Genomic DNA, 140889 nt, shown 5'->3' on the forward strand with positions numbered 1-140889 from the left:
GTTCCTGTTTAAAAAAGATGTCATGTTCATGTCAACAGCAGGCTGCAGGGACAGGAAACTTTACGTGTTACATTATCGTTACTCAAAAAACATTGGAAAAGGACTTTAATATACAAAGACTCTTAAGTGATTTATTTGGAATTGGCTTGTATACATTTTTTTTGTAATTGGTACATCAGTTTTTACCTTTTATTTATAATATTAATATTTCATAGGGGAGGTATCTCCATAGGCCATTTTTGTTGTCTTTTTTACACATGCATGTGCAAATAAACTTAACTAAACCAACATCCGGGGATGTCTTTCAAAATAAAAGCCACAATGAAAGGTCTTCATTTCGCTGCTCAGTGCAGGAGGTTGGTGGTTGGAATCCTGGCTGAGCACTTGTAAAAATCATCAGGTAAATGAGTTTGTAGGGTTGTAGTAATTGATTTTATCTTTTATATATTTTTTCCTCTTTACTCTGTCATTGTAAATCTGTATCCTTTATTATGTTTTATGTTTTATTGCTCCGTAAAGCTCTTTGAAATGTCCTGGGTGTATGAAATGTGCTGTACAAATAAAGCTCCCTTGCCTTTGACTTAATTACAAGTACCTCTATGTTAATCAGTAAAAATGATCCAATAATATAACACTATAACTCCAACAGGAGTCAGTCTGCATCATGAGTACTCTTACAGAATAATTTAATAATTTGTTGGGCCTACTTTTCATGTAAAATGAAGTTGTAATGGAGTATTTTCAGAGAATCTGAAAACTTGCTCCATCACTGACTTAAACTACATCAACAGGACATTCATTTTTATCTTGTAGTTGGTTATGAAATTATTTGTCTCAACACATGAAAATGAAATAATTTAGTCAAATAGTGATTTTAAATTTTTATGTTTGAAAAGCGACATGCAACCAAAACTTAAAAATGTCTTTAAATATGAGTGATGACACAGAAACAAACGTATCTGTCTGTCACACAACAATGTGTCTCCAATGACATGAAAAACAAACCCCATTTTTTTTCCCAGCTTTTATTTTTCAAACAGATCAAATGCTTTGGCAAAATTGATTTAGATTTGTTTTTAACAGTCATGCCCATAAAGCTTTTTTGAACTGAGAGACAGAGCGAGAGTCAGAACATTTCTTCAGCTACCATGGCAGCCACTGTAACAATAACAATAATAATAATAATAATAATCATCTACAAACAGCTGACATGTCATAAAATACTATATTCCCAGTATATACAAATAAATCCATGATACTCAAGCTCATCTCACCACCACAAAATATCACAAAGACATGATATGAACATAAATATTCTGGTCCAAACACATTTTTTAAAAATCACTGTTTGTTCTAATTGTGTTTTTTTTATTGTTTACAGCCCAACATTTAAATCAACCAGGCAGTCTGGTCTGTCAGTCCGTGGTGGGAACATAAATATTATTTGTTATTTTAGAACATTTCTGTTTTTGCACATATTAAACTAATGCCATGAAGGTTCATCTCTGAACTTTAAGGGTGTTCATAGGAGTGTTTTTAAACTTTGAGAGACTACTAAGAATCAGATTGTAGAGGGAAACCAGGAACAAGGACAAAATCCCTCACTGGCTTCCCGACAAGAAATAGTTCCTGGCAACCATGCTAGCTGTTCCCCCAGTTCCCAGTCTTTATGCTAAGCTAGGCTAACCACGTGTTATGTATCTGAACATCTCACTGTCTGAAACAAAGAGAAGAAACTGTATCTCCTAAAATGTTGAACTGTCCCTTTAAAGCCCAGCGCTGCCTGGTTTGTTGGTGCGTCTGATCAGAGTCCTGCACGGGGTCGGGTTTCTGACAGGCGACCCGCAAAAAGCTGACGGGGGCAGCGTGTGAGAACCAAAATATTGTTATTTTTAAAAATAAAACAAATGAAAAGAGGTGCAGGATAGACCCTTGTACTGTTAGTAAACAGTATGACGTTTTTTGGTGGGCGGGGCTTAGCTGGAGGCAAAACAATTCTCCGATATTCCTCTTAATCCCTCCCCAGTTTCTGATGAGGTGGACATGATAACCCTTAATACACATAACGTTATTCATCCCTACAACAGGAAATACTTTTTCCCTAACCTGATATGAAGTGTGCGCTGCACATGTGAGCATTTTTGATGATGGCCTCCGTCCAGTCCTTTGGTCTTATCACATTTAACCATAGTTGTTTTTGTTGACGGGCAGTGGCGGCTGGTTTTGAGCCATGACTCCTTCTATTCTGGCTCCAATAACACAACAAGACAAACACGTTTTAAGACTCCTGTGTAGCCTACAGCCCTGTGGGGGAGAGGCAGCTGCACCTCCAGGTGATAACATGATGTCATCAACACATCAGTCCTAAAAGGTGATCTAAATCACTTTTATCAAGCTGCAGTTCCTTTTATTTTGAAAGCCAGTGACACAAGTGTAACCTTTGACCCCGTGGTCACATTGGTCACAGACGTGGAGGACTCCAGCCATGAAACTTTGCAGCCCGAGGATGAGGTGGCAGCCTACATGGAGTTCAAGACACCCAAGGAGGATCCTTTGGAGGTTTGCTGGTGGTGGAAGGAGCACGCTAGAATGTTTCCTAACCTGGCAATGATTGAATGTTTTCACCATCCAGTGAAAGAGACGTCTCCTCCACTGGATTTGGAATTCAAGAACGGAGAGCCAAGCTTAATGTGAGGGACTGGAGCCTGGGTGGGTTTAATCACAGGTGCGGGTTGGGTCGTGGGACTTTTATTAACGGGTGCAGCTTTGCCTTAGACATATGACGGGTAAAGGGTCGGTTCTGGTACCGAGCTTTATTGGTATGAGCGGGTGCGGGTTTTCAAAAATGGACCCATGCAGGACTCTGTGTCTGACTGTATTCTGCCCTCTACTGGTGAAAACGGAACATTTCCAATATTTTCATGCAGAGCTCACAGACGTCACATCGCTGCTCAGTTTACAAAAATATCACAACAGTTTCAGACTGCGAAATACAAAGGCTTCGTACCAAAGTGAGACAACTATCAGCTGCTTTTACAGAAGGCCACACGATATGAGTACAAAACAAAATAAATAGATTAAACTCTTTTGTGGTTAAACTCTTTGTTTGTGGAAGAATACAAACTTCATATAAGACTTCACGTCCACTTTAACTCAACATCTCTAAGTGGATTTACTGTGAGTATGACGGTGTGTTTTGTTTTGTATATTTGCTTTTAACCCAGTTCGTGTATCTTGCAATGTCTTTTTAGTAGTATGGTGACTTTCTCGAGTCCCACCATGTTTTTTTGTTTTTTTTTTCATTCTGTTTTCAACCACTTATCCGAGGTTGGGTCACGGGGGCAGCAGGCTGAACAAAGTACTCCAGAGGCTCCCAAGTGTTGCTTTCCAGCTCCTCCTGGAGGATCCCGAGGCATTTCCAGTGTGTTCTGGGTCTGCCCTGGGGCCTCCTACCAGTGGGACGTGCCCAGAACACCGCTAACGTAAGGCAACCAGGAGGATCCTGATCAGATGCCCGAACTACCTCAACTGGCCCCTTTCAAAGCGAAGGAGTAACGGCTGTGCTCTGAGCACTCTGAGAACAAAACTCTGAGAGTTATGAGTTCATGCGATTGTTTGTGTTTACAATCTTAAGTTCTACAGGAAGATACTCTGGTATTGTCCAGGGATGATCTGGCCATGATCTTTAGGACCTGATCAGACTGTGCGTTTTGCAGCTTGCTGCATCTTTTTTTCATTTCATTCACAACAAGTGAAGTATGTACTTTGCCTCACCTCTATTTTGCTGTGAGGCAAACTAGGTACCTTAAAAATGCATAAAAATGGACAGGCATATGTATGTACGTTGGTTACAGGAAAATGGAGATCTGTATGGGTACAAAGACTGTCAGAGAGAGGAGAAATCACAGGAAGTACCACCAGCTGGTCTGGGAGCTTTGCCTGGATAATGGTCAGATCAAGGCTTATTTCAGGAGGAGTCAGAGACAGTTTGATAATCTACTGTCAATCGTTCGGCCAAGTTATGGTTAGTAAAACTTTACAAAGTAGGTGAGGCAACAATGTGTTCAGATATATCTCGCAGCTTGCTAGCACAATGTTGAAAGGGAGCTAAGGTTATCTTAACACAAACCATGTACGGTGCTCCGCTAACTTGTTTTTATCACCACCACAGAAGGTCCGCCTCTCAATTCATCTGATTGGACCACAGGGAAAAACACCAATGATGTTTGGTGTTTTCTGCTCTGAGATGAATTTGATTCTACTCAAAGCGTTCAGGGTGCTCCTGCAAAAATGCAAGGTGTATAAAGATGAAAAATACAAGGTGCTCAGCAATGCAAAGCAGCAACCACAATGCTTCGCTCTTATTGAAAACCGTTACAAAAAAAAATCAACACGCCAGGCTGCTAAAACACGTACTTACTGATCGGGGCAAAAATTTTTGAATCCTCACATCATCAGCATTCGTTGTGCTGATCAAAGAAATACGCTGATTTAAAGGTTGGAGGTCGAAAGTTCATTGCTGAAGTTGGAAAGTGTATACAGAACAATCAGGTCCATTCAGTAGCTGTTGTGAAGCTTTCAGTATCACATGATTTTCATCAGCAGATAGTTTGCACAGGGACTTGTTGACTTTTTTAGCACTGTCAATTGAAAATTCCTTGACAAAACTGGGAAAACTCAATCAGTGAATGAAAATTGTGTGATACAATTGAAAATTCCCATTAAATGGACCTTGGTGATATTGTTCTGTCAATGATTTAAGAGTTGTTATTTCTGTAAATTTACTTAGAAACATCTTATCCACCATTTTTGTGGCTACTTTTTTCACTCTGGCACAGGAACATGGTGTCCTTATTCTAAATACTGACCGCAAAGCTCTGATTGGCTTGTTTGTTTTTTCCTTTACAACTGGGGAAATAGCCATCAGTGAGCACAACACGCGACCTGTTTAAATGGGGATTCAGGGGTCTTCTGAAACCATGTTATGAAAAAGCAAGTACATCATAAGCCTTATACACGAAATAGGACTGATCCTAAACATGTTCAACTTTGAAACACCTCGAAACAAACAGCCAATAAGAATTTCAATCAAGTCGTGCATGTGTCTGTGAAAACGTAGGGTTTGTGGCTGCGTGCAAAAATATGTAGGAAGTCTTGGAAATATGTACAAAATATCTGTTCTCATGCTATGATTCAAAGATTCACACCATCAAGAATGATAAAAAGGAAAGTTTAAAGGACGAAATGTTCGCATCGCCTCCCCGTCATCCACGGAGAAGGACCACAGCTGCTACACCCAAAACATTTTGTTTTTCAGTCTTTGGATTTTAAGTTCCCGCAAATGAAATGAGAAGTGAAGGCATCATGGTGACTGCGAGTTTGCCTGTTCAGTCTTTAAGTCTTTCCTCCTGTGGTTTGTGTTTGTCCCTTGGACCACAAAGTCATCCTGCGACTGTTGTTCCTCCAGCCCACTTTCAGAGAGCCATCTTGTGTTCAAAGGGTCAGAATGGCCCCTAAGAACTTCCAGAACAGCCTCCATATCCCCAAAACCCAAACAGCAGACATCACAGGACAGGCAGTGGTATAAGTATAATCTCTGTTGAAGGGGTCAAAGGTCAAGTGTCAACCAGTGATCAAGGACACTTGACAGGAGGCTTTCCATTGGCTGCAAAAAACAGGACCATGATGTCTTTGATGTCATTAGGAGGTATCTGAAGGGACAATCTGAAGCTGTCAACTGATGTGAGTTTGTTCTCACTTGTTTCAGCCATGCCACAAAGCCCCATAAATGTTTCCCCAACTTATTCTGCCAAGAGTCCCAGAAACCAACCAGCATGTCACTGGTACAACACCCTGCCTCAGGTTTGCCGTATGTCCAGTTGATTAAACACAAATTTATTTAAGGATATGTACCATGCCCACTTTGCAGGTTTGATATTCCAGCCTTGTATTTTTCTCTGGGAAGCACTTTGTGACAAAAATTCCCTTGACACCCTCAAGATTCATCAGCTTCAGCCTCTGGTGGCTTCAATGATGGGTTCAAGCAGCAGGTTTCCGGCTGTCATCACTAACTAACGTCCAAGTCATCTCTAAGTGTTGCAGCAGAAAATGGGACATATAGCAAGGCCGTGCTGTGTGACCAACTGCTAATGGGTAAAGATACCCAAAGTTCAGCTGCAGCCAAACAGGGAATTTGTGTTGTTCTGGGTTCGTAGATCTCTGAGTCACTCCTCGGCATTGTGTTTATGAAGTGATTACATTCCAGAGCTGTGACAGTTCTTTAATATCTGATGAGCTGGGATGATTTTCCCAGGTCATGAAAGCTAAGAAAATGCTTGCACTCTCTCGCTGAGAGGGAGAACCACATAGATTTTTAGGACTGATTTACTGCTCTTGAAGACTTGGTAAATAAGTGTCTTACAGCATTATAATGGATGAACATACCCAAAGTTCAGCTGTAGCCAAATAATCAGAGTTGTTCCAGATTCAAAGAAACACTTCTAGGCATTGCAAAAAGGTCTTCTCTGACCCATGGGCACATTTTTGTGGATGGCGTTCAAGAGTTCTGACAGCTCTCTAAAATCTGGAGGATGACTTTCTCAGGTCGTAAAAGTCAAGAACATGCCTTTTGACCACATATGTGCTACTCTGAGACTTCTATAACCTATTTACTACTCTGAGAAACTGATCTTCGCCTTGATCTTCGAGCTCTCAGATGTTCTGGCAGCTCGGGTTTCCCCCAGTTAGAGCGAACTGCCTTGATCTGTGAGAGGCCTGCAGTTCTTTCCCATCAGCTGCCTTCAACACACTCAATACTTAAATCACCTCAGGACATCATGTAGCTACAAAACATTGGAGGTTTCACTCCCACAGGGTCCAACAATGCTTTCAGAACAACACAGGCAAAGTCACAGTAGGTGCTCCGGGAAAAACGTCCTCCAAATGGTACATGAAGTTCGTCTTTTGTTCAGCCTGGTTAGTCGTCGTCGTCTTGTCAGATTTGGACCTCACCTTCAGCCGTAAGGAGTCAGGATTTGGGTTTGGGTGTGAGCTGGACTAAAAGTCGTAATCCCATCCGGAGTTGTCGTCTGGTGGCGGCTCGTCAGTGTCTTCAGGAAAACTGTCGAAGTTACTGGTGTCAATCGGAGAGGAGACCTGGACAGAACAACACAGTCAAACACCTTCAGGTTTAATCCTTTTTAATCTGACTGTTTAAAAACCAGAAGACACTCTGCATGGTAGGTTTAATATCTCATCGGTAGGGTTGGGTGATATAAATGTATATACCTTCCAAGAGTTTGCCATCTAGATAATTTATACTGAAGTATCTATCTCTACTATTTGGCTGTTGTATAGCTTGTTTGCAATCATGACTATTATGGCATGCAAAATTCAGATGGAGCGTAGCAGGGGAAAAATCCATATGCTGCGTGAACTGTAAATAGAGGAAAGTGACTGCATTAAAGGGTTGGATGAACATGCAGGCAGCAGGTATCATCAGAAAATTGAAACTCATGTTGGACATGATCTATATAAAACAAAGATAAGTGATTTTTCCAACAACTTGACCGATGTGAGCACGATCGTTGTTGCAAGTAACCTTGTCCTCGAGACCTCTAACATTACTAACGCTACACAGCGAGTGTCTAGAGGTGGTTTGGTTGACGACTGAAATGACTGCTTTAAACTACTGCAGCGCCTGGAGGAAGATCAGCTCTGCGCTCAGGATTTCAGGTAAATAGGCTGTGATACTATGCTTGTTAAGGTTGCTTAGCAACCTCAGTCGCAACCTGCCATGATCAACGGCCCATTTACTGGCTTTCAGAATTGTTTTACCAGACAGTTTTATCCATATCAACATGTCTTCTTGTTACGTGTCAGTATATTTACAGTGTGCTGATTGGTCAAACATGAGTTCATCAAAATTTAATTTAAACTCACATCAGGTGTGATGGGCGGAGTCAGAGTTCCTTTCCTCAGACCCTCCCAGTTAAAACCTTCAAACCACCTGAACACAGAGAGAGACAGATTAGTTTACACTGTGAACTAAAAACTGAATTAAAAACTGAAAGACAGGTGAGAGCTGAAACAGCCAATCAGGTGTCAGCGCCCTCTCAGCTCACTCACTTGTGCTTCTGGATGTCTTTGACTCCATTTTTCAGGTTTCCCAGTCTCTCTGAGGGATTATCTCTGTGGACACAGACCGTTCAAAGAATATTTTGGAGATGACAACGATGAATTTTGACCCTACTGTTAATCTGAGCTGCTCAGGCACACAGCGCCCCCTACCTGCAGAGCTTCTTTATGAGGTTGGCGGCGTTCTTGGTGATCTTCTTGGGGAACTCGATCATGTCGATGCCTCTCAGGATGATGTTGTAGGTTTTCATTGGATCTGGACCTGAAAACGGGGGACTGGAGACACAGAGACTCTGTGGGACACTGAACAAACAGTACTTTGACTCTGCTGGATTCTACTGTTTGTGTCCTCACCTGCCAGTCAGCAGCTCGTACATCAGGATGCCCAGAGACCAGTAATCTGCTGAGACGTCATGACCCTTGTTGAGGATGATCTCTGGAGCAACGTACTCCGGCGTCCCGCAGAACGTCCACGTCTTCTTACAAAAACCGATCTTCTTGGCGAAACCAAAGTCCACCTGGAAAAAGACAAAACTAATTGGACACGTCTCTCCACATTCACGCTGTTTTTATTTTCCTTTCTGATCATGTGAAGCTTAAAAACTGTTAAAGATAAAAAAAAACTTCTACAGACAGTCACAGTAATTTTACTGCCGACATTCTTGATTGTAAAAGAATGAACACTACTAATTCTGTTGATTTTTGACCTTTCCTCTTGACGCCAACTTGGTGTCTGTTTCATATTTTTAAGCATTAGAAACACACTGGAATACTCAGATTCATGATATATTTTTAAATCATATTAGATTTTATTTATGATCTCTAATTTGCATATTACTCACATGGCCACTATCCCAAATAAATAATTTACACACACATTTTCATCCAGATTGAAAGTTGTAGGGATGAGCTGTTTCCATGTTTTGACTCCATGTCCAGAGTGATATCTTCTGCCCACTTTATCCACAATCAATTCATATAAAGTATGAATCCTGGGTAATGCTCCTCTAACCATGAGAACTCATTCACATACTGAGAAACACAGAAACATAGTCAGCCAATCAGGACGTGCCTATCTGAATACGTGCAGACCCCACAGTATGTAAGGAGGCAGATTCCTGTATCTGATGTGTATTTTGTGAGGAAATAAGGAAATACCAGCTTGGCGTATCCTCGACTGTCCAGGATGAGGTTTTCAGGCTTCAGGTCTCTGTAGATGATGCCTTTGGCGTGCAGGTAGGCGAAGGCTTCGACCACACACGCCGTGTAGAACCTGGTGGTCGAATCTTCAAATGAACCCCTGAAAAGTTAAAAGTTAAAAAGCTGTGAGAGGCTGACGGCTCGCAGGTATTAACTAGTTGTTTTTTCAGTAGTTTTTTTTTTTGTTCAGACTTTTCTGCAAACTTTTAAGGCCCCGACACACCAAACCGACTTCAGAAAACTAGCGGCGGTTAAAGTTCCCTGCTGCTTCGCCTCACGTCACCTTGTCTTGGACAAAAAACTTGCACATGAACACACCGCAAAGACTTCAACTGATGGCAAGTACATTCTGCACTTGTGTGAGAGGAAATAACTCTCCACACCAGCAGACGGCAGTCGTCTGTAATCATGATACAAAAGGGAAACAGGAAGAGCATCTTGATGCTAGTTGGCAAGTTAGCACATTAACAACACAATCTGAGCATATTTACTGTGCGCCACTGAACAATAACACAGGAAACGTTTTTGCTAAAGAGAAAAAAAATCTGACCTTATGGAACAAGTTTGTCTTGGTCTCACTCTCTCTGGACTTTAGCCTTTTGTTTACTTTCCTCACTTCTGTTTCTCTTCTCATTCGCTGAGCTAAACTGCCAATCAGAGTGATTTCATTCAATAACAGGCTCCGGTGACACCATCACTGATTCAACAGGGAAAAAAAGCTGACCTGAGCCAAAAAGGGCCAATGGTGCAAGACGCACTGCAGAGACGAGGGCCACGGATGTTCTCTGGCGGCCGATCATGGGCTCAGGGCCTTTACCGCTGGTTATTGCTTTTAGGGCTGCAGCTACCTTTTGTGATTTATTTAATCTGCAGATTAATGTATGTTCTAATCCAGATTCTAAAACTGTCTGAAAAAGGTGAAACATTGTCCATTATGAGTCTCCAGAGTCAACAAAGTTGTTTTAACATGTCTCATTTTGTCTGACCAACAGTCCAAAACCCAGACATTCAGTTTATATTGATGTAAAACGTCTGAGCTGCTGACACCACAGGATGTTTGTTTTTCCTTTATAAAATTACTTGTATCAGCACTTGTTGTTTTTTTGGTTATGAAATAAACAGATCAATTTATAAAAGTTTCAAGAAAGTGACTTTTTGTTGCTGCCTCGACATCAGCACCATAATAACTCTCAAACTGAGGCTTTTCCAGATGAAATCAAGCTTTAGGATAAAAATCAGAACAGTAAACATGAACAGTAAACACAGATTAAATGGTCTACAGAGGACAGATGAGCCGTGTAGATCATGTACCTGTCTCTGAGTATCGTCCACAGCTCTCCTCCCAGACAGGCCTCCAATAGCATGTACAGATATTTACTGTCTTTAAACGTCCGGTACAACCTGGACACAAACAACAGAGCTTCATCACAGACTGTTGGAAAAGAACAGAAACACGACATCCAGCTCTGCGTCTCAGATAGTTTGTCATATTTTATTTTACATTTTCGTGTTTTAATTGTTTTATTCATATCTTTCACCAGTGATCTGTTTCCATGGGTTTTATATGTTGTCCTGCTTTAATGTAAAACAAAACTAAACAAAACAAAACAAAATAAAATGTCTATGTCGGTGAACTGAAGACACAAAGACAATAACGTTCTATTCAACTACTCTCTTCTACTTTATTTTAAGAATATTTTTTGGAAACAGCAACTCTTTTATTTTGAAAGCCAGAACCCAAACAACAAATGATGCAGATGCTTTTATTTATTAATTTGTATTTATTTTATTTATTTATTTATTAATTTTTTAAAAAATGACCAAAATGCTACACAAAACAATGATTTTTTTTGGTGAAGCTTTTATTTTGAAAGCCAGGAAAGCATTTGAATAAAATGGTTTTATTTTGTAAATCTGGAAGATTGGAACCAACTTGACTTGGTTTCTGATTCTGGTTTTAAAAAACATTTAAACTATTTGAAAAATGTACTTTTGTATAAAAAAAAAACCCCAAAAAAACCCAAAACCTTCATGAATTTAAAGTCTGAGCATTTTTTTTTGTTGCATTTATGCTGATGAAGGCTGAGATGTGACAGAAAGCTGAATATTGGACAATGAGTTAAGATTATTTTGAAAAACTACATGAATGATTTAAGAGTAAAACAGCTTTCATAATATTTTACATCAAACTCATAAAACGTGATCATTTTTCATTGTAAAGCTGCTGTAGATCAATGAGATCAATATAAATTATCTCCAGTGATGATGATGATGATGATGATGAAGCAGATAACCGTACTGACCTGACGACAAAGTCAGAGTGTGCCTCGGTCATGATGTGTTTCTCTGCGCGAATGTGTTCCTGCTGTCTCGTGTCCACAATGTGACGTTTCTTCAGGATCTTCATGGCGAACGTCTTTGCCTCCTCGCTCTTCAGCTGCACCTGGAAAAAAAAAAAAAATGTCCCATCAGTTCTACGTGTGCAGGTGATACTCTACATTTCACTTCCTGTCCACAGATCTGTTTCCTGTTCACAAGTACAGTGTGTGTGTACAGCCTGACGACTCTTCTTGCCATAAAAACACATCAGTGAGACAAAGTGTGTCACTGGGTCACATCGTCCTTCATCACCGTCACACTGGTTTATTTTGACTCAGTCTCACACACACCGTCCTGCTGCCACAAATACTCACTAAACCAGAGCACCAAATGTGGATCAATCCGCCACTGAAAATAGTCCCCAACGTCACTACATCCTCTGACCTGACCTTTATCTATGAGTACAAACCTTTAGCTTCAATAAGGAGTTGGAGTAACCTGACGCCTCCACGGTGAACGAAGAGTCTAACAACTGAGAGAATTCCTGATGAACTGAGGTCACAGGGGTCCAACAGCAAAACTATATAAAAACATCTGTTTACGCACAATTCGTGCAGTATAATGTAGAGCCCCTTTACCACTGGACAAAACCCCACAAATATCTGGCTTTTGTACTTAATGGGAAAGGTTTTAATCGGCATTCATTACTGGGACAAATGTCTCTGCAGTAGTCACTGGTATTTTTTGGCTCCAGCGCCGATCAGTGATGGAAATACAACACCAGGGTACATGCGCTAATTTTAGCCCCTTTACTGGTGAGATGCATTGATGGACCGCCAGAAAATACCGTCCGTCTCCACCCAAGCAGCACTGAAATGTTTAAAATTAGATTGCATCGAGTTTGAAAGAGAGACTGAATAAGTGACAGATATGAATAAAGAAGTAACCACTATAACGTTTTCCACGGCCTCCATGCGGCGTTCTACTGTTTACTAACCTGTTTTCTGGTCTGTCTGAGATGTCGAGTGTGATGTCTCATTTATCCAGTCGTATGCTCAGTACTTCCCAAACACATGCACTGTCCATAAAATGTTTCGGTTAAAAATGTGCCAGTACAAACAGTATCGTGGGTCCAGCAGCGTGCGTGTCTGAGCACACGCATGTGTTTGAAGCCCAGTGTGCGCTACTCACAGGAAGAAGCATTCTATGTTAGTAAGATGTAAGGTTTTAATGACAAGTCACGTTTGTGAAGTATGTCAGGGCGGCAGCAGCTCAGTCTAGGGACTTGGGTTGGGAATCGAAGGGTCGCTGATTCAAGTCCCCATCCAGACCAAATATGGAGCGTGGACTGGTAGTTAGAGAGGCGCCAGTTTGCCTTCTGGGCACTGCAGAGGTGCCCCTGAACGCCCAGCTGCTGCAACTACTCCCTCGCTCTGACATCCCTCCATATAATGCATGTACAGGTCCTATAGGTATAGGTTTGTGCATGTGTGTGTATTTCGGGCCTGTGTGTATATGACAACAGCGTGAAAAAAATGGAACTTCCCCTTGTGATACACCAATGATCCTTTTGTGGGCGAAGTATTCCTTTAAACCCACTTTAAGTGACTGCATGTTAATCAAACGCTCTTAAAAACCAAACATACATCACAGAACAACTGAAAATAAGAATAACACACACACACACACACACACACACACACACACACATTGTGGTGTTTATAGAACATGACATGATGCTCTATTTCTGGACACCACTGGAAACCACTGACGTCTTTATGGTAAATATGAAGCTACAGCCGGCAGCTGGTTAGCTTAGCTCAGCACTGCGGTTCCCAAACTGTGGGGCGGGTCCTCGTGGGGGGGGCAGAGAGCTACGGCAGGGGTAAACATATAGGGGGAATGAATACGCTTTATGTGGGGTGATGGAAAAAGTTTCCAGCATGAAGACTGTAAACAGATGGAAACAGCAAACCTGGCTCCGTCTAAATGTAACACACACCTACCAGCTCCTGTCAATCTGCTTTAATCTGCTTCTGTGAATCTGCATACCGTGATGGAAAACATCTGCCTGAGTAATGACAGTTATGTCTGGGGGTCGGACCGGCAGTCTGGAGGTCAGAGTTTTCCTTGGAGCAGAGTTACACACTGACTAATCGACTAAAGATATCTCCAGAGGTGTGACAGGAGACCCGGAGCGGGGATTCCTTCCTGTTTTTGGGCAAACCCTTCGCAGGGCTTCCCCTCTGACCTTCAGTACCCTCAGACTCCGCCTCCTGCAGCAGAGAAACCCAACCCCCACCCCCCAGAGCTGCAGCGCACCACAAGCAACATCCCACCCTCCTCGGCTTTTTCCATCCATCACACGTCTTATGTTCACTGCAGACTTTAATACAGTTAAGTAAACACCAATGTGATCAGGGCAAAGGAAACTTCTGATTGGACAAACGCCTTCATGTGAAACTAGTTTAATACCTGAGAATTTTTTTATGAATTAAAAAATGAAAGAACCCTAAAAGAACCCAGACTCTGACATCACATGACGACTGGTTTCCAGTTACCGGCACTGACACTTCACTGGAAAGTTACTGCAAATAGCTGAGTGCGCACACACACACACACACACACACACACACACACTGTGCAGAGTTTTGTGAATCGGACAGTGTGTTTCCAAACATCCAACTGGACTCAAATTAAATAAACTGGCCTGAAACTGATGCATTTGACCCAAACTTGCCTCAAACCATCTGAAACTGGTCTCAAATAATCTGAAAAAAGTGGATTCAAACGCATGTGAAACATCCTGCTCAGTAGATTCTGACTCACTCTTAAAACGGAAACCTTAAATCCTGACCTGTTGCACATCAGTGAATAAAGATCAGTCTGTTTATTCTGATATTGTTTGATGTCATCTGATCGTACCAGCTCGACGCGTCCGAAGCCGCCGACTCCCAGCGTGTCGATGATGTTGAAGTCCTTCAGCTTCAGGCTGGAAAAGAAGGCGTTCTCAGCCTCATATCTGGAAACACAAGCACACAGCGATGCCTTCACTGAACACAGGAAAATAGTACTTTAAGGGACATTTACATCCAGCAGCTCAAACCCAAACCCGTCCACCCTTCCTAAATAAAGTGCTGAAACACAACCGTGATGAGCACCCGGCCTGATGTCATACTGTACCTGCAGCATTTGACCACGTGGAAGAATGGGAACTTCTTGGAGGTTTGGATGGAGAAGGAGGTGATGGGGAAGGAGGTGGAGGATGGAGGAGCAGGGAGGCTGGTGAGCCGCTCCTTCTGCTGCCTCACTGGGAGAGAAAGCAACTCTCTCATCTCTAAACTTTATTTAATCCACGAGATTAGGTAAACACCTCGTTCTTGTCTCGCCTTCTTCGTCTTTAGTCCAGTTTATGACCAAATAACTGTTGGTCATAAAACATAAAACTTCAGGAACAGATTTCTGTGGAGTCTTTGAGGGTAAAACTACTGTTAGACTTTCTTAAATAACCTGAACCCCACAGGTGATCTTGACGATGTCTTGACAATCACGTTATTCAGTTCCTTAAAAAAATCTGGAACAAACTCTCTTGGTCAAAGTGCAAAAGTGCAAACAAACTTGTCGACATTGAACTTGTTCTCTCACGAGAATGTTCGGCAGAGTGTCTGTAAGAGAGCCGTTTCAAAGGAAGAGCTCCACTTCCAGTCTACATGGTGAGGGTAGAGCCGATGGTGGCGTTGGAGGTATGAGGTTCTGGTCTGGTGGGACCGGCGACGCGGTGAGGATGCCAGATCCTCCAGCTCCGTGTGCATTAAGGTCCTGAGCGATACTGGTCCTGAGCAGAGCGGAACGCCGTCAGAATCCAGAGGACATTATCGCCAAAGATTAAATAAATATCAGAACTGCTTTATATTCTGGAAGGATTTCAGATGATATTCTACAGAAAACTCAATATTTAGATTGCTAGTTTGTTGACGCCTGACTTGGAAAAAGTCCAACTGAGCATGCTCGAACTGAAACTCTGACTGAGGAAAGCTTCTGAAGGGTACGTCCTTTTTGTCAAAACAGCGTCCACGCCTGCTCCCACTCCTGCAGCCAACCTGAGAAGACCCGCATGGCAGGACGCTGCTGCTGCTGCTGCTGGTATTTTTAGCACGTGGAAACTTTGCTCAGAGGTTCACCCAGTAAACGCAGCCCAGTCGTTAAACAGACTGACAGATAAACGGACAGAAGGTTGCAGGACAGACTGTCCCGTCCTCGTAACCAGAGGACGTGAAGGCTTCAGAAGGATTTAGGGGGATATATTTGTAGAAATGGAATATCATATTCATAACCAGTGGCGTGGTGGCAGTCGATGAGATGGATATAAGAGAGGGATAGAGCGGGTTAACTGTCCTTACGTTCTAATGTTTTTTTGGCTGAAAAGTGGGTATACTGTAAAAAACAGCTATACAAAGAGGTGGGTACATCCACATATATATCCCTGTGTAAACCCTCCACTACACCACAACTGTGTTTTCTTTAGTGTAAAATCACCCGAAAATAAGAATTATGGTGTTTGTTACCTTAGAATGAGCCATTTATAATTACACACAGAGCAGATCATTGCTAATGGACACTATTATGTTGTTCTACTTGTTGTTCTCTAGTTTCAGTTGGTTGCAATCTGCAAACTCACCACTAGATGCCACTATACCTTCACACTAGAGCTTTAAAACAGTGGTTCCCACCCGGTGGGTCCTGATCCAAAAGTGGGTACTGAGTCCATTCTGAAAGGACTGCAAGTGACTTGTGAACATGTCAGGTTTATAAAAAACAAAATTTATTTTGAATAAAGTGAATTTCTGGCACAGAACTTTCCCTGTAGTGTGAGTGACAAACAGACAGAGACAACAAACTAGCTCAGTGATACGGCCAAATGAAAGTGTGACGCTGAATGTATTAAACTGTGTGGACCTTTAACAGATGACTCAGAAGAAATCTGGACCCTATAGCTGGACCAGTTGGGAATCACTGCTTTAATAGACTTTCTCAGCTTTCCTGTGAACATGTGATGTGATACCATTCAAAAGTTTGTAATCTTTTGCCACAAAGCTTGACTGGGTCCAGTCGGATGTGTTTAGGACGTTGACAAATAGATGTTATTTTGTATAAAGAGTCCCCAGAGCCAGTCTGCAATGCCAGCGATCAGCACACCCAGGTCCCACTGGTAGGAGGCCCCAGGGCAGACCCAGAACACGCTGGAGGAATTACGTATCTCATCTGGCCTGGGAACACCTTGGGGTCACCCAGGAGGAGCTGGAGGGCGTCGCTGGCAAAAAAAAAAAAAGATGGAAAAAAAAAGACACTGGCACTGAGAAAAAAAACACTGTGGACGCGGTGCCTCGGATTAACATAATCCAGGAAATGCTTTTCCTAGTGTGCAAAACACTACATACCAATCTGGGTGTCTGTAGTTTTTCAACACTCGATCAAAGTAGCTAAACAACAGCATTATACATTTTATCCTCTATGCTGTGAAAGAATTTGAAATGCTCATAAAAACATTTTATAACATAAATATGCAGCAGAGGATCGGAGCTCTGCTCGACGTGGAAATAAGCAGCTGGTTACCAGTATGTTAGACACAACTCGCCTACTTTATTATCCTAGAATATGTTGTGTTTGCACCTCAACAGAAATGAAATAAATTACATTTTTACAACTTTATCTGAGTGTTAGTTGCCTGGATCTAACCAAACATCAAGATCATAAAATCCTCATTAGAACTGTTTTTGAAACACTATCTCAGTTGTTTTTCACACCAACTAACTTTAACTAACTTGTTTTGTTGTTTAGGTGGGATGAGCTGTGTGTGAGCAAAGAGGACACAGGTTTTATAGTTTATGGACAAATATAAATATACAGTCAGGTCCGTAATTATTTGGACAATGATACAGTTGTCATCATTTTGGCTCTGTACACCACCACAATGGGTTTTACATTAAACAATGAATACCTGCTTAAAGTGCAGACTCTCAGCTTTCATTTAAGGCTTTTTTCAAAAATGTAGTATGAACCGTGTAGGAATTACAACCATTTCTTCACACAGTCCCCCGACTTTAAGGGCTCATAAGTATTTGGACAAACTAACATAATCATCAATTAAACAGTCAGTTTTAATACTTGGTTGCAAATCCTTTGCAGTCAATGACTGCCTGAAGTGTTGGACACATAGGCATCACCAGATGCTGGGTTTCTTCCCTGGTGATGCTCTGCCAGCCCTTTACTGTAGCCGTCTGCACTTCCTGCTTGTGTTTTGGGTGTTTTGCACTCAGTTTTGGCTTCAGCAAGAGAAACGCATGCTCAGTTGAATTCAGGTCAGATGATATGACTTGGCCATTGCAGAACATTCCCCTTCTTTGCCTTAAAAATGTCTTTTGCTGCTTTTGCAGTATGCTTGAGATCATTGTCCATCTGCACTGTGAAGCATCGTCCAATGAGTTTTGAAGCATTTGGTTGAATCTGAGCAGATAATGGTGCCCCAAACACTTCAACTTTCATCCTGCTGCTCTTGTCAGCAGTCACATCATCAATAAATACAAGAGAACCAGTTCCACTGGCAGCCATACATGGCCATGACATAACAGTACCTCCTGAATCTGAGCAGATAATGGTGCCCCAAACACTTCAGCTTTCATCCTGCTGCTCTTGTAAGCAAGACAAGACTTCACTAGAATAAATACAGAGGGTTCATCACAAGATGCAAACCATTGGTTAGCCTTAAAAATGGAAGGCCAGATTAGAGTTTGTCAAAAACCATCTAAAAAGCCTGTACAGTTGTGGAACAGCATACTATGGACAGATAAAACAAAGATCAACTACCAGAATGATGGGAAGAGAAGAGAAGAGAAGGAAGAAGGGAAGGAACTGCTCATGATCCAAAGCACACCACCTCATCAGTGAAGCATGGTGGAGGTATGTTGTTATGTCATGGCCATGTATGGCTGCCAGTAGAACTGGTTCTCTTGTATTTATTGATGATGTGACTGCTGACAAGAGCAGCAGGATGAAAGCTGAAGTGTTTGGGGCTAAATTATCTGCTCAGATTCAACCAAATGCTTCAAAACTCATTGGACGATGCTTCACAGTGCAGATGGACAATGACCTGAAGCATACTGCAAAAGCAACCAAAGACATTTTTAAGGCAAAGAAGTGGAATGTTCTGCAATGGCTGTCATATCATCTGACCTGAATCCAACTGAGCATGCGTTTCTCTTGCTGAAGCCAAAACTGAGGGCAAAACACTCAAAACACAAGCAGGAAGTGCAGACGGCTGCAGTAAAGGGCTGGCAGAGCATCACCAGGGAAGAAACCCAGCATCTGATGATGTCTATGTGTCCAACACTTCAGGCAGTCATTGACTGTAAAGGATTTGCAACCAAGTATTAAAACTGACTGTTTAATTGATGATTATGTTAGTTTGTCCAAATACTTATGAACCCTTAAAGTTGGGGGACTGTGTGAAGAAATGGTTGTCATTCCTACACGGTTCATACTACATTTTTGAAAAAAGCCTTAAATGAAAGCTGAGAGTCTGCACTTTAAGCAGGTATTCATTGTTTCATTTAAAACCCATTGTGGTGGTGTACAGAGCCAAAATGACGACAACTGTATCATTGTCCAAATAATTATGGACCTGACTGTATATATGCATGTTACATATCAGCATTTAAATCAAAATGATAAAGGACCAAGACTAGAACCCTGAGGAACCCCACAAGTAAACTCTGACACTGTTAATGGTTTGATCATGTTATATGTGTTTCAGAAATGACTATGAGGCTCGTGTTTGAAAAGAAAAAATTTGTAAGCTAATTAAAATTTCTGTTTTAGCTTTGGCATATAACATTATATTTCATTATGTTAGTTTCTCTCTTTTTTTAAACATATTTTGTGGAGATGAGGATGAAGGCTAATGTGGGTTTTGGACGAACACAGCTGTAAAGTTTTTTGTGTTGGAAACTACCTCCAATATCAGTGACAATGACAACACACCAACAGATGAGTGTGTGTCTCTTTCCAGGAAGTCGACTCAGTGGAATCAGATTTCTGCAGAAACAGTAGCCGCTGGTCGGTCAGTCCGGACGAAGCAACACATAAACACTCTAATTATAGTTTATCACAGTCAGACAGAGATTAACTGTTGGAGCTCACTGTAGGGTTCAAATCCCCCTGACCTTCATCCTGCTGAAGTGTCCTTGAGCCAAACCAGAGTTCAGCGTGAGAAGCTTCAGCAACAGATTAACGACATAAAACTGTTGAACAGAAAGTATCCACACATTAATAACGGGAATTATAAGTGATGTGATGCTACCTTAATTTATATTCTTTAGATTTTAATGAGTAAAAAAATGTTTTTAAAATGTAAAATATCACCATGAATAAAGGTTTAATGACCTTTGTGTTAAACTTAAATAACTGAAAAGATACAGTATTTTCAAAAATTGTGAAACTAGTAAAACAAAAGCTTAATTTTGAGGAAGAATATATTGAAAGACTATGAAGTCTTACAGTGTGTTCACACCGGGCGCGAGGCGAATTTTTCGCGCGATAAGAAAACATACAAAGTCAATGTGAAGAAGTGAATAGACGCGAATTTGTGCCTGTGTCGCGCAAGTTCAAAATATTGAACTCGAGCGAAATATTCGCTTGATGCTGTATTGGAGCAGCGTATCAGTGTTGAGATTTTCCTGTCGTCACCGACGTCACTGACGTGCTGCTGCCGTTGTAGTAAACAACATCCATTCAGGCGACATGTGACTTGCCGGATACAGTGAACATTTATTGATTTTCACACACAAAAAACTCACCGGAGACAGATGGATATTTATTTTGGTGCTAATATTCAATGCAGGCTCCACTTCACCGACGGCGGCTGGGATGCTTGCCCTCACTGCAGGTGTCTGGGCTATGGAGAACGCAGGTAGCCCTCACACACTTCTCTGCAATATCTGGATGGACCTCAATGGTCAACAACTGCCCCGCGTTGTTCCGAAAATGGAGGACAAGCTAATAATAGCTGTTTGTGGCCACCCTGAGCGTTATGATGTTACATCCCCAAATTATAAGCTTCGGACCAAGAAAGACCTGGCGTGGAGGAAAGTGAGTGAGGAGGTCGGTCTGCCTGGTAAGTTTTGAAAATGGATTCCAACTATCGGCTGTACGTTTCTATCAACAAAGTTAGCACTAGCATTAGCCCCAGTTAGCACAACCGATGTAGCTTGCTTTCCGGCCGGCATACTTAGTCTGATTTACTAGCGGTATGAACACTGTTACTCGCGCAAATGACTCGCGTGAATGTCGCGAGTAAAAACAAATATTCCAGCGGTCAAACTCACGCGAGTAGAGCAAGGCGAATATTTTACTCGCGCTCAGTGTGAACACACTGTTAAAATCTGGTACAGACAGGCTCAGGGCACGAATCTAACAGCACAACTTTAAAAACGTTTGGATCACATGAAAAATCACCAAAAGTCACAGTCATATATATGTGTATATATTTATATTCATGTTCATGAGAATGCAATGAACAAGGTCACAGTGACCTTGACCTTTGATCTCCAAATTCAAATCAGTTCATCTCTGACTCAAGGTGAATGTTTGTGCCAAACCTGAAGTTCCCCCCATGTGTTCTCAAAATATTGTGCTCACAAGAATGGGACGGATGGACGGAAACCCGAAAACAGAAAACCTTCGGCCATGTCTGTTGCTGGTACAGAGTAGTGCTGGGTGATATGGCCCCTAAATAATCATGATATTTCAGGGTGTTTTTGCGACAATGATATTTTAGACGACGACAAATCAGTAAAATAAAATATTATTAATTTAAGAACATAGAATTTGAACAAAATCAGTGATCTAGTTTTACAGTTTGCTTCAAATCTTGAGTAACATTAAGTGTAGTTTGACAAGATGACAGCTGTGTCTCAGGAACTGGTTTGATTTTGAAAGTTTGTTCTGACTTGGGATTATGGCATATGTATTTATTCATGTATATATCTCATAATAAAAACTATTGTTTGTTTTTATGACCAAAAGCTGAAGAATTAAATTTAAAATAAAACTCAGCTCAGAAACAAACTGAAGGGCAAACACAGTCTCCTGTTTTATACACATCACTGTTTACTGTTTACTGTTACCATAACAACCTTCTTGAATGACAGCAGGACACCTGGTGTATGTGTGTGTGTGTGTGTGTGTGTGTGTGTGTGTGTGTGTGTGTGTGTGTCTGTATGTGTGTGTGTGCTGTATTGAATCTATAACATGAGGTGACTGACAGTGTTCAGATTCACTCTGTCACACGACCAACAGTCATCTGATACAGACCACAACATCTAATCTTACACTGTGTGTGTGTGTGTGTGTGTGTGTGTGTGTGTGTCTTGTATAGTGCACTATGTATCGCTGCCCTGTGGAAACCACATATCTCCATTTAGTAAATCGTCGTCTTCTTCAGTGGTTTTATTTCCCAGGTAACCCAGTTGTTCCAGTTTTATTTACTATTAGAATTTTTTGAAATCATAAACAAAAGATGACTCGTTCAGTTTGTCTGAAAAATTCTGGATCACACAAATACATGGTTTGGAGATACATGGTTTTATTAAGTCAGCAACCATGACTTTTAGTTTAGAGGCCTTGACATACCAGGAGTCGTCCACATGCAAACTGCATTTTAGATCCCAAAAAGAAACCTTCTGAAAAACTCTGTTGAGGGTGAAGATTTTCAGACACTCTGTTTTCAGTGTTGACATGTAAGCAGGAAAAATAGTCAGAGTGTGCACTCTTTGTGAGGCACAAATGAGGCAACAATTTGTGCAGTGACCGGTATAACCAAATTAGTGCTGGTTCTAATGTTGCTAACACGACATGTTCACATGTTTGAGCCCAGTTCAGACAAAAGATTTTCAATGAGATGAGTTGAAACAGACTACATGCAAAGTACCATTCTACAACATGGTAAAAAGCTGCTGGTTCACAGGAAGTGACCACGATGAGACGGTGTATCATCTCTAGTCAACAACTCTCTGTGCTTCTGATCTGTAACGTTGACAGGAAGTGACCGCCATGAGACGGTGTATCATCTCTAGTCAACAACTCTCTGTGCTTCTGATCTGTAACGTTGACAGGAAGCGACCACCGTGAGACGGTGTATCATCTCTAGTCAACAACTCTCTGTACGTCTGATTTGATTTGCAGCTTTTCAGACTTATTTTGTGGCTGAATATAATTTGTAGCTTCTTAAAATCTGAATGAGGATAGTGATAGTGAGATACTGGCTACAGTGATGAAACAAAACCAGCATCAGATGGACTGTATTCATAATCAATACGCCACAATAATATAAATAAGCAGCACCAATTCATCAGTCAGTGAGAATGTGTGTGTGTGGGCGGGGCATAAGCACATACAGCCACTGTCTGACACCGACACACCGTGAGGACAGAAACAGAGGGCTCGGTAGGGACGGAGCACCTGCTGCAGCAAGCCAACACGCCGTCTGCGGCCATTTTGACTTGACCAGCAGACTTCACTACAAGCTGATTAGCTGTTGAAACAGGTGACGTGCTTTAAAACCAGCCGACTGGCCAGTTCACACCGCTGACACTTTTCTCTGTAATGTTCTTAAACGGTTTCATCTCGTCATGAACCTTTGGTCTGAACTGGACTTCCCACATAAATGTACAGATATTCTTCCACTAACAAGTAACAAATACTTCCCTCCACCTTTGGGCCGCTCGTCCACACGCAAACAGTTTTAGGTCACAGAACTTTGCATCTCATCACGTCTTTACATTGACTTTACATGTAATGCCCTCGCACTAATTGCTTTATTTATTCATTATAGATCATTAATTTTTTATTTTTTATACAACATAAGATGAAGATTTATCAAAACTCTACTTCCTGTTCATCTGTGTGAATGTGTAATGTCGTGTTCACACCAAACACTATGCGTATTTATGCATCGGGTTACTTGCATGAGTTTGAACGCTAGAATATAAAAGAAAACCCCTGTCAGGTCGCTGCCATTGATTTGGACCTTCAGTACCAAGCGAGTGTCCTTCACAGTGACCTGGTTGAGACTGCAGCAGGTATTATTAGCTGTTCTTACGTAAGCGACACACAGAGGATCCAGTTACTGCCGAAAACATTCACACGCACAAACCTGCTGCTGATATGATGGAGGGAAACACTGAGGGGACACACAGCTGCCACGGCTGCCGCTTAAAGGAGCATTACACCAGCTTTTAGGTCAATTTTACAAACAGGTTTCAATTCAGTTCAAATATTAAACTGAAGATACTTTAAAAGCTGCAGCAGAGAGATCATCGGGCACAGTCACTGTTTAAACAGCGGTCATTCAATCTGCGGCTTAATCAATAATTTTAGTCTAAAAATATCAGAAAATATTGACAAAGTCTCAAACTGGATGTTAAATTTGACCCAAACATAAAGTTCACATGTGCGGAGCTGGAACCAGAAATTTCTGCTGGATGAAATGACTTTAAGAACCAGATAATCAAAATATTTGCAGATTAACTTTCATTGCTGCTCCACTTTCTGTTTGTCTCCATCACAATTAAAATCAGCGGCATTAACATTCAACAGAACAGAAATGAAACATCAACTTTTTCTTCTATAAAAACTAAATGGACATAAAAAAACTGAAAATTCAAATTAAGTGAAAGCTCTATATGTTCAAATATTTAACATAATGTGTTCTTTTAATAAATATCAATAACATCAACATCACACTTACTTTGCTTTGGCTTCAGAGTCCTCATATCCTTTATTTGAAACGTCGTCCAGTCCACCAATCAGATGCTTGAATGAGCTGAAGGGGAAGAAACAGCCAATCAGGACTGAGAGATTGAATTTAAATCTAATTTCAAATGTATCAATACTGCCTGTGAAACAACAGCAACAACAACAACAACAACAACAACAACAACAACAACAACAACAAAACCCTTACAGAACATCATCACTGGACTTAATTCTTTGTCACATAAACATAAAAACATTAAGTCAACATTTTTACAACCGTTTTTTAATTTCACTGAACTGAACTATTAAAATATGTTAAGAGCATGGTGGTGTTATTATTTGGCATTTTAAAATAATCAGGCTCAATCAGCTTTACAAAGTTTCATCAAATTAACTCTAAACTTAAAAATTGTTGACTTAACATAAAAAATATGTCAGGCTCACATGAGTATTTGTGTCATTTTGACAATCAGGGACATCTGTGTAAACTTTATCTTAACATTGTGTGTCATGGATGGTTCGGGGATTTACAGTGTACAGGAAAATAAACATTTGATGAGTATTATATTCTATTATATTTTAAATTGTCACCATGCCACCTGAATTTTATGTTCCTCTTTACATAAATAAAAACATTTCCACCACAGACTGGTGCATGAAACTTAAGCAGGAAATGACGCTTGAAATTTCCTGGAAGACCCTGAGACCCCCCGCTTGATATGTGGCCCCACCAATGTTGAAATGAGACCCACAACCTCAGCGAGGGGTCTGATGAAGTGTTGGTATTTGTCGCCCTGGGGATGAGAACGGGCTGAAACAACTTACATAACCATCATCTGCAGACTGTTTACCACTGACAGTGTGTCCAGCGCTGTAGTCAGTATAAAGCAGGACACACTCATACTGACTGTTCAATAAATGTGTGTAACTTTCCTGATCTGGAATTTAAAAATAATTAAATGGTGATGGTCACTGGAGCATTATCCATCCACCTCCGTCTGTAACAGGTGGACAGGTGTCCCTTTGTCTCATCCATCCACCCCCGTCTGTAACAGGTGGACAGGTGTCCCTTTGTCTCATCCATCCACCTCCGTCTGTAACAGGTGGACAGGTGTCCCTTTGTCTCATCCATCCACCTCCGTCTGTAACAGGTGGACAGGTGTCCCTTTGTCTCATCCATCCACCCCCGTCTGTAACAGGTGGACAGGTGTCCCTTTGTCTCATCCATCCACCTCCGTCTGTAACAGGTGGACAGGTGTCCCTTTGTCTCATCCACCCCCGTCTGTAACAGGTGGACAGGTGTCCCTTTGTTTCATCCATCCACCTCTGTCTGTAACAGGTGGACAGGAGTCCCTTTGTCTCATCCATCCACCTCCGTCTGTAACAGGTGGACAGGTGTCCCTTTGTCTCATCCACCCCCGTCTGTAACAGGTGGGACACAGGTGTACTTGTTGTCTTATCCATCCACCTCTGTCTGTAACAGGTGGACAGGTGCACCACCACTCTTCCTGTCTAACATCCACCTCTCACAAAACTGTAACAGGTGGACAGGTGTCCTTTGTTTCATCCATCCACCTGTCTGTAACAGGTGGACAGGTGTCCCTTTGTCTCATCCATCCACCTGGACAGGTGTCCCTTTGTTTCATCCATCCACCTCTGTCTGTAACAGGTGGACAGGAGTCCCTTTGTCTCATCCATCCACCTCCGTCTGTAACAGGTGGACAGGTGTCCCTTTGTCTCATCCACCCCCGTCTGTAACAGGTGGACAGGTGTACCTTTGTCTTATCCATCCACCTCTGTCTGTAACAGGTGGACAGGTGTCCCTTTGTCTCACTGTGTCCAGAAAGTGTCCTCAGGACTTGTTTCCAAGAAGCATCAGGCTTGTCTCGATGTCCCTTCACAAACTTGTGAGTCTGAATTTAGTGGTGAGGACACAGGAAAGGTTTTCTTGTGATGACTCTTCCATGAAGGTCACACCTGTCCAGGTGTGTCTGCACAGTAGAACAGTGCACCACCACTCTTCCTGTCTAACAATCCTACGAGCAGCTCTCTCACAAAACATTAAATTATGACCAGAGGTGCCCAAACCTTCTCATGCCACTGTAGATACAAGTGTAGTTGTTCAAGTTAACCAGCAGAGGGCAGCAGCAGCTTTTAAGAAACCAACAGCTTCACACTGTAAACTCATTCAGTCTTAAAGGTTCAGTTCACTCAAATCAAACATCACCACACTCAGCAGACAGTTTTCATCTGGTGCATTCAAACATGATGGAGGTGGGCAGAGCTTAGTTTGTGGTGCTGAAACATGACTGAACTGAGCAGGTTAGACCACCTCTGTAAAATAACAAAGAACATTTACTCACGTACTGTTGTTAGGTACAAACATGTAATCAAAATATACTTTAAGTACCAAAAGTAAAAGTACTCATTGTGCAGTATCTGTTTCACAACTACTGGAAATATTGTTCTTCAGACTCCACTTCATTTAAAATACTGTTTACACTTTGATGCTCCAATAATAATAATTATTTAGTACAGAAACTGATATAAAACTCTGAACTGAGCCGGTCTGCATAATGAGCACTTTTACTTTGGTACATTTGGTGTGTGTGTCTTACTCTCGGTCGATGACTAGGCATGTGACGGCCTCAGCAGCGATGACATTGGCTGTTCTCACATCCTCACTGTGGATACAACACACACACACACACACACACACACACACACACACACACACACACAGAGGAAAGAATTTGGACTTTAGTGTGTGTTGCTGAAGGACACTTCCACATGGACAGGAGGGATCTAACCACGACACGTTCTACCATCTGACTGTCCATCAGGAGAGGACGAGACAGTGTCCTCACGTCCACTCTGCAAACCTGTCCTCACCTTTCCAAGGGTGTCCTCATTCATAACAAAGTGTCTCATTTTCAAAAGTGCACACACTTTTAAAAATGTCCTCACTTTCTTCCAAGCAGCAGCGTTCAGGGCTGAAAAATAAATCCACTGTCAAAGTGCCAAAAGCTGCAGTTCCTCTAATGTCCACTAGAGGCTGACTCCCAGCTTCCTGAACTTCACAGCAGAAATAAACATGTTTACAGCCTGGTACAAAAACAGTTTGGTCTCTCTAGCTAATTTCAACATTCATGACGACTGTATGGGGCTGAGTTTATATATAACTCACCTGTTTAATGACTCACCTGGTGTTAAAGGGAAATTTCAGTTTATTTCAACCTGCCTCCTATCATCCTAAATTTGTTTCAAGTGACTAGTGACATAAAAATAATAGTTAGCATGTTAGCTGTTAGCCTAGATACAGCCGGGGCGCATAGTAGCGTCAGACCTGTTAAAACGTAAGTGAACGGGCAACCTTCAAGTGCAAAGTTAGTCCACTAAACAAGCTTTTTTTCCACAAAGACCGCCTCACCGATCTCATACTGTGCCTGAAATCTCGTGAGAACAAGCAGCAACAGCTGGAAGGCAGAACAGGACAGTAGCCTGAAAAGTTCATTCATTTATTTTATGAAAGATTTATAGAATAATGGCTGATTCGACTTTGTGGAGGAGGAATTTGATTTTGCAGAGTCTGATGGCTTTCTAAATTTATTTGTCTCAAATTGAAGAATTAGAGAGAGGCGCAACAGGTCTCTGCCTCTGCAAGGAACCTGGAGATTGGTGGTGTACCTGTGAATGCTGTCACAGAAAGGCGTCCTCATGGGACCAGCCTTAACTGTCCAACTGTAAACAATTACCAGAAAAAAAACCAAAACAAAATAAATCATGTTTTCACCATTGCCTCGACTTTATAACAAATATCCTCACTTTACTAAAATGTCTCCGCAATCCTGCTCGTTTCCCCGAAGTTTCCTTATTCACCAAAATGTTTCACAATTACCAAAGACATGACATTTTAAAAAATACCTCCACTTTTAAAAAACATCCTTACCTGCTGAGAATCTCCTCACTTTCTACAAATGTCATCACTTTGTAAAAATTGTCTCCTGTTTCAAAAAAATGCCTTCACTTTGCAAACCTGTTCGTAATTTCAAACCTGTCCTCATCTACCTAAATGATCTACAATTGCCACACATTTTCACAATTGATGTTTTCCTTAGAGTCAGATACTGAACTTTTTCACTAAGTGTATTTTGCTTTTATGGTTTTACACATTTTATTGTCAGCAAAATATTAACATTAGCATAGTTACAGTTAATCATAGCTGTGAATGCACCACATTAACCAAACTAGCAGCAAGCGTCACCCTCTCGTCCAGATATGGTCACGTCTGGCTTCTATGCTTTCTAAAAATGTCTCTCTTTCATCTCTGCCTCGCAAACCTATTTGTACTGTCCAAAGGCGTCCTCATTTACCAAAACTGTCAACAATTACCAGAAAAAAAACCAAAACAAAATAAATCATGTTTTCACCATTGCCTCGACTTTATAACAAATATCCTCACTTTACTAAAATGTCTCCGCAATCCTGCTCGTTTCCCCGAAGTTTCCTTATTCACCAAAATGTTTCACAGTCCTCATCTACCTAAATGATCTACAATTGCCACACATTTTCACAATTGACTGCGCTTATTAAAAAACGTCCTCACATTGCATAAACGTCCTCACTCTCCACTGTCTCTAACGTGACGTTTTCAGAAATACCCCCACTTTGAAAAAGGTTGTTCCTACTTTCTACAGATGTCTACAGGAGGTCAGTGAACCAGCAGAGAAACCTGGAGGGTCCTCCACTCTAACAGCTACATGTCTTTACACACGTCAGGCTTTTAGCAGCCGGTATCTTCCATGTTTTTAGCGTGTGCATGTTTTTCTCCCCAGTCGATACTCCATGAAAAATTCAGACAGTCTCATAAATGCTCTTTATTCCCTCGGTGGTTCTGCAGGAGACATTTTAAATGCGATATGACGTAGTTATGTTTCCAGCTGCTGTTTCAAACCTCAGTGGTGCAAAATTTCTTGACCCATCGACACATTTCTCACCCACCCAATCCCATCTTGCCTCCTACATCTTTTTCTCTGCTCCTTTCCGCATACAGGAACCAGTGGGGGCTCTATCCGAAGCCGAGCTCACGAAGAGACAACTCCCTCACTCAGTCTCACTCCTGGGATCTCTCCTGTGTTCCTGCCTCTGACTCAACACGTTCATCATTGTGCTTGCTAGCTACCCGGAAACCCAGCCTTCATCCCTCATCCCTCCATCCCTCAACCCTCAGTCTTTCATCCCTTCATCCCTCAACCCTCATACCTTCATTCCTCACTCAACATCCCTTCATCCTTACCCCGTCATCCCTAACCTTTCATCCATCTGGCCCTTGACCCTCATACCTCAACCTTCATCTCTCAACCCTTCACCCCTTCATCCCTTCATCCCTCATCCATTCAACCCTCAACCTTCATCTCTTCACCTCTTCATCCCTCATCCATTCGACCCTTGACCCTCAACCCTTCATCCCTCATCCATTCGATCCTTACCCCTTCATCCCTCATCCCTTCATCCCTCATCCCTCATACCTCAACCCTTCATCCCTTCATTGCTCATCCATTCGACCCTCAACCCTTCATCCCTCATCCATTTGACCCTCAACCCTTCATCCTTCATCTCTTCATTCCTTTGGACCCTCAACCCTTCATCCCTCATCCCTCATACCTCAACCCCTCATCCCCCATCCATTCGATCCTCACCCCTTCATCCCTCATCCCTCATCCCTTCATCCCTCATCCATTCGAACCTCAACCCTTCATCCCTCATCCCTTCATCCCTCATCCATTCGACCCTCACCCCTTCTTCCCTCATCCCTTCATTCCTCAACCCTCATACCTCACTCCCTCATCCCTCATCCATTCAACCCTCAACCCTTCATCCCTCATCCCTTCATCCCTTAACCATCATACCTCACCCCCTTATCCCTCATCCATTCAACCCTCAACCCTTCATCCCTCATCCCTTCATCCCTCATCCATTTGACCCTCACCCCTTCATCCCTCATCCCTTTGGACCCTCAACCCTTCATCCCTCATCCCTTCATCCCTCAACCCTCATACCTCATTCATTCGACCCTCAACCCTTCATCTCTCATCCATTCGACCCTCAACCCTTCATCCCTCATCCCTTCATCCTTCATCCATTTGACCCTCAACCCTTCATCCCTCATCCCTTCATCCCTCATCCATTTGACCCTCACCCCTCCATCCCTCATCCCTTTGGACCCTCAACCCTTCATCCCTCATCCCTTCATCCCTCAACCCTCATACCTCACCCCCTCATCCCTCATCCATTCAACCCTCATCCCTCATTCATTCGACCCTCAACCCTTCATCTCTCATCCATTCGACCCTCAACCCTTCATCCCTCATCCCTTCATCCTTCATCCATTTGACCCTCAACCCTTCATCCCTCATCCATTCGACCCTCACCCCTTCATCCCTCATCCCTTTGGACCCTCAACCCTTCATCCCTCATCCCTTCATCCCTCAACCCTCATACCTCAACCCTTCATCCCTCATCCATTCAACCCTCATCCCTCATTCATTCGACCCTCAACCCTTCATCTCTCATCCATTCGACCCTCAACCCTTCATCCCCCATCCCATTGAACCTCAACCCTTCATCCCTCATCCCTCAACCCTTCATCCCTCATCCATTTGACCTTCAACTCTTTATCCCTCATCCCTTCATCCCTCATCCATTCGACCCTCACCCCTTCATCCCTCATCCCTTTGGACCCTCATCCCTTTGGACCCTCAATCCTTCATCCCTCATCCCTTCATCCCTCATCCATTGCACTCTCAACCCTACATCGCTCATCCCTTCATCCCTCATCCATTCGACCCTCAACCCTTCATCCCCCATCCATTCGACCCTCAACCCTTCATCCCTCATCCATTCCACCCTCAACCCTTCATCCCTCATCCATTCCACTCTCAACCCTTCATCCCTCATCCATTCGACCCTCAACCCTTCATCCCTCATCCATTCGACCCTCAACCCTTCATCCCTCATCCCTTCATCCCTCATCCATTCCACTCTCAACCCTTCATCCCTCATCCATTTGACCCTCATCCCTCATCCCTCATCCCTTCATCCCTCATTCATTCGACCCTCAACCCTAATCCCTTCATTCCCCATCCATATCTTTTCATTCCTAATCCCTCGATCCTCACCCCTTCACACCTTCCTCAGAACCCATAATCCATCATATGCAATAAATCATTATAATCTTTATCTTATTGGTGTGGTCTGTGTTAGTGACTCTGCAGTTAGAGACATGAGGTAAAGACACAGTGTGAGGTGAAACGACAGAAGGATGCAGGAAACCTAAAACACTGAGAACAACAAGTGTTTAGTTAGCGTCAAAGATCTGCCTCCTTCTTGGAGTCATAACTCAGTTGAATTTAAACACACACACATCTTATCCACATATTTTTAGATTCAGTGTGAGTTTCACTCCCTGAGGACATCATTATCGTTAATGTCCATTGGGAATAAACATCCATTAATTCACTTATAGAAAAAAGACGCTGCAGGTGTTGACTGAGAATCATCACGTTCTTAAGTTTCCTTGAGTATCACAGTGATGGCCGTCTGTACGCTGATGGGGACACTGCTGGGAGCCGCTGATGGATCACTCAGCACACTGTTAACAGAGGCACTTTAACAAAGGGAAACAAATGAAGACTTAAAAACAGGGGTCAGGTTGTTGCCCACAGTGTTACTGAGGCTTAGGGGTTAAAGGTTAAGGTTTAAAACTGGGGCAGGCAGAAATCTGCAGCTCTCCCGTCTCTGTCCTCAGCCCCTCCCACCAGACGCCCACGGGCTCATGCACCCACTTCATAAAGTAACCCAGTGTTTCCCATACACTGATTTATTTAATCTCATTTCAGTGCACAGCTGCGAGCAGCTCAGCCCCTCTCTGTCTCTTTCTGTTTATCAGACCACAAATGAGACAATAATTAGCTGCTAGCCACCCCACAGTCCCTCCGCCTCGCTCCCTGCCACTGTGGACTGCTTCCCCAGGAAGAGAGCGGGCAGCAGCTCTGGAGACAGATCTTCAGTTGGCAGCTGTAGCGCCTCAAATTCAGCCAGCAGCAACACCCAAAGCGGGATATCACAGCGAGCTGGTGGCCAGCAGCAGCACTGGGTCTAAAATGTGTAACAGCAGCAACAGAAAGTTTGCTGATCCGGCGGGAAATCAAGACTGTCTGGTCCCCGGAGCTGGGGTTTGCGCTGGCTGGATTCAGAATGCTGTGGCTGCTGACTGGGGGTCTGTCTCTGGAGCTGCTGCCCGCCAGGCCCCCCGTCTTAGTCAGCGAAGACATAGGTATCATATCATACTTGAGGACCTGACGCCATGTTGGGCGAGCTAGTTTAAAAGGGGGGGCGAAATAACGATCCAAATTTTATCAAGGTAAAAAGTAGGGTTGGGTCGGTATGAGGAAAAAAAAAGGTCCGGTTTTTGTAAAAAAAAAAAAAACGCATCAAGTCAGTAATACCGGATTTTTACCACTTGGGGGCGCAACTGACTCATTTAAAATAAAAAACGACCTTAGGACACCAGAGTGACAGTAACAAGTTGTTTCTTTTATTCCTTACAAATAAATTTTGCAGCTTAGTCAATCAGTGCAAACAAGGGTTGCCTCCTTCGTCTGGCTCAAAGCCAAAGTGTTGCCATGTTGGCGCATTCTTTGATTTCTTTGAGACTAAAATGTCCGCCATTATCGACTTCCCGTCACTGTTAAACAAACTCCAGGCTACAGTAGAGGCCTCGGCGCATGCGTACTCGCACCCCCTAGCTCAGTCCCCGCCCCACCCCCCTCTCTCTCCTGCTCGCTGTGCGCTTGGCGAAGAGGCAGACACAGGTGCCCACAGACTCGGGTGTACTATAAGCAGAGCGGACTCTGTGTAAAAATGTCCGTCAAAAATCCCCACAATGTGAAAAATACATGCCGAACAATCTTTTGTGTGACACTGGTGCGTGGAGCGGGGTCCACGCAGTTGTACTTTGTGCGCACAGGGCTTGCGGACGTCCACTTTTACCAGGCGGACCTCCACAGAGTCTGCTCCGTGTACGTTCCACCCGAGTATGCAGTCCAGTCGGTCTCAAAAAAAAACAAAAAACGAAGAACTGAACCGAATTGGTATTACCGAGAACCGACCAACCCTAGTAAAAAGGAACATTGGCATTTTTCAAAATGATGTATTTAAATGTTTTTGGATACTGGGGTCCCTGAACTTACTTTACATTTCATGATAATAATAATAATAATAATAATAATAATAATTAGTCACAATTAGCGTATCAACTGTCAAGAAAGGCCAATCTGTAAAAGTAAGTTTTCAGGCGAGACTTAAAGACGTCAACAGACTCAGCTGATCTGATGCTCAGCGGGAGGCTGATCCAGAGCCTACAGATTCGATCAGCCTCTGTCTTTAACCTGGACTCTGGAACATTTAAAAGACCCAGACCAGCCGACCTGAGGGGCCCGTTTGGACGGTACGGTGTGAGGAGCTCAGTTACATACTGCGGTGCCAGATCATTGAGAGCCTTGTGTGTGATTAAAAGACCCTTGAAATGAATTCTAAAAGAGACAGGAAGCCAACGCAGGGAGGCCAAAATAGGAATGCCCTCTTCCTGAAATGACCCGTGATCGGCCAAAGTGTCTTGTCACAGACTGCAGAGCCAGGAGGAGGTGAAGACAGTTTGCAGTTTTCTCCCAGCAGTCCACTCGAATCATAACATAGTTTATTTAGCTTTAGGTTCAGGACTCAGAGTCAGAGGTCACATGATCTTACCCCTGTAGCGCCCTCTCTCCAAACCAGTCCCCCCTGCTGAGCTCTCTGAGGTGCGTCTGCTCCTGACTGGCCGGATCCTCCTGGGTCACATTTACCTGACAGAACGTGTGATTAACCGTGATCAGAATCAGCAGATCAATACAATAATCAATAGAAGGACAGAGAGGACGGTTTGTGTTACCTTTCCTTTGCTGATGATGAAGAAGGTGTCTCCTCTGGCGCCCTGTCTGATGATGTACTCTCCATCTTCATAATGAGTCTGAACAGACAGAAGAGGATTCACACTGTGACGCCACCACAGAAGAAGAGTTATGATACCAACAACATGCAGTCTTTGTTTTTGTTGTGGAGTTTGTTCTGATCTTTTTTAATTAAAATGTTTTGTGTTTTCAGTGAAGGAAGAGTTTCACAGCTTCAGTCAGAGTCCATTGATGATTTCTCTCAATCTCCGCTCACAGCGCGGTTTTAATTCTCACAGTGATCGTGGTGGTTTGAGGATGTTTGGAGGTGGAGATGACTCTCACCTCCTCCATGACGTCTGCCAGTTTACTGAGAGTTTCCTCTGGAAGACCCTGGAAGGTGGGAACGCTGCAGAGAGAGAAAGACTTTGATACTTTGTTTTGCTTTTTTTCATTATCACACACGTTTGTTGTTCTGTTCATCATCGGCTCTGTTTCTCCTTTGTGCTTTGGTTGTATGTTTCTGGACAAAACACAGGTACTATCTAACAAATGTTATGTTATTGTAGTTGTTACCTGTCACCATAAATTGACCACGGCGTTAGATCAGGCAAGACAATTTCAGTCAAACTAACATGTTCACATGGATTTTAATGCTGCTTTCACAGCTGTCCTGTTTCATTTGGTTCAGTCGAACTCAAGTTCGTTTGTCCCCTCAGTGTGGTTCGTTAGTGCAGGTGTGAACACACCAAAACAACCGGACTGAGACGTTCTTGAAGAGATGGTCTCGGTCCGGTTACAAATGGTGCAATCTGGAAATCCATCGGTAAAAAAACCAACAAAAAAACCAACTTTTTTTTCTTCCTTTACCTCTGGAGGCACAGCCCGGAGTTTTTTGACTAACGGAAGTGCAGGGGCCTCAGCGATCGCTCACGCCCTTCATTTCTGGCGGTGCCCCCAGGGAATCGCTGTGTTGTTTACAAATACTTCGGGCAGAAAACCAGCAGAGTTTAGCTCACATTTTTCACGTCACTATATCACTGTGTAGACTAATCTGATGTTTGTAAAGTCTATAAACACAATTATTGAACAAACGTTACTATTTCCGTGTGCACGTTTTGTAATTAATAACATGGTTATCGTAGATTAGCTGGGCTAACCGTTAGCTGTTAATGTTAGCCGTTAGTGGTGTCTGTAATAACCATGGACTGTATAAAAATAAGTTAATAACTCAATAAACGGTCCATGAATAAAATATTTTTTCCAGCGGATATCTTAGTTACAACATGATTGAGCTAGCAAAGCAGTTTTGTGTTGCTATGTGTGGTATTTATTCAGTTTTGGGAAATCACGATGTCTAGAAAGCATCAGTGGCTGCAGCTGACAGGGACAGTTAGCAAAGCTAACATCAGAACGTCATCTGTTAAAAGCCTCCCGGTGTCGGATACGACATGATACTACTCCAGTTAGCTCAATCATGTTGTAACTAAGACATCCGCTGGAAAAAATACAATTTTTCACATTGACGAGACGGCGTTTTGGGTGGAACGATCGCTATGGATGCAGAGCTTGCTGTTTCTGTAGCTACACATTTCCTGGGGACACCTGCACGTCTCGGCCACGCCCCCTCCATTGTGATTGGCAGCATCGTTCAAACTCAAAGCCCCCCCAGTCCTCTTTCACACAGGGCTGCCCACAGAATCTGTCTTGAGAGATTACAAACGGTCGTGGTTCATTTGTGGTGAGAAGGTGTTGCAACCTGGATGTGAAGCAACTGCAGTCACATGACACATCGTTTGGGTTAAACATGAGCATGTTACAGTCCTGGAGGATTATTAATGTGCACCTCCTCCTGTACTGCCTTAATATGCACATTCAGCACATCCAATGCATCAAAACATTGTTTTCTAGTTGGAGCCGCGCCTCGTTTTCAAACTGTATGCTTTGACTAAAATGAACAATGACAGCAATATAGTCCACGATGAGCAGCGCTAAAATCAACCTGCGTAGTTGTCCCTCCATTGTGACATTAGAAAGTGTCACATTTATCTTGCAAGTGTACTCTTCTTCAACGTTCGCTTTACTTTCTGGATTTTTCCCACATGGAAATTCTGACCAATCAAGAGCAGCTTTCTCACACAAGACATTTGATCTGGTCCTCTTGTAAATGCTGCCGTGAGAACACAAACCAACTCTAGGCAATTATACAACTTTGGAACAACATGAGTCCCTGATTCAGACCAAAGGAGACGACTCTAGGTCTGAAAGCACCCTAATAGTCTGGTTTCAATCAATCAATTTCCTCTGATGTCATGTAAACATGTCTCGCAGGGATCTGAACCTGCTCGTGAGTTGCATTCACCTCTTGAGGAAGTCCATGTACTCGGCGTGTTTGATGAGTCCAGTTCTCATCATGATGGTCTGGAAACACTGACGGTCGATGGCCCACAGCTTCACATGGATCAGAGCTGTAACACACACATTCATCATGATAACTCTATTCACTGCTCCACGTGTTCTCAAACATCACGAATGTACCGAAACAATCAGTGTCAAATCAGAGCTGCAGATAAATCAACATAATCTCCTGAAGGAACGGTAAGAGGATCTGGATGATATTATTACAGCGTGCTGCTGTGTGTACGTGCATATATGAATACTTAATGTATTAGGTGTTTCTATAGAGCTGTGCACGTGTCAGTGTTCATGCATGTGTGTGTGTGTTTCTGATCTGCATGTGAGAGGAAGAGATGAGAAGAAAACATACTGCTGCTGCTGCTGCTGTGTGTGTGTGTGTGTACAGTATGCAGGCGTCGTCATGGCAACAGTACACGCGTCTATGTATGTGTGATGTTAAACAAGTGACCGCTGCCTCCACCCTGCAGCAGCTCGCTCATATGTTCAACCTGTTGAAGAATGAATTACATTTTCATAACAGTGTCATAAATATAACGACGCCCACACGTCAACATGAGCAGCAAACTAAATTTATACATCACTGATAAAAATATTGATTATATAATCCTGGAGAAATCTCAATAATCCATCTTTTCTTTTTCTTTTGAGACAAAGTTAATAAACTTATCAGATAAACAAACACTGCAGTTTTTGTTTTTTCATCTGAACACCAGAAAATGTCAGGGTTTAGTCGACTCATTTCACGCAACATTACCTCTCTTAAATCTTCATAATATGTTCCGTATTAAATCATTATAATTAGTTTTAGATAGAATGGAACTCACTTTCCAATTCAATCACACGATCTGTTTCCTCCGGAGTATTTTTAATCTGCAAACATCCAGAGGAAAAGCAGCAGCTCTGTGACTGTGACACCAAAGATCTTTTCTTAAATTTTCCTGCTGGGATTAAGGAAGATATCTGCAGCCTGGACTCACTCCAAGGGCGTCAAAGAATATGAGCACCCTTTAGTGTCTGTATGAGATGCACCAGGCTTTAACCAACTCCAGGGAAACACATCCACATCACATTCTCACTGTGACCTCGTCACATGTCCACGTTTGGTCATGGACTTTCCACGTCCACATATGACGTCCAAGGTACCCTGGGTGTGTTGGTTGTTGACGTTCTGGGACACCGTGTCAACTTCAGCCTGTTACATGCATTGTCTGTTTTCAAACTACACTTCTGTTCTCACAGGAAATGTACAGTTTGCATGCAGTCTCTTTCAAAATAAAAGCACTACGTCGGTACAACACTGTAAATTGACTTTTTTTTTTTTTCCTTCATCAACACACACACGTGGTTGGGTTTAGGAAAAAAGAAGAGGAAGTGAACACCACTCTCTCAGGTGAAGGTTGGTGTTTGTTGGACCCATCCAGTCGGACTTTCACCACCTTAACTTTTGTCCTTGTCCTGCCACGTTTCCCCCTGACGCCACCAGGCGCCGTCAAACTATGAGGGCACCCAGCCACGTATCATGCTGACCTTAAAGGACGCCTTTTATCGTTGGTTTCTGATGGTGCAAGTCACTGCACAAGCGCCGGATTTTGACGACTTCTGAGTGAGACCGGGGTCCATGTCATTATCAGACGTGCAGAGCAACAGACGTTGTATAAAAACGAGGAAGCATTTGACACCATAAATCATGACATATTAATCAAAAAGTTGGAAAGGTACGGCATCAGGGGAGTTGTGTTAAACTGGGTGGAAAGTTATTTGTCTAGCAGGCACCAGTTAATGAAGGTGGGTGATTGTTGCTCTTCATGTTTGGACATTACCTGCGGTGTCCCCCAGGGGTCAGTTTTGGGCCCTAAATTGTTCATTCTATATACTAATGATTAATGCAGTGTGTCTGAAACACATAAACTCATTTTATTTGCTGATGACACAAACATTTTTTGTTCCGGAGATGATGTTTGTCAGTTACAAAAGATATTACTTCAGAAATGTGTAAATTAAAAATATGGTTTGATAAAAACAAGCTATCATTAAATTTGAACAAAACAAAATGCATGTTATTTGGGAACTTGGGAAAAGGTACCCAAATAAATATTGTGGTAGATGGGATTAAGATTAAGCAAGTTTCTGTAAATAAGTTTCTTGGTGTTACAATAGACGAAAAACATATCCACTCCAAAATATCAGGAAGCATTGCAGTATTAAACAAAGCAAAACAGTTCTTAGATCACAAATCACTCCACATTCTGTACTGTTCACTGGTTTCACCGTATTTAAGTTATTGTGCAGAGGTCTGGGTCAGCAATTACAAAACTTCACTACAGTCATTAATCATTCCTCAAAAAAGAGCAATACGCATCATTCACAAAGCTGGATATCAGGATCATACAAACCCATTATTCTTACAGTCAAATATTAAAATAAAACTTAAACTTAAAAAAAAAAACTTAAATTAAAACTTGATCTGATCAATTATCAAATAGCGCAAATGATGTTTAAGGCAAAAAATAATTTACTAGCAGCAAATATTCAAAACATGTTTACAGAAAAAGAAGGAATTTATAATTTAAGAGGGGCTAATTAATTTTAAAACTCCCAGTTTTCGTACAACCAGGAAAAGTTTTTTTTTATTTCTGTTTGAGGAGTGAAGATATGGAACAATCTGAATGGGGAACTTAAAAGCAATTTAAAAAAAGGTATAAAGAAATGATTTTCAAAAGGTACAGTCATGACAATCCTTATTTATTTATGGTTCTCGTTGTTTTCCTAGTTTACTTCACATTTGTTTTGTTAAATTGTATGTTGGTACATGTTGACGGTGAATATATGTTTTTGAAATATTTTGTATGACTTTGTCAATCTATCTATCTATCTATCTATCGTTATTTGTACAGCACATTTCATAAAGCACGTAAAGCACTATTCAAAGTGCTTTACAGAACAGTGAAATATAAAACATAATAAAGGAAACAGATTTACAGTAAAAGAGGAGAAAAAGAGGCAAAATGAATTACTGAATGATTTACAATATAAAAAAACACCATTAAAAAAGACTAAAAAAATACAAGAATAAAGTTACAGTGCAGTTTAAAACAATAAAAGTATTTGAATAATAAAAATGACTGTGCAGTGTAAGATATTAATAAATAATTGATTTAATAAAAGGCAGCTGCAAACAGAGAAGTCTTCAACCTTGATTCAAAAGAAGTGAGAGTCGGTGCAGGCCTGCAGTTTTCTGGGAGTTTGTCCCAGATATGTGGAGCATGAAAACTAAATGCTGCTTCTCCATATTTAGTCGTGACTTTGGGGACGCAAAATGGACCTGTCACAGAAGAACTGAGAGGTCTGGATGGTTCACAGTGTAGCAGAAGGTCGGAAATATATTTATATTTTCCCTGCCTGTGAAACTCCTCCTCTTTGTCATATTTCAGTTTGGACTTTGCTTCAAGTACGTTAAAAAAATTGAACTTCTGCAGTGGATTTCAGAGAGACCATATGACAATGTGCTAGCTTAGCTAACACGCTGCTAACTGGGTAATGCACTAGTTCCCTCGATTCAGTTGCCTGTGTTTTGTCAGGTGAGTTTGTAGATTAAAAAGAAATTGTTCACCTAGTTTAACACACTGTGAATCTGAGTAATGTTAAGTACTATTCGGGCAGGATTAGTTTTACACTGGGATGTGGACTAATGTCAGTTCACCGCAGGATGTCTGTAATATAAATGTCTGATTCGCACGGGACAAGAAATCTCCGTAATTCTACCAGAGATGGGAGCGGTAACTCAGTTTGCACCCTGGCGTCACCTCCCTGTCGGCATGTGCGTCCTGTAAGCATCAGCTGAAGGATAATAACAATTAATATGAATTATTGCCCATGATCAGGATTGTGTGTACACAATGATTAGCAATAAAGATTCATATTTGCATATTTCTGTCCAAACCTGACAGTCATTCTGTGTTGTTATGTCCGAAACCGAACCGAGCCCGACATTATTTAATTACTAAAGCACTGAGTTTGTGTCACACAGTTGTTACGGTAACAGGCTATTTAACAGGCCGGGCGTGCTCAGCGGAGAGGGAGACCTCCGTGTTTGAGACAGGAGTGGGAGGCGGGAGGTCCGATGCTTCCAGCGAGAGGAGAGGGAGAAATAAAACAAAATAAGATAAAATAGGAAGAACCTGTCTCCCTCTTTTATTTTAGTTTCAGTGTTAAATCAAGGCGGAGGCGGGCGGCTGGAGGTCTGAGACTTCCAGAGAGGGGAGAGGTAGAAACAAACAGCCAATGTGTGTCTGTGTGTGTTGTGTTCAGGTGTTGTCACGTAAATAACAGTCCCCAAGCAATAAACAGGACAGACAATAGGATTTTATTTATTTTTACACTATATTTTCACTGAAAGCTGACCGAATCCGACCTGAGCCCGAATACAATTTATACATTTTTGACCAAACCTGGAACGACATGTTGGGTACCGTCAGGCGCGGATCGGGTAGTCTATCTGAATTTCTGTCTTTGAGAAATATTATTTTGTAATATAACTGAATTTTCTATCCATACATATAAACTTTAAATATATTAAAATTATAAGGCATCTTTGAGTAAACTGCGAGTATCATTTAAGTAGGCTATGTCGTGGCCGGCCGAGTGTCCTCTTTTTTGGAAATCAAAATATGGTCACCCTAAAATATGGATCACGTTCGCACGGGATTAATATTACCTGAGGTATTTTCTCCAGACCGTTTTACAGAAGGTAAAAATTTTTACTGACCTTATCCATAATGATTACGGACATGGCGTGTTCAGACAGGACTAAAATCCCTGTTAATAAATACTTTACCCCACGTCTCCACGTTAAACTAATCCCGTCCGAATAGGGCTTTATTCTGTTAAAATATAGTTATACATTATAGACAGTGGGATTGTCATTTTCAGTTTGATATCAACGTGTGGGCGTGTGACTAGTTTAGCTGTTCACATTTTTAATAAAATAAAGAACTAAGGAACTGCAGTTTTTGGCATTTCAGTGTTGGGGAGCTCCAGACGCTGCGGCCTGGTAAACACACCCATCAATGAAAAGCGGAAGTAAAAACCAAGCCCACATTAACTCTCGTTTGGGGTTTTGCCTCGTTATATTTGTGACTTTGGCGCTGTGTCTCATGGATGCCTGCTGCTCACACTTTGGCACCTGGTCACTACCGCGGATATAGTCTCAACCTCACCTGAGCGCTGTGGAGGAAACTTCTGGAGTGCATGGTGACCTGAAGAAACCTCGACAAGCAGATCAACATTTGGATCTGGTTTTAGAGCGACTTCCCGAAACTAATCATCCCCTGAGGGAGGAGGACACAAGTGTGAGTTCTCTGGAGGCTGAAGCTCCGTGTGGAGACATCACACCTTCCTGATGACGCAGGTTTGATTCCCTAGACGGCCGAGGACAGAGGAGAACTGTGGGACTGACATCAGAGAACGACGGAGAGATATTGGTTTGTTTTCCGTCACTGCAGAGAGTCTGTTCATGTCTTCAACACAGCAGGAGAGACAGGGAGGAGAAATCAAACGCACCTCCAGTGTTTAATGGTTTTACAGATGAGCCTCCAGACTGAGATCATCATCATCATCATCATCATCATCATCATCATCATCAGGGAACAAACGTTGATTACAGCTGATTCTGTGAACGTCTTGAATAAGAACAGCCGGCGGTGGTTATTAACATCGTCTGATACTTTGGACCCAGATGAGACGTTTCATCAGTGGAGACGGACGTCTGATGTGGATTCATGTCATTTCTCCCGAGGACTCGACTGAAGAGACGATCCGTCCCGTCGTGATTCACCTGGAGAGACGTCTTTTTAACATCTCGTCTCAAACAGCTGAGAGCGTTTCTATACATCAACAAGCCGCTTGTCCTCATTACAGTCGCTGGACAGACACATGGACGGGACAAAAGACAGAGTCAAACAGACAGCTACAGACAGGAGGGAAGGACGGAGGACAGGAAGGATGAAAGGAAGGATGAAGAGATGAAGTACAGATAGGATGAAAGGAGGGATGAAGAGAAGGATGAAGGGATGAAGTACATATAGGATAAAAGGAGGGATGAAGATAAGACTGAAGGAAAGAATGAGAGGAAGTATGAAAGAAAAGATGAAAGAAAGAACAAAAAGAAGGACAAATAAAGGATGAGGGAGAGAATAAAATTAAGGATGAAGGGAAGAACAAAGGGAAGTATGATAAAAAGGACAAAAGAAAGGATGAAGTAAAGAATGTAAGGAATGGGTGAAAGAAAGAAAGGAATGAAGGACAAAAGGAAGGATGAAGGAAAGAGCAAAAGGAAGGACAAACAGAGGGATGTTGGAAAAATTAAATGAAAGATGGCAGTTAAGATGAAAGAAAGAATAAAAGGTGAAGGAAAGAATGAAAGGAAGGACAAACGCAAGGATGAAAGTAGGAATGAAAGAAAGAATTAAGAATGAAGTAAGAAGGAAAGGAAGCACACAATGAAGGATGAAGGAAAGGAATAAAGGAAGTATGAAAGAACCAGAAAGAAGAATAGAAAGCTCCTCTCCTCTCTGATGTCCTCTGTCCTCTGGACATTAGAGAGTTGATGAAAGCAGCTCTCACTTCCTGTAACGTGTCACTTCCTGTTAGTTTCCTCACAGAGTTCAGACGCAGCGACAAAAAGTTAGGAAAAGAAAAAAATATTTTCGGATTAAATAAATTCATTAATCGTCTGACAGAAAAGAAAAAAAAAACATGTTACTGAAGACACACACACACACACACACACACACTTTTTTTTTTTTAAAGTAAATATAATGAGGGAACAATCAAATTTAATATTTTTATATCTGATGTCTTTAAAAGTGAAAATATTGACAGCTGACTTAAAAAATATGAATTTCAAGAACTGATGAAATATCTGTGTGTGTGTGTGTGTGTGTGTGTGTGTGTGTGTGTGTGTGTGTGTGTTCAAAAGCCATCCGAATCTCTTTACCATCCTGATTCCAGCTGAAGCCTCTGACATCCCATAAACCTTGGCGCCGACGCTCACACAGAGCTGGTTACCATGGTTACCCATCAATCACCTGAGAGCGTTCACTGTGTGTGTGTGTGTGTGTGTGTGTTGGCTGCAGCAACCGTGGAGATGTGCAGACTCGTAGAAACTTTAATGAGCAGGAGTGAGTAAAGTCGCTGCGCTCCGACACAGGAAGTGTGTTTACATCATCCTGAAGGATTGTTTCAGAGCGTTACAGCAGGAAGTGATGACGACCTTCACTCTCATTACACTGTGACCAAACTCTGTGTTCTTTAGAGTGTTTATTAGAGAAGATATAAGGACAAAAATCATGTGGAAAATAAAGTGAGAGACGGGACAAGAGACAAGTTTTGATGTGTTTGTGGCTGCAGCTGCTGTGACGCTGTGACTGCTTTGGTTGATTTCACAGGAAGTCTGACCGTATTTAATTTCTGCGGCTTAATACTGCTTCCTGTTTACTAACTGTCACGTATTTCTGTTTAATTCTACTGAAGCTTCACTGAGGACGGTGGTGTGATCTTACTGTATAATGAGGAAAACTCTGTGTGTGTGTCTATTCCATGTTTTTCTCCTCACTGACTTGGTCAATCCATGTGAAATTTGGCACAGTGGTAGAGGGTCATGGGAGGATGCCAATGAAGCAATATTACATCAATTGGCCAAAGGGAGGCGCTATAGCAACCCACTGAAATGTCAAACTTTGAATGGGCATATCTCATGCCCCGTATGTTGTAGAGACATGAAACTTTGCACAGAGATGCCTCTCCTCATGAGGAACACATTTGCCTCAAGAACCCATAACTTCCGCTTATATAGATTTTCCACCATTTTGAATTTTTTGAAAAACACTTCAAATGGATCTCTTCCTAGGAAGTTTGAGCGATCTGCATGAAACTGGGTGAACATAATCTAGGGAGCAATATCTAAAGTTCCCTCTTGGCAAAAGTTGGAAAACTTCCTAAAACTGAGCTTCTATAAGGCAATGAATATTGCGGAGGGCGTGGCTCATCACATAAAGGTGTATAACATCTCAAGGGTTTCACCCATCACCACACAACTTTGTAGACATATGACCACACATAATCTGAGGGGACCCCTCCATTATTGACCCCATCAAACAAAATGGGGGCGCTAGAGAGCTCATTTCTTATCTAGGCCTAACCGCCATATGGATTTTTACTAAACTTGGTAGATATGTAGAACAGGACGCCTCAAGGTGACTGGAGAAATTTAACTCTAATTGGCAACTGGGTGGCGCTATAACAACAGAAAAATGCTTCAAAATGGCTAAAATGTGACCGATCGCTGTGGCTCCCCCTGTGGACCAATGTTGGTGTTTTCTAATGTTTGGTATGACTAAGTCATGGTATGGTATGCTGTACATAATCACGGAAACTGTCAGTGTGTCATTCTGTCAGTCAGTCATTCTGTCTGTCCCACGTTTTTCAAACACTCTCTCTGAATACATTGCTCTTCTTAATGGCTTCAGTTGACTATTTAATCTGCAATTTCCTATGACCTGTATCCCAAACACACACCATGTGAAACTGTACGCGTGCAACTGTGCACTCAGTGGGTATGGACTAGCATTTATAATTCATAATCAGATGTTTGAACAGGCTGCAGAGTGCCGTCTGTAAGAAAACATTCATGTTCTGCTGCAGGACGGCAGACAGGATTTTGCAGGACACACAGGAGAAATTACAGCTGCTGCAGAGTGGGGAGTCACAGGAATGAAGATGAGGAGGAAGACAGACAGGAAACACAGGAGAGTCCTGACTCCTTACTTACTCCCTCCTCTTCATCCCCTGTGGGATGAGTCTCAGTGAGCTCTTTCCGTTGCATTCAGCATGTTGCATCTCTTCCCTCGACAGGTTCATCTTTTCCAGCTCCAGCAGGTGGTTTTGGGCCTTCCAGGTTTTCTTTTGCCTGGTGGCGTCCATCTTAAGGTGACTCATGATACGGTTCCATTCTCAGCAGATGGCCAGGCCAAACATCTGTGTGTGTGATCGCTTTGGTGATGCTCCGGCTACCTGATTTTGTTTGGCCAGAAGATCCAGCATGTTCGTCTGAGGCGTCCACTGTGAAAGACCTCCACTCTCCTCAAGTCTGTTCTGACCCCTCGACTCTCTGAACCGTACAGCAGAACTTTGCCGTTACACACGAGCATCTTGGTTCTGAGGCTGTGTTGTTCAGATCTCCAGATGGATCAGAGTTTGGAGAAGTTCAACCTGAGCCTTTCTCAGTCTTGCTTTGATGTCTTTTTGGGTCCTGCTGTCCTCACTGATGAGGCTGCCCAGGTAAGTGAAGTCTTCCAACAAACTGGATCATAACTAACTTACTGTAACTTACTGAACTGAACAAAACACATCTTAGAAATCGTGTGTCGCAACATGTTTATTCTGCATCACCCGAGGCTCAAACTCACATCTGGGGACGCCAAAGGCACGTCACGATTAGGGGTGGAAATCACAGGAATTTCTTTTTTTGTTTCTGAAGTGACGAGGTATCTGAGCTGAATCTGTCATCAGGTGGAGGGGGTGGTGGATGGTATGACACCTGGAGAGACGCCTGTCGAGCACTGGACCAACAATTTAAAAAAAAACTGGTTGTGTTTTAGCGTCTTGCTGCTGTTTTATACAAGTGGCTTTTGAGGCTCCAAACGTGGGTGTTTTTTTTAGCGACCCATTGCTGTTTACAAATGACTTTCTAACAGCGTGTTTTACAAACAGCTTTTTAGGCCCCAAGTGTTGGTGTTTTGAATTTTATTTTTTTAAATTAAATTTATTTATAAGGACAACACACATTAATCAGCATTTCTGTTTCTGTTAGCCAGCTGGCTCAACTGCAGTCCTTTGGCAAAATGTTTTAAAACCAATAAAAAGATATAATTCACAGGACAAAGACATAAATACATTATTAGCTACAGCAAACAGAAATTCTCCAGCAAACCAGCAGCTTTTTAGGCTTTATAGAAGGCTGTATTGAGTGTTGCGTCAAAGTTTTACAAGCTGCTTTTCAGGCTCCAAGTGTTTGTGTTTTCCAGCGACCTGTGGCATTTTTTCCAGCCATTTTTTAGGCACTAAATGTTGGTGTTTTTAAGCGACACATATTTTTTCTGGCATTTTTTTGGGCAGCAAAGACGGCTGTTTTTTAACGATGCATCAGTGTTTTACAAATAGCAATTTAGGCACCAATCATGGATCTGTTTACGTGACCTGTGGCAGCTATTTCGGCATTGAAGGTAGTTGTTTTTTAGTGATGTGTCAATGTTTTACAAGCTGCTTTTAAGGCACCAAACGGTGGTGTTTTTAAGTGAGACATATTTTCTCCAGTGGCTTTGAAGGCTCCAAAGATTGTTGTTTTTTTTAGCAACCCATCAGTGTTTTACGAATAACATTTCCGGCACCAAATGTGGGTGTGTTTACGTGACCTGTAGCTTTTTTTCAGACGCTTTTTAGGCACCAAAAATGATTGTTTTTTAGCGACCCATCATTTTTCCACCCAGGGTAGTGCCTTGATAAAGCAGGTATTTTAAGCCAATGCCAACAATTTCTTTTTTGGCACTTGGGTTGGTGTGACTCACACTTCCTGAGGATATCATTATCTCTGAAGTCCGTCCAGAAGAAATGTCCACTTGGAAATCAGAGAAAAAAGACGTTGCAGAAGGTTCCCTGAGAGTCATTATGTGTTTAAGTTTTCTTAAGTATCAAAGTAATCCAGTGATATTTGTCTGAGCATCCACTGCAAACTGCAGCTCTCTGCACACCTCAGGACGCACACTGATGAGACTTTAACTTGATTAAAACAATCTGCTTCCTGTGATACCTGTCGGTACTACAGAGTACAATAAAAGCGTTGCAGTAGTACTGCAGTAGTCTGTATCTGCGGTGACAAGAGGCCCCTGTTTGGTCATTACTTTTTATTTCTTGTTTCCACTGCTTTATGACCTGCCGTCTGTTGCTACGGAGATACCAAGTGTCTCTGTAACCACGGAAACAACAGGAGACACTGCACAGCAGCGAATATTATCGGCTGAGAATGTTTACTGTGCTGCTGTGTGTGTTTGTGTCAGGTGATCACTGTTGGATGATTATTAATGTTTATTAACGAGTGTGTGAACATGAGAAACGCATGTGTGTGGTGGAGTTCAGAGGTCTGAGAGTCCGACTCAACTAACTGTTGTTCAGAGACAAAACTCCTCTGTGTCCTGCTGATTAATCAATTATTCATCCTTCTTTAAGTGCAGCAGTTGAATCCCTGCTTTTACAAACCCGTCTAGACGCCTTAAATCTGTTCAGTTTAGCACATAATCAGCTTTTATGGGCCCAAACAAAACCCTTGAGGAGTTTTCCATCATTGAAGAAACCTCCTTTTAGCTGCACATATTTGTCAAGTTGAACTCGTGTCGCTGTAACGTCACTTTGACTCCACAGTTTACTACTTTTCTATAAACAGATTGTAATGATGAGAAGCAGCCATAAAGCCGAGCGCTCTGTGTTAAAGTGAGAATTAAAGCAGCTCAACTCCAGCTGCAGTTTGTGTGTTAATGTGAAGATAACGAGCGAAAAGCTTCAGCAAACGGAAAAAAAAAAAAAAACACGAATCCCCCTCGAACCCAACGCTGTTGCCAAGAGACACCGTTGCCAAAACTTAGCTCATTGGCTGGACCGGATGGTGTTGCCTGGCAACCGCTGCTTAGTGAGCACTCTACCAGGAAGCGCTGACAAAAAAGTTGGAGGTCCACACACACACACACACACACACACACACACAGCTGTCAGAGTTGCGGTTGATGTTTTATTGGTTCAGACTGCAGCATCTTCACTCCCACTCCTCCTGTCGTCTCCTGAACTCTGATCAGTTTCCTGCAGCGGTCCGGACCCCAGACAGTTAATGCTCCCCGCTGCTGCTCTGAGTTTTCACCGCAGGAAATCTCAGCAAGAGGAAAAAACTTCCAGCTGCTCTTTTACAGCTCGTCTGTGGAGTGTTGCTGTCTGACAACTGTGAATTTCAACTCTTCATCGGGTTTGTTGGGGATATTAATTACTGACCGCTGCAGAAACACACACACACACTTCACACACACTTCACACACTCTTCACACACGGTCACACACACTCTCTCAGTGTACTCACTCATGACAGTCGCCGTCCTGGTGCAGTTGTAGAGGATGGCCAGCTCTCCGAACACTTTGCCCGGCCCCATCGTGCACAGCTTCATCCCTTCTTTAGTCACCTCCACCTTCCCCTCTGAGCAGAGACACACACAGAGAAAACCTTTTGTTCAAACAGGAAATCAATGAGCTGTTTGTCAGGTGTCTGTGGAACTTTATAAAAGTCAGCACATTAAGAACAAAGAAGGCAATGATGATTTTCAGCACAACCATCTCTAGGGTTTACAGAGGATGGTCCCAAAAAGAGAAAATATCCAGTGAGCCAAAATGCCTTGTTGATGCCAGAGGTCAGAGGAGAATGGCCAGACTGGTTCAAGATGATAGAAAGGCAACAGGAAGTCAAATAAGCACTGGTTCCAACCAAGGTGTGCAGAAGAGCATCTCTGAAGCAACAACACCTTGTCCAACCTTGAAGCAGATGGGCTACAGCAGCAGAAGACCACACCAGGTGCCACTCCTGTCAGCTAACAACAGGAAACTGAGGCTACAATTCACACAGGCTCACCAAAACTGGACAATAGAAGATTGGAAAAACCACATTCAGATGGAAGCATGGATCCATCCTGCCTTGTATCAACGCTTCAGGCTGCTGCTGCTGCTGCTGGTGTAATGGTGTGGGGGAGATTTTCTTAGTACCAACTGAGCATGGTTTAAACACCACAGCCTACCTGAGTATTGTTGCTGAGCGTGTCCATCCCTTTATGACCACAGTGTACCCATCTTCTGATGGCTACTTCCAGCAGGATAACGCACCATGTCACAAAACTCACATCATCTCAAACATGACAATTAGTTCACTGTACTCCAATGGCCTCCACAGTCACCAGATCTCAATCTCAATGTGATGTCATCATATCAATATGGACCAAAGTCTCTGAGGAGTGTTTCCAGCACCTTGTTGAATCTGTGACACGAAGAATTACAAAGGGGGTCCAACCTGGTACTAGCAAGGTGTCCCTAATAAAGTGGCTGTTGAGTGTATGAGCTTTTCGAGATAAATTTTAAGTTGAAAACATAACAATAATAAAAAAGGAAAAAAGACAAAATATTTTCATATATTTTAAAGTGAAAAAAGTTAAAAAAAGGTCTAAATCACCATCTACAGACACAGAATCACTTTGTGGTTCCAAACTGGTTCATGTTTTATGTGTGTGTCCCCACACACTCCGCTACACTTAGGGCCTGTCCCAATACCCCCCCTTAGCCCTATCCCTACATTTGTGCGTTCCCGTGAGGGGTAATGGTGTCCCAATTCCTTTTTGCGTGTAGGGGTAGGGGGCATAACGAGGGGTAGTGGGTATGAAACTAGCCCTTCGGAGCGAGGGATTTCAGATGCTGACTTGCCAGCGAGAGGTAGACGTCGCCATGGCTACCACCGAGCAAGAGACGGGGAATTTTTTTTTTTTATTGCGATTCACGATGTCTAGATCGGAGTTGACAGAAAGCTAGCCAGCTAGCTAACGTTACCATCGTCAGGTTTCTTGTTAGCTAGCTAGCTAGCTCGCACTATCTGGCGTCTGTCATCTGTCCTGTTCTGCAAAATTGCTGGACTTTTCACATTATGATAACACGCCAGCTAGTATAACTATGCTACCTCATAATGTTAGCTGGTTACATAGCTAGCAGAAGTCCCCTGTCATACATATCTTATTACTCTAATGGTACGTTAGTAGCAAGAATAATAGTAGCTAACGTTACCGTTATGTTGTAGATGCCGGTTGGAAATGTAGATGGCTCGCAGCTTTCTGTTTAAAATAGTTACGTATGCGTGAATGTAACCAACGCGGTGACATAGTGAGTGGTGTCCCAATTCCTTCTTGCGTGTAGGGGTAGGAGGTATAACGAGGGGTAGTGGGTATGAAACTAGCCCTTCAGAGAGAAGGATTTCAGATGCTGACTTGTCAGCTAGGGGTAGACGTCGCCATGGCTACCACCGAGCGAGAGATGGGGGCAAAAAGTTTTTATTGCTAATTATGATGTCTACATTGGAGTCGACAGAAAGCTAGCCAGCTAGCTAATGTTTCTGTCATCACGTTGCTTGTTAGCTAGCTAGCTAGCTCGCACTGTCTGGCGTCTGTCATCTGTCCTGTTCTGCAAAATTGTCGGATTTTTCACTTTACGATAACACGCCAGCTAGTATAACTATGCTGCCTCGTAATGTTAGCTGGTTAGCTAGCCAGCTAGCAGAAGTCCCCTGTCATACGTATCTTATTACTCTAGTGGTACGTTATTAGCAAGCATAATAGTAGCTAACGTTACCGTTACATTGTAGATGGCTCACAGCTTCCTGTTTAAAATAGTTACGTATGCGTGAATGTAACCGACGCGGTGACGTAGTGAGTGGTGTCCCAATTCCTAGGGAAAGATTTCTACTCCTACCCCTCGTTGCTTCAGTTCGAGGGCTAAGGGGTAGTGGGCAATGGGGGGGGGGGGGTTATTGGGGTTGGGCCTAAAATGATGAGTGGATCTGATCTGATGAGCTGCGCTGAAACAGCTGACGTGGCTCCTGTACATGATACAGCTGAGTAATCCTCTGAAATATGTTCACCTCAAAACAAATGAGGACGCTCTAATGTTTGCTGTCGACATCCTCACTGCTGATTTATCAAAATCACTTTATTTAAATCTGTCGATAAGTTTTCATGCTTGTATGATTAAAAACTGGAGATATTAATCATAATAAATGACAAATCGTGTGTAAAGAATTGTGGGTACTTGATGCTCGCTGAGGACACACACACGTATCCTTGACGGGATTCAAGACTCATCTATAGAGGTGTTTATTTTTGTCTTTTATGTTTGACACCATGTTACATACGCTGCACATTCATGTATCATTACAGCCATTATTGCTTATTATTGTTATCACTGCTGAGATATTGTGGAGAACAGATGACCGTGAACACCGGAGGATGAATGTTTCATCTTCAGCTGATTCAAATGAACTGTTTGTTAATGTAATTTGTAGTGTAGAAATATTAAATCATCAGCAGGAGCACATTCAGCTGCTTCACGTCTGCTTTGATTCAGCAATCAGATTAATCAACATACGTGTGTGTGTGTGTGTGTGTGTGTGTGTGTGTGTGTGTGTGTGTGTGTGTGATAGGAACAAATGTGTTTTGTTCTGCTGCTGCGACACATTGGACACAAAATAAATCCCTCAGATGTGCTTTCATTTATTTTATTTGAGTGTTGGATTACATTCAACACACACACACACACACACAGGCAGGGGAAATGACAGGTGGCCAGTGTGTGTGTGTGTGTGTGTGTGTGTGTGAAGGGAAATGAGGGGTTTTGCATATCAAAGATTGTCTGCTTTCATTAGTCCGGAGGAGAAACACACAGAGAGCTGAATCATTGGCTCAGTATATGTTCAGCTCTCTGTGAAGTTGTTTGCTACATTAATTTAAATTAATACGGCTCATTTATCACTAAAATATACTCTGATAATTCAACAGGAGCAGATTGTTATCTTAAAAAGTGATTTTACAGACTGTAAAGTGATACATAATCACAGCTGTGGTGGTCGAATAAAGGGCGGATAAACTCTTTGTCACACCTGGAGTGGTCTCCTCTGGTCTGAATCAGGGACTCATGTTGTTCCAAAGTTGTATAATTGCCTAGATTTGGTTCATGTTCTCACGGCAGCATTTACAAGACGACCAGATCAAATGCCTTGTGTGAGAAAGCTGCTCTTGATTGGTCAGTTGAAAAATCCAGGAAGTAAAGCAAACGTTGAAGAAGAGTACACTTGCAAGATAAATGTGACACTTTCTAATGTCACAATGGAGGGACAACTACGCAGGTTGATTTTAGGCAGGCGTGTGTGTGTGTGTGTGTGTGTGTGTGTGTATACAGCGTCTCTGTCCACAGTGCTGAGGTCCAGCAGGTGGATATAAACACAAAGTCTAAACACCACAGTTAAAAGCTTGTTATCTGCTGTCACAAAGGTCTTTGATGCTTTCAGGTGGCAGAGGATTCTTAATGAATAGATGTTATTTAGTTTCTTTTGTACACAGAGAACAAAACGCTGCAGAGGTTCAACAGACTGAAAACTGAAAGAGACAAAGTTCCCTCTAACAAGAGAGAAGAATCTTTTCATGTATAAACATCACATGTTTCTGTTGCAGATGTTTGTGTGTTATCATTAAACTGTCTATTTCAATCACACTCTGACATTTCATTATTGTTTAGACGGATTCATACGTATTATCAAGACGCTGGAAATGTCACCGTGACTCACAGCAACACAAATGTTTCAGATGCACTTCATACACGCTAGCATGTAAAGACTAAACAGAGACACAAGCAGAGATGGACGAACCACGCCTGTGTGTTTATTATCTCTTAAAATTTGACCGACAAATCAATACTGTTGTCAAAGGGTGCTTTTTCCAGCAACAAAACATCTCCAAAATCAAAACTTTCCTTTCTTCAAACCACTTAAAAACCATCACAAATGCCTTGATCACCCCCCGACTGGAATATGGCAATGCATTATATCTGGGTGTCCCTAAATCTACCTTGTCACGCCTGCAGCTTGTCCAGAATGCTGCTGCAAGACTGATAACTGGCACAAGGACAGGAGACAGCATAACACCTGTGCTGGCATCCCTGCACTGGTAACCAGTCAATTACAGGATTGAATTCAAGGTTTTATTGTTTGTTTTTAAAGCTGTTAATGGCCTGGCTCCCCAATATATTTCTGAGCTCTTATGTCCCCTTTTAAATTCCAGAGCACTCAGATCTTCAAACCAGCAGCTTCCGGCTGTGCCTTGATCGAGGCTAAAGGGTAAAGGGGATCGTGCGTTCGCTGTGGCTGCACCCAAACTTTGGAACAGTCTACCCCTCTCCATCAAGGATTCCCCATCTGTGGACACTTTTAAGGCTAGACTTAAGACCCACTTTGACTCTAAAGCTTTTGAGCGCTCCTGAACTCTTATCCCCTTTTTTTAGTCTTTTGTATTTCCACTCTCCAATTTGTTCCTCTACTTTTGGACTTGTGTACACGGGATTGTATTGCCACGTATTTTGATCTCTGCACTTTGTTATTCTGTGACTTTACCTTTATTGTACAGCACTTTGGTCAACCTAGGTTGTTTTTAAATGTGCTTTATAAATAAATGTGATTTGATTTGATTATTATGGATATTAATTAAAGAGAGTTTGTCATTTTAAATTTAAAGTTTAACTACGATTAAAAAGTAAAAGACGTGATCTGTATCTGCAGATTTCTGCAAATGTTGATAGACATAAGGATCAGAAATACCAGTGTTGTTGCACACACACACACACACACACACACACACACACACACACTCGCACACACACCTGCAGCACAGCACTGTGTTGTGTTCAGGTGTCACGTAAACAACAAATTCCAGCACTTGAATACGCCATAGCACAACACAGCAGCATGTCAAGTGGGCTGAACCCAAACAGCAGCCAAGCAAAATTTTTCATTTGTTGCCCAACAGATTGATTTGGTTTCCGTGATTATGTACAGCATACCATACCATGACTTAGTCATACCAAAATTAGACAAAAACCAACAACATTGGTCCACAGGGGGAGCCACAGCGATCGGTCGCATTTTAGCCATTTTGAAGCATTTTTCTGTTGTTATAGCGCCACCCAGTTGCCAATTAGAGTTAAATTTCTCCAGTCACCTTGAGGCGTCCTGTTCTACATATCTACCAAGTTTAGTAAAAATCCATATGGCGGTTAGGCCTAGATAAGAAATGAGCTCTCTAGCGCCCCCATTTTGTTTGATGGGCTCAATAATGGAGGGGTCCCCTCAGATTATGTGTGGTCATATGCCTACAAAGTTGCGTGGTGATGGGTGAAACCCTTGAGATGTTCTACACCTTTATGTGATGAGCCACGCCCTCCACAATATTCATTGCCTTATAGAAGCTCAGTTTTAGGAAGTTTTCCAACTTTTGCCAAGAGGGAACTTTAGATGTTGCTCCCTAGATTATGTTCACCCAGTTTCATGCAGATCGCTCAAACTTCCTAGGAAGAGATCCATTTGAAGTGTTTTTCAAAAAATTCAAAATGGCGGAAAATCTATATAAGCGGAAGTTATGGATTCTTGAGGCAAATGTGTTCCTCATGAGGAGAGGCATCTCTGTGCAAAGTTTCATGTCTCTACCACATACGGGGCATGAGATATGCCCATTCAAAGTTTGACATTTCAATCGGTTGCTATAGCGCCCCCCTTTGGCCAACTGATGTAATATTGGCATCCTCCCATGACCCTCTACCACTGTGCCAAATTTCACATGGATTGACCAAGTCAGTGAGGAGAAAAACATGGAACACACACACACACACACACACACACACACACACACACACACACAGAGTTTTCATCATTATATAGTAAGATAGTTATCTGCAGCCTAAACCAAGGAGATATTGTTCTGTTGATCAGGAAGTGTGTTTATAAAACTAATGCTGAAACTAAATCCATCCATCCATCCATCCATCCGTCCATCCGTCCATCATCCGTCCTCCCTCGGTGCTTCTCATCAGCTGTGTTTACAGTTTTATGTAAATGAGGCATCAGCTCCGTCTTTATACCACCTCACATCTGGTCCAGTCTCGTATGATTGATAACACAAAGACGGATCTATTACATATTTAATCTATCCTGCAGTCAGAGTCCACGCAAACACAGTGACTGGACAGTAGTGAGGTTGTGGGTTCAATCCCCCCAGCAGGAGGGGATGGATCCCACATTAGTCCACACTCTGGCACATTAGACGAGGAGTCACAGGTCAAACTCCAGAAAATGTGTTTATCATCTGACAGGTGGACCGAGAGTGACAGAACAGAGAGAGAACAGCGTGGGCGACGGACTACCACTGAGCAAGAAAAAAGGGGAGAAGATTTCTTTTACAACTGCCACTAATGAAACAACAGGAGCAGCAGGCAGGTATGAAAGAGTGTCTGTAGTCTTCTCCACCTCCACAGCCACTCTCCCTCACATTACACTTCTCCTTAACATCAGTTTCTCACACTGAATTTTTGTCATTTATCAGAACGGCAGGACTGTTTTTTTTCGTGCATTTTAAACCCTTTTCACAGGTGGAATACATGACATCACCGGCTCCATGTACCTGTTAAAACGATGACTTACACATTAATGTTCCTCACAGCTTGGCTCCAGCATGACAGCGTACTGACACAAAGTATTGTGTGCTTGTGTGAGAGAGCAGCCGTGAGTTAAGAAGAGTGTTTTCTGTTTCCTCTCTTCACTGTCGGATTTTATTTTGCTGTTGGAGTCTTCATTAAAGATCGTCATGACGCCTCTGACACGTCTTCACATCAGTTTCATAATTTAACGTTGTTACAGAGTGAATTCTGCTGCCTGTCTCATGTCTGACACATTAATGACAGGATGTTAAGTTTGGAGCCGTTAAATAAGTTTTATTCCCGTGAGCTCTCATGATGTCTGTGAAGAACTTCGCTGGGTATTCATTTATTCATCCGCGCATGTTGGAACAAATGAAAAGTTCGTTTGATTATTACTGTGGGTGTACGAGCAGGTTTAGACCTCTTCTCCCTCTTCTCTCGTCCATCCACCTCCGTCTGTAACAGGTGGACAGGTGTCCCTTTGTCTCATCCATCCACCTCCGTCTGTAACAGGTGGACAGGTGTCCCTTTGTCTCATCCATCCACCTCCGTCTGTAACAGGTGGACAGGTGTCCCTTTGTCTCATCCATCCATCCCCATCTTTTTCACCCCAAACTTTTGGACGGTGCTCCTTTCTTTTTATTTCACTCTAAAACTGTATAAAACAAAAATAAAACACTGATCTTGGTTAAAATGTTAAAAGCATGTTCCATCTTTAACTTCGTGTCTTTTGGAGACCAGTTCATCTTCTATTAACTGAACTGTTCACAGTTAAATAAATTGTTACCAGGGGCGCCCAAACGTTTGCACCCACTGTATTTTGATAGGCTTCTGTGATGTGTCTGAAACTCGCTGTGGTGTGTCTGCGGGTGTCTAGAGTGGCTGCCATCCGCTCGGGCTGCTGTGTAGCAGCCGGAACGTGGACACCTGGCGGAGATGACATGTGACTGACATGTTAAACTGCAGTCTGACTAATGTGAAGACATTCAGATCTGAATGAAGTTTCACATCTTGTTCCCACACTGCAAACCAATTTTCTTCTGGCGTAATAAAGTTAATCAAACAATCAACTCTATGTGACCACTAAAATTAAACTTAAATTAATAAAAATGGAAATGAGGCAATAAAAACATTCAGACTCTTCTGTCCAACAGTTGCTGAAATCGCCTCAATCGAAGTGACGGACTGTCTGGTATTGATATCCAAACAGCTGTGCTGCTAACGAGGCTGTAAATAAATCTTAGAGTTTGGCTGAAGAGAAGCAGGGTAACGTGTCAGACTCCCAGCAGAACACTTTTCATATTTCTGTTTCTGAAGGACAAAATCTGCTAATAAGTCACCAAAAAGAAAACTTCCAGGTGACATCAGAGTCACAGAAGCAGCTTGGAGAGTTTGGAGCGACGCCCAACAGACGCTCCTACAACTGCCTTCAAAACATGCAGCTTCCCTTCAGAGAACAGACGGAACCAGAGACGGAATAAACCAGGAGGGGTTTAAATGTTTTCAGCAGAAAGGAAAGTGAGTGTGGAAACGATAAAATGATTTAATGAGACCCTGAAAGTCCCTGCAGGTTGTTAATGTGTCACTCTGAACCGGAAGAACAGATCAGAGTGAGACCTCCTCCAGTTACACTCATTTCTGTCTTTGTTGCTCCAAACTGAGACACAGAAGCACTTAAAAAAATGAATTTGCATCCACTCGACTGTTTGACGCTTGAGTTCCAGTTAAAAAGACTCATTAAAGCAGCTGGAGAGCTCTGAGTCGTTTGACAGGCCGTCAGCGGGAAGAAACACAGCTAAAAGAGAAAATGCTGTCAGTGGTGATGAATTCATTACAGAGTCGGGTCTGTTTAGTCAGAGTGAACGCTGATTTGTTGTCAGAGGTCACAGCAGCAGAACATTTACAAGATGTGAACAAAGACTTTCAGCTCTTCACTGAACGCTTCAGTTCAGAGTCTCACAGCCACAGCCATGGGATCATGTGGTGTAATCACATGACTGGTCCCAGTAGGTCTCTGTTACTGGGATGTGTGGAAGTTTGTTTGCTGTCTAACTGAGATTAATGTGGGCAGTTAAAGGACAAGTCAGTCTAAAATCAAGTGTTTCCAGGTCTTGGGGAGTTCTACTGCATATAACTACTACTATTACTACTATTCCTGAAAAATGACCAACAAGAGGCACAAAACAACTAAAAAGAGATGCAAAACTACAAAGAGACGCACTCAAGATCCACGCAAAATTAATGAAGAGATGCAAACCCTCCACAAAGAGATGCATAACCAAAACAAGACACAAATTGACAAAAAGATGCAAAATGACTAGAGTCACAAGATGACTACAAAGAGATGCGAAATGACTACAGAGTCACAAAATGACTACAAAGAGATGTAAAATGACTAGAGTCACAAGATGACTACAAAGAGATGCGAAATGACTACAGAGTCAGAAAATGACTACAAAGAGATGCAAAATGACTAGCGTCACAAGATGACTACAAAGAGATGCGAAATGACTTAAGAGTCACAAAATGACTACAAAGAGATGTAAAATGACTAGAGTCACAAAACGAGTATAAAAAGTCACAAAATGACTACAAAGAGATGCAAAATGACTTAAGAGTCACAAGATGACTACAAAGAGATGCGAAATGACTACAGAGTCACAAAATGACTACAAAGAGATGTAAAATGACTAGAGTCACAAAACGACTATAAAGAGTCACAAAATGACTCCAAAGAGATACAAAATGACTAGAGTCACACAATGACAACAAAGAGATACAAAATGACTACAGAGTCACAAAATGACTACAGAGTCAGAAAATGACTACAAAGAGATGTAAAATGACTAGAGTCACAAGATGACTACAAAGAGAGGATATGACTAAACTGAGAAAAAGGACTAAAAGAGAATGACTAACAACTAAAAGAGACGTCAACAAAAGAGATTACTAGAAAGAGGAGCATAACGACTTACAAGATGAATACATCTACTAAAAAGAGGAGCGTAATGACTAAAAAGAGGAATATATTGACTAAAAAGAGAAGCATGAGGACTAAAAAGAGGAGAATAACGACTGAAAAGAGGAGTATAACCACTGAAATGGGACACATAACAAGTAAAAAAAGGATTATATCTACTGAAAAGAGTAACATAATGACTAAAGAGGAATATAATGGCTAAAAATAGGAATATATCTTATAAAAAGAGTATATAGTGCCTAAAAAGAGAAGAATAAGGACTAAAAAGGGGAGAATAACGACTGAAAAGAGGAGTATAACCACTGAAAGGACACATAGAGTAAAAGGCTTAAGAAGGAATATAACTACCAAAAGATGAATACATCTACTAAAAAGAGGAGCGTAATGACTAAAAAGAGGAATATATTGACTAAAAAGAGAAGCATGAGGACTAAAAAGAGGAGAATAACGACTGAAAAGAGGAGTATAACCACTGAAATGGGACACATAACAAGTAAAAAAAGGATTATATCTACTGAAAAGAGTAACATAATGACTAAAGAGGAATATAATGGCTAAAAATAGGAATATATCTTATAAAAAGAGTATATAGTGCCTAAAAAGAGAAGAATAAGGACTAAAAAGGGGAGAATAACGACTGAAAAGAGGAGTATAACCACTGAAAAGGACACATAACGAGTAAAAAGGCTTAAAGAAGGAATATAACTACCAAAAAGAAGAATAAAATGACTAAAAAGAGGAATACAATGGCTAAATCAGGAATATATCTACTTAAAGGAGAACATGACTAAAAAGAGGAATATAACAGCTAAAAAGAAGAATATAAAGGAATATAATGACTTAAAAGAGATGCAACACAACTAAAGAACAACTAAAAAGAGACGGACAGTTTTAGAGAGTCACATTTCACAGTTGGAAAGATTTATCCTTTCACCTCTATGCCAGTCAACCGAACCAAACCTTACACGTGTGTTACTCCATGATTGATTTACAAAGTATTAGTCATGTAATTGAGATGATTGTTGGTGTTTTTAATCATCTTTTGTTTCAAACCCTGCAGCCTGATGAGAACATTGAGTGTTGACATTAATTCTGTGCAGAAACAAACAAACATCAGCAGAAAAACAAACTGTGAGAACATGTGAATATTTAATACTGTCAACATATTGTTCATTGGACTGAAGCTGCAGACGAACAGGAAACAGAGTCAGTGCTGTACATTATGTATGAATGTGGATGATCATGCGTGGGTGGATACACACACACACACACACACACACACACACACACACACACACACACACACACACACGTAGGTACAGTCTGCTGTGTGTGTAGGTGTGTGTGTGTGTGCTGAAGTATTTTTGGAAATGAAAGAATATTGAATTTGCTCTCAAACTGGAGAGGTTCAAGTGTTTCATATGTAAATAAACACACTTCCTGAGTGTGAGACCAGACTCCATTAAAGAAATCACCATTTTAAAATATTTTTACCGTCTTTTCATCCTTTTGTTTCAAATTTATAAAAAATCTGTATTTTTTAGATCACAAGGACTCGTTCTTAAATTCAGCATGAGGGTGATCCACTCAGCTGCTTCTACTTCCTCCTTCTTCTCATCCCTCGCTTCCATCTCTGTCTTTATTTCCTCCTGTATTCCTTCCTCTTTATCTGCCTCCTCATTCTTTACTTCATTCACTGGGTGCTTTTCATTATGTGAATGTGTCTCCTCACTTCCCTCCCTCGTGTCCCTTTCTCATGACTTAGCTGAGGACGTGAGAGGGAGATGAGACACGTAGGACACACCTGTGTTTCCTCACTCTGAGCTCGTTGTCCCCTGAGGGATTGGAGGATCCTCCATGACAGCGGAGGGGGAACGAGAGAGGACGCAAGTTTGCATAATTCTTTCCTTCCTTCCATCATTTCCTCTCCTATCCTCCCCTCTCCTTCCTTCCCTCCTCCCTGCCTTCGTAAATCATCTGTCCATTTGTCTTCTAATGTAATTTTTCCTCTTTTTCTTCAGACTCTTCATCAGTTTCCATCCTCCTCCCCTCCTTCTCTCTCTCGTTCCTTTTATCTTCTCCCTCTGTCTCCTCCTTCCTTCCTTTCTTCCTTTCCTCCCCCCATCTCCCATCCTTCCCTCCTTTGTTTTCTTCCTCCGTCTCTTTTTTTATTCCTTCTTTTCTTTCTTTTTAAACTGAATCCAAATTTATAAACTGGGAAAACATTGCAAATCCCAAATATGGTCATCCAACAAGTTGCCATGCCAACCGCATCCACCAGAGAGCCGTGTGTGTGTGTGTGTGTGTGTGTGTGTACACTGCTTGTTACATAATGAGACAAAACTGCTGCATCTGTTTCTTCCTCCAACAATGACACACACACACACACACACACACTATCAAATCTTGATCGTGGTCTGTTTTTAGGAATCACTTCCTCTTCCTGTGACAGAAGTCGTTATATTTATAAACCATCTGCACCCCCAACTCACACTCACTCACACACACACACACACACACACACACACTGTGGATGATGATCTAATAATCAGAACATTAATCTGCTCTGTTGTTGTAATCAATTTAAAATCTGTTCGGTTTTATTTTTTTTCTTTCTTCTACATAACTAAATTTTAAAAACCTCTGCATCGTGATTTTAACCTCACCGTCGTCACTCACATCTGGCTGATGAGGAGGAAACTTCTTACTTTTGATTTTAATGCCACATCTTGACATTATGGGATGTCAACAACTGTTTACAGTTTAGAAACAAATCACAGAGACGTGTTTCAGATGGAAAACAAGCAGCTGGATGTGATTTAATATTTCACTTTATTAAGGTCGCTGCAGTGGTGGAAAGTAACTAATTACATTTACTCAAGTACTTAACGAGCAGTGTTATTGTCTGCTACTTTACACTGCTACGACAGCACATCTCAGAGGGAGATATTGTGCTGTTCATTGCAGTCAAACTTCACAGATTCAGATTATTAAAGGTCCAGTGTGAAGAGTTTATGTGATATATTGGTACAAACTTATAATAAATTGGGCATAGTGTTGGTTCAGACAGGGCGTGATGTCACGCTCAGGTCACATCCCAGCTATATCAGCTGATCTCCAAGAGCCCAATCAACTGATGGATCAGCTGATTGATGAAAGGAGTCAGCTGATAGATCACATGGTTTCTTTCTATGCAACCAAATCTCATTCAGGGCGCCCTATTTAAACTGCTCTGCCCTGCCTACTGTTGCTGCTTCCTCTGCAAGCTGCTTTGCAACCTGCCTCCACCCCAGCTCCTCCTTTTCATGCTGTGTCTGACTCATCAGTGTCATTTCTGTTTGTCATTGATGCTGCTCTGTTCTGTTCCTGGGGCTATTTGCTGCTGCTCTCCCTGCCTTAGACTTTCCGTGTAGGCGCATGGAAGGGCAGGGAGGTGGGCTCTCTCCACCTTAAGGTGGCCACGTAGGCCCACATATGTTTTCTTTGACTACAGGTCCTGACTGAGCTAATATGTTATTCATTCCCAGCGAGTCGATACTTGATTCTCCAGATCCACTTTGTTTGAACTAATCCAACATCTGACAGCATCCAGTCAAGTTTCAGGAGAGAACCATGAAGAACTAACGTGGTGTTAATGAACACCAGTTGAAAAGAAAGCTACCGAAGAGAAAGTAGTTCTCGTCGAAACACCATGCAGTGGTCAACAAAAACCAAAGGTGACAAATGAAAACGCAACAGCTTCCAGCTTTGTTAAATATTATATAGTCAAGGCTAATATCAACCTACGTAGCTAGCTAATGGTTAGCTAACATTAGCTTAACAACTTGTTTTAACAAATGATTTTTGTATGTTTACGGTGGCTGCAAAAGTTTGGGCACCTCTGGTCAAAATTTTACTTACTTTGAACAGTACAGTAAGTAGACATGAAGTTCAAGATGAAACATGCTTTTCAACATTTTAGATATGTGTATTGTTTTTGGTTTTATACATTTTTTTTAAAAAAACAAAAAAAGGAAAGGAAAGGAGCACTAACCAAAAGCTTGTTTTCAGGGAGCTGTTTCCTCGGTTGGTCATGTCATTAAGAAATGGCAGTTAACAGGAACTGTGGAGGTCAAGCTGAAAACTTTGTGAGAGAGCTGCTCGTAGGATTGTTAGAAAGGAAGAGTGGTGGTGCACTGTTCTACTGTGCAGACACACCTGGACAGGTGTGACCTTCATGGAAGAGTCATCACAAGAAAACCTTTCCTGTGTCCTCACCACTACATTCAGACTCACAAGTTTGTGAAGGAACATCGAGACAAGCCTGATGCTTTTTGGAAACAAGTCCTGAGGACACTTTCTGGACACAGTGAGACAAAGGGACACCTGTCCACCTGTTACGAACAGGGGTGGATGGATGAGACAAAGGTTAAATTCCAGACATCACAGCATCTGTAAAACAGCTGAAGATGAAGAGAGGACAATGATCCTAAACACACCTCCAAATCCACAATGGACGACCTCAAGAGGAGCCAGCTGAAGGTTAGGCCACGCCCCTCACAGTCCCCCGACCTAAACATCGTTAAACATCTGTGGATAGAGCTCAAAGAGCAGAGCATGAAGACGACCCAAGAGGAAATCCTCCAAACAAGAACTCAAAGACTCTGAGCTGGATACAAACAGGGTCTAGAAGAAGGGCTTCAGGCCCTTTTCATGTTTCACCTTTAACTTCATACCTTTTGGAGACCAGTTCATCTTCTACTTAACTACTCACAGTAGGACCACGGGTGCCCAGACTTTTGCATGCCGCTGTAAATTACTCTTTGGTGAGGACAAGACTTGGAACTCAACAGTCTTGACTTGGGACTTGACTGCAAAGACTTGAGACCTACTTGGGACTTGCAAATCAATGACTTGGTCCCTCCTCTGGCTTCATTTATAACTGAGAAGTTGTTCATGTGAAAAACATCTTAAAAACAGAGCACTTCAAATCTGGATCCTACATTTCCCACAATGCCCCTGGTTAGTGGTCTTTCATCAGAGCCTCACTGCCTGGTAAACAGTCACACCTCCTGTTTGTAACACAGATTTAGACATTTGTAGTCTGATGACATCACCATGATACCATCAGGCCAAACATACACACACTATTATTAGTCGTAAACAATCTGTCTGAACCCTCGCCTGCCCACACCAGACTCCATTCCAAAACCAGTCATTTTAACATTGATTTGTTAATTAGGTCACATCCCTGCTGTATGAAATCTATAAAAAATATATTTCTCAGATCGTGAGGACTCACTCTTGAATTCAGCATGAGTGTGATCTAACCAGCAGCTTTTACTTCGATATAAATGTCATCAGTTTGTTCACACCACTCGCTGCCACCCACCGACACGGAGGATTGGCCATCTGGAGGATTGTTGTCGAGTCCAGAAACACTGAGACAAAAAGATTAAAGAATGGCCCAAAAAATAAAACATGACAGTCTGACTGTTGACAGCTTTAAAGGTCCAGTCTGAAAGGACATGTTGACACCTGATGAGACTTTTAACTCTTCACTGAAGCACCTACAGGAACTTCTTTTATCCATAAAAACTTTCTCCACCTGAACACATCTGTACTGACTGCCTTCATATAAAGAGAAGCTGAACGAATAATAATATTGTTAAAACACAAACACACAATTTAAACTGTCCTGTGACTGCAGACACACCAACTCCAACCTATGTTTTAAGTGGGAGGATCACGTTACCAAACAGGCTTCTTATATAAGACACTAACCTCAAACACAGCTATAAATACAACCCTAGAGCTCAGAGTAAATACAGAAGCTTCAGGGTCGGCGGTTTGATCCTTGCCTCCTGTCCAAGTGTCCTCCAGCAAAACACTGAACACCAAACGACTCTCTGATATGATTACTGACCTGCTGTGTCTCGTCAGGTATTTAGGGAGCTAATGCCATTTATTAAACATTATAAATACTGTTTGTGTAGAGTGAAGAATTAAAGATTCTGAACTGTTTATATCTACTTAGGGGTCAGGTCTTCATCCAGATCGCCATGTTTCTACAGTAGCCCAGAACAGACAAACCAAACACTGACTCTAGACAGGGACATTTGTGATTTTGCGCCGGCCACTGAAGTCAGACCCAGAGATACTAAGTGTTTCACTTATCTGAATGAAGATGAAATGGTTCTGCGGTTTGAATGATTCAGGTGCTGCACTGGACTATGGCGGTGAAGAGGGAGCTGAGCCAGAAGACAAAGCTTTGAATTTACTGGTCCATCTCCATCCCAACCCTCACCTATAGTCATGAGCTCTAGGTAGTGACCGAAAGGATGATGTCGTGAATACAAGTGGCTGAAATGAGTTTCCTCTGTAGGGTGTCTGGGCTCAGCCTTAGAGGTAGGGGGAGGAGTCAGACATTTTGAGGGAGCTCAGAGTAGAGCCACTGCTCCTTCACATTTAGGGCCAGTCCCAATACCCCCCCTTAGCCCTACCCCTACATTTGTGCGTTCCCGTGAGGGGTAGTGGTGTCCCAAATCCTTTTTGCGTATAGGGGTAGGGGGCATGACGAGGGGTAGTGGGTATGAAACTAGCACTTCGGAGCGAGGGATTTCAGATGCTGATTTGCCAGTGAGGGGTAGATGTCACCATGGCTACCACCGAGCAAGAGATGGGGATAAAAGTTCATACGTAGCTAACGTTACCGTCGTCAGGTTGCTTGTTAGCTAGCTAGCTAGCTAGCTCGCACTATCTGGCGTCTGTCATCTGTCCTGTTCTGCAAAATTGTCGGACTTTTCACATTATGATAACACGCCAGCTAGTATAACTATGCTGCCTCGTAATGTTAGCTGGCTAGCTAGCTAGCAGAAGTCCCCTGTCGTCTGTCGTTCATCAAACAAAGCATGATGAATGCGGCAAACGTGATTGGTAGGAATGAGACTCCATGGTAGGTGCCGGTTGGAAATGTAGATGGCTCGCAGCTTCCTATTTAAAATAGTTACATATGTGTGAACATAACCAACGCGGTGACGTAGTGAGTGGTGTCTCAATTCCTAGGGAAAGATTTCAACCCCTACCCCTCGTTGCTTCATTTCGAGGGTTAAGGGGTAGTGGACAAGGGGGGGTATTGGGATTGGGCCTTAATGGGGTCAGTTGAGGTGGTTAAGGCATCTGATCTGGATCCTCCTGGGCACATCCCCCTGGTAGAAAGCCCCGGGGCAGACCCAGAACACACTGGAGGGATTATATGGCCCAACCCCAATACCCCTCCTTGCCCACTACCCCTTGGCCCTCGAAAAGAAGCAGCGAGGGGTAGGGGTAGAAATCATTCCCTATGAATTGGGACACCACTCACTACATCACCGCGTCGGTTACATTCACGCAAACGTAACTATTTTAAACAGGAAGCTGCGAGCCATCTACATTTCCAACTAGCATCTACAATGGAGACTCATCTGGTCTGGGAACACCTCGGAATCCTCCAGGAGGAGCTGGAAGGTGCTGGGGAGAGGGATGTCTGGGGTGCTTTGCTCAGCCTGCTGCCTCCACAACCTAGCTGCGGATAAGCAGTTGAATATGGGTGGATGGATTCCACTGTAGTTAGCTTTGAAGAGAGCAGAGATAAGTTTCACGTTCAGTTCAGTTCAGTTCAGTTCAGTTCAGTTCAGTTCCCAGTCAGAAAGGTCTGTTTGTCAAGTCCTGAGTATATGACTGGATAAACGATTGGATTGTGCTGCACAAGTTGTCTGAGAGATTGTAAACTGTTAAACATGGACCCCAATGACTTCAATTCATTACGAATTTTCTCAAATTTTGGCTTTTTTGTTTACCGTGGAGGCATGTGAGAAAAAGCATTTACTTTCGGAAATCAAAGTAGCACGGGGTGAGTAACTGATATACAAGTGACCTTTCAGAGGGTGAAGTGTACCTTTAATATTCTGTAGCTAGAAGGTTATCAGCTGACTGTAGCAAAAAGTAATATCTGTGAAAGTATGACACTTTTTTTTTTAACCGAATGTGATGTGAACTGAGCGAGGCAGCTCAGTGACAGAGGAGAGACGATGATGAAGGAATCCAAAGTGCAGCTGTGTTTCAGGTGAGCGTTCAGCAGCCTTCAGGCGCTCTGACAAGTTACGCAATACGTCCCTGGAAGACGACCAGCAGCTGACAGAGCTTCGTCCTAAAGGTCGCGCTGAGCTGCAGGAAACTTCTGCAGCAACTTCTCACACTTTTCTGTTTCGGCTGCAAAGGTCACAAAGCTCAGAGCCTCTGCGCATATTTAAGTTATTCATTTTAAAGAAAAGGTTTCCAGGTCGCTCACATTTCCAATTTTATGAAATCATCTGCTGGTGAAAACTGAGAAACACAGGGCAGGTTTCTAAAAAAGTTTCTCCACCTTCACAAACATATTCAAAACATCATCATGTGAACTTGTTTCAGGGAAATTTAATATTGAAAAGACCCTACAATTTAAGTGTAACTGAATACATCAAACATGGGAGTTAACATCTGTGTTTCCTTCAAATCCTCTTTTCTGTTCTGAGGTTTGATTTGCTCACTCAACAGTTCTTCTATGTTACAGAGTTTATTTAGTGTCTGAGCCTCCAGGTCTTTTTCAGTCTTCATCATTTACAGCTGCAAAACCAAACTGGCCGTTTTAGTTTGAGACTGATCGCTTGCCTGCAGCTTGAACACCATCTAGCAATCTCCAAGAGTCAGACCTCATCAACCTTTTCATGTTCAAATAGAAACCAAAGATCTGCCACTCAGAAATATTAGTTCCTGCACTCAGACAGGATTATTCAGACTGTGTTAATGTTTTGTCCACAGGGTAACTATATAAGCGCTTGAGAGTGAAAAAATTCCATGTTTGAAAACCCTGAGACAAAAAGATAAAGACAATCTAGAGTCAGAAAACCCTCAGAAATCCTCAAGTCCAAGTCATAAAGCTTCAAGGCCGGAACAAGTCATCATCTAAAAGCTTTGCAGAACGAGAAATGTCCAAGTAAAAGAAAAAAACCCAGAAACTGCAAGCAATCCTCATGATGGAAACAAAAAAACCTCCAAGACTCTGACAGGTCTGAGTCAGAAACTAGAAATATACGACTCCACGAACCTCTGACAGTCTCCATCCATGTTAGTGAAAACATGGATTCTTCACACACAGAAGATCTATACAATCAGCACAGTTTCAAGATTAGAGTCACCAATTCAGTATCTGACCAAATGTCTCCCCTTCTGTTCCTGAGATATGACGTTAAAACATGATGATGTCACAGTCAAGCTGACCTTTGACATTTTGACCTTCATTTTTTTTTTATCCTGTTAGACATTTAGATAAGACAAGACAAGATAAAAGAAGTAGAAATAACACATTTGTGCCCATTGTTTTCTTTAAATCCCCTAAGGTGTTCTTGGGATATTGCATTCACAAGTGCGAGTCAGACATGGTCACAGTGACCTTGATTTTTGACTGCTGAAATCAAATCAGTTAATTGTAGAGCCGAAGTGGACATTTGTGCCAAATTTGAAAAACTCCCTTGAGGTGTTCTTGAGATATCGTTTTATGGCAATGAGACTGATGCAAGACCACAGTGACCTTGACCTTTTACCTACAAATTCCAATTGGTAAATCATTAAGTCAAGTGGACATTTTTGACCAATTTTTTAAAAAGTCCTTTGAGGTGTTCTTGAGATATTGCGTTCACAAGAGTGAGACAGATTAGGTCAGAGTGACCTTGACTTTTGAGAACCGAAATCTGATCAGTTTAAACCTAAGGGGACAGAAAAGTCTTGGTCCACGGCAAAATAAAACCATTGAGTCAAAAACTGAGTGACAGTGACCTTGACTTTTGAGAACCAAAATCTGATCAGTTTAATCATTGAGTCCAAGTGGATGTTTGTGCCAAATTTGGAAAACTCTGTCATGGTGTTCTTGAGATATCAAGTTTACAAGAATGAGACAGATACAAGGTCACAGTGACCTTTCACCATCAAAATCTAATTTGAAAAATGCTGAGTCCAGGTGGATGTTTGTGCCAAATTAAAAAAAAAAAAAAAAAAAAACCCTTAAGGCGTCCCTGTGATATTGCATTCACAAAAGTGAGACAGATTAGGTCAGAGTGACCTTGACTTTTGAGAACCGAAATCTGATCAGTTTAAACCTAAGGGGACAGAAAAGTCTTGGTCCACGGCAAAATAAAACCATTGAGTCAAAAACTGAGTAGAAAAACGCTCATAATCAAGACAAGTCTGAGTCAAACAATCCAGAGGACACATCCAGGAGACAAAAAAACCTCTTTAGACATACCCAAATTTGTGTGAGAAAAAAGTACTCTGGATTGGGGCAACAAGCCGTCCAGACTTTGAGAGGTCGGACTCAGAAACTAAGACAAGTCCAGGTCAAGACCTGCTGAAGACCTGCACAGTCAAGTTCAGCTCTGCTTTTATTGTCTCAAGAAGAAGAAAACTGAATCCCTCACAGTGTCCGACTGGAAAGACTGAGACAAAGACTCCTCATTATCAAGGCAAGACTCAAAACAAGCCCGACTGTGACGAGCTCTGCTCACCTTCCATCACGTAGACCAGAGAGCCCACGTCGCCCTCCTTGATGATGCAGGCGTCTTTCCCATAATCCACCGGGTACATACAGTCCACGATCTCCTGGATCTGAGACAGCTCCAGGTTCTTCATGAAGTCATTATCCAAGATGGCGTCCTTTATCAGCTCCTTCGACCTGAGAGGAGAGGAGAGGAGAGGAGTTTTCTGGTGAAGGGGATTTTGAAACAGTAACACACAGATAGCAGAAGGACGAGAGGAGGCTGCTGAAATCAGTGACCCGACTGCAGGTTAACAGCCACAGTGTACATCCTGTGAGTCAGACTATGACACCACTGACAGGTGACGGATGACACGGACTGTGTCCTTTATTAAAATGACAGATTTCTCTGGGTTTGAACATTGTTGGAAACTTTAAAGTCAGTACACAACTCAGCTACATGTAACACTGGTCTCAGTGTTTTTAGCCATTTTAATGTTGAAATATAAATGCTGTTTAATAAAATAAAATAAAGGAATTTAACTCCCTGGATTAAATCAGAGGGTAAAGTCTTGGTGTGATCCTTGATAAAAGGGGAAATAAATAACAACAAAAACAAAGCAAAAAACTCAGTATAATTTGTCCTTACAGACTAACATAAACACCTCACAGGGTAATCAAGGACATGCGATTTAAGGTAGCCAACAACCTGGTTTTATACATCTGAAGAACTCAGAACCAGACCAGGTCTCTAATGGATACACGCCTTTATTTGTCTAAATGTGTAGCCACAGCGGGCTGGTAAAATCTGCACTGACACACACACAGACACACACACACACACAGAAGTGAACAACCTGCTTCATATCTCCTTCTTCTGGCGCGTTCGTCTGACAGTAAAGACAATCTGAAAGTAAACTGAGTCTCCGTCAGCCCTTCTGGTCGATGACAGCCGACAGTTTGATTCATAACTTTAACATTTACTGATGTTTTCTCGGCTGGTTTCACCGTCTGTCTTCATCAGCAGCTTAATGTCAGAGAGTCGGCCCACGGTGAAAACCACCACCTGTCTGCCCCTCACACACACCTGTCTGCTGCAGCCTCACACACTCTCCTCTCCTGGATAAACAGCATTCAGTCCAGGACTCATTAGTGCTCGTCTACAGGTGCCAACACTGAATCCACAATTCGGAGGGGCAGAACCAGGCGTTGTGAACGTTCAGGGGTCAGCAGAAATCTAAGGGGGTCTGGGGGAACGCTCCACTGCAGAGATTTTCATTAACCATTTACTGCAGCTGTATGTGCTGTTTTTGAAGCCTGCCTTAAAAAGACCTGCAAGTCATTTGGGAAAAACATTTGGGTATTTAAGAGGAAAAAATCCTTCTGTCGATCCTCCATCATACATCAACTGTCTTCATCGTTCTGAAACTGCAACAAAAATGATGATGACTAATTTTCACTCCTGTCAGCTAAAACAATACAAAAACTGTTTAATGTTACTATTTGTAAGTTACATAACACAGGAATCTGGCTTAAAGAGAATTACCGTAAAACTTCTATTAGTAGCCCAGGCTATTATTTGCTTAAAACACTGAACTCAACAGCCCTATATTCAGGACAGTTAAAAAAAACACAAGAAGTTTGTGCTCCAGAGAAAGGATCAGCACTCAGTGAATAACCTCCTAAGCCCTGTGATAAGCTATTATGGCAAGGCTTATCAGGTGGGAACCTCCTTTCACCAGTGTTTCGTCTAGTTGGTCCCACAACACCTGCAGGAGGCTAGACAGTGATCTCTGGCGTCCCAGAGACACTCCCCTAATGCCAGGTCTCACTGCTCCCCGCACCAACCCAACAACCTCCTTTACCTTACTTACACATGGCTTTCTCAGCCCAAACAGCACTGCCACCTTCAACCAAACCCAGGCTCCGTTCATGCGAGCTCCAGGTAGAGACAGTGCCGACACTACCTTTCCTAGCACATTCACCATACTCTATTTCACACGCTACATAGCATAACTACAATATAAGCTAAAGTTAAAGGAGACAGATAACTCACAGGATCAGCAAACACACTCACCTTGCAGCACGGTCTCAAATAAAAGGGATTCAAATAGGCCACTCCCACACTTAGATAACCTTCCTCTTCCTGGATTTCCTCCTGAGAGGACTGATTGGTGGATCTCTCCACCTGATCTCAAGGAGTTATGTACCCTGGGATAAAATTCTGACAGTGTGACTGCTGTTACCACCAACGTCTACTAACCAACCAATAGAAATGCAGCATGAAATGACCCAAACAAACATGGCGGACAGCAGCTCGCCATGGAGGCAAAACTAAAGCGCGAAAAGAAATGTGAGGAAAACCTTGTGAAGCCTTGTGACGTGTCCTCCAGCTCTGACCATGATCGCATAAAGAAGAACGAAGCATGGAAGGAAAGAGAGGCGGAGCTACAGCTGCCAGGTGAGACCAACTACACGTATGAAGTGAGCCATTTGACACACTGCTGAGAGTCTCTGTTCCAGGACTGGATCTGTAGTTACTATTAGTGTTACAAATGTCAGTGGGATTTTGAATGATGTTTCCTTCTTAAACAGAACCTGTAAGTTCTGGTTTCACTTTGAAAGTCTCAACATAGTTTCAGCTGTTCAGCAAAAGGTCAGTTGTTTTTTCTCATTTAAAACTTCTATCCTCCCTTTTGATTGCAAAACAAACTCACCCAAACCTGTTTTAAATTACTAAATAATAAAGAGATGTCGCTACTTCTAAGTTTAGTTCAGAGATTCACCCTCTGCTTTGGTCAGAGTTTATCCTGATAAACAATCACACATTAAATCTAAAATTGAGTTTGATTGTTGTCTTCTCCGGAGTAAATTAATGTAGATTCTCAATTAGTGTCTTGTAATTACATATTTCGTCAGCAGCTGGTGCCTCACATGACACGAACACTCAGATATCTGCAGTATATTCCAGTTCCAGAGCCGAGGAGAGATGAGGAGCTCCTTCCTCCTTCAAACATGGACAAATGAAAAGCAGCTGAGCCTCCGTCATCAAACACTGAGCTGTATGAGACAGAGAGAGGAGAGGAGGAGATCACAGCGGAGCCAGAGGTTTCCTTCCTGCCGACTCAATAAAACACATTTTAATTGAAATAGAAAGAAACAGAGAGAAGGAAAGATGAAGAGGGGAAAACAAATAGTCCAAAAATCCACTCTCAGCTGTCGACTGAATCACAGATTAACTTTCAGAGGCTCAGAAAAAAAAAATGTGACCACTGAAGTCTCCTGAGGAGCTTCAGAGGGTTTAACAGACCTGAGAACAGTTCAGACTGTGACTGATCCAGCAGAAGCCTGTTCACACCTGATTATCAAAGAGTTAATCTGGAACAAACTCCAGAGCTCCAGCTCCATCTGGAAACTCTTTCCACTCCTTCAGGACGGCAGAATTCAATCTATAAATCTATTTTAAAAAACACACCAAAACACACATATCTACATTTGGTGAGTTCACACAAAGCCAAAAACGGCATGTCACAAACAATCACTGCGCTGGGACATAAAACAACTGATAAAAAAGGACTGTAATAATAGTAATAATTAATTATTAAAGTATGTGTTCTCATGCCTGAACCTCAGAATGATGACTGTTCTGGATAGGTTTTCTGTTTTTGACTTTCTACCTGCTTTTGGCCTCAGTAAATGAGATGTTTTATCAAAGGCCCAAAGTGTTTCAGCAGCTGGAGGCGGCTTTTTGTAATTGTTTTTAATGAGAATGAAACTTTTTGCTTGCTGTTTTTTGTGTTGCTACACACCTGGTGTTTCTGCGCTCTAGGCGCCTGGTGTTTTTGCCAGAGTGCTTTGAACTCGTCAAGTTGGAAAAACTTCAACTCAGAGCAGAAAAACTCCCCACGTCATCTCTTTTTTTAACCACTGTCCAAATGGATGATTTGAGAGGCAGGTCTTCTGTGTTTAGTTTACAGTTGGTAAACAATGACAACAGCAACATTTAACAAAGGTAATGTTACAAAATTCGGCTCCATTACAACTCACAAGGTTCACTGACAAAACAAGTGTCTTATGCTAAACACGTTTTTCCTACAAATACATACTAACGTATGACGGAGTATTAGGGCCATATTGAAGAAAAAAAATTAGGAGATTTTGAGAATAAAGTCGTAATATTATGACAATAAAGTCGTAATTTAATGAGAAAAAAGCCATAATATTACGAGAATAAAGTCGTAATTAGGGTTGTTAAAAGTATCGATATTCAAACGCTGTATCCGGATACAATACTAATTTACAAAAGTATCAATACTAACAGTGCACGCCACCTCAGCGCCTGTCGGGTGCGCGCAACCGGTCCGACGGACACACATTGTGCAGGCAGCGTCTGGCAGGCACAGAGCCCTCACTGCAACCCGGCTTGTTGTCGTTGCTGTGCATGCATGCACACATTTCTGTTGCTGTAATATGGCCAGCACGGCTGCAGGAGGATCAGAGCAGCCAGTTTTGGTCAAAAATGATAAAGGAAAAAGCGCTCTTTGGAAATATTTAGTGAAGTGAACACAGCACGCTGCAGACGGCAGGTACAGGCCAGCATCAAACTAAAATATAACTTCTAACGTTAATGTGGGAGCTAAGCAGAAAACGAGTGCCGGTGTTCAGTTATTTTTTTTATTGGGCCGGTGTTCAGTCATGGCACTGGGTATCACGTATGCTGCTACCGCTATCCCTGAGCCGCCTTCACTGGCGCCCTCTGAGGTGGAGACACTGGCTCCACGCAGCTGTGCGAGCTGCGCTCCGATTACGCGCACATCTCTAACAATTTGTGGAATCGACCACCGACACGCCTCCTCATCAGAAGAGTGGACGGAGAACGCCGAAGTCCCTGCGGCACCTGAGGTCGAGACAACGGCTCCACGGAGCTCAGCAGCTGCGTCTGACTACGCATACATCTCCAACCACCAAGGTTCAAGTTAATTAATTATCAAGTCAATGAATTGTGTGGCGTTGTAACATATAACATAACATTATATAATTTAAATAATAGTATGATGCAATGCCACATAACTGGGAAACTTTGTCTTGTAGCCCCTGAGAAGCAAGATCCAGCACCAAGCACCAGCCATGAGCCCACAAGTCCAGAGTGGGCACTACTTATTTGAACAGAATATAGATTCTGATATTGTTGAAAAGGATGTTGTGTTGTTAAGAATAATGTTAGAGATGTGCACTCATGACATAAATCTACATTGTGAAGCAACCCTTACTAGCACTGAATTGGAAATATTTTAGACAAATACACTGAATTACGAGGCTTTCGAGAACAGTGTGCTATTGTAGACTTAACATGTAAGGTTATAATAGGCTGTGATCTAAAGTGGGCCGGTCTGAGGCATGAAACTCCAGGGCTGAAAATGAGTCCCACTCCAGCCCTGCCTCCAAATGTGTCGAGGCAACACACCTGAGACAAAGAGCAGCTGCCACAAGCTGGTTCATCCTCTAACCCATTCTGTTTGTTGTTGGTTATTTCCTTAAAAACTACGACTTTTTTCTCATAATATTACGACTTTATTCAATGTGGCCCTAATACTCTGTCATGCTAACATTATCAGCACAAGCCTATGGCATTTTACATTGTATAAATTAGCCTAGCGACTAGCAGAGATTTTCTCTGCTCATATTTCAGCCAGGATAAATCACAAACAGTGTGTGGAGGCTTTATTGTCTTCACAATTTATTGTTTCTTATCTGTGAAATTAAAGTAAATAAAAGCTTTGTTTCCACTGAGGGAAATGGTTTCAGCTTACAGAAACAGACAGGAGGTCTGTTTATCCCCATAGATCCCAGCTGACAGATGTCCATCACTACTTCTGTTATTCTTATCTTCAGACAAAAAAGTGTCTGAAGATAAGAAAATATTGAGCAATTCTAAAAAGAAGATAAAATGAACCTAATCAATCTTCTACTTCTGTTCATTTGAAACATTAGTTTCATTATTGTTAGGAATTTTATTCATCAGCAAACAGAAACATCTTCACAGAGCGGGACTCTGAGGCTGCTGATTGGTGGAAACATCCTCTGTGCAGCTTCACCTCGACTCAGTCTTTCATGTCTTAAACTTTGAAACTCATCCGACAGTTTGGACCAAATAAAATTTGCGTTTGAAATATTGGTTTTGTGGGAATTATCTGAGCTGAGGCGGCTGACACTTCCCTCTGAGGCTGCTGAGAGACTCTGGAGCAGGAGAGATAACTCTGTGGTAAAGAGACAAAAACACCTAAAGGTCTACCCAAGAATAGATTGATAGTTTTATTTTATCCGATAGATGAGACGAGCGCCGAGAGGATCTATTAGAGCTGGATTTTATTTTGGTGAATCAGGGGAAGAAATATTTCAGCCTGGCTTCAGTATCTGCATGTAAATTGGACTCTGGAGGAAACTAACTTGAATGAAGACACATTGTGGCCTGATGGAGGGGAGTGACGAAGGAGACCCTCATTTTATTACTACATGAGTCACAGGGTAGTGAGGAGAGGGGGAGGAGGGGAAAATGAAGACGGAGGAATGCTGAGGAAAAAGTTAACAGGGAGACAGAGGATGAATTTAAAAAGAGAAAAAGTGAGAACATAAATGAGATGAAGTACACAGGAAAAGAACAAGCACAACAACAAAGAAAGAAAGAGAAAGTAAATTACTGAAATGTAAAAGGAGGTAATTCAAGTGGAAAAACAAAGAGACAATGAACAGAGACAAAGCGCCACGCAACAAGAGAGACTTTCATGTCCTGCAGGACAGCTTCCATCAAACTGAAAACATAAAGGAACCAAATAAAACTAGGGAATGCCGTTTCTGAAGAAATTGTGGATGTGAGTGCTGCATGCTGAACGTTGAATAATATATTAATGTATGAATGAAGTGGAATCTTAAAGGTTTTTTTGGAAAGCTAATGCTACACTGCCACGCTCGCTTTAATGTGGAAGAAGAAGGTAAAGTGATAGGAATGATTGAAATGACGTAACAACGGTCAGTGGAAACCAAAATCATCGACCCACTGAGGGCTGGACTCAAAATCACACCGAAAGTCAAAGTGAAAAATTGAAATCACAGGCTGTACGGCCCCCGCCTGCCCGTATGTAGTAATGACAACATCTGGGCTCCTGATGAGTCGATAGATGGTGTCCTGGGGGAATCAGGGCATTAGTGAGCTCCTGGACAGTCTGTGGTGGACGCACCGATACATAACGCCCCATGGGTGCTCAGTTGGTTTTAGGTCAGAGGAACGAGAGAGCCAGTCAGTGACATCATTGCCTTCATCATCCAGGAACTGTCTACACACTCTGGACACATGAGGCCGGGTATTGTCCTGCACCAGGAGGAACCCAGGGCCCACTGCACCAGGAGGAACCCAGGGCCCTCTGCACCAGGAGGAACCCAGGGCCCTCTGCACCAGCATAAGGTCTGACAATCGCTCAGAGGATTTCTTCCCGGTACCTACCAGCCTAACAGCAGTCAGGGTAGCACTGGAAATTACATGGTTTCTGTGTGACCCTCCAAGGATCTGCCTCCCAGACCATCACTGACCCACCACCAAACCAGTTATGCTGGATGATGTCACAGGCAGCATAACGTTCACCACAGTGTCTCCAGAGTCTTTAACACCTGTCACATGTGCTCAGTGTGAACCTGCTCTCATCTGTGAAGAGAACGGGGTGTCGATGGTGGACCTGCCAGTTCTGGTGTTCCCTGGTGAATGATGGAGCTGCACGGTGCTGGGCTGTGAGCACAGGTCTCACTAGAGGACGTGGGGCCCTCATGCCACCCTCATGGAGTCTGTTTCTGACAGTGTGGTCAGAAACATGCACACCAGTAGCCTGCTGGAGGTCATGTTGTAGGGCTGTGGCAGTGCTCCTCCTGTTCCTCCTCACACAAAGGAGCAGATAGCGGTCCTGCTGCCGGGTTGATGCCCTTCTACGGCCCTGTCCAGCTCTCCTGGTGTAACGGCCGGTCTCCTGGTATCTGGTATCAACCTGACTGGGCTGCAGGTCCCACCTCATGCTACCAGTAGTGACAAGGACACTAGCAGAAGACCAAACTAGAGAAGAATCAGTCAGGAAGGATAAGGAGGTATTTTTATCGTGTGCACAGAAGGTAAGAACTTGTGTGGACTTTTTTTTGGGACTCTAAGGGCTCTGTACATACTGTACACGCCCCTCGATACAAGCAGACATATGAGTGTTTCAAGTAGAAAATGTTCTCACTGTAAGGAGACAAGTTTCACTACAGTTGGTGCTTCAGAGCTAAAGTAGAAACATCACTGTTGTGGTTTGAAAAATCTTTGTTGCAGGAACAAATGTTAGAACTCCATGTAGAAACGTGACAGTAGAAACCTCATAAGGATCATGTTTCCTGCTCTCCGGAGGTTCGTGATATTCATGATGCTTGTGGATGAAAAGCGTCTGACAGACAGGATATCATCCCCACTTTCAAAATAAGAGTCCTCTCTCAGCAGCAGATCTGTGACGGCTGAGTCTCAGCTGATCATTAACTCGTCTAAAAATGCTTATGAAGCGTTACTGCAGACAGCAGGAGAGCTGGTGGGTGATCACAGCCCACACACACTCAACTGTAATACCTTTATTTATGTTTTAAAATAACACACACACATACACACACATACACACACACACACACACACACACACACAGGCAAGCTGCAGGACACTGACAGCGACAAGTGGTGGGATGGCAAATGAAACCCTGTCATCTGCCTGTGTAGCGCCGTGTGTGTGTGTGTGTGTGTGTGTGTGTGTGTGTGTGTGTGGGCGCACACCACGCAGATTTAAAACCAACACAGTGGTTGTTGTTGCTGGCATGGACAGACAGAAAAAGACATTATATTCTACTGAGCTCTGAGAAATGGATCATAGCAGAGGGCTTGTGCACATAACGCAGCATGTAACGCTGCACTACAGTCATTTAGGATTTCACTTCTGAGTAGAGTCAGTAGAAATGTCATCAACAAAAACATCATCATGATCAGTCCAAATATATTAACCACAATAAGAAATATCATCGTAAGATCACTACAAGTAGAAACTCCATTGCTACAAATATCATTACAAATAAATCAATACATTTATAAGCTCCAAAAAAAGAAAATCAAAAGGTGGCGGCAGATGTTTTAATCATGAGTGTGGGAAATCCCGTTATCGCTACCAGAAACATCATCACTAGGAATGGAACCATTGTTCCAACCAGAAATAATGTCGCTCCAGTAGAAATGCCAACAAGTCCAAATTAAATTGTTACAAGTAGACGCAAAATTGTTTCAACTGGAAAGATTTTCACGAGAGGCAGAAATGCTCTGATCACAAACAAAACTGTCATTGCGACAACTACAAGCAATATTGTTCCAAGTAGAGACATCACCAGTGAAATGTCACTGCTACAAGTACAAACAAAACTGGTGTGTCAGTCAGGACCACTTCTGTCAAAGGAAACTTTATTTCCATTTGCAGTATTGTCTTTGGTTGTGTGGCTCTGTTCTGGGCCCTCTACACCCTTCCTCGGACCTAAGCGGAAAGCCTAAGGCGGAGAGAGCACACCTATCTGCCCTTCCACACGCATATGTGGAAAGCCTGGAAAGTCTGTGGTGGACAGAGCACAAGTCTCTGCCCTTCCACACGCATATGTGGAAAGCCTAAGGCGGAGAGAGCACACCTATCTGCCCTTCCACACACATGTGGAAAACCTGGAAAGTCTGTGGTGGACAGAGCACAACTCTCCACCCTTCCACACGCGTACAAGGAAAGCCTAAGGTGGAGAGAACACACCTACCTGCCCTTCCACACACATATGTGTAAAACCTGGAAAGTCTGTGGTGGAAAGAGCACAACTCTCCACCCTTCCACATGCGTACAAGTAAAGCCTAAGGCGGAGAGAGCACACCTCCCTGCTTCAGGTGTATCATATCTCGTTCATGACAATATCAGTACAATTTTTAATATGGTATGAAAATTTAATATTGTGATACTCATAATATTTTGACATGTTGATATATTGATGTCACACTGTTACTAACGGCAACAACAAACATGGCTGAAAGCAGAATAATTACCAAATCTGCGGTGGTTCCAAAATGAGGGGCAGCTTCAGTAGTGTTGAATAAACTGTGTGGGGCGCTCCTGGATGAGAGGTGAACAAGCAAATCTAGTTGCCTATGACATAGCACTTAAGATTACCACAGCCTGGATGACTGAGAACCTTCACCAACATGCTACGAGTTGACAAAAAACGTTTATATCGCTAGAAGTAGAAATGTTATGACCAGAACTATCAATGTAGAAAGATGACCACTACATGTAGAATTGCCCTGCTGTAAGTAGACACTGTAGTACAAATGTCACTGTTTCAAGGAGAACCATTGTCAGTACCAGTCAGAACATTGTGGCTACAAGCTGAAACAAATGTATTCAAGCACAGACCAAACTGTGGTAGATAAATAAAATACTGTTCTAATCAGACCGAGCGAATCCAGCGATGTCTGAATCAACTGAATCAGAGTCAACTGAAGCAGCCTCCTGCTGTCTGATTAATGAGCAAACTCAGAGGGAGGAGGACCACCTGCTGCACAGGTACACACTGAACAGGTACATCACAGTTCGTCTGTCACATTCACTAGCTGTGTGGGAGTCGCAGCGGCTGGACTGCAACATCAAGGTCTCAGGTTCAATCCCAGCAAACGTTTCTCCACCTACCTGCAGTTTTGCTGCAGCTCACATGTAAACATAAAGGGACTTCTGAATTAGAGTATATATACACAGTGAGTCCTGAAGGCTGCAGTGTTTACAGCACACAAAGAAGGACACTCTCATGACTTCTTCAGCTGCTGCGGAAACCTCCTGGATTATATTTTATTCTAACACATGAGCAGTTTCCATCCAAGTTTAACTCAATCTAAAGGGACAGTTCATCCCCAAATCAAAAATACATGTCTTTCTTTCACCTGTAGAGCTGTTTATCAGTCTAGCATGTTTTGAGACCAGACCTCAGACCTTGTTATGAGCAGTGTCATGTAGGAACTATTTTCTTTTCACCAAACTACACCCGCCAACGGTATCACTGCACAGACAGAAGGGTGAATTCTGGAGTTTTCAATTTGGGCTGTTATAAAAATACCATTTTTGGGGCTTTGAAGCTTCAGTGATAATTACCTTCAAGGTGAAGGTGGAAGGTGGACTATTGCACGAATTGTTTCTGTAAGTTATTACTAACTTTAAACGCCGTGGGTCGGGACACATTTCATCTCACCTGTTCCTTTTCCTCACTGTCAATGACTGCACTGACAACTCATTTTCACTCTGACCTCATCACATGTCCATGTTTGGTCATGGACTTTCCACGTCCACATATGACGTCCAAGGTACCCTGGGTGTGTTGGCTGACATTCTGGGATGCCGTGTCAACTTCAGCCTGTTACATGCATTGTCAGTTTTCAAAATACACTTCTGTTTTAACAGGAAATGTACATTTTGCATACAGTCTCTTTCAAAATAAAAGCATTAGATAAGTACAACACTGTGAATTTACTTTTTCTTCAACAACAAACACACATGGTTTGGGAAGAAAGAACAGGGTTTGGCTTTACAATCAGGTTAAAGTCAGTGGCTGTTGGACCCATCCATCAGCCCTCCCACAGCATTTTCTCCTAATGCCACTGGTCGGCAACCAGCCATGTGTCATGCCGATGTGAAAGGATGCCTGTTTTCGTCAGTGTCTAACGCCGGAAGTCACCAACCAAGCACCCATTTTTGAGGACTCTGACACTCCATCTTCCTTTAATTTCCTCTACCAGTTTAGTGGTGATGTCGATTACCATGACAATGGCTGAAGCTCTGAAGCATTCAGGTCAGCCCTATTTTTAATTGTACTTTGTTTTTTTGACACGTTGAGCACCACAGGCTGAGTGACATCTAGTTCCATCATACTGGAGAGAAGGCAGACATCTCTACTTCCAATACCTCAAACACTCAGCAACTCACACCAAAACGCTCCAGACTAATAAACAGCTCTACAGGGAAAAGGAAAAATGTGGTTTTTTTGATTGTCCCTTTAACCAATTTCATAGAGTATAATGTGCAGTATTTAATAGATCACCAGTGTTTCCCACAGATTTAGATTCTATGTGTGGCAGTCGCTGCCCAGAGGGGGAGCTCCATACAAAAACTTTCTTTGATGGTGAAGCCCAGTGCTGCTGAAGTGTATAAACTACACTGCAGACTGAAGGCTCCACTCACAGTGACAAACAGTGTGACGGCTGACTCATATGTGCAGCAGGGTGAATGCACATCGCTAGGTCAGCGTTATATACACATGTACAGTGTATAAAATGTCTGTATCATCACTTCACTGCATTTTTATAAACTACAATAAATTGATCACTTCTCTCCCTGCGTCCAAACACTGTCAGTCCCTCTTCCTCTCCTTCCTCAGAGCCACCATGAGACATCGTGTTCTAGAGAATGAGATGGACGCCAGGTCACATTGACCTCTGACCATCAAATTATTATTCTTCGTCCACTTGAATGTTTGAGCCAAATTTGAAGAGATTTCTTGAGGCTTTGTTGAGATTCCACATTCACTAGAAGGGTACAGATGGACGGACGTAGCGGAGGAGCCCTACTTCCTGATGTGCTAAAAGGATTCTGAGATTTCCTTCCAGCTACATTTTTATGTTTCAAACCTCAAAAAAAAAAATAAATAAATAAATAAAAGGAGTGTTACAGTCTGGGGCTCCATATGTGGATCTTTAAACGGATATTATTAGATTTTTATGACAGCAGGACTTCAGCAGCAGTTGTCCATCCCAGCATGTCACCAGCGTCACACACACATTTTCATATTCACATGTGTATAAATAAAGACCTGTGACAGCAGCAGCTGTTAGATTCAGCAGAGACAAGCTGCTGATGATCACAACAGGACGCTGAAGTCCACGACCTGGACTCCGTTTCACTGAGACCAAACACTGCAGGAACATGTCTGCTGCTCACTACAACAATAACACTGACAAATACTTTGACCTGAAACTTGAGCGCTGACTCACAACATGAATTAAATGCATAAACAATGCATATGCACAAAAAACATGCGTACACCTTTTCCCACATAGACACTGGTATTGACAAAGGAAGACTGTGCGGTGAGAATATTTGCAGACTTCAGACCAGGCATACACACAGTTATAGCTCAGACACCTGCGGGTGATGTCATGAAGACAGCATTAAATAAAAGTATGTACTGAAGCACACTCAGTAATCAATTCAAATACTTGGAGGGAATTCAGATGGAAAGTGATAATAAGGTTTTTTCAGACACCAGAAACAGTGGCTAAAATGGGCTCAACATACTGCGTACACACATTGGCAGCCATACCAACATATTTTGATGCATTACAATTAAGTGGTTAAAACCTGACGTCCCGACATCAAACATGTGGACTGAGAAGGTTTGGGAAATTTCCTAGATGGATCAGATAATGCGCTCCTTGAAACACCCCCCAAAAAAAATCTATTAAGAGATGGGGCCCTGCTATCGCCATACTAACATTGTCAAGTGATTGAAATCTGCTTTCATATTTTACAGTATACATGTATCAGTATCTTTTACACATAGTCCCATTAACAAAATGGTTTCAACTTTCAATCATAGTAATAAAACGTTTGTTCAACCAACAATAACCCTTCCGTTTTTATTCCTTTAAGAGTCATTCTGACTGATTATAATATCAATTCTGTGATACTGTAAAACCGTGACTATTAACATACCATGAAAATCTCATACCTTTGCAACCCAACAACAAAGTTAGACAATGATATTTGGTAGAATTTAGGTCGTGATGCCAACAGCCTAAAATTCCATGTCAGGACAACGTCTAATGACGACAGATGACACTGATATTTTGTTGGTTTTAAATTTGTGTTGCTGGGTAACCAAAATCCAAGGTCTTCAAACGTCTCATGCCAACATCATCTGGACGTAGAATAATGATATTCAGGTTGTTGTTGATTGTACGGTATTAGGAACAAAAACCAACGTCTACGAAATGTCATAATGTTAGCATCCACACAGTGCAAAACTCAAAAGTTGTTATACATTTAAAATACTATTTTCGACCCAATTTTTATTCCAACCAAAATTTAATGTCTGCCAGACATAAGAGTTCAACGTCTTTGTGATGTCATTTGACATCCGGTACCAGTTGGGGAACAACGTATATCAACAGCCGTGTGTAATGACGGCTGCTCCAGCACTGTTGGAAAACCTACTGATGTGACACAGTCAGTAAAGTTGCTCTTGAATGAACTGTGGAGGGGCAAAAGGATTAATATGCAAATGGATGTTTGGGGCACTTCTACTTTGAGCATAGTGTTAGTTCAAGCAGGACATGATGTCAAGCTCAGCTCACATCCCAGCTACATCAGCTGATCTCAAGATCACATGATTCTTTTCTATGCAACCAAATGGTGACTCTCATGCTCTCTCTGCCTTAGGCTTTCCATGTAGAAGCATGGTATGCTTTCTCCGCCTCGGGCTTTCCTCATATGCACATGGAAGGGCAGAGAGGTATGCTCTCTCCACCTTAGGCGTTCCACGTAGGCGTGTGATAGGGCAGAGAGGTGTGCTCTCCGCCTTGGGCTCTCAGAACAGAGTCATACCACCAAATATAATACTGCAATGGAAATACAATTGTCTTTGAAAAAAGTGGTCCTGACTGAAATCCATTTATAGTGAACTATGGATGTGGAAATGAGGCTACGTCACAATGACTAAGATTTACGAAACAGAATCGGTCGTAAGCACAGCTTCATAAACCTGACAAAAAAAATATATATGCACTTTTCTGCCTTGGTGCATACACACACAGTTTGTCATTAATATACAAAGATTTATACATCTGGCCCCGAGAAACATAACCTGCGGATAGTAAAGTGTTCAGTGCGACTGATCCATTTTTCTCCATCCGGTTTATTAAAGTATAAAGAGCAGAATAATACTTTAACAGAGGGCTGCGAGTAACAAATCACTGCCTTTTTTAAATTGATGGTTATTTTCTCAAGACATAAATTCATCATTTGGTCTATTAAAATGTCAGAAAATAGTAAAAAGGTCCAACAGATTTCTGAGACGAGAGAAAATCCTCACATTTAAGAATCTGCAGAATTTAAAAGTTAAAGCATCATTCGTCTTGAACCACCTGCTGCTCCAGCTGTGCTTCAACTTTTACAGAAAACTATTAAATGCTATCAAAAGTGGCATGAATATAAATGAGTGAACTACGTCTCCATAAATTCAACACATCTTCTAACGTTGTTAATTTCAAAAGTAACACCTGGTGTTGAATGTAACTCAGGTACAATGTACAACTGAGGCCGCACTGTTAACACAGTCCATCAGTAAATCCTTTCATGTCAGGCGGTAATCTCAGAGACAAATATCTACAAACCTGGACACATAAACCCGAACCCATCTGACAAGAGAGATACCACCAGAGAGAGGAGAGAAACCTCCATATTCAACATGCAAATATTCACTGTTAGAGGATATAAATGATTCCCTTCTCCACCACCTGTGCAGCGCGGACTGATGAGAGCGTTTTGTTCAGCAGGGAAACATTAATGTTTGAAAGTTTTAATCTGCCTGGAGGCGTGCAGGAGTTCTGCTGGCAGCCTCCACTCATCTGCCGGCTTTTAATGAGACTTTAACTTCAGCAGAGTTCAAACATCTCCGTGAGAACAGTCTGGTTTCCTGAGCAGAGCCTGGTGGGCATCCAAAACCAGCGCACGTCACTGGAGCTGTCTTCTCTCAACACAACCAGCGACACAGAAGAAGAATAGTGGATCGCCTCAATAGACTTTACACACAAAACGAAAACATGGGCTCCTTCATTGGCTTGAAATTTCGACATCAAGTTCATGTTTCGTACCAAAAGTGAAAGCCTGTACATGCATACCAGTATCTGAAGTATTCCCGTCATGTGCTGAACATATAAACATTAGGGCTGCCACTAACGATTATTTTCATTGTCAACTAATCTGTCAATTATTTCTTCGATTAGTCGACTAATCATTTCATCGAAAAATGTGTTAAAATGTTGAAAAATGTAGGTCTGTCCCAAACCCCAAAATTACGTCATCTAATGTCTTGTTTCACGCCAAAGGGTTTTAGTTCACTGTCACGGGAGAGTGTGTAAAGCTGCCAATATCTGAACGTAAGAAGCTGCAGTAAGAGTATTTTGGGTACTTTTATAGTAATTTTCTATGAAAAATGACTCAAACCGATTAGTCAACTACTAAAATAGTCGATTAGTCATCGATTAGTCGACTAATCGTGGCAGCCCTAATAAACATCATATTCTTGTTTGAGAAACCTGGAAATGCCACCTGGGTCACTCTGATAGACACCAGGACCCAGTTGTTCATAAGTTATCTGATTGGATTTTGGCTTGTGGAAAGGATCAAATCTTGAAAAGGGCTCGTTAAAAAATAAAAGGAGATTCTGAAATCAGATAAGATCACATAATCCAGTCTTTGTCAAACTGTCAGTGTGTGTTGTCCAGAACTTTTTAGTAGGATTGGGAAACTTTTGATCCCAAAGTCAGGATTATCCTGATCCCAGCAGACATCTGGAGCAGACATCTGGAACATAATGTTATAAAACTTTTAAATTGGTCACAGATATCTACACTAGGGATGCACGATATTGCATTTTCGCAGTAAATAGTTCTACTGTTAATATTTTACTTGCAAATGAAAGCTGTGAGCACTTCTTCTGCAACTGCCAATACCAACATTCCCACATAGAGAAAGGGTGAAAACTAAAGCGACAGCAACTAAAAAGACAGCGTTTGGCTGCGGCCCCCACATCATTAAATCTGCCCCTGATGTCACTTCATCACCTGGAGGTGCAGCTGCCTCTCCCCCACAGGGCTGTAGTCTACATAGGAGTGTTAAATGTGTTTGTCTTGTTGTGTTATTGGGAGCCAGAATAGAAGGAGTCATGGCTCAAAACCAGCCGCCACTGCCCGTCAACAAAAACAAAGATGGTTAAATGTGATAAGACCAAAGGACTGGACGGAGGCCATCATCACAAATGCTCACATGTGCAGCGCACACTTCATATCAGGTTAGGGAAAAAGTATTTCCTGTTGTAGGGATGAACAGTTGCTGATGAATGGTTGCTGAGTAGCAGGCGGCACCATGTACGGTAACCTCGGCCACCAGTGTGTGAATGTGACACATAGTGTAAAAGCGCTTTGTGTGGTCAGAAGACTTGAGAGCGTGATACAAGTGAAGTCCATTTACCATTTACTGACCTTTTACAGTGCATTAAGTTTCAACAACACACACACAAAGTGGACTTACTGCGGGCTCTTGGGGTAGAAGGGCAGGGTGACATGGCTGAGGTCAGTGATGTCACAGGCGGTGGGCTCGGCGGAGATGGCCTGCCGTTTGCTGCGGTGCTGGTCCGGCTGCATGGCGAGGCTCTGCTGCTGGGCCTGGACCTGCTGGGCGGTGGCGGGCCGGAGCACAGAGCGGTACTTGTCCAGCTCGTTCTGCAGCCGCTGGATCAGCTCATCCTTCTGATCCAGCTCCAGCTCCAGCTCGTCGATCAGCGTGTCGCGCTGCCGCAGCTCCTCGATCTTCTCCTGCAGGGCGTACTGCAGGTCCCGTAGAGTACCCATCGGTTCTCTGGGGGTTCCCCGAGGAGTTCTCAGGGTTCCTCTAGAGTGTTGGGGGTTCCTCTGTGGTCCCCAGATTTCCTTTGGATCGTGAGGGTCCCTTTAGGGTTCCTCAAAGTACTTATCTCTTGGGATGCTGTCCCCAGATTTTCCTGGAGTCCTCAGGGAATCCTCAGGGTTCCCTCAGATTCTTTAGTGGCCCCCTGATTTTTGCAGAGTCTTGGCGATTTCTGGGCAACTTACGGACCTAAGACCACAACCTACACTTTACAGGACTTTGTAGGTCCCTCTAGGATTCCTTATCGGGGGGCGGGGGGGTTCTAGGGATCCCTTGAAGATGTACAGCAATTTGCAAAGGTTCCTAAAGAGTGGAGTTTGAGATCTCCTTGGGGTCTCAAGGATCCCCCGAGATTCTCAGAAGCGCTCTTCAGAATTCCTCTGAGCGTCCTTACAAGTCTCAAGGGTCTTTGAGATTCTTCTGGGGTACCTCCAGGCTCTTAGAGTTACCTCCTGGATTTCTTCAGATTCTTAGCAGTCTCTACTATTCCCTGGGGGTCTTAAGGGTCCCTCTAGGGTTCCTCTGTGGGGTTTTCAAGGTTCCTTTTTGCATGAATCTTCAGAGCTTCCCACATTTGGGTCTTCGGAGCACCTCTTATGAGTCTTAAGCATAATTTGGGTTCCTCCTGGGCTCCTTTAGATTCTCAGTGGTTCCTCTAGAGTTGTTCTTCAGGGTGCCTCACACTGTAGTCCTTAAAATCCTAAGGGTTCTACTAGATACTCATGGCTGCTTCGATTTAAACTCATCTGCTCGTCTTCCAGGAGAACATGTGATTTTCAATAACAAAGAAAAGAAACTGGAAAGTCTGGAAAACAAACAAATAAATGGTCCTCGGGGTTCTTCCCTCTCTACGTCCTCTAAATTTAATTCTGATTTGAAACAAAGGCGATGAAGTGAAAAGCTGGAGTTGATGTGGAATAGTTCAGCACCTCATGGATTTCCTCCCCTGCAGGAAATTTGTCCAGAGGCAGCAGGTTTCCCTCCAGACTCCAGGGGAAATGTGACCCCGTCTGAAGTCATTTGAAAGCAAAGTGAGTAAAAAAAAGTTGAACTGGATCCTGGGAGATTAAATACACATCCAGTGATGCCAAGAAAATTAGGTCGGGGACAGTAACACAGGAGAGAGGGAGAAAGGGGGATTATATTCCAGGTTTAAATTATGAGCAGAAGTAAAACATCAGTTTTCTGTGGTTTGAATTAAAGTAAAAACCTTCAGTAGAATCCATGTGAGTCAGAGACAGAAAACAAAAGCTGTGAAACATTTTAAATCCGGAATCACACACAGAAACATCCTCTGGTGTGATTCGCCGCGGAGCTCAATCAGCTGGTAAAGGAAAAGTAAAAAACGTGTCTGAGAAAATCCGCAGCGGCGAAGTGAGGAGGAAAAGTGATGTGAGAACACGAGCTGCAGGAATTAAACCCACATTGTGATCCAGCAGTCTGAGACCTGGAGGACAGAAACTGGAAATATTCCGATTTCAAACGAGTGAAAATCCTGCTCACACCGGCGGAGGAAACAAACGGCAGTAAAATGAAAACGCGCGGATCCTGCGGAGGAGAATGAAACGATCCGGAGTCCAGAGAGGAAGCGGAGCTGCAGATCTGCTCCGCTTTAATCACCTTCATTAGTTTAATTAGTTTAATGCGGAGCAGCAGGAGGTCTGACGGAGGAGTGAGACCGGGAGCGGAGCGCGACTCTGCCGGTGCGTCCAAAAGTTGGTCTGCCTCAACTCCTCCTCCTCCTCCTCCGCCTCCTCCTCATACTCATCCTCATCTATCGATCTGTCTGCTGCTCTTCATCAATATCATGTCGTTTTCATATCAAAGTTTACAAATTAGTTGAACCAGAAACCATTAAACCTTTACTGAGCCAGTTTTGGAAGTTATTAAATTTTATTTAATTTTATTTTTTTGTGGATTTCCTTAATAAGCTCTGTTTTATGTGCACGTGTTGGTTTGACAGCAGTATGTGTAGGAACATGTACAGAATACGTGTACATGGACGTTTCCAGAGATCTGTCTCAGGGCTGGATTTAAACATTAGGGGGGCTCAGGACAGAAGTTATCCTTGGGCCCCCACTGACCCCCCTTTCCTTCCTCGTTCTGTGCATAATATATGAAATGGTGTGGGTTTCCTCCAGGTGCTCCGACATGTTTTCCCCGTGTCAGCGTGGGTTTCCTCCAGATGCTCTGACATGTTCTTCCTGTGTCATCGTGGGTTTCCTCCAGGTGCTCTGACATGTTTTCCCCGTGTCAGCGTGGGTTTCCTCCAGGTGCTCCCACATGTTCTCCCTGTGTCAATGTGGGTGGGTTTCCTCCAGGTGCTCTGACATGTTCTTCCTGTGTCATCGTGGGTTTCCTCCAGGTGCTCTGACATGTTCTTCCTGTGTCATCGTGGGTTTCCTCCAGGTGCTCCCACATGTTCTCCCTGTGTCAGCGTGGGTTTCCTCCAGGTGCTCTGACATGTTCTTCCTGTGTCATCGTGGGTTTCCTCCAGGTGCTCCCACATGTTTGTGTCAGCGTGCAGATCCAGATGCTCTGACATGTTCTTCCTGTGTCATCGTGGGTTTCCTCCAGGTGCTCCCACATGTTCTCCCTGTGTCAGCGTGGGTTTCCTCCAGGTGCTCTGACATGTTCTTCCTGTGTCATCGTGGGTTTCCTCCAGGTGCTCCCACATGTTCTCCCTGTGTCATCGTGGGTTTCCTCCAGGTGCTCCCACATGTTCTCCCTGTGTCATCGTGGGTTTCCTCCAGGTGCTCCCACATGTTCTCCCTGTGTCAATGTGGGTGGGTTTCCTCCAGGTGCTCTGACATGTTCTTCCTGTGTCATCGTGGGTTTCCTCCAGGTGCTCCCACATGTTCTCCCTGTGTCAATGTGGGTGGGTTTCCTCCAGGTGCTCTGACATGTTCTTCCTGTGTCATCGTGGGTTTCCTCCAGGTGCTCCCACATGTTCTTCCTGTGTCAGCGTGGGTTTCCTCCAGGTGCTCTGACATGTTCTCCCTGTGTCAGCGTGGGTTTCCTCCAGATGCTCTGACATGTTCTCCCTGTGTCAGCGTGGGTTTCCTCCAGGTGCTCTGACATGTTCTCCCTGTGTCAGTGTGGGTTTCCTCCAGGTGCTCCAAGGAAAATTGTTTCAGCGTTGAAACAGATCTGTCTGAAATTTCAATATTGATTTAAAATAATTTTGTTTACCTCTTTACAACCATCAGAATTAAATGTTGTTTCAAGGCAGAATTAAACAAGTCAAAATAAAACTGAAAAATATGGGGATTATTGTATTATTGCCAAGAAGTACTCCAGTGGAACCTGCTGATCATCAAAACACTACTGAAATGAATTGAAAAGACTTAAATGAAATTGAATTTTAACACGAGCTGGATGTGTTTCCACCTGTAAATTATTAAAACCAAACTAACTGACATAGTTAAAGACATTAAAGAATCAATGACACAAAACTGGTGTGTAAAAATTCACCAGAATGCAGTTAAATTTGATGCTTAAACAAAACTAAGCAGGGGTGAACTCACCCATTTGCATCATATTAAGGCCTAAAGTTATGCATGTTTCAGGGTGGGGCCACTTGAGTGACGGGCCGTCACTACAGTCTGTGAGTCAGATCCACTCCTCGCTCCACAGCTCCAACAAAAAAACAAGATGGCGACGGCCGAATTACCCAACTCCACACTTCAAAATGGGAGTCCACAAACCAGTGGATGACATCACGATTGCCGCGTCCATTTTTTATACAGTCTAACTAAAACCTGTGTCCTTAGCTGTAAACACAGCAAGCACAAGTGAACTTTCATTTTTATTCGTGTCCATTACAGCTATACTACGCCGGGATTGTCGGTTACTGTTTGCACCATTATCGCCAACAAAACTGAAAGTGAGCCACATTTGCATTTTTCTGTGATGCGTCCAGGATTTTTTTGGCTTCCTCTTATATGCCTGCTGCTACCACCTTGTCGCTGCCTTTTTATAAAGCCCCAATCTCACATGCGTCCTCAAACCAGTTGAAACGTGGTGGGACAACAACGAAAGATAAGGCGGTGGAAGTCTGAGTAGGTTGAGTGGGAGGAGTAGTGGATGGGTCCAACAACCACAGACTTTCACCCAGGAAGGACGTTGTTCACACCCTGTAAGAATGTAAGACAACCCCTGTTCTTTTTTCCTACACCCAACCATGTGTGTGTGTGTGTTGGCTAAATGTAACTAAGTGTGTGTGTTGGCTAAATGTAATAACCACATGTGAGTGTTTTGAAGGGAAAAACATCAGGTGGCGGTGTTGTTCCGATGTTGTGCTTTTATTTTGAAAGACACTGTTTGCAAACTGTCAATTCCCTGTTAAAACAGAAGTGTATTTTGAAAACAGACAATGCATATAACAGGCTGAAGTTGACACGGCATCCCAGAACGTCACTACCCAACACACCCAGGGTACCTTGGACGTCATATGTGGACGTGGAAAGGCTGGAGCTGTGGAGTGAGGGGTGGATCTGACTGAGGAGCCCAGACAGGAGCGTGTCACTCAAAGTGTCCCACTATTTATTATGCGGAACTTCAAGCCTTAATTAAATGTAAACAGTTGCTTATATAAAAAAATCAGCCCCTGTACAGTTGTCATGAATGTTGAAATTAGCCGTAGAGACCAAACTGTTTTTGTACCAGGCTGTAAACATGTTTATTTCTACATGTTAACATGGAGGTCAGTGGGGACTGACTCACTGTTGGAGCCAGCCTCTAGTGGACATTAGAGGAACTGCAGCTTTAGGCGATTTGGCTTCATTTTAGAGCCCCGAAGGCTGCCGCTAGGCTGCAAGAGATGATTATGTGGAATTACTTTTGACTGAGTTTTTACGTTTTTTTTTAATCCTCATGTTTGCCTACAATGGACCGACCAGGGGCCGACCTCCTGCTGGCTGTGAAGACCGACGGCTCCTGACTGAAATACCCACATTTACAGTTTCATGTGTTTCAGACTCTTATGAAAAAGGACAGATCATTCTCATTTTCAGGTTCATACTTATCCTTAAGGTTTTACTAGAATGGTGGTTCTCAACTGGTGGGTTGCGGTCCAATAGTGGGTCCCAGGTCAATACTAAATGGACCGCAAGTGACTCGCAAACTTCTCAAGTTTGAAAAACACACTTTATTTTTAAGTACAGGGAATTTCCAGCACAGAGCTTTATTTTGAAGTGCCATTTCCTGCTGTGGAGTGAGTGACTAACAGACAGCTGCTTGACAGAGACAGCAAACTAGCTCGACAACATGTCCAAACACAAGTATGACGCCTACGGACAGACCTTGAACTAATAACAAAGAAGAAATCTAGACCCTGTGGCTGTGGAACCACTGCACTAGAACATGTTGACATGCTTTAATGTTAATTAGTGTCATATTTTAACATAAGAAATAAACAATAAAAGCTTCTTACACAACCGCACATGATCCAGAATCGCGGAGAAGTTCAATGCAACAGCAACCTAGATTATATTTTTCCTTGATGTTAGCATGTAGCTACATGTAGCAGCGTGTGTGGTGTAAACACTAGAGGTAGCGTGACTGGAGCAGATGACCATATAAGTAAATCCAGCACACTGTTAATGAGGTTTCTGCTCACAGCAATCACCTTTACACACATTATCTGAAACTGAACACCTGACACAGTAACACCACATGAAGACAACGTATGGAAACACAGTGGGTCCACTTTAAATTATGCATTTTATTAATCATAAGAAAACACTGGTGAGGATTACACAGTGTTTTCACATACAAAACAGAAGCAGCATATTAATGTTATTTGTCTTTATTTTGCATTTCAATCTGCCAGAATAACGTCTGCTTTCAGCTTTCTGTGTCGGTTTGTGTTATTTATGTAGAGCATCTGCAGCGTGCACCCTGAACACCACGTTAACTTACGTAATGGAGGTATTACATCTCTGACATACAACCTCAACATCAGGTTAAAGCTGCCTTCAGGTCTTTGTATCCGTTATTGTGCCTCTTTGGTTCATATTACTAAAACATTCTGCAATACTCACAAACCCTGAGGGTCTGAGGCCTCATTCGTTCGCCTTCTGTTTGTGTGTTATTTCCATAAAACCCATCAGAGCATCCGCATTTATTATTTAAAAACATAACAACCACAAACTTCTTTTTTTCCCTCCTGAGCCTGTTTTTAAAGCTCTTTTCTTTTTAAACATTTATAGATCAGAGGGAGTAAACATCACGGAGCGACGATTAGATTTGTCGAACAACAGTGAAGTTATCAATAATTACACCGAGTGATCATGTAATGTCTTTTGTACAAATGATTCTTTGTGACACTCAAAAGAGATGAAGACAACCACAAGGAGACGCAATGGACTGCAAAGAGATGAAAATGACCACTGAGACGGAAAACTACTATAAGAGACACAAAAGACCAAAAACAGATTCAATGTGAAAAAGATGCAAAACAGCCAGAGAGATGCGAGAAACAGTAAATGGCCACAAAGAGACATGAAATCACTGCAAAGAGAAACAAATTCACCACAAGAAACACAAAAGACAAAAGATTACATACAACTACAAAGAGATACAAAATGATCACTTAGAGATGCAAAAGACCAAAAAAAGATCCAATGCAAAAAAGTGATCCAAAACAACCACTAAAACCCCTTTTACACTGCCAGATTTTCGGAAAATGTTGGGCCGATTTGCCGGCAAGCTGCGAGCGTTTAGACACACAGAGCTGGACTGGCGAGTTGATCCGAGGTGCCCAACGTATTGGCGAAACCTTTTTGGTTTAAAAAGAATCAGGCGGCCTTCCACCACGGAAGGGGCTGTTGATGACTTGTGGGAGGAGCTGTTGATGACGCTGCACGTGCGACCCACTGGCGGTGGATAAACAGGAAACAGCTGATAGCAGGAATTAGCGAGCAGCTAGTAGCAAGAGGGAAACACAAACCTGACAGACACTGTAAAGATGAGCAACTGGGGAGACAAAAAATTGCGCGCCCTCCTTGTCCTCGCAAACGAAGAGGCCATTAACCGTCAGATGACGGGGACGGTGAAGAACGGGCCGACTTACGAGAGAATCACCAAAGGACTGACCAGCCGCGGCTTCCCTCCCACGTCACTGTTTACGTCACACGATGAGCTACATGTTTTGTTACTTGCTCACGCCCCCCATTGCCCCGAAAAGGGCACATTCTGTATAAACAAAAGTAGGTAGGCGGCATTTTGCTGCACTCCCCGATTTTGTTTTTATATTGCCAATGCTCAAAAAAGACTGATTGGGCTTTCCTGCAAATTTGCACGATTCCTATTTAAAAAGGGCTCTCAGCGACCTCTGGGAGGGCCCCGACACACAGCTTTGTTCACCACTCATCTTCACTGATCCGCCCTGATGGTGTAAAGGCAGCAGTGTCAGCTCTTTGGTTTTCTTCAGGCAACATTTAAACTTGAGATCTTCATCACGAGGAGCAGAAACATTGAAGCCGTCAGAGGACACGAGTGTGAGCTGCTGCCCTGTGGCGCCCTCTGCTGGCTGCTCTCCGTCATTACAACACACTGCAGCTTCTCGGCTAACACTTGAGCTTTACTCATCCTGTATTTATGGTTCCATTTCTCTGCGTTTAAAACTGCACTCTCTTTGGGAGTTATCATAAGATATTTTATGCAGAGATACCTCATTAAATTATGTATTTTTGTCCTCTTGTTGTACATTTATTTTAATAGGCTACTTTAAAGTCTTTAGAGGTGAATGCAAACTGTGTAGATATCTGTAAACGCTTGTGTTCTTATGAATACACTTTACAGCTGTGATTCAACTCTTTAAAGTCATTTAATATATGAATTATTAACAGCATTAAAAAGTGTTTAAGAAACACTTACAGCCTGTAATTTAATATTCTATTTTATTGTATAAATCAGGCACTAACTGGTTTCTACTGGCTCTTAAATGAAGGTACAGTGGAATAAAATAAGACAAACCAGGGAGTAATAAATATTGTTATTAATATTGTGCAGACCTCTGTAAACAGTCGCTCAGCAGGTCTCAGGTGTGTCCCCTCTCACCTGAGTGTCCCCTCTCACCTGAGTGTCCCCTCACCTGAGTGTCCTCTCACCTGAGTGTCTTGGAGAACCTCCGCAGCTCCGTCTCCTCCACCGGCTCCGCGGACACCCCCGCAGCCCGCCGGGTGCGCCGGCTGTCCGGCCAGCAGTCCGGGTTACAGACGCCGCGGCTCCGCAGCACCGACTGACACTTGTGCAGCTTCCTCCTCAGCTCCAGCGCCTCCTCCTCCTTCTCCCGCAGCCTCCGCTCCATCTGCCCGATCCGCTCCTCCTTCAGCCGCAGCAGCCGGGACAAGTCCGCCTCCAGCCCGCTCATGCTCCTCCGATGAGTGTCCGGACAGAGACGGAGAGGATGCAACTGGACAAACAGAGACACAACTAAGATCAAAGTTTCTCCAGAAATATAAAAATAAACTGTAAAGAAGTAAATCAGGTTCAGACTGTCCTGAAGAGACGAAATGGTTTCAGAATAAAAGTCGAATATTGATCGGTTCAGTCGGTTTGACTCCACATCAGTGATTCAGTGATCCTGCAGAGGTCAGACTGAGAGACAGACAACAGCTGGAGTCCATCTCCTCACAGTCAGGCCAGCAGGGGAACATTTCCCCTCATCCAAACCCAACGGGAGGGGTCACTGTACATGTTCATACTTCCTGTGAGTGAAATCCAGTGAATCATATTTCCATGTGTTCAGTTTTTACTGTTCAGACCTTGTTTTCTTATTCTAAAAGCAAATGAAGTCACGTGTGTCCTGGGCAGAACGAATGTCCTCCAATAGATGATTAGAGAAAAGTCAAATTTAAACATTAAGGGAATCACTGCATGGTATTAAATCATATTACTATAATAAATAATATTTGTTTCTTCATTTATTGGTTCAATCTCAAGGCGACTTTCATCAAATATTGCACGCTGAAATGTGTTTGTCATGTAAATACATAGAACTTGTATCATCAGTGATTTAAAGCGACACTTACCTTTCTGGAAATTTTACGTTTCTCTTTGTTTAGGTTAAAATGCTTTTAATAAGCTGATGACACACTAAAATGTAAGTGAATTCCACCAGAGATAAAAACTCATAATTAGCCTATACCATTGTCACATGGTTCTAAGAAAACTCCGAAATGATTGGCCGAGCATCCTGTCTGTCTTCCCCATGTGGAGGCCTCCGACTGACGTAACTGCTTGCATAACGCTAACGCTAGCCTAACGTAGCCCGACCGCTCGCGTAGCGCTAACGCTTAGCCTACTGTAGCCTAACGTAGCCAGAGCCTCTGTATTATCTTCCTTGTTTGTTGCCAGTCACCAGTACTATCTAACGTTAGCGTTTACGTTATATTATAAAACTCATCAGTCATCACTGACTCCGGTTGAGTTTTAAAACTCCGGGGTTGCGTTTGACTGTGCAGGACATGTAACGTTATGTTTAGTTGCATCTAATATAACATATCTCGTTATATAACAACACAGCACCCAGTTGCTAATGGCTAACATTAGCCTACTGTAGCGTAGCCTCTGAAACATTAATGTTATCTTCCTCGTGCGTTTCCACTTACTAGTAACGTTAACGCTACTATCTAACGTTAGCACTGTAACCTTATTCTAAAACTCATCAGTCATCACTGACTCCGGTTGAGTTTTAAAACTCCGGGGTTGCGTTTGACTGTCTTGGTTGTAACATTACACTCGCTCTCCTCTTCCGTGTACCTGACGTTACCATGCCAACGCCTACATCTATCTTAGATGTAATGACGACGTAATGGAGGGAGGCGGAGTTGTGGATGTTCAAATTTTTTTCTCAGTACTGTGTGAAATGCAAAAAAGGTAAGAGTTGTTTTTAGTCAGTAAGTAAATTATTGGCCTTGATCAAATTTAAGGATCAACCATAGACCTTTTTTTTTTTTGGAATAAAAAATACAATATCTCTGATTCTGCTGCGTCAACTTCAGTCGTCTTTGTTGTAAACTGTCTGGCCTGACTCGGACAGACTGACAGGAGTGAGATAATAAATCTGTGGAAGACTCCTTTAAGTGTGAGCCGTTAAAGAGACAGACACCAAACATGAGAACATTTGGGTTCACTGGAAATCTTTATTTGTCAAATCATATGTGGAGTCCTGCAGTGGATTAAAGACACAGCCTACACTGTGTTAGTGTGTGGTGTGGTAGCCCCCCCCTTTGATCGAATCAAGGACCTCACTGTCTGAATGCCAACACACACACACACACACACACACACAACTCTGTACCGTGTTAAAACTTTCCAGTGAGCATCAGTTAATATTTACTGAACTAAAAACAGAATAAATGTCTCTGTGTGTTTCCTCGCAGCTGCTGGATGATTGACAGCTCCGTCTCGTGACATGACGAAGAAACGTTTCCTTACTCGACTCTACGACTTCATATCAAACAACATTCAGTTCAAACTGTGGATGAGTTCCAACTGGAGAGGACGGCTGCTGCGCTCTTAATGCAGTCTGATTCTAGGTAATATGTCGTTATGGTTAACCTAACGATCTTAGGAGAAAATAAAAACACCAAAACAATGTTTAATGTTAATGAATTAAATAATCAACTCTTAGGTTAATTTCATCTGAAATAAAGCAGATATTTTGTTTTTGATGACAAATAATGAATGATTTTAAGGTGTAGACAAACAACTCTCATCTTGACTGCCCCAGGTCATGCTGGAGGTCACGGTGTGATGAAGCCAACAGAACCACATCATCTGCAAAAGGCAGAATTCTGAGGTCCTGAAACTGGACCCCTTCCTCCCCCCGGCTGCACCTCGAGATCCTGTCCATGAATATCACAAGCAGGATCGGTGACAAGGGACAACCCTGAGCATGTGTTTGACTTTGTGCCAAGTATGCAGACACAGCTCTCACTTTGGTCACACAAGGACCGGATAGTCTCGCCACCAGACAATCAGAGATCTCCGCCTTCTGATAGTCTGGGGACACTCCTTTCTAAAGTGTGTTTAACACACCGGCGAAAACGGCCGGCAACAAAGCAACGCCTCTTGCATTTTTGAAAAGGACACGCCTTCTCGGAAATGTGCGCTCCTCCTTTCCTCGTCCGCAAGGAAACAAACACACAGAGAGCTTGAAAATGGATGCCGAGAGATTTAACTCCGTTTTATCAAACGTGTGCTCATCCGTGAAGAAAATATTTTTTCCAGCGGATGTCTTAGTTACAACATGATTGAGCTAACTGGAGTAGTTTCATGTCGTATCCGACAACGGGAGGCTTTTAACAGATGACGTCCTGATGTTAGCTTTGCTGCTGCTGTTAGCTGTCCCTGTCAGCTGCAGCCACTGATGCTTTCTAGACATCGTGATTTCCCAAAACTGAATAAATACCACACATAGCAACACAAAACTGCTTTGCTAGCTCAATCATGTTGTAACTAAGATATCCACTGGAAAAGATATTTTGTTCACGGACCGTTTAATGAGTTACCGATTACAGACACTGCTAACGGCTAACAGGGCTAACAGCTAATGGTTAGCCCAGCTAAACGTGCACACAGAAATAGTAATGTTTGTTCAATCATTGTGTTTATAGACTTTACAAACATCGGATTAGTCCAAACGGTGATACAGTGATGTGAAAAATGTGATACGTAGGCTATATATATATATATATATATATATATATATAGCTAAATGCTCTGCTGGTTTTCTACCCGGAAGTATTTGTAAACAACAAGGCGAATCCCTCTATAGTCCGGCCGGACGGATGAGTCATGGCCTTGTAAAAGATTATCTTTGTTTCTTTTAGTTGGCGAGAATGTGTCGCCGCAAACGCGACAAACATCCACTAACTTTGACGGCGTTTTCTGCGAGCACGGCTGAGCCATTTTGTACCACTACACGTGTTTCTAGTTGGACTATGTTTACGAGCACAAGAGTTCAGCGAGCCACCGAAGGACCGCCCTGCGGATTTACTATTGGTTCTGCAACGTAGGGAGTTTTTTAAACTCTGAAATTGTATCCGCCCATCTAAACACAAAATCAGGGAGAAAGTCATCAGTCTTTAGTTAAGCAAAGCGTCTAAAGACTGACTTGTGAGTCTAAGGACCAGATGGCTCGTAGCAGCAATCCCTGTACCCCCACAAGACACCCCGTGGGACGTGGTCATAGACTTCTCCAAGTCCACAAAGTACGCATGAGCTATGGTCATGAGCTCTGGGTAGTGACTGAAAAAGAGATTGTGGATACAAGCATCTGAAATGAGTTGCCTCTGTAGGCTGTCTGGGCTCAGCCTTAAGGCTAGTTCATATTACACGATTTTCACCCCGCAAAGTGCGTCACGGAGTCTCGCCAACTGCGTTATGACCTGTGTGTGCACACCACTAGATTTCTCCACCAAGCCCTCGCTGACAGAGCCCCAGATAACGCGGTGTCGTCACCAAACTTGGAGACGACACATCGTAAAGACATGGATATTCTTTCCAGTGTTGAATCAGATCTGCCTCCAGGGCCTGGGTCCAAACACGACGCACTCCCTGTGATCCTTTTAATTTTAATGTTTGTTTTTAAAGCTCTTCATGGTCTCGCCCCAGTGTACTTAACTGAGCTTTTAACTGTTCGGGAACCTGGTAGAGCGCTAAGATCGTCAAACCAACTTTTGCTGGAAGTGCCCAGGTCAAAATACAAACACTGGGGTGATCAAGCCTTTTCCATCGCTGCTCCCAGGCTTTGGAATAAGCTCCCTGTTGAAATGCGTCTCATTTCTGACCTGGGCCTTTTCAAATCTAGACTGAAGACATATTTATTTAGGATGGCTTTTAATACCCAGTAGTGTGGTGACTCTTTTACTTTTACTCTGTTTTACTTAATTTTATTGTATTTTATTGCTCCTATTGCTTTTATTATTTTTATTGCTTTTATTGTTTTTATTGTTGTTATTGCCTCTATTTATTTTTAATTGTTTTATTTATTGCTTCTTTTGCACCTATTGTAAAGCACTTTGGTTCACCGAAAGGGTTGTTGTAAAGGGCTGTATAAATAAAGAACATTTACATTTACATCCTGTGGACGCCATCATTGTTGTTGTTGCTTGCCGGCTTGACTCGTCCTCCTCACATTTCTTCCGTCCTCCTGCGTGCTGACGTGGGACGTATCCCGCCTCTCATTGGCTGATGCTCTTTGTCAGTCGTGTCACACTTCTCCAGTTTTCTAGCATGCCAGATATCCAGTCCCCGTCGCAGATGAGGGGGCGACTTGCTCGTAGGCTTGTTGACACATGAGGACTCGTCGTGGCAGACTATCTGCCGACTCACCTCCGACCCAAGGTGGCTCTCAAGATCCTCTGCCACGTCAGAATTGCGGTGAAAATCATGTAATGTGAACTAGGCTTAAGAGAAAGGGGAGGAGTCAGAGTAGAGCTGCTCCTTCTTCATGTCCAAAGGGGGCAGTTTTTATGTATGATGTTGTTATTTAATAGTTGAGGTGTCTTTTTAAGCCATTTTTGGCCTCTAAACTCTCCTGTACAATGTTTAAACTTTTATTTATTTTTTCCTGTTTTCTTTACGTTTGTGCAAATAAATAAACTGAATTAAACTGAATTTGTGCGTACGCTGGAATCAAACCCTTGTAAATTGTTTCTGTTATTGTATTTTTTGTATTTTAACTTGTGAAGCACTCTGTGAGTCCTCTCTGTGAGAAGTGCTATATAAATAAATTTACTTACTTACTGACTTACATGGGGCACCTGCTCCATCCACTGATCCACCAGGTGCCTCATGTGTACACAGTGTTTGTGAATCAGTGAGAGCATCGACAGCCACAATCACAGCCACAGAGCTCTGAACAAAAACTGAATTTCTCCAAATTAGGACAAACTCAACTTTCTGGCAGACAAATGCAAAGCATGCTGGGACGTGTGCTCGGAAGCAGACTCGCTGTGATGTGATGAGTGAAGTGACCAGAGACACTTTGACCCAGTTGTGACAGAACAGATGAGTTGGTGGAGCTCTGAACGTTTTATTGAAACTTTATTTAACAAGTCGCATGCTGACAGAAGAAAATGGTAAATTTGAGAGTGTAACAGCTGCCATGTTCTCCCTGTGTGTGTGTGTGTGTGTGTATGTGTGTGTGGGTGTGTGTTAGCAGGTGAAGAGACCTTTGCAGAGCACTCTGATCCAGATAGTGACTGTCGGTCAAAGGCCTCCTGAAACACACACACAGTCCTGCTGGTTGTGTGTGTGCTACATATGTGTATTTGCATGTGTTAGTGTGTGTGTGTGTGTGTGTGTGTGTGTGTGTGTGTGTGTCTCTACAGATAGCAGCAGGTTAAACATTAACGTTGGCCGGCTCGTAAAGCTAACACCAAGACAGTGAACCTTTGGAGTTTGATATGATGTGATCACACACACACACACACACACACACACACACACACACACACACACACACACACGGTGAGGTCCATGATGACACGTGAACACACACACACAGTGACACACACTCGGCCCTCAGAATGACACAGCTCTGATCGGAGGGAGGTGATCTCTGAAATTGCTCAGGTGAGTTTTTCTGTTTTTCACTATAAGAAATAAAGTTTTCATATTTTATCATTTTAAAGTCACAAACAGAGAGACAGAGAGAGCGTGTGAAGTGAGTGTCGTCTTCTTCGCTGGTGTCTGATGAACAGTAGCCATCAGAGAAGCTAACGTGGCTAACTGAGCAAACAGGCCGAGCAGCATTAACATGTGTTCGGATGGAGACAGAGGGCAGTGAGTGAAACTCTCGATACAAACAGTCTGCTGACATACTGAGACAAACATGGAATTAAATTACAGTTCCTAATTAAAGTATTGGTGATTACAAAGGCGGTTACATCTGAACATATTGTCAGTAAAATATGTAGAATAAAAATTCATTCTGTTGCTTTCTTTTGGCCTATTTCTGGACATGTTTCAGCTTTATTGCCCAGCTCAAGAGGTAATCAAATGTAATCAGTTACATCACTTTGATGAAGTAGGCTAAATAAAATAGTTACGAATGTAATAAACTATTACATTTCAAAAGTAACATTCCAAACACTGAATAGAAACATCTTATATATAATATTAACACTGGTGGAAGAAGTATTCACATACTTTATTGTCGTACCGCCACCTTATGAAAATACTCCATTACATGTTTTCAGAACGTTAGCTTACTGTGGTAAATAAACTACTAACAGAAAGAGCAAAAAAAAGTTTTCATTTTTTTTTTTAAATATTTACATGTTTTCTGAGTTTTGTTTTTTTTAAATGAAACTATAAAAAAGAATGAAGGTTGTTTAATCACTTATTTACCTCAATAACATTTTTAAAAATAAATATATAATCATGAATACATGTTTTTTTTAATATTTTTTATATATTGTTAAATGTGTTTATATAAATATAAAAATATTATTATAGATGATATAAATCTAATATATATATATATATATATATAGATATTTACCACATTAAAAGAGTACTCAGGGAGCATTAAGAGAAGTACACATTGTTAAACTTCAGTTAGTAGCCCAGGCTATTATTTGATCAGGTCACTAAAGTTAGTGCGTCTTTATGAAACAGGCCTTTAATTCCTTTTTTTTCCTGCTCAGCAAAGATGGAAAACTTGATCAAATTGTTTATTTAAACCAGTATGAATATTACTTATGACGACTTGAATAACATATCACCTACAAATCATTCATTTAATGTAGTTCTGACAGACAGGACATCAGAGAGAGTTATGACACTCTTTACAGCACTCAAGGATTACCACACCAGATTTACCGACCCAACACAACTGTATCCTGTTAAAACAATATTCACAACTTGGATTAATTTTTATGAAAAACACTTTTCATTCTTCTCATCAGTGGATTCTTACGGACTAAAGGAATATGAATTCACAGGGTGATCGAGGAACAGACACATATTCAGACTTGATGACGTTTCAGAGGAAGAGAGTCACCATTATTTTCCTGTCTTGCCGGTAAATCTTAATCTTATTCTCTGGTGCTCACGGTTTCAGTAAAATGAACTGAGCGACTCAGTTGTGGAGAATCTAACTGAGCTAACGATGTGCAGCAAAAGTGACAAAAGTTTAAACTTTTCTATCTGTATGTGCAATTGAAGGCCTTGTTTACATGGATACAAATAAAAACAGATTTTTATTCCCGTATAAAAAAATTTCCGGGTTTACACAATCAGTTGCGAAAACGATATCCTTGTTTACATGAAAATGCAAAAACGGCAGCTTTTTGCTGCAATTAGCCAGGCCAGTAGGTGGCGATACGCCATATGTCAAACACCATAGAAGAACGTTCTGCCCCTGCACAGTGATTTGTTTTCCTCTTGGTGCTAGTGATAAAAACAATGATAAACTGTAGCATAGTTAGCTGTTATACACTTACTAATATTGGGCACAGCAGACGCCTTTGTGCGCCGATGTAGCGGTGATGTTGATGCAGCAGTGCTAAGTTCATTTGTAAGCTCGTAAGTAGTCCCAAAAGTGCTAACAAAACATAAACAACCTGGCATATATCTGCCATTGTTGTTGTGGTTCCCGGGCGCCTAATGGGCATGCACGAACTGGGTTGCAACGTCATCGTTTTCCAAAATCTCCATCTATCCTGCTTACGTGTCTCCACAGAAATGGATATTTTTAAAAATGTTCACCTTGGAAGCCGTTTTTTGAAAATCTCTGTTTTTGTCGATAAAAACGCCGCTTACATGTAAATGATAGGTGCTAACACAGAGGTAAATACCCGTTTTCATAAATATATGGAACTGTATAAACAGGCCCTAAACAGCTAGCTAATGTTAAGCTAACATTATAAGACTCAAATATGTTTTGTGGCACCAGACAGATTTTTATTTATCTATTTATGTTTTGGTCAAACATGCACTTTTGACAGTAAGGACGGGCCAGGACAGTGGGGTTTGTCTGATTAAAATAAAGGTTTATTTAATGTGTTTAATGTGTCGTTGTCGGCCCTTGAAGAGATAAAAATAAATCAGCAACTGAACTTTAGTGCTTCAGTTAGTGTACAGCAGGGCTAATAATGCCAGCTAATGTTAGCGAGCTGGGTCGCTATTAATTAATTTGTGCAGCACTGGCATGATGCATACATAAAATTCACAAGTTATTACGTGACTGACGGTAAAACAAACTTCAACACGACAAAGGTTAAACAGAAAATTTCTGACATCAGTAGGACAGGTTGCATCGAGCTGCTCTCTCTCCTCTTGTCTGTCAGCTAGTGTCACGTTTATGGCTGTCAAAATAACATGTTAATTTCAAATAATCACAGAAAAAAATAACGGTTTAAACAAATTAACGCTGATTAATCACATTCAGTGGCGCCCATTGACCCGGTGTGTCATTGCATGATGGAGGCAGACGTGACGACGCTGCTCGGCCCCGTGAACAGAACATTTACATTTAAAAAACGCCCAGATGGAAGTGTTGATAGGAGCACTGTTCTCTGCAGGTTCTGCAGGAAGGAATTTTCGTACCATCAGAGAACTTCTGTCTGAAACATCACCTCAACACAAAGCATTTAGCAGCGAACCATGAGGTCTGAGCTAGCACAGCCTCTGATGCTAACACTAGCAGCCAGCCTCGTGAAGCCACACTGGACCAGGTGTTCAGACTGAGTCAGTCTACCTGTGACCGACTCACTAACTCCCTTACAGAATGGACTGGACAACTGAGTACAACATCCGGCAGATTCACTACAACACATACTACTACATACTACTGAGCCAAAGTCTTTGCCTTCAGGATAATGAAACCTCTTAAAACCCACGAGGTCGCCACCAGTGAGCTCATGTCGTTCTCAACGGCTGAGCATCGCACACCAAAATATAACGTTAAATGAACGTTATTATCAGTGTGGACGAGCTGGTCATTGTTAACTATGTTAGATTCTCCACAATTCAATTATTCAGTGAATTTTCTGAGAAAAAATAAAAGTGTCTCTTTGCTTTTCTGGGTGTTTTTCACTCAGGACAGCCCCCAGAGTTCAGAGTGCCGTTATAGTCTCTGTCATGTATCTCGTTATCAAACTCATGGCTCATGACAGTCATGATGTAATGTGACGCATTTTGCTTAATATTTAGAGTACAAAAACAACACTGACATATTTAGAAAGCTAAAAAAAATCCCATCTTTCAAGCTGTGAATGAAACTCAAAATTTGTGTCAGGGTCAGTGTGACCAAAAGAAAAAACAAAAGATAGCGTAACTCACGTATGTCCAAACATATACAGCGTTGCGCTCGCAGACTTGCAAATCAAAGACTGGACTCGTGGCCTTGGTGAAGGTCTGTGCTCTCTACACTGTAAACCCCTGTTCACTCAGTCAACTTAAAATTTTTTGGAAAACTTTACGTTCAATACAATACAGAAACATAAAAGTTTTGAGTTCAGACACAAAATAAATGTGTCACATGACCCATGTCTGACAGGAAGTTTAATGTCAGTTTGTTTGAGCATTTAATTCTACGTCTTATGAACATAATTACTGAGTACATATTTTGCAACCAGCTATAAGAAGATACTGTGGCAAGCTGAGGTTTCTTGATTTCAAGAATAAGGCAAAGAGATGAATTCTGAACCAGGAAGTGCTCTGTACCTCACCTCAGCACAAGTTAATGTCAGACACGTCACTAACTGTGTATACGACTGAACTAGCGGTGCAAAATGTCTTTCACCACAACGTTAAATGAAAACCATTGTGAAATACAGACACATGAGTGATTTAGAACACATTTAAACACAGTTTTGTTAAACATACTGTCTCATGACATGCAGGGAAACTGTTGTTTATTGAGCTTAAACTAATTAGGTGAAATCAGCTTTATGAATTTTAACTAAAAACTAAAAAAATGTTGACTTAATAGAAGAAATATGTCGAGCTCACAGTGATGAGTTTTTGTGTTGAGTGAAGATAAAGTTTTTGTGTTATTTTGACACTCTGGGGCATCTGTGTGGACTTTACATTAAAATGTTGTGTCATGGATGGGTTGGAGTTCACGGTGTAAATGCCTTCTGTTTTTCTCATGTTTTGGCACAACTGAGCTTCCATAGTTTCCTGTGTCTCTGTTCCATGGTCACATTAAATAAATCAATAACTGCACGAGTCACTATGAACTCAAAGTGAGTATTTTTTTTCTATTTTTGGGAGAAAAATGTATTGTTTAATGAATAGTGGATGTGTGTGAGTGAGTGTGTGTGTGTGTGTGTGTGTGTGTGTGTTACACACCCCTCTATCAGCAGTATTGATTGGTGCAGCAGAGTCTCAGGTCACCCGAACCTGTTCACCTGTAAACTGTCTCTCCTTCATCAGCAGCCAAGCTCTGACATCAGCTTTAATGTTTTAATTTAAACACTTCAATCACTTTTTCTAACCTGTTAAACTGCTGGCAGGAATTCTGTTTTTTTTTATAGCTGCACAAAATATTCTACAATTCTGCTGAATCATTTTTCATGGTGGAAAGTTACATCTACTCGAGTACAATTGTGACACTTATACTTCATTGTAGTAATCCCTGCTACTTCGTACTGCTACACCACTACAGCCTCTTTTACATAACAAAGAACACTGTTATGATGCAGTGTGAGCCACTGATTTACCCAGTAGTATATAAAGTATCTAAAACTGGCTCCACATTTGCTCTCATGTGCATTAAATAGTGATAAAAACTAAATAATGTAATATTTAATAATGACAGAGCCGTTCTGCACAATTAGTAATTTTACTTTATGTATATTCAGCTTTTAAGACTTGTGTGTTTTACTGTGTTACTGAGAGGGGGTGTGTTTGCTTTGTTATAATCATCACCATCATCATCATCATTTTATGACCTTTGACCCCTCTCTCTGTCTGTGTTTTCTTTTGTGTCTCGCCTGTCCCTCCCTCTCTGATGTGAAGAGCTCCTCTTTCATTTTCACTGTCGAGTTTCTCTTTGAAATTAAACAGAAAGAAAGTGTGTGTGTGTGTGTGTGTGTGTGTGTGTGTGTGTGTGTTTGTGTGATTCCCCATGCTAATGTATGCAGTGAAGATGCAGCAGCAGCCTGTTTATCATTATACTGATTATATCAACCTCTCTTTAAGGTTCAAAGGGTTAGCTTTAAGTAGCCACTTAGCTGTTTGCTCTAGTGAGTATTTGTGGCAGCAGGACAGTGTGTGTGTGTTGATGGTGATGAAGGGACATGTCACAGTGACACAGTGTGTCTCACTGATGTGTCTCAACATGAGATTTGTTTCAGATCTCTGATATTCTCCAAACTGCTGATCAGCTGTTTCCCTGCTCAGGAATAAAACCACATGATATGAAACATATTAAATTAGGACAAATCTTCAATAACTAACCCACCTTCTGGGCTTCATATAAAGTTTATAGACACCTTTAAAGACACCTTCACTGATAATTACCCATGCAGTGAGGACAGTTTTACAAAGTGGGGACATTTTCATAAATTGAGCTTTTTAAGAACAATTAACAAAGGGAGGACAATTTTAAAACTAACAAAAAAATTGTAAAACGAGGATCTTTTTAAAGTGAGGATCTTTTAAGAAAATGGGGATGTTTGTTGGACATTGAGGATGTATTTACAAATTGACAATATTTATACAAAGTGAAGACATTTTCTAAAAAGGACATTTTTAGAAACTGAGGATTTATTTATTTATTTATTTTACAAATTTAGGAGATTTTCTGGAAAATTGTGAGGACACATTTCCAAAGATGGGAACATTTTGTAAAGTGATGACACTTGTAGAAACTGAGGACAATTTTTTGTAAGTAAGGACAATTTTACAAAGTGGAGACATTTTGACAAATTGAGGATGTTTTCAAAAACAATTTACAAAGACAGGACAAATTTAAAACTATGGGAAAAATGTAAAATTGTTTACAAAGTTTACATCAAAGTTATGGCATTTTAAGAAATTGAGGACATTTGTTGGAAATTGAAAACATTTTTACAAATTGATGACATTTTTAGAGACAATTTACAAAGTAATGGCAATTTTTAATGTGAGGACATTTCTGTAACGTTATAACATTTTGAGAAATTGAGGACATTTTAACAAATTGAGGACATTTTTAGAACTGAGGACATTTTTACAAAATGGGGACTTCATAGAAGTGAGAACATTTTACAAATTGAGGACATTTTTAGAAGTGAGGACATTTTTACAAATTGAGGACATTTTTACATAGTGGGGATGTTTTTACAAAATGGGGACTTTATAGAAGTGAGAACATTTTACAAATTGAGGACATTTTTATAAAGTGAGGACACTGAGAAATTGAGGACATTTTTAGATGTGAGGACGTTTTATAAAGTGAGGACATTGAGAAATTGAGGACATTTTTACAAGCTGAGGACATTTTTATAAATTGAGGAAATTTTGAGAAATTGAGGTCATTTTAAAAATTGGGGACGTTTTTAGAAGTGAGGACATTTTTACAAATTGAGGACATTTTATAAAGGTGAAGACATTTTTACAAAGTGGGTGCACTGCTGTAAGGTGTGTTGTAAGTTAGGATATTTTTGGGAACGTGAGGACATGTGGTCCAGTCCTCACTTCAGAGCTGAATCTTGTTTTGAAGGTTTTATTAAGTCGGGTTAGCTCCATGAGACAGGAACTTTCGTGTCACTGAGGGTCTTGATGACACATATTTGAGAATACAGAAATGCATGTATGATTAGTAAATTCCCATAATTCCCTGATGAAGCCTTGTATGTTTCCACTCAGTCCGACAGTGAGACGGACAGTCAGGCTGCAGTCTGTCCACAGTCTCTGTCAATGATTACTGAACAGACCTTGATCTCTCTGCTGCTCACTTCAAAACACGACTCGTATCTGTTGTTCAGAGCAAGAAAACAGAGTTCAGCTCTGTGAGGGGACACAGCACAGTGTGGACACCACTCAGGGAAATGTTGTTTTTACTTTATCTTTATGTGACTGTGAAGAAAACTGAGATCAATCAAGAACAACCAGACACTCAATTATAACCATTTAAGACTGGAAGATGCCCAGTATAACCAGTCTGATCTGTTGGTCAATGAAGGGTTAAGGGCCTCACTCAAAGGCTGAACTGATGACCAATCAGAGGTCTGCCTCTCTGAACTTTAGGCCACCATCGCTATGTTATCAAGAGCCCAGAGATCATGTCAGGAAGATTTAGCAAAGTGAGGACATTTTTTAAAGTGGAGACATTATTGTAAAGTAGGGACGTCACTGACTACATTTACAGGCACAAAGTTTATTCCAGTGTGAATGCTGCCGTCATCCTCAGAGGTTTATTATCTGGAGATCAGGAATATGATCCAAACACTTTGGGACAATCTGTTACAGTTGGACATTTATTGTTCTGAACTGATGGATGTATAAATGTCTTCACTAGATGGAGGGTCAGCTGACTTCCTGTGCCCTCTGTATTCACACCACCTCTGTTTCTGTTTCACGCTGAATCAGAACGTAACTTTGCATAAAACTTTTCTGCATATCAGGGACCAAAGGACGAGAAACTCTGATTTACAACTTTGCAGTAAATTTAAATAACTTTTTGTTTGTTATGTCTTTTCCCAGTGAGCACCCCTAATTTCCCTGATTTACATATCGCTGTCAATCACACCCAATGGAATCCAATCAGAAAGCAAGCGGGGACGGACTGGCGGGGACACAGAAGGAGGCGGCGCTGCGGGCGCTCATGCAGCGCACAGGATACCAACTGCAGCAGGTAAAGAACTGATGGCAGTTCACATCTGGACAGACAGAGAGGAGTGTTTAACTACACACTGGTCCTCTGAAATATACCGCACCACATGACTTTAGAAACAGAACACCAAAACTGAAAGGGAAGATTTTAGGATATATTTAAAATAATTTTTTTCCGTGTATCTCATCTCATTTTTCATTACTTTTTTAGTTTTTGTTTCACCTGTCATGCCACTATATGTGATGGCCTCCGATTGGTTCCTGACACTATATAGGTGGGGCCATACCTGAGTTGTATGTTTTTAAAGCCCTGACGAAGACCTGCAGTGGTCGAAACGTGATGGCTCTTTAAACGATTTAGTCTCTACAATAAAGGCTCTTTAATACTTCCTTCCTCGTTTTTCTATATTTTCCGAGTGCCTGGATCGCCTTCCTGTCGATGATCCTGTTGTTTCCTGTTCTCCATGAGCATCCAACACAAGATGCCTCTGTCTTTTACAACAACATACTGCATGTTTGTGTGTTGCATATGTTACACGTTGAATACCCTTAAACCGAAGTATATTTTTGTTTGCAGGCGTTGTTTAGTTTCTGTTATACTGTCCTTGACTCTTGATTCTCAGATGGTAGAGGAAACTGACTTTAGTGTATATTTAAACAATCATTACTGTGTGTTTTTGTGCTATATTTATTTTAATTTTGAGGGTTTGTATTTCAGGAGAATGGCCAGCGGCGGTACGGCGGCCCACCACCCAGCTGGGACGGTCCGCCGCCAGAGAGAGGCAGCGAGATCTTTGTGGGGAAACTACCGAGAGATCTGTTTGAAGACGAACTGGTTCCACTGTGTGAGAAGGTGATGATTGTTTCTACAGTACAACATCTTGTTCCCACAAGTAATTGTGTTGGTCTTATGTGTTTTTGCATTTCGTACTTTCTGTCTCCAGTTCGGTAAGATCTATGAGGTGAGGATGATGATGGACTTTAACGGAAATAACAGAGGTTACGCCTTCGTCACCTTCAGTACAAAACAGGAGGCCAAAGCAGCCATGAAGCAGCTCAACAACTACGAGATCAGGTCAGGGTTGGTTTCTTTTTAAACAACAACAACAACACTGGATACAACAAACACTCAAGGCTTGTTTGCATTTTCACACTACATTAAGTCTAGTAGCCAGCTGATAGAATTACAGCCACCCAGAACAATCCCATAACCACATAGCAACAACCCCTCCAAACACCTGAGTGTTCTGACATATGCTAGAAAAGACCTCGTTCTTACGACCTGTTGTCTGACCACACGCTCCCCCTCCATCCTGCAGAAATGGCCGCCTCCTCGGAGTTTGTGCCAGCGTTGATAACTGCCGTCTGTTTGTGGGCGGGATTCCAAAAACTAAGAAGCGTGAGGAGATCCTGTCTGAGATGAAGAAGGTCACTGATGGGGTTGTGGATGTCATTGTGTACCCGAGCGCCGCCGACAAATCCAAGAACCGAGGTTTTGCCTTTGTGGAATATGAGAGCCACCGAGCGGCCGCCATGGCCCGTCGCAAACTGCTGCCAGGTAGAAATCAAACACTGAATATTCAACTTTATGTTTTGCGGGTCAAATTTTGTTAATTTAACAACACAGCTGGGTGCAGGGCCTGTTTGGAAAAACTCTCGTTGTTGGTGCATTCAAAGATAACCTGACAACTGATACTCAGTGCAAAGCTTTTTAGCAGATGATAGGTTTAATTGTTAGAAACCAAATCCAGAACACAAACAATAACGTCACATGGCTGCAAAATTGAGAATTTCTTGTATTGAAACAGATTGAGAGTCTCTCTCTGTGAGGCTCTACCACACACAGCAATGCTTTGAGCTAAATGCTAATAACAGGTATGGAACACAGACAACTCCTGAACAAGCTAAGGCATACTGGTTTATGTTTTAAGGCTGTACATTGGTTCCAAAATTATTTTACAGATCGTACTCAGTGTGTTTATGCAGAACGCCATGAATTGGAATTTATTGAGATAACCAAAGGTGTCCCCCAGGGCTCCATCTCGGAGTCTGTTTTGTTTTTTTATGTTTAGAAATGATTTGGGTAAAGACATTCAAACCAAAATACATTTATATGCAGATGAAACCATCATTTACACAAAAGCATCCTCCATAATGCATTCAATGCAAGAGCTTCAGACTAAATTTCAGTCATTACAAACTGCTCTGCTGACTTTAAACTTGATTTTAAATGCTCAGAAAACAAAGTTCACGATCTTCTCAAATACTCGCTCACAGTTGCTTGATGACTTTTTCACTTCTGACCGTAAATCCATTGAAAGTGTTTCCTCATACAAGTACCTGGGTATATGGAGAGATGACAAGCTTTCATTTAATGTACATATTGCTGCTCTTGTTTGGAAGCTTAAAGTGAAGATTGGCTTTTATTTTAGAAATAAATCTTGTCCAAGATTAATTATGGTGACATATTGTATATGCATGCAACCTCCTCCATTTTACTATGCCTTGATTCAGTATACCATGCCTCTCTATATTTCATTACAAATACAAAGTCTCTGACTCATAACTGTATTCTTTATGATTTGGTGGGTTGGACATCATTGACCATTCGCAGGCAACAGCACTGGTATATTTTTATCTGTAAAGCAATATTGGACAAACTTCCAGCCGACCTTTGCACCTTTCTGTGAGTCAGCTTGGGTAGTTTCCAGCTACGCTCCTACCAGCTACACTCCTCCAAGTGGTTTAAATGAACCCTGGGTTTTAACAGTTCTGGGGAAAACTGCAATTTCCTACGCTGCACCATGGACATGGAACAATCTTCAAAAAGAGCTACTTTAGAAACACTGATGTCCACTGATGAATTTAAGGGCAATTTAAAGAATGCGGTGATAGAGACGTGCTTGTTTTGTGTTTGCTTGGGACTTCCTGATTAAATAAAGGTTAAATAAATAAATAAATAATGCTAACATACTCACAATGACAGTGCTAGAATACAACTTTTAGCAGGTATAATGTTCACTGTGTTAGCACGCTAAGATTAGCTAATTACCAGTGAAAGCAAAGTACAGCTGAAGCTGATGGAAATGCAGTTTAGACGCTCGAAGCAAATGTTGGCATTGTACATATCTGCACACCATGAATACGTTACATTTGTATGTTTCATACGTATCATATCAGTGTTTCTAAAGAGCTGACTTTGTCATCTGGAAGCTGACAGTATGGTGGGTGGCGTGATACCTAGACAAGACACCTTCCCAGCTCCAGACCACTGCAGACTGCTGTATGAGACCAACAAACAGCCAAACCAGTTGTTTTTTTACTGGCTCAATGTTGTATTTCCAGCGTTTTTTAAGCAACCAAGCATGGGTGTTTTTTGTTTTCCCAGTGGGGATAATAATGCCACAAAAAGTTGTCCTGTTTTATTAAGACATCACTGCTTTTCCGGCGGGGGTTGTGCCACCCAAGTCCAGTTTTTAAGACAAAACATGATTTTTTTCCTCACCATAACGAAGTGGGTTTTGTGTCTAAACGTTTTAACATATCCGCTAAATAATAACATACTAAGGAAATGTATCCCTGGTTTGCAGAAATGTACAATGCCGACATTTTTTTCTGGTGATTGGTTTGGGGAATGTTATTAGTTCTCCAGGTAACTGGTCATGAACCAAAGTGTAAGACCATTAAAATGTTGACCTGATGGTGGCACTAGAAGAAAAGTCAGAGGATTTGAATTCATCCTGAGGAGAACATGAATGATGAACCACATCCAACAGTTGTTGACATATCTCAGGCTGGACTTAATGTGATAACAAAAAGATTTCAAATAAATCTCAAATATTGGACCATCTTTAAATGTGTCAACAGGAAGAGTTTTTAAAACTTCCAATTCTCAACTACATCCTTGTATACCCTTCTGCAACAACTTTCAAGTTTCTATGATTATTGCAGTAAACTCTATTTCCTGTGGTGCTTTAAACACATACAGCTGTAATGATTTTGCTGAGAAGTCATTTTAAAGCTGCAAAAGTACCAACATTACTTCAATAAGTGTCAAACACCTCGTAAAAGTAAACACAACACAATAAAAAATGTCAAAGTCTGACTGAGTGTGTTATCACCATCCAATCACAGCCTGTGTCACTGGGTCAGTGTCCAATGGGAGGAGAGTTCTGATGGGTGGGATGAAGAGATAAACCCTTTCTGATGGGAGTGATCACAGCTATCAGAAATAAACCTGTTTAAACCTCTGTGATTCCTGCTGGTTCCAGTGTGATTGTTGCCTGAAGCGCTCAACAGTCATTGTGTGTTTTGACTTTGTGGGTTAGGAAACATTTTATGGACAAATAAGTTGTTAAAGTGTCTGATAAAGAAGAACTGCCTCTCCTCAAAGCTTAAGCGATAAGATAGAGAAACAGTTTTATGGGTTCTGTACTGGAAGGTGATTTGTGTAACACTAAGGGTGGGAAATATATGGATATTATATTGATATCATGATGTGAGAGTAGATACTGGCCTAGATTTTGGAAATCATAATATGTTGTCTTTTCCTGGTTTATCTAACAATCAATCATCATTATATATAGTTAGTTAGTAGATTAATAGAGTTAGTGAACTAATGTTTTATCAGAGTGAGCTGTGGCTAATTTGTGTGTAATAGCTTCCTGTTTATTTTTATTTCAAGTGTAACTTGAAGGCAACATCAAGTAAAGACAATTCAAGACATTAAAATGAAACCTACCTGTCATCTCTCTCAGGCCGTATCCAGCTATGGGGTCACGCCATCGCGGTGGACTGGGCGGAGCCTGAGGTGGAGGTGGACGAAGATACCATGGCAACCGTCAAAATATTGTATGTCAGGAACCTGATGCTGCAGACCACAGAGGAGACCATTGAGAAGGAATTTAACAGCCTCAGACCAGGTATTAAAACACAACACAAGCCAGCAGTCAACTCTCAACGGTCAGATGTCGGAGTGTCCTTGAATGCAACAGGAATGATACCATAGATAATGCTAATTTGTATTAAAGAGATCTGATGAAACTCAGTGTACAATTTTAGAATTAGTGTATCAAACTATGGTTCAGAGTGTTTTAACTTTTTATCTCGCTGCCTGGTATGGTCACCTTAACTTTAACAGGAAGGGTGAGGAGTATCTTGGCAGATAGCTCCCGTCCTCTCTTTAGCCAGTTTGAGCGCTTGAGCTCTGGGAGGCGCTACAGAGTCCCTCTGGCAACCAAAAATGTTTTTAAGAAGTCCTTCGTCCCAAGTTCAATCAATATCCTTAACTTGATAACATGACAGTTTTAAACCACAGACAGACAATGAGCTGATCTAATGTGTTTAAGTGTTTTGTAATGACTTTGTGTGTTCGTTTAACTGACTGTTTGTCTGCTTTTCACTGTGCTGACTTCTGTGTTCGGTGAGCTGAGGACAAATTTCCACCCATGATGGTCAATAAAGATCTAATCTATTCTATGACTTTGGGATGTAAAGTAAAGAAACCTAAAGGTATTGAGAGAGTTATATGTGATAGTAAATTTGGGGGCTTCAAACACATTTAACACAACATGTGGTGTACCACAGGGATCCATTTTAGGACCCTTATTATTTCTATTGTTCATCAGTTTGTAAATCTTTTTATGGGAAATTATGGGATTTGCTAGATGGTTTCAACTCAATAAACTTTCACAACATCAGCAGGATGTGGCAGAATGGTTTTATAGGTGTTACGCTGATTTGTCTGTGGATGGAATATGAATTATTTTATTTTAATTATTAGATTAATTCTTGTTTCTTTTTAGGCATTTAAGATAATGAGGATTTAAACTGGATAACATGTGAATCTTGTTTGTAACAAAACTGAAAAGTTTTTGTGGATGATTAGCTCTGTATTCTTTATGGTAATATTGTTTTGGCTAATACACACTACATCCATTTCCATAAAATACATGTACTGCAGGAAGCAAAAAGATTTGCAAGACTCTCAGCAGACATTTGTTCTGTCTAGAAATCTTCACACTCTCAAGTGTTATATGTGAATATGAGGTATGTGTTTATATATAAATATTTGTTTGTGACACTATCTCTCCATCATCTTTTAGCATCTTCTTCAAATTAAAATCTCAAATGTATTCGGTTGACCATCTTCATCTTCTTTACATGAGCAGTATTCCTTCAGATATCCTGAGATATATAAATATTATTAAGAGCCCACTGTGCTTTGAACATTTTTTTAAGTAACTTGTAATCCTATTAAATACATATCCAATTATTTATTTTCTTCACTTTTATACATGTATTTTTTTATCAGCTCATTTGTTGAACTCTTCTGTTTCTTATCATTTATTTTGTATCATGTATTTATTAGTTGATATGTTTGATAACAAAGTGTTTTATCTGGTTTTATGCCAACCCCCTCAGCCAGAAAAAAGTGTTTGCAATTTACATTTCTGAAAACCACGGATATGTGACATTGGTATGTTATTATGTCACAGACGTGTTGAAACTTTACGCTTCTTTACATTTCAGCAACACTGTGGTTAACATGTGGTTAGGTTTAGGCACAAAAACCACTTGGTTATGTTTCACAAAATATCATATTTTTGCTTTAAAAAAAAAAAAGACAAAATCAGTTCATATACTACAGCACTTTAGAAATGTTGACATGATTGGTATGAAAGTTACACATATAACTTACCTGGGCTGATTATACTGTTAGATATTTATGAAGAAAAAAAAACTGAGCAAAAATAGGCAAAAAAGTAGATATTAACAGAATGATTCTTGGTTGCTACAGAAGAATGGATAAAAATTAAAATTTGATTTTAAAAAAAGAAACAAATGTTACAGGTGCAGTGGAGCGAGTGAAGAAGATCAGAGACTACGCTTTTGTCCATTTCAGTCAGAGAGAAGACGCCATCAACGCCATGAAAGCCCTCAACGGAAAGGTCAGAGGTCACATGCTGCAGAGATTTTACTTGCAGTGGAGTATTTTCACAGTATTAGTACTTAATATTATAATCGAAATACTTCCTCCACCACTGATGACATGTACAAAACACATTTTTAAAGAGTCTTTATGTCCTCGTCCCTCCAGGTGGTGGACGGCTCTCCTATCGAAGTGACTCTGGCCAAGCCGGTGGACAAGGACAGTTACGTCCGTTACACCAGAGGGACCGGAGGACGGGGAGGATCTCTGCTGCAGACCGACTACGCTGCCTACACTCTTGGACAGGTACGACCCTGAAAACAAAATATCAAAGTATCACCGCAGCATTTGTTCAGGTGGAGGAAACATCAACTGACATTTAAAGGAATCATTTAGAGTTGTCCTGGAACAGCACATCCTCACTATGACCTCATCACATGTCCACGTTTGGTCATAGACTTTCCACGTCCTCATATGACGTCCAAGGTACCCTGGGTGTGTTGGTTGTTGACATTCTGGGACGCCGTGTCAAATTCAGACTGCTACATGCATTGTCTATTTTCAAAATACACTTCCGTTTTCATAGGAAATGTACAGTTTGCATACAGTCTCTTTCAAAATAAAAGCACTACGTCGGTACAACACCAAGAATTGACTTTTTTTTTTCCTCCAACAACAAAAACACATGATTAGGGTTAGGAAACAAGATCAGGGTTTGGCTTTACAATCTTACTGGACGTGAACAAAGGCGGTGTTTGTTGGACCCATCCCCCACCACTCCAGCTGGCCCCAGTCAGACTTTTGCTGCCTTAACTTTCGTCTTTGTCACACCACCTTTCCCCCTGACCGGCTGCGTATCATGCCGACATTAAAGGATGCCTTTTTCGTTGGTTTCTGATGCTGCAAGTCACTGATCAAGTGCCAGATTTCAATGACTTCGGAGTGAGACCTGGCTCCCTGTAACCATAATGTTTGATGATCAAAGTGACGAACAGGAAGGTGACGGTTCTTTACTGTGTGAATGTTTTAAGATGAAAGTTTTATGGTGCACAGGCTCTGATCTGACTGATACTTTTGATGTATTGTTCCTCTTTTATCAGTTGAACTTGTTCTCTGTGTTTATTAGGTTGTAATGCAGCTTTTATTTGTTGTTAATTTTAACTTTAATTACATATTTAAAATGTTATTGTTGAATCAGCTGAGCTGCTGCAGCCTGAAGGTGTAACGTCCACAATGACACATCAGTTTACAGTTGTTATGATGTTTAGTTGGATGAAGAGATGATGTCACTGTGGTAAACAGCTCCATCTAGTGGACAATACAAATTACTAGACTATTAAGAGGCACAGGATAGTAACTGAAGCTCAGAAGAGCCCACAAAAACTATTCATTTATTCATTAATTTAAGGGATAAAACCTCAAAAAGAAACAAACACTAACAACAAAACACATAAATGAGAACTCAAAAGGCAAACAAGCTCAAACCTGTTGAACTTCTGAGGCATATTTCTGGGTTTGTTCCATTTCCTGTTTTATCCACGGACTTCCAGTTGAAGTCCTGATTGGTTCAATGTTTGGAACAAATGTCTGAACCACATTTCATCACAATCCATGCAATACTCATTGAAATATTTCACTCACAACTACAAATGTAAAGTTCATGGTAGCACTACAGACAAAGTCAGAGGATCACCAGAGACGGCAGGACTCGATCCATCAAGTAAATGTTGAGATATTGCAGTGAATAATTAAAAACTTTGACCTAATGATACCACTAGATGTCAACATTTATCTGACTCATGCTCCAAATTATTAATATTTACCTCTTAGAAATGATTCATATGAAAGATTTTTTTTTAAATAATTATAAAAGGTTTCTTACCTCCTCTTATTCCTCGTCTTCCTCCTCCAGGTGTATGACCCCTCAGCGGCGTACCTCGGCCCACCCGTGTTTTATGCCCCCCAGGCCTACACTGCTATACCAGGCCAGTTCCGCTTCCCGGCGGCTAAAGCTCACGTTGGAGGTCGAGGTCTGATCAGGACACCGTCTGTGAGAGGTGAGGATGGACGCACTTTGCTTATATCCCAATCTTAAACAGTAGAAACTGATTGTGAACTGTATCCAGTGGCTGTGTGTTAATATTAATGTTACGAGGTGAGCTCACATTCGCAAACAGAGTAGAAGTAATGCTTCAGTGGTTTCAGAACAGCACCCAAAATCACCCACGTTTAAAAAGCCAGTGAGGCAACGTGTGTCACAACTTAATCTCCAGAATACATGTGGGCATTGTACGTTTATGCAAACCACAGATACAAGATGTTTGTAGTGGATATGTCAAAAACTTTACATGTCAACAATACTGTGGTTAATGCGTGGTTAGGTTTGGACCCAAGAGACACTTGGTTATTGTTAGGAAAATATCATGTTTTGGCTTTAAAGGGATAGTGCACCCAAAAATGAAAATGCAGCCATTATCTACTCACCCATATGCAGAGGGAGGCCCAGGTGAAGTTTTAGAGTCCTCACATCACTTGCAGAGATCCAAGGGGAGAGGAGGTAGCAACACGACTCCACCTAATGGAGGCTGACGGCGCCCCAGATTCAAACGTCCAAAAACACATAATTGAAACCACAAAATATCTCCATATTGCTCGTCCGTAGTGATCCAAGTGTCCTGAAGCCCCGACATTAAAAGTTGTTTGGAAAAACCTCATTTGAACTCTGTTTTTAGCTCATTGTAGCCTGTAGCTCTGACTGCCTCTCTGGGCACTGCGCTCACGTGTGTGCGCTTGCGCGAGACCGTGAGACATGGGCACCGCGTACATGTGTGTTTACATGCTTTCGCTGGTCTGGCGCTTGCGCTCAAGTGACCGCGGTACACAGAGAGGCAGTCAGAGCTACAGGCTACAATGAGGCTAAAAACAGAGTTCAAATGAGGTTTTTCCAAACAACTTTTTATGTCGGGGCTTCAGGACACTTGGATCACTACGGACGAGCAGTATGGAGATATTTTGTGGTTTCAATGATGTGTTTTTGGACGTTTGAATCTGGGGCGCCGTCAGCCTCCATTAGGTGGAGTTGTGTTGCTACCTCCTCTCCTCTTGGATCTTTGCAAGGGATGTGAGGACTCTAAAACTTCACCTGAGCCTCCCTCGGCATATGGGTGAGTAGATAATGGCTGAATTTTCATTTTTGGGTGCACTATCCCTTTAAATGCTCAGTTTTGAGGGGCACAGTCCTGACAGGAAATGCAGCAATGCCTGGGTAAAAAAGAAATGCTTTTAATGTCACTATGGCCGCTGGTAAAACACTAACAGGTCACCAAAAACACCCACGTCTGGGGGCTAAAAAGCTGCTAGAAAACATCCATGTCTGGGGACTGAAGAATCCATTAGAAAAACAGCAATGACTTGTTAAAAATCAATCCATTTTGTTGTTTGACACCAGGGAGAGATGGCTGCCAAGCTGCAGTCCACTGTTCAAGACCAACAAAGCCAGCTCATATACCGCATCATTTTAGAAACGCTGATATGATACATATGAAATATACAAATGTAATGTATCCAAGGTTTGCAGAAACAATGCCATCATTTTCTTCTGGTGACTGAGCAGTGTCTCATGTTAGTGTTTCATGACCCCCTTCTTCTAAAATAACCCACAGATGGTCTTCTGATCTATTGTAAAAAAAGATAAATAAAACCTAACCTTTTGCTTCTGTGCGAGTCTGAGCTCACCTTGCACATCGTGTTTGATATTAAAATTCCAGTTTAAGTCAAAAGAACAGCTACACAGTTGAAGTTAGAGGGTTTTCATAGCACAGCGTGAATATTTCTACATGATCAAATAGATTTCTGTTGGTGAACTGATCAATCTGCTTCTGTCTGAATTAATCAAGGGCCCACTCTTTACATGGGGTCAGGTCACTAGTCTTTATGCCTGACTATTGTTGCTGATTCACTGAATCAAAAGTGAAACTTTATCTTTAATGAAATCAGAATAAGAATGGTGTGAAGGTGGAAAATGAATCATCCAGAGAAATAATCCTCAGTGAATTAAAGGAGACAGGTGGACTGTTACCATGACTACCGCTGTAGTGCTAACACTGGGAAGATGTAAGGTGGAGTACCGTTACCATGGCTACCACTGTTACCTATTCACTCTGACTGAATAATTGTCTAAATGTGTGATTCTTCTTCCCGGTTGATTTCCGGTGATTTGATTGATTTCACTGCCTTTTCGGTCTCCTGTAGAAATTTACATGACTGTACCTGTAGGGGCTGCCGGGGTGCGGGGGCTGGGCGGGCGGGGATACCTGGCCTATGCCGCTGGGGTTGGAGCCGTGGGTGGAGCTGGCGCCGCTGCCGGCGGTGCCTCTTACGGCCTGAAGGCGGACAAGCAGGCAGAGGAGAAGCTGTACGACCTGCTACCAGGAATGGAGCTGACCCCCATGAACCCTGCTGCCATGAGCCTGAAGGCCGCCGCCATCAAACCTGCAACACAGGTAACAGAACACACCTGAGAACCACAACAACTTTTTAAGATTATACCAAGTGGACAAAACATTGATTTTATTTTGGTCACTTTCTCCACCAATTCCATCAGTGATAACTTTGTACTTCCCATCTCTAAAATGTTCATAAGCATGGGTCAAAGTTTTTCCTATCAAGTCTGTTTTTATACATCACAACTTCTCCGTGGGAAGTGGTGCGCGCCTCTTTCAGACCAAGTTTTTTGTGTACACAATTTTTGTAAATGAGACCTCAGGACAGAAACAAGGACACTGAAAGGGTCCTGACAGTTTGTCCATCCAGACGACATGGTTTCTGTGAGAACAGATAAGCCCGGTGTCCCCCAAGGTATCTTCTGGGCACTACTATCAGCTCGTTTTCATACTCAGGTTGTCACATACCGATGCTTTGTCATTCTCCTCACCATGTGTTATAAACACCGAAGCACCATTTAGCATCTTTATGAGGCTTTCAACTAACTGACACAGTATGAAGAGCGAGAAAGTCCAGATAGGGTGGAAGAGAGAGGAGGTGGATGGGTCCAACAAACCCAGGACTTTCACTGTGTGAATGCTGAACCAAACCATGATGTTTTTTGTTTTTTTTTCAAAACATAACCACATGCTTTTGTTGCACAAGAAAATAAACTTGACTTAAGGTGTTTTACCTGGTCCATCTATGCCCCAGCACTCACCTATGGTCATGAGCTCTGGGTAGTGACCGAAAAAATGAGGTCTTGGATACAAGCAACCAAAATTAGTCTACTCTGAAGGGTGGCTGGGCTCAGCCTTAGAGATAGGATGAGGAGCTCGGACATCCAGAGGGAGCTCGGAGTAGAGCTGCTGCTCCTTCGTGTTGAAAGGGGTCAGTTGAGGTGGTCTGGGCATCTGATCAGGATCCTCCTGGGCACCTGCCGTTAGATGTGTTCTGGGCACGTTCAACTGGTAGGAGACCCCGGGGCAGACCCAGAACACACTGGAGGGATTACATATCTTGTTTGGCCTAGGAACACCTCGGGGTCCCCCAGGAGAAGCTGTAAAGCGCCGCTGGGGAGAGGGACGTCTGGAATATCTTGAAAATAGATGGTTTATGGATGTTTTACCTATGTAAGTGTATTTTGAAAGAGACTGTATGCATTAAACGTACAGAGACTGTACATTATCTGTGAACACTTATTTTGTACATTTGTGTATTTTGGAGAGACACAATGCATGTAACAAGCGTCAACCGACACTCCATCCCAGGAGGGTACCTAGCACATCATACTTAGATGAGAAAGAAAGGCGACAGTATTTTACTAGTTGGGATGAGAATCTGTTGGGACAGGTCAAACCAAATTGGACTTTACGCAGGAGACCAGTGTTCATGTCCGTGTGAAACCAAAAGTCACGCAATATATGTATGGTCATCACGCACTGATGTCACTCACATAACGTTAACTAACAAACAAACCTAACTAAGTTTCATTGCCGAAACAAAAACACAGCTGTTTCACAACATTAACCATGTGTTACAATGTGTTACAGATGTGTCTCTAACTTGAACGTTAGCTGAGAGTGAAATGGTTGTTTCTTTGCTGCAGGTCACAGAATCTGGTGTAACAGCAGCAGCATGCTGAGGTCGTTATCAAGAATAAGTCATTACTTAGATCAGTATGTAAGAAAGGGACCTGGTGTTCTGTATGTCTTTCTTCTGGCAGATATAATATTTTGCAGTTGTTCCTTTAACTTTGATGAAGTGTCTCCCCACTCTGGAGGGTTCACGTGAAGGTGCTGAACTGTGTCTCTGACTTTGCTCCTGTTTGTAGAGGTCAGGTTTCTTTTTATAGCTGTAGTGACAGAAAGAGGCTGGAGATGGTCTAGGAGAGATGGTGAACGTAGGACTTGAGGGACTCACTGGCTGCGGAGTTAACGAATCTGGATATTTGACCAGTTTGGACCCTAATCCAAATCGAAACCCCTCCCTACAAGCAGATTAGTCCAGGATGATGGAAACGTGGTGATATCATTAAAAATGAGTGAGGCAGACTCAAGAAACCTCAAAAATTAAACGATCTCACGGCAGCATTTACAAGAGGACCACATCAAATGCCTTGTGTGAGAAAGCTGCTCTTGATTGGTCAGAATTTCCATGTGGGAAAAATCCAGGAAGTAAAGCAAACGTTGAAGAAGAGTACACTTGCAAGATAAATGTGACACTTTCTAATGTCACAATGGAGGGACAACTACGCAGGTTGATTTTAGCGCTGCTCATCGTGGACTATATTGCTGTCATTGTTCATTTTAGTCAAACCATACAGTTTGAAAACGAGGCAAACGCGGCTCCAACTAGAAAACAATGTTTTGATGCATTGGATGTGCTGAATGTGCATATTAAGGCAGTACAGGAGGAGGTGCACATTAATAATCCTCCAGGACTGTAACATGCTCATGTTTAACCCAAACAATGTGTCATGTGACTGCAGTTGCTTCACATCCAGGTCGCAACACCTTCTCACCACAAACCAACCGCACCAGAGTTCCTTTGGAACCGGACGAGAACTTCTTAGAGGTGGTTTCAGTCTGGTTGTTTTGATTTGCACCTGAGTGTGATTGCTGTGTTCACACCTGCCTGAACGAACCTCATTTAGCGGCAGGTGTGAAAGCACCCCAAGTTTAAAGTGTGAACCTGAGAGACTGAATACCAACTGAATGTCTTGCTCCATTATAAACATTCATACTCAACATATCTGTCTGTCCGTATGTCAGGTTCTAGAGGAGCTGTGTCAGAAGAATAACTGGGGTCAGCCCGACTATCAGCTCCACTCTGCCATCGGTCCTGACCAGAGACAGCTCTTTCTCTACAAGATCATCATACCAGCTCTGGCCACACAGTACCCCAACGTGTAAGGAAACTGCTCCTACTATTACTACCTCGATTCTGCTGCTATTACTGCTACTGCAAGTCTCAAAACCTATTTTTTTCTATCAATGACCAAGTGATTTTTGCGCCTAAATTTACCCAGACGTTCACCAAAGCATTGTTGACAGATGTAGTGTATCCGTGGTTAACAGAAATGTAAAATGCTAACATTTTTTCTGGCAGTGTTTCAGTTGCAGCAGCTGTTTACAGTGATTCTCCTACGTTGTTCATCCCATCATGTCGTTATATATAAACTTACCACAGACAAAAAAAACAATCTCCTCCTGTCTCTCTGCAGCCATCCCTTCACGCCTACTAAGCTGTGTGCGGCTGTAGAAGAAGCTAAAGTCCACGCAGCCGAACACACCTTGCAGACGCTCGGTCTACAGACAGAGGGCGCCGCCAACGCCGGCTGTGCCACTGCTGCCGCTGTGGCCTCGGTAGCCTTCCCAGGTATGTGAAGGTCCGTACCCAAAGCCAACTAACTCTTCACTCAATGAAATCACTAACAGACTCTCAGCTGAGGCTCACACTGCATGCAGGAAGACCAGAGGATGACTCATACAGAGCTCACACCCAACTAGAGGTTCAGCACATTGCCGCTTATCATCAGTCAGCTTTTAGATTTCCTTCATTACAAACTTGTTGTTTGTAATGAAGTTTGTGATGGTGATACTTCATAACTACCATCAGTCTGATGTAAATGTGTCCAGTTTAGGAAAAAGGCTCTGCTTAGGTTGACACATTAAAACAAACAAGACAGTTTATTTAAGTAACTGTTTGCAGTCTGAAGAGATAAAACTCTCCAATATTTCACTAATTACTAAAAGATTAGAGAAAAGTCTTAAAAATAACAGCTTTGGATAATCATTACCACATGTTACTATGTCTGCTGCTTCTCATACTACTTTAGCATGTACAGTGTGATCACACAGAAACACATGAAATGACCTTGACCTCTGAACAGTGCATTACATGGTGGCAGCACGGTTAGTTGCCAAAACTACTTGGTTAAGTTCACAAAAATATCAAGTTTTTGGTTAAAATATCAACAATCCTTGCGCACAGGACGTAAGTACTTCATTAGTCTCGCTCACCAGACCTTTCTCAAGAAAAGAAAGGTCTGGCTGGGCCGACTCTCTCTTTAAGATTGGAGAAAAAAAACGCCCCGGCTGCTTGTATTTCTTTCAACCAATCAAAATCGTTCTGGGCGGTGCCACAGCAACGGTGCACTTGCAAAAATGTTACCGGGGGGAAACAGGTTTTGGTGTAACACGCCCACAAAAATATCGCCTACAGGACACGGACCATGGCAGAAAAATGGCTACATCCCTGCAAGATCAAACACCGCAAAAGTTAGTAAAGGACGTGTTGAAAACTGCAGGTGGTAGGGCGGGACTTCATTGGGCTCATTCCGCCCAATGAGAGGCTGATCTATGCAGCGAACATCCACCCACTCAGACTAGTACTTCATAAACTCCTGTGGGGGTCGACATGAAGAGCTGATAAGATCTTCTGGGATCAACGTAAAGGATATAAGTACATAAAGTTAAAATAAGTCAGTGCTTACTTTTAGTTCACATGGGACATGAACAGTGATGTGAAAGTCCTGCGTTTGTTTGACCTCCCCAGCCTCCTCCCGACAGACTCTCTTCTCTTTATACTACCTGTAGAGTCGTAACATTAACGACCACACACTGGGTGAAGTTCCTAAACAAGGGAATGCATGTGTCAGACAAAAAAAGGATCCCAACTGACTTTAGCATTTTTTTGGTTGTCGTGCTTTGTAATGCGGTTTTAGAGGCTGTACATAAGCCACGTCTTTAACTGCGTGGAAAACACAAGGTTGGGCACTGGGTGCTACTCTTGTGACCACTCTTAGCGGTTTCACACCGGCAGGGCACCGGCACGGTTCTGGTTCTGGCTCTGGCTCCGTTCTGGAGTCTCAGAATCTTGGTGCTGTCTGGCGAACCAGCCCATGTCCACACCAGTTTAAGAGGAACCAAAGTGGGAGGACGTTACTCCGTGTCACTCAGGCAGAAGTAAACATAATAGCGGCAAGCGGAAACAGCAGCCGGCAAAATGACAGATTGCATGGATTATCTACTAGCTTTCGCTTTGTTACTCCAGATATTTGTTTTCATCCAACAATCCAGCATGCACCAACTGTTGATGATGAGAAGACGTAGAAGATGATCACATATAAGGCGAACGGTATGTAAAAAGTATATGCTCGTGTTTTTATAGATATCTATGGTCTTCACAGCCTAGAATGTCACACGCCCACTTATGATGTCACGGTTCGCAAGGAAAAACCAACTAATTTTTGGTTCTGCTGGGAACCGACTTTTCAGGTTCCTAACCAATTATTTTTTCGGTCTGAATGCGCCTGCCAGTTCAAAATTGGGTTCGGGAACCAGAACCGTGCCGGTGCCCTGCCGGTGTGAAAGCCTTATCTGTGCCAACATTCAAGAGCCAGAGGCAGGTTGTGTCTGAGGTTGCTAAGCGACCATAACCAGCACCATATCATAGCCTATTTACGTGAACTCCAGAGCGCAGAGCTGATCTTCTTCCAGGCGTACAATAATGTCCATGGGACAGAAGTAAAGCTCTGGCAACTCTGCACTAAAATGATTAACTTCCCCTTCATATTTATCACACACTGATATTTACAGAAGAAGAGAAAAATGTCTGCTGGCTGTAATTAGTTGTTCCTTGTCATGTGACATGTGGTGTGTGCTGTTGTGCTCCAAAAGCTGAACTCTGTTCTGCTCCTGCGCAGCGGTTACACTCTGTGGTGTCCTTACGTTGAAAACAACGAATATGAGGGTGCAAAAATCGCAGCACGTGTACGGCACCTTAAGAGGTCATGGTCATTTTATGTATTTCTGTGAGACCAGGTTGGCGTGTACTACGGCTTCTTCACACACTCCTGCAGCCGCATTTAGGGCTACTAAAACAACTACTACTCCTACTGTTCACACTACTTCTTCTCCTACTGCAAGTCCTAGTAGTACTTCTACTTCTGCTCCTCCTTTTCCCACTACAACTACTTCCAATGCTGCTCTGAATACTATTATCAATACTACTGCAAAGATTCTCAGTACTAATAATGCCTCTACCACTCCTACCTCTACTATGGCTCCTACTACTCCTTATACTGCTGCTATGACTAAACTTATCACTAATTAGGGCTGGGAAACACCAGAGGATCCACAATACGATGTTATCAAGATACTTAAGTCATGATATTATTGCGATTTTAAATATGTTGTGATATGCTATACATTGCAATAAAATATATTGTGATATATTGCAATTTTTTTCAACTGTAAATTCTGTCCGCAAAGGAAAACTTTGTCAACATCTGTTTTCTCTAACAAGATAAAGTTTTCAGTCTGGTCATCTCACTTAAACCATTTCTGTGGTTCTCAGAATCCAGGCGTGTCGTGGGATTTTGTGATAACCACAAATTATTATTGCAATATTCAACTGGACCTGGATTTTTTAATTGACTGCATCAGTATGTTATGCACACCCATTTCCAGAGAAAGAGGCCAACTCTAGCTAAAAAATGTAATTTAATTTAAAAAATCTTCAGTGAAACCTATTTGTCACACATCACATTATCTCACATTTAAATCAATGCATTATCGGTGCTTAGATGTAATTTTAAAAAGTTTCAAATGAATTCTTGAATCATTTTTTCAATACATATTGAATGACTAATGGTTGTCAATTGTTATTTGTTAGTAAATAAAAACAAACATTTATGTTGTGATAACCGTTATAACACACGTTACAGAGGCTATGGTGCACAGATATAAATACAGTAGTGCCTTGAGATTCTGGCTCGCCCGTTGGTGTGCACTGGGCGCAAAAAGTTTGAACTAGCGGACTGAAAAAGCATGTGAAGACATTATTCTAGGAGGGTAGAAGTTTAATTTGTAATTGTCATATTAATAATTTAGATAATAAAAAAAGTGATACTTGGCACTGTGTGATGAAACGATATTGGCACTCAAAAATATTGCGATACTAAGCTGTATCGATTTTTTCCCCCCACACCCCTACTACTAATAAAAATTCTACTAACTCTACTAATGCAACTACTGCTACTACCTCTACTGCCCCCTTGTGGCCAAAAACAAAATCTCATTTGTGACTTTAACATGCACAAAATGTTCCAGTTTTTGCTCTTATTCCAAAAAAAAAAAGCTTTTACATGACAAATGAAAATGAATATTCTACTTATATTTACTCTGATTACCATAAAACTCCAATTAGTGACCCAGGCTACTATTTGTACACTCTACTGATAGTTAAGACTGCTGACACCTGCCCTAACATGTCATTTATAACATTAAAATATGGAAAAGTGGAACAGCTGGAGCTGCTTGTGCCATTTTGCCTTTTAATGATAGGATTTTTTTTCAAAGTGGTGGACAAGTTGGACCGTGCGAACGGAACCTCCATCTTTAATTCCTTCAAATGCTTTCTTAAAAAGGTCAATGTTACTGTATTGGTGCATATTCAAACCCATGGTGATATCAAAGACTTCCAACCAGAAATGTGGACTTTAATTTTGGGCAGTGTCTCCACCCCAGCCTTGAAAACTGTTGTTTGTGTATAAAGCATCCATGACAACATAAAGAACTGAATGTGAACAGGCAAGAGGTCATGTGTTACAGGCTGGGAGCACCCAAACACAGACACACAGACAGGCAGACTCAGAAAACAGGCTTACTGGCAGATGAGATGACATGCAGCAGGGCTGGCAAACAGGCAGGAAGAATCAGCAGAGAAACCACAGGGAAACATGAGCAGATGATCCAACAACAAGCTGGTGACAGTGGTGATGAGGTAACTGAGAACAGATGAGAGAGTAGGGAGGGAAGCCCAGGTGATTCCAGATGGAAAACAGGTGAGGATGTGGACCATCTGGTGGCCGGATGGAAAATGGCAGGTCTGAATTAAAGGGACAAACATGGTCAGTGAGAATGAGCCGAGGCTGGAGACCATGACACTGTGTGTTGCAAGCTGCGTATCAAATTCAGAGTATTGTCATATTTGGAATAATAGTGTGATATTAGTGTCCGTGTTGACATAGTTATCGGGTTCATTTACATAAACACTAATAGTCTCCTATTAGTCACTATTTTTTTATACAAGTGTGCAACGTGAAAACAAACAGTGCAAAACAAATGACCAACAAATATTGGGACACAAGTGATCAACGTGAACACAACAAAATAACAAAGAATAAGACAGGCAGGGGAGCTCAGGGCCAACAAACCGAGGTGATACAAACACTAACACAAAAGGAACAATCAGAAAAAGAAATAAAGTATAATTAAATAAATAAATAATGAAAATCAAAGGTTGGCTTTAGATTCCCTTGTTGGAGTATGTAGGAGTATTTTTGTGTCATGCACTTGTTGGAGAGATGAATGTCCAAAAGAAAAGACAACACTTCTGGTTAGAAGGAGGAACACACCTTTAAACATTCAACATGTTTTTGGATACGTGCAAATATAGCAGCACCGAACTTTTCAAGAGGGTGGTCAGAAGGAATTAAGGAAGGAGGCTGGTTTCGCACCGTCCAAAAAGTCCACCACTGGTGGAGAACTTAAAAACAATCATATTTTTATGCAAAGAAGCAAAATGTCACACATGGCTCCAGTAATTCCACTGTGTTGTATTTCAACCAGATATCGTCATCTTAGTGCATGTTAACGAGGGTATCCACGGCTGCATGTCAACGGGAGCGTTAATAGAATATTAGTCAGCCATGTAAACAGCTCAATCAGAATATTTTTTGGGACAAAACGAAATATTTTGTGCATATAAACATAATGACATAATGATAAATTAACATTTATAAACTAGGACTGTCAAAGTTAAAGCGTTAATAATGAGTTAACACAAATTCCTTTGAACACCACGTGATTAACGCACGTACCTTCTGTAATTATGACCCTCGGCCCACCTGCTAGGGACATCAGGAAACGATGAATCAGTAACTTTATGGATGGCGAGCAGAAACAAACCTCCAGGAGCAGAAATGGATAAAGAAAGGTGCCTTTTGAACGGCAAGTTCAGCTATTTGCATTTTACTGTCGATGTGAATTGTACAACCAGAGTATGTGGAGCTGCTTAAAAAACAGAGGGTGTTTAATTAATCTTTATGAGTGTGAAGTTGGACACTACGTTGTGTTAGTGTCACTAAGTAATGTAACGTTCAGCTCAATATATCCATCTGTTGTTGCTTGTGTGGCTTCAGTTTGATACGTTATGCTTTCAGCATGTTGTGAGCAGTCAGAACCTTTGAGGTTATTCTGGACAGTATCTGTCATTGTGTTGGATTGTTGCAGTAATTATAAATACTAGTCCATACCCATTGAGTGCACGGTTGCCCACGTACAGTTTCACATGGTGTGTGTTTGGGATACAGGTCATAGGAAATTGCAGATTAAATAGTCAACTGAGCCCATTAAGAAGAGCAATGTGTTCAGACAGAGTTTTGTGAAATTGATAGTACGATTGCTTTATTGAAAGTACAGTAGTACCATTGCCAATAGTGGGATAGTTAGTGGCCTAAAAATGTACATTAGTAGTTGAGGCAGCACGTTGAAAGGCAGATAGTTAAAGTGTTTATATGCTGTATTGACTTAAAAGTGGGGTGCACTGGTCGTTCACATGGGAAAGGTGCGGCTAGCCCTTGTTGCAGCAGCATACCATGCCATGACTTAGTCATACCAAAAATTAGACAAAAACCAACAACATTGGTCCACAGGGGGAGCCACAGCGATCGGTCGCATTTTAGCCATTTTGAAGCATTTTTCTGTTGTTATAGCGCCACCCAGTTGCCAATTAGAGTTAAATTTCTCCAGTCACCTTGAGGCGTCCTGTTCTACATATCTACCAAGTTTAGTAAAAATCCATATGGCAGTTAGGCCTAGATAAGAAATGAGCTCTCTAGCGCCCCCATTTTGTTTGATGGGGTCAATAATGGAGGGGTCCCCTCAGATTATGTGTGGTCATATGCCTACAAAGTTGTGTGGTGATGGGTGAAACCCTTGAGATGTTCTACACCTTTATGTGATGAGCCACGCCCTCCGCAATATTCATTGCCTTATAGAAGCTCAGTTTTAGGAAGTTTTCCAACTTTTGCCAAGAGGGAACTTTAGATATTGGTCCCTAGATTATGTTCACCCAGTTTCATGCAGATCGCTCAAACTTCCTAGGAAGAGATCCATTTGAAGTGTTTTTCAAAAAATTCAAAATGGCGGAAAATCTATATAAGCGGAAGTTATGGGTTCTTTCACATGGATTGACCAAGTCAGTGAGGAGAGAAACATGGAACAGACACACATACACACAGAGTTTTCGTCATTAGTAAGATACATTTGCGTAAAGCAAACACATTTGTCCACTCCCATGTTGATAAGAATATTGAAACTTGAAAAATATCCCTTGAAGAACCTCATTTGTTAACGACAGACAATTGTGCAGTTAATCCCGATTAAATATTTTTATCGACTGACAGCCTTAATATAAACATATTTTGAAGTTAAAGACTGGATGATGAAAGGTTGTGTTTTTGTCTCGTCTCTCTCCAGGTTACACTCTGGCAAGCCCGGCGTCATCTGCAGTCGCCTCCCAGCTGAAGCAGGCTGTATCTCTGGGTCAGGACCTGACTGCCTACACCACCTATGAGGGATACCCCGCCTTCGCTGTGGCGACGCGCCACACCGACGGATACGGCGTTTTCTAAGAGACCGTTTTCCAACAGAGAAAAACACTTGCAGCTAAAGATGCATTCACACTAAACGGCTTTTTTCTCAAACTGCCATTTAAAATCTGTTTAAAGTTTGTGATGGTTAAAAACAGAGCGGGAACGAATGGACTCGTTCCTGAACGTTCGTCACTTTAAACAGGAAACAAAACAGAAGTTATTCCTACAAAAAGCAAAATAGTGTGGATGCACCTTTATGCTGGGGTTTCTACAGGAAGACAAAAAGACATGTTTTTAAAACCGCTGCTGGAAAATGTTTCCGACTCGCCGGTCGCCCTGAAACAAATTCCTCACTCGTCACATCTTGTTTCTTTCTTCAAAATATTCTTCTCTGAATTAGGTATATATCTGTGATTATCATGTGATTGATGAAGTAGCTTGCAGACGGCCTGTGATTGGCTCTAAGTTTCAATTAATGTTTTCATCAGTTAATGTTTTTATTTTCTTTTTAGTTTGTTTGCATGTTTCTAGTAGCATGTTGACAATATTCAATAATCGGATAAATAGATTTTGTTATTTTATCCTTTCTTGTAAACCTGTGCTTTTATGTTTAAGATACCTGGGATTTGTAGTTCTTTTGAATGTCTTTCAACTGCAAAATGTAGTTTTGCACTGTTGTCTACTTTCGACCATTTCGGCGGTTTTCCTGGCGTCTGTAAAATGTTTAAGATAGAACTGAAATTTGGACAGAGTGGGATTTTAAAATGGAAAGCCTGTTTTTACTCACGACATTCTGGACTTTGTAGTTCTACAAACTGTGAATATGTAGTTTTTTGTTAGCGTACATCTGAGAGGAATCCAAATGAACTGTGTGTGGTGAGCTTTCTCTCCCTCATCATTAACACACTGCTTTGAGGAAATGTCTTTAGTTTTTCTGCCGTCATGTTTGAGGTGCTTTAAACAGCTTGTTGTCTCAGTCAGCTGTTAAAAGCTTTATTACGGCCGATAATAAGGCTGCTCGACAACACTGATGAAACTTAAGCTGCATGTTTTTACAAACGGGAACAGAAACAACCTGATCTCCAAGAAATACATAATGACCACGACCTCTTAAGTTGGCTTTACGTTGTAATGGGAGGACATAATGTGTCAAACGATCCAAAATCCAGACCAAGTACTCTACCTTGGGCTAACATGCCTCCAAAGCGTGCACTAACGGGCGGGGCTGGGTGTTCCCAGAGGGGCGCCTGGTGTTTTCAACTGGGAAAAAATTATTCGGTGATTACAGGGCCAAATTGACTTTCCATTGGCATTGTTTCTGTGGTGGTGGCACCTAAATGTAACATATTATAACTGTGGTGTGAAGTGAAGAAGTCATGGTCATTTCACATATCAGTGTCAGGTCTTCACTGCCATGTGGGGAGTTTTCTCTTTTTATTGATATTTCTTTTCCATGTTTCAGTATTTTCATGTTCACATCGTGTGTTGTTTCTTCAGCTTCTATTAAAAAAAGAAAGAGAAAGAAATGAGCTAGCTGCGATCCTATAACTCCCCTTGTCTCCAGATGTTTTAAACCTCTCACCAAACAAGAACATCAAAGCCCAGATTAGTTTAAGAATTCTCTCTTTCTTCAACATCTGCTCATGGCAAGAGATCATAGCTATAAATTATAGTTAAGGGGTTTGGTAACTAAAACACTAAATTAGGAAAAAGCTTACGTTCATATGTCTCTATGGTTATTACAAATTAGACATTATGGATTTGACAAAAGTAGTCTGAACAAAACAAAATTAAAATTAGCTTCCTTCATAAAACCGTCCTCTGTTTACAGTCTGAAAAAGGAAAAGTTGTAGTTTTTTTAACTTATGATTTAAAAGTAAAGTAAAAATGAAGATATTGGATCTTGCTCCTAAACTGCGCCTCCAACTGGTGACTGTGAGTACGAGCTGCAGTTAAGACAACGCAACATCATCTTTTTTTCCCCTAATAATTACAAATGCAAACTTAAAAGCAGCAGGCGACACATCCTTCAGTCCAACTCGATAATTGTTTCTTCTGTTTGTTTCTGGAGAGTTTTACGACATCCGAGCTGTGAACACGCCGAAGCAGAGACAGTATTAAAGTGTGTGAAGCACTTAGAACTTATTTTTATACCAGGAAAAAGAATTAATATCCAGACGCTGTTTGTATAGAGTTATTGTGCGTTCTCTAATTGACCTGGAAACCAGAAACATGTTAAACTGAATCAGTACGAATCTGTGATGAGCAGAGAGAACTGTGGGTATTCTGGAGGGGTTTAGTACCGTGACAGGAAACTGCTTTGATGAATTATGATGTTTCATGATCCGTAATCTTCCCGAAATAAACAAGCTAACACAGATCTGAAGAAGCTCCGCTGTGTCTGGGTTATTTTATTACATTTTATATAATCACATATTTTTACTTTTGCTGTCTTCTGTTGGCCCACAGACGCCCTCACAGGCAGCTGATTTAGATTTAGTCTTAAGATTAAAAAATGTTAATTAGTATTTGTCACATTTAGGTTGTTAAGTTAATCCTTCATAGTCTTGGTGTAGTTTAGGGCAACAAAAATTCAAAGCATTTCAGTCATTACGTTTTCCATCTTTTTTTCCACTTTAAACTAATCCAGCGAGGCTAATCAGAAATCAGAATCAAGGAGACAGGTTTCATTTTTGCTCTCAACAAATAACTAATGTGAGACAACTAGGATTTGTCCCCAGGTTCATTGTAAACTGACTTATCCAACTGACTGTGAGGAAGCAGAAACATAACTTGATTAAAGCCTAAATTTTTTATTCATCTGGGAATTGGTTACGAAGTCCTGTATTTATACTTGTGTGGTGGTGTGTCTGTGTCACTCTGCAGTTACACCTCCAAAACACTAGCTGAGCAGCCAACACAGTAAAAGCAGTCATATCAAACGACAGTGCAAATGAATAAACAGAATGAATAATCTACTTGCTCTTCAGAGACGCACATGAGAACAACAATGCTGCACAACGGAGAGTAAACGTGACTGGCGTCGACTCCATGACTTCTATAAAAACACTGTAGAAGAAGAAAGACGCATCAGGTATCATGAACAGTGGTACAACACCGCCGCCAAGTGGTCATAAACACAGAAACCAATATGGCAAGCAATAAACGAAAAATATATTTGGAGCCTTTCTAACAAATACTGTGGAGCCTTTGGACATAAACACTGAAAGAGAAAAGTCAACTACAGCTCCCAAGATGTAAAAAACATCCAGTCACTAAGCTTCAGATTCTGTTGCGAGCCGCAACATTATTAGGGTCCCAGCTAAGCTGCCAGGACACTATTGTAATCCTAGGTATTCTTCTTCTGTCTTCTTCTGAGGAAATCATACTTCCCATGGGTGAAAACTCACCAAACTTTGCACAAAGGTCCAGTCTCATGTCAGATATCCTCAGCTGTAAACTCAAGCCAATAGTCCTGATGGTGGCGCTACAGCAAGCGTCTAAAGTTCAAAACTTTGAAAATTCATAAAAAATCAACCATACGTGCTACAACTTCACAGCTTTCATCAAACTGTAGCCCCAATACTGAAGAAACATGTGTACATTCAAACCTATTAAAAATTATGAAGTTCATCCTCTGTTTTTTTCAAAAACTGTAAAACTTCTTAAACCTATCTCCTCCCACAATTTTTGCTCAATTGACACCAAACTTGCTACAGAGCATCTTCAGACTGTCCTACACAAACTATGTTTCTCAGATTTTTGATTTATCAAAAATTGAGCCTACAATGCATCAAAATGTTTGACTGAAAACGGTACTGTAAACATATACATGCAAATTCTTGCTAAATAAATCTTCAATGTTCAAAATTCTAGAGTCATGGTAGATGATGTGTGGCAAATTTCAGAATTTTATCTCAAAAACTGAATTTTTGACAGCATTTTGAATTTTGCTCTAATGTGAACAATTGGAGTCAAGGTAAAAATGACAATTTTCAACATCAGTTTTTCACTTATGGAGCAAATCAATCATTGTTACAAACAAATTACCAACATCTCCATGCTGTCTAGATGCAATATGTGTATTTTCAGATTTTTGTTTCGATAACTGAATTTTTTTTTACAGTGGTTTGAAATCTGCTTTTCCATGCATGGACGGCTGCTAAACCTGCATGTCTGGCTTAGTCAATTTGTGAAGCAACTCATGAATTGTCACTGACTAATTAGCTCAGTGAGATAGAAACTGATTCTTAGTCTCAGCGGTTGTGAGTTCAAGACTCAGCTGATGCAAAAGGCAGGTTGTGTTGCTAAATTCCTAAATGTCTTCCAATTCTTCTGCTTGTTGCTCAGAATTGCCTAAAAATGCCCGGACCCGACCCATCGCTGCGCAGCAGCTATAATTGTAATTGCTATTACATATCAACATTTACAATAAGTAATTTGCACCATATTATAAAAGCCTTAACCCTATGGGCCCGAACGACGCATAGTGTGTCCAAATTCACACCTGTTCTTCTCTATGGATTTTCACAGCGAAAAAAAATGATAAAGTTACATTAAAATGATGTATAACAAAGCTTTCATACAGCTCTGCACACACATTACTCTTGGATGGATTACTCGCGAATGCACAGAAATGCCACGCATATCACATGAAAGCGCAGGAGCAGAGCTTTCCAGTGATACCACACACGTCATTGTGCTGCCATCCCATCACGCTATAAATCCAGATTAATTGTCTACAAAATAAAAACCTGACGAATTTCTTTACAATCCATTATACAGATCTTGTTATCAGTCACTTCATATCGTGAGGAATATCTTATCTTACCACGTCTTAGGCTTGTGTGTGTTTCTCCCTGTCTATCCATTTGTAGTCCGGCTTTCAAGATGCAAATATCTCCATATTGTCCAGTTGACACTCCATCAAACTTTGTATGACAAGACCAGCCACTTCACCTTTGTGCACCCAGACAACTGTAGCCTAATTATGCATGCTGACAGGGCCGTAGTCACCATATACATTGAGGGGGACATGCCCCCCCCCCAATGCAAAATGCCCCCCAATACATAACTAAAACTGAAAAACAACAACAAACTTTGTTTACTGCAAACAAAGTGGCAAATATTATCTTGGAAGACATCACTGCACTTGGCTGACTATTTTTCTATGATCTTAGATGTAAATATTGCATGTTTCTTTCAGATAAAACACATTTTTGACTTGTGAATGAGTCAATGGAATTTCTTGCAATAATGAAATAATACTGGCAATCATGTCCGCCTGGCACAAACCACATGTTTTGGACAGCTGTGAAGTGACAGAATGTCCAAATACCCCAAAAAAGCCCAGGGCCCATAGTTAATATGCGTTGCCGAAAAACAAATAAAAGAATTAGCAAATGCTTTGTAATTTGATTACTTTCATTGTGACTACTTATTAATGATTTTAAGGATGCATAAGATATTACTGGCCGATATATTGTCCTGCAATTCAAACGAAAATTGGAGTGTCATTATTGCTGAAGAATTAGGTCCGTGGAGCCATTTTACAAAAGCCCTAGACAAGGGTTACCCTTTTAAGGTCAGTTATTTTGTACTGAGGAAACCAGGGGGGTGATTAGAAATCATGGTTTTGGTGTAATTCTTTATTGCATGTGCAGTTTTATCTCTCCTCTCTGGCTCCTTTGTTTGCATGACAGCAGGACTGAGCTCTTCAGTCCAGTTCAGACCAAAGATTCGTGATGAGATGAAACCGATTTAGAACGTTGTGGAGAAAAATTGCAGCGTTGTGAAATGGCCGTTCTCAAGCCAGCTGATGGTGTCATCTGCAACTCGGCTGGTCAAATCGCCAGCGGCTGGTTTTAAAGCACGTCACCTGTTTCAACAGCCAATCAGCTTGTAGTGAAGTCTGCTGGACAAGTCAAAATGGCTGCAGATGGCGTGTTGGCTTGCTGCAGCAGATGCTCCGTCCCCACCGAGCCCTCTGTTTCTGTCCTCAGGGTGTGCCGGTGTCAGACGGTGGGTCGCTGCTGCTGGCTGTATGTGCTTATGCCCCGCCCACACACACATTCTCATTGACTGATGAATTGGTGCTGCTTATTTATATTATTGTGGCGTATTGATTATGAATACAGTCCATCTGATGCTGGTTTTGTTTTATCACTGTAGCCAGTATCTCACTATCACTATCCTCATTTAGATTTTAAGAAGCTACAAATTATATTCAGCCACAAAATAAGTCTGAAAAGCTGCAAATCAGAACGAAGTACAGAGAGTTGTTGACTAGAGATGATACAAACATCATCTCATCTAGTTGACTTGATGTGCAGGCTTTTAGAATGTTGCAGAGAGGAGCGTTGTGAGAAGTCACCTGTTTCAACTCGTCTTGTCACGGATCTTTGGCCTAAACTGAGCTCACACACACACACACACACACACACACACACACACACACAGAGCAAGAATCACAGCAGAGGCCACGACAGAGAGAATGTGTTGGTGCAATTAGAGTTAAGGGTCAGTGTGGCTGGGTTGCTGTTATGTTGAGACAGGGCCTTCATTCATCAGGGTCCATCCACTGTACACATAGAATCTAATAGAGGGCTCTGCATGTATTCGGGTAGGCACATCCTGATTGGCAGCTACATTTATGCAAATTTCAGTGGGCGAATATGTGCTTGAGATCGTAGTATTACCCATAGAATCCAGAGGGAGGCTCTGCTTGTGCTAACAGAACTAAGGTTACAATATCGTAACCTTTGTTTTTTTTTACCAAGACATCACTGCTTTTCCAGACAGAATTGTGCCCCCGAAAATCAGCTATTTTAGGCCAAAACATGACCTTTTACTAACCATAGCCAAGAATTTTTTGTGCCTACACCTACCACACATTGATTACAGCACAATTGAAAAGTAAAGTTTCAACATATTCACAAAATAATAATGTGCATATTTATATCCATGCTTTGCAGATATGTACAACATTTTTTCTGACAGTGGAATTGGAATCTAAGTTACTATGATTAGTTTCCTGTGACTTTAGACTGACAAAATCTTTTATCATCTGCTCTACCAGATAACCATTGTTTTCCACTTTCTACAGGTTTGAAATTGTGGGATGAGAAAACTCTACAAGAGAAAACAATTGAAAACTCTCAGCAGAGCAGTGCATTTGAAATTTCTTCATCCAACTCCATTGATGAAAAGTCCTCTCTGCTGGATGTTAACACTTCTCTGAAGGCCAGTTTCTTGAGTAGACTGATTGAAGTCGGAGGATCTGCCAAGTATCTGAACGATAAGAAAAAATTCAAGAATCAGAGCAGAGTGACTTAAAAAGTATTAATCACGATTTTATGAAATATTAAATTTTCTTGGCATTCAAGCTTTGACAAAAAGTATCCATGAATGTATAATTTATTTTCCTCCTCGCGACTATTACAAACAACGATGTGTAGGGAGGCACACTCGGACTGCCACTCAGGGCTGTGCGCGTACCCGTGCAACATCATGCGACGGCGCACGTCCAGGCACCACAGAGGTGCAAAAGACAATAAAAAATTTTTTTCATCTTACCTGAGTTCTGTTGTATGTTTGTGCTCCATAGATTTAATTGCAAACTACAACTGTTAAGTAAGTTAAAGATGCGTTGCTGCTAACAACAGCTTGAAGTGGTCTTAAAAAGTCTTAAAAAGGTATTGAAATTAATCTCAGGATTCCTGCATATACCCTGCTTCAGCTGCTAGCTAGCTAACCCTCCACTTTACAGGGTTGGATTTTGGTTTTTGAACAGGGAAGGAACATCTCCAACCTCGAAATACACAAAACCAGCTTGACAATGAAGGAAATCTGAAACAATTTCATGAGTCTATGGAGCACAGCTGTGCAGTTGTCGGTCGCGTGTCGGAGCTGGCTGATACTACATGATAATTGGCTGGTTCAATAGGCAGCACTTAGCGAAGGGTCAATTGCTGTGTCAACACTAGGATGTTGAATTATAAACTCATAGCTCGTTTAGTTGAATTTATCATGTTGATTATGTAAGGACATAAGGTAGACACAGGGTCTTTCTGTAGGCTTTTGTTGAAGAGTTCTCTTTTCAGAATACAGCAGGAATCATCTCTTGTGGCCAAAGCAGGTAACAAATGGTATATAGACGAACCATGGATAACAAATGGGCCACAGAATGCATGTAAAAAGAAAAATCTATTGTATAAGCAATTCCTAAAACTTAAAACTGAGGATGCTGAAAGCAAATATATGACATACAAAAATAAATTAACTTGTATCATGAGATCTAGCAAGAAATTATAGTACAGTGAATTAATAGAAAAAAACAGACCTAATATTAAAGGCACTTGGAGGATTCTAACTGAAATTATCAAAAAGAAAAAAGTTGTTAAAGACTACCCATCTTTCTTTTACTAAAATAATGATGCAATAATTAAAGAAAACAAACCTATAGCAGATTGATTCAATGAATACTTCGTTAAT

General features: G+C 41.8%; 2 protein-coding genes across 5 annotated transcripts; one reads left to right on the forward strand and one right to left on the reverse strand.

Moving 5' to 3' along the window:
- Positions 1-990: 990 nt before the first annotated feature.
- On the reverse strand, positions 991-87530 carry LOC125881372 (cGMP-dependent protein kinase 1-like). Of its 2 annotated transcripts, XM_049564521.1 has the most exons (18): positions 87155-87530; positions 69761-69927; positions 49044-49157; positions 36814-36919; positions 34797-34860; positions 34454-34531; positions 34273-34367; positions 27084-27149; positions 24458-24532; positions 14581-14677; positions 11640-11779; positions 10648-10737; positions 9295-9436; positions 8491-8654; positions 8290-8412; positions 8128-8190; positions 7942-8008; positions 991-7155 (listed from the first exon to the last, which is right to left on the reverse strand). In XM_049564521.1, exons 1-18 carry the CDS (start codon positions 87472-87474, stop codon positions 7057-7059), a joined length of 2070 nt encoding a protein of 689 aa, XP_049420478.1. In that variant the 5' UTR covers positions 87475-87530; the 3' UTR covers positions 991-7056. The 2 variants fall into 2 exon arrangements, with proteins under 2 accessions (XP_049420478.1, XP_049420479.1); XM_049564522.1 differs by lacking the exons at positions 24458-24532; positions 27084-27149; positions 34273-34367; ... (4 more) ...; positions 69761-69927; positions 87155-87530 and adding an exon at positions 14839-15832.
- A 14474-nt stretch (positions 87531-102004) lies between these two features.
- Positions 102005-136049, forward strand: a1cf (apobec1 complementation factor). 3 transcript variants are annotated; one of them, XM_049564523.1, is made up of 13 exons: positions 102005-102121; positions 110189-110339; positions 111036-111170; positions 111262-111392; positions 111637-111875; positions 115075-115239; positions 117170-117267; positions 117417-117554; positions 119161-119305; positions 121500-121750; positions 124505-124641; positions 124957-125111; positions 132281-136049. In XM_049564523.1, exons 2-13 carry the CDS (start codon positions 110238-110240, stop codon positions 132433-132435), a joined length of 1851 nt encoding a protein of 616 aa, XP_049420480.1. In that variant the 5' UTR covers positions 102005-102121; positions 110189-110237; the 3' UTR covers positions 132436-136049. The 3 variants fall into 3 exon arrangements, with proteins under 3 accessions (XP_049420480.1, XP_049420481.1, XP_049420482.1); XM_049564524.1 differs by having other exon boundaries at positions 121524-121750; XM_049564525.1 differs by having other exon boundaries at positions 124957-125121; positions 132281-132419.
- The last annotated feature ends 4840 nt before the right edge of the window (positions 136050-140889 follow it).

The sequence above is a fragment of the Epinephelus fuscoguttatus genome, linkage group LG20, assembly GCF_011397635.1.
Source record: "Epinephelus fuscoguttatus linkage group LG20, E.fuscoguttatus.final_Chr_v1".
Lineage (NCBI taxonomy): Eukaryota > Metazoa > Chordata > Actinopteri > Perciformes > Serranidae > Epinephelus > Epinephelus fuscoguttatus.

Coding starts and splice junctions, on each gene's coding strand:
- a1cf (XM_049564523.1), top strand. CDS start 110,238: ATGGAATCCAATCAGAAAGCAAGCGGGGACGGACTGGCGGGGACACAG. Junction 110,340..111,035: donor CAGGATACCAACTGCAGCAG/GTAAAGAACTGA, acceptor TTTGTATTTCAG/GAGAATGGCCAGCGGCGGTA. Junction 125,112..132,280: donor GGCCTCGGTAGCCTTCCCAG/GTATGTGAAGGT, acceptor GTCTCTCTCCAG/GTTACACTCTGGCAAGCCCG.
- LOC125881372 (XM_049564521.1), bottom strand. CDS start 87,474: ATGGGTACTCTACGGGACCTGCAGTACGCCCTGCAGGAGAAGATCGAG. Junction 34,861..36,813: donor TACATGGACTTCCTCAAGAG/GTGAATGCAACT, acceptor CTCTCTCTGCAG/CGTTCCCACCTTCCAGGGTC. Junction 34,368..34,453: donor TCATCATCAGCAAAGGAAAG/GTAACACAAACC, acceptor ACGTTCTGTCAG/GTAAATGTGACCCAGGAGGA.